This window comes from Oncorhynchus kisutch, unplaced genomic scaffold, assembly GCF_002021735.2.
Source record: "Oncorhynchus kisutch isolate 150728-3 unplaced genomic scaffold, Okis_V2 scaffold4012, whole genome shotgun sequence".
Classification (NCBI taxonomy): domain Eukaryota; kingdom Metazoa; phylum Chordata; class Actinopteri; order Salmoniformes; family Salmonidae; genus Oncorhynchus; species Oncorhynchus kisutch.
In genome coordinates, this window is record NW_022265957.1 from 46,182 (window position 1) to 172,029 (window position 125,848).

The 125,848-nt window shown below is 42.1% G+C and overlaps 7 protein-coding genes across 9 annotated transcripts; 1 reads left to right on the forward strand and 6 right to left on the reverse strand.

Moving 5' to 3' along the window:
- Positions 1 to 14,111: 14,111 nt before the first annotated feature.
- LOC116373031 (uncharacterized) lies at positions 14,112 to 16,763 on the reverse strand. The gene is made up of 3 exons (XM_031821739.1): positions 15,023 to 16,763; positions 14,768 to 14,855; positions 14,112 to 14,426 (listed from the first exon to the last, which is right to left on the reverse strand). Exons 1-3 carry the CDS (start codon positions 16,730 to 16,732, stop codon positions 14,248 to 14,250), a joined length of 1,977 nt encoding a protein of 658 aa, XP_031677599.1. The 5' UTR covers positions 16,733 to 16,763; the 3' UTR covers positions 14,112 to 14,247.
- A 36,208-nt stretch (positions 16,764 to 52,971) lies between these two features.
- Positions 52,972 to 59,316, reverse strand: LOC116373029 (uncharacterized). The gene is made up of 6 exons (XM_031821737.1): positions 59,187 to 59,316; positions 58,254 to 58,329; positions 57,906 to 58,024; positions 57,640 to 57,676; positions 57,117 to 57,508; positions 52,972 to 53,761 (listed from the first exon to the last, which is right to left on the reverse strand). The coding sequence occupies exons 2-6, from the start codon at positions 58,290 to 58,292 to the stop codon at positions 52,972 to 52,974; spliced, it is 1,377 nt and encodes a 458-aa protein (XP_031677597.1). The 5' UTR covers positions 58,293 to 58,329; positions 59,187 to 59,316.
- A 46-nt stretch (positions 59,317 to 59,362) lies between these two features.
- LOC116373033 (protein ANKUB1-like) lies at positions 59,363 to 67,478 on the forward strand. Of its 2 annotated transcripts, none has more exons than XM_031821741.1 (5): positions 59,363 to 59,618; positions 61,732 to 61,875; positions 64,020 to 64,230; positions 64,374 to 64,488; positions 65,276 to 67,478. In XM_031821741.1, the coding sequence occupies exons 3-5, from the start codon at positions 64,116 to 64,118 to the stop codon at positions 66,213 to 66,215; spliced, it is 1,170 nt and encodes a 389-aa protein (XP_031677601.1). In that variant the 5' UTR covers positions 59,363 to 59,618; positions 61,732 to 61,875; positions 64,020 to 64,115; the 3' UTR covers positions 66,216 to 67,478. The 2 variants fall into 2 exon arrangements, with proteins under 2 accessions (XP_031677601.1, XP_031677602.1); XM_031821742.1 differs by lacking the exon at positions 59,363 to 59,618 and adding an exon at positions 59,952 to 61,033.
- Positions 67,479 to 67,539: 61 nt separating this feature from the next.
- On the reverse strand, positions 67,540 to 72,587 carry LOC116373032 (uncharacterized). The gene is made up of 3 exons (XM_031821740.1): positions 68,334 to 72,587; positions 68,079 to 68,166; positions 67,540 to 67,738 (listed from the first exon to the last, which is right to left on the reverse strand). The coding sequence occupies exons 1-3, from the start codon at positions 71,832 to 71,834 to the stop codon at positions 67,560 to 67,562; spliced, it is 3,768 nt and encodes a 1,255-aa protein (XP_031677600.1). The 5' UTR covers positions 71,835 to 72,587; the 3' UTR covers positions 67,540 to 67,559.
- A 38-nt stretch (positions 72,588 to 72,625) lies between these two features.
- On the reverse strand, positions 72,626 to 74,998 carry LOC116373030 (uncharacterized). The gene is made up of 6 exons (XM_031821738.1): positions 74,915 to 74,998; positions 74,571 to 74,646; positions 74,216 to 74,334; positions 73,951 to 73,987; positions 73,322 to 73,819; positions 72,626 to 72,664 (listed from the first exon to the last, which is right to left on the reverse strand). Exons 1-6 carry the CDS (start codon positions 74,971 to 74,973, stop codon positions 72,626 to 72,628), a joined length of 828 nt encoding a protein of 275 aa, XP_031677598.1. The 5' UTR covers positions 74,974 to 74,998.
- Positions 74,999 to 88,618: 13,620 nt separating this feature from the next.
- Positions 88,619 to 101,026, reverse strand: LOC116373034 (uncharacterized). Of its 2 annotated transcripts, XM_031821744.1 has the most exons (9): positions 100,828 to 101,026; positions 98,038 to 98,140; positions 97,693 to 97,768; positions 97,345 to 97,463; positions 97,079 to 97,115; positions 96,556 to 96,947; positions 89,559 to 93,198; positions 89,304 to 89,391; positions 88,619 to 88,963 (listed from the first exon to the last, which is right to left on the reverse strand). In XM_031821744.1, the coding sequence occupies exons 3-9, from the start codon at positions 97,729 to 97,731 to the stop codon at positions 88,785 to 88,787; spliced, it is 4,494 nt and encodes a 1,497-aa protein (XP_031677604.1). In that variant the 5' UTR covers positions 97,732 to 97,768; positions 98,038 to 98,140; positions 100,828 to 101,026; the 3' UTR covers positions 88,619 to 88,784. The 2 variants fall into 2 exon arrangements, with proteins under 2 accessions (XP_031677604.1, XP_031677603.1); XM_031821743.1 differs by lacking the exons at positions 98,038 to 98,140; positions 100,828 to 101,026 and having other exon boundaries at positions 97,693 to 98,004.
- Positions 101,027 to 115,765: 14,739 nt separating this feature from the next.
- LOC116373035 (uncharacterized) lies at positions 115,766 to 118,691 on the reverse strand. The gene is made up of 3 exons (XM_031821745.1): positions 116,706 to 118,691; positions 116,451 to 116,538; positions 115,766 to 116,109 (listed from the first exon to the last, which is right to left on the reverse strand). The coding sequence occupies exons 1-3, from the start codon at positions 118,551 to 118,553 to the stop codon at positions 115,931 to 115,933; spliced, it is 2,115 nt and encodes a 704-aa protein (XP_031677605.1). The 5' UTR covers positions 118,554 to 118,691; the 3' UTR covers positions 115,766 to 115,930.
- Between the last annotated feature and the right edge of the window lie 7,157 nt (positions 118,692 to 125,848).

The following is a 125,848-nucleotide window of genomic DNA, read 5'->3' on the forward strand; positions in this document are numbered from 1 at the left end:
ACCCATGTCAGAGACGCAAACTCGGTCTCAACCTTTAAGTCTTTACTGAAGACTCATCTCTTCAGTGGGTCATATGATTGAGTGTAGTCTGGCCCAGGAGTGGGAAGGTGAACGGAAAGGCTCTGGAGAAACGAACCGCCCTTGCTGTCTCTGCCTGGCCGGTTCCCCTCTTTCCACTGGGATTCTCTGCCTCTAACCCTATTACAGGGGCTGAGTCACTGGCTTACTGGGGCCCTCTCATGCCGTCCCTGGAAGGGGTGCGTCACCTGAGTGGGTTGATTCACTGATGTGGTCATCCTGTCTGGGTTGGCGCCCCCCCTTGGGTTGTGCCATGGCGGAGATCTTTGTGGGCTATACTCGGCCCTGTCTCAGGATGGTAAGTTGGTGGTTGAAGATATCCCTCTAGTGGTGTGGGGGCTGTGCTTTGGCAAAGTGGGTGGGGTTATATCCTTCCTGTTTGGCCCTGTCCGGGGGTGTCCTCGGATGGGTCCACAGTGTCTCCTGACCCCTCCTGTCTCAGCCTCCAGTATTTATGCTGCAGTAGTTTGTGTCGGGGGGCTAGGGTCAGTTTGTTATATCTGGAGTACTTCTCCTGTCCTATTCGGTGTCCTATGTGAATCTAAGTGTGCGTTCTCTAATTATCTCCTTCTCTCTCTCGGAGGACCTGAGCCCTAGGACCATGCCCCAGGATTACCTGACATGATGACTCCTTGCTGTCCCCAGTCCACCTGGCCGTGCTGCTGCTCCAGTTTCAACTGTTCTGCCTTCTTATTATTCGAACATGCTGATCATTTATGAACATTTGAACATCTTGGCCATGTTCTGTTTTAATCTCCACCCGGCACAGCCAGAAGAGGACTGGCCACCCCACATATGCTCTCTCTAATTCTTTCTTTTTTCTCTCTCTCTCTCTCGGAGGACCTGAGCCCTAGGACCATGCCCCAGGACTACCTGACATGATGACTCCTTGCTGTCCCCAGTCCATCTGACTGTGTTGCTGCTCCAGTTTCAACTGTTCTGCCTTATTATTATACGACCATGCTGGTCATTTATGAACATTTGAACATCTTGGCCATGTTCTGTTATAATCTCCACCCGGCACAGCCAGAAGAGGACTGGCCACCCCACATAGCCTGGTTCCTCTCTAGGTTTCTTCCTAGGTTTTGGCCTTTCTAGGGAGTTTTTCCTAGCCACCGTGCTTCTACACCTGCATTGCTTGCTGTTTGGGGTTTTAGGCTGGGTTTCTGTACAGCACTTTGAGATATCAGCTGATGTACGAAGGGCTATATAAATAAATTTGATTTGATATCACCATTTGAAGGAGACGTATCTTCTGCTTGGATAGTAACCTTCTGTGCCACTGACTTAGTCTGGCTTTAATTCCAGTTTGTCTAAAAATGAATCATTTATATGTTAGATTCACGTCTCCATCTCAACCAGAAATCTAAGTTAAAGAATAGGTCTATATTTAATCAAATCAAACTTTAAATGCACTTTAAATAAAGTTTGATTCAATTTAGTCCTATTCTTTAACTTAGATTTTTGGTTGAGATGGAGACGTGAATCCAAAATGTGAATGATTAACTTGGAAGATTCAATTTGAAATCAACCAAAGCTTGAGACACTAGGCCCATACTGTATGCCTTGTCTATTAGTTGAACTCTGGGTTGAATTGAAACAATAGCTGTTACATCTCATTTGCTTTGTCAAACCTACCCCTTGGAATGACTTCGATATTAACACTGAATATATTTTGTTATTAAGAGATCTCTCAATAATAATTCTCACAATAGCATATTGGTAGTAGTCAGTGACATATTAAAGCTAAGCAGGGCTGGGTGTAGTTAAAACCCTGGATGGGGTTCGATCCCGGGCTGAGGTGCTGCCCAGCCTATTGTTTTTTTCTGAAAGTGTATATAATGTTGAAAATCTGACATTGTTTCAAAGGTACAAATTCAACCTATTTTATACAAGGTTTGGCTATGCTAATTTTGATTACAATGATGACATCATCCTGTGGTTGAAATTTCACCCTCAAAACAACAGATTATGTTGACGATTCAATGTATTTTCCAAGAAGATTCCATGTCACAATACATTGACAAATTACGCTGAAACAACGTTGATTCAACCAGTTTGTGCCCAGTGGGATGCCTGCGCTGTAACATGTTAGTAGAAGATAACACTAACCACTGGTACAGGGTCAACTGTTCTTTCACCCCCCTAATGGGTCATCTGATCCTAAACCTGTGGTTTAAGACAACCGATACCTTGAGCTGATTAAAAATACTAATTGACCAGAAACATGCTAATTTTGAAACAAACCTATTGTATATGAAGATGCTTGTGTTTCCAACTTCCCAAAGTTAGTAAACATCCAGGGTTTAGAGGATGAAGACAGTGTAGGCCTATACCGCATCTTATCCACGACCCCCCCCCCCCCCCCCCCCCCCCCACACACACACACACTTTACATTTGACCAATATGTATGGAGCCACGAGCCCTAAAGCTTGAACCTGTTTTTTTGCTAGAAAATGTGGATTAAGAGAAGCAAAATGATCCTTTTCGCTAGTTTCATCTAAATAGAAGGGCAACATGACATTGACAAACCTTGTCATATCTGCTTTCACCGGGATTTAAAAACCCAGGCTTTCCTAAAATGTTTACCTCAGCCAGTTTAGAACCCAGGTGATTCTACAAAACACATACACTCCTCCATAAGGTTCATGGGTTCCCTATTGTTTTATCCCAGTACAAGAGGGGCAACTGGATTCAGGATTAAACACAAGCAGTCTTTAAGGTATATCTTATTACAGTTTAGGCCTACCTTATTATTTTCTTCCATCTGGCAATATCATTTTAAGGAATGAAATCTGTTTTGTTGCTAGTATTATTATTAACTGTAGGAAAATACAGCTGTAGAGTACAAGAATCAGCTACTTTCTGAAGGGAAGCCAAGCTCATAAGCAATTTAGAACCTACAGACAATTAAGACAAAATTGGAATGCATGAATGTGTCACAAACGCCTTGTGGACACAAGTTATTTTAGGGCGTGGCTCCGCATTCGTGACCGGTTCTCTGGTATCCGTTAGTGCTGGAATTTGCGATTAATACTTTTCTCATGCCGAAACCGGATTAGATACATACCCGGTAGTTAAATGTCAAAAATGATTATATTCGCAATGTCATTAAACAACAACAACATAAATAGCTACTACATTTTCGAAATATGATTTTGTCATCAGGTCAGTACCATTTGTTTGATTTTGTGGACCCACGACTAAACTTTATCTATGTTAGCTAGTTGCTAGCGACGCAAGTCAGCATAGGCTGCTACGTGATAAACAGTTCGCGTTAGCGAATTAGCTACCCAGCTAGCCAGCCTAACAAGCTGTCACATCCAGTGGAAACCGATGCAACCCTGCTGCCAAATAAGGGCTAGCTCGATGATCCGTAGTAACGGTGAGGTCCCCATGAGTTTCAAGGCTTTAATAAGTGATATCGTGCAGAAAAAGCGAATAAAATACTGGTTGATGAGCTAGCTAAGTTAGCAAGACGGATATGACCGTTAACAGCGTGCATGCACAAATGCATGACGACACATTGTATCTCAGTGAAGCAGGCATGCAGAACGAGATCGCCCCACCAAGTCAGACAGTAGAGGGGTACAACAACGCCGGTACACAGAGGCATAGCTCATACAATTATAATTTGTCCGGGGCAATGACTATCCTTGTTGAATAATAAATACCTGCTTCAAATATATGGCATCGCATGCTAGTGCAAAGATAGCTTGCATGGATTTTTTTTTAAATCCGGTGACCACTAGATGGCCTCGTATACCCACATTTAGATCAAATATACTTGATTTTTCATCAGTACTGTGAATGACAAGCTCACTGAATCTAGTTTAATAATCTTTATACTCAGCAGGTAGAGGCATGGGTACTTCAAATCAGTGCTTAATTTGAGCCGGATCATGCCAGAACAGTATCCGGCACCTTTCCGTTCCGGAACCTATTTGGCCGAATCCGGTACCTCTCGTGCCATGAAAAATCATTTTCACTTTTTGCTATGTAACAATTATAATAAAAGCGATCAAAGTTCATTCGAGTTGCCTCTTCGTCAATTATCCTACCCACTCATCTCTCCAGAGTTGCACTTCATCATTTGTTTCCTTATAGAATCATAGCTGCATGAAGGGTTCTGGAGGAATTTTCTAAAGTTACGGAATTACTGCTGTCTGTTCAGAAATAAATTAAATCATTCAGAATAGCCTAATACGTCATGAGAAGCCCTATAATTTAGCTACAGAGGACCAATAGCTTCTTTTTTTAAATAGCCTAGCTGCGGATTGTAGCCCAATAACAAAGAATAGCCCACAGTCGTGAACGCGAGGCAAATCTGTCAGTGAAAAAACAGCAGGCAGACAAAACAGGCCTTTTGCAATATTTCAAATACAATCGAGGGAAAACACAGGTTGAAAAGCAATGACTCTTGCTGAAAAGATAAGACTATGCTGTAGACTACCAAAATATTTGATCAACTCCCAAACATTGTTTTACAAAACAGGGAGAGATAGGCTTTTGACACGAGCGCATCGACAATCTCCAGCGAGTGAGCTGCGCATCATTGGGTGAGTCAGTGAAACTGGAAAGCATTTTTAGGACTCATTTCCTCCTCATATTGTAGCCTACTAAAAATGTTCCCCATGTGTGCACCTTCTATAAGTGGCTCTACCCAAATGTGATGATATCAAATCAAATGTATTTATATAGCCCTTCGTACATCAGCTGATATCTCAAAGTGCTGTACAGAAACCCAGCCTAAAACCCCAAACAATGCAGGTGATGATATGCGTTCAATGCTCTATTATAATAGGTGATCTTTTTTCTCATGAGTTCTGGTACCACAGAACCCCCCCCTCTAGCACCCACTCTTTGTTCTAGCACCTCCCAATTTACAAATTAAGCTCTGCTTCAAATTTTTATTTTACAAGGCAAGTCAGTTAAGAACAAATTCTTATTTTCAATAAAGGCCTAGGAACAGTGGGTTAACTGCCTGTTCAGGGGCAGAACGACAGATTTGTACCTTGTCAGTTCAGGGATTTAAACTTGCAACCTTTCGTTTACTAGTCCAACTCTCTAACCACTAGGCTACTTGTCTTCATGAAGGGTTTCATGTGAGCCTGGTTGCATCCCTCCCAGCTGCCCACTGCACTGAGGCTAGGTAACACAGTCACCACCGATAAATCCATGATAACCAAAAACTTCAACAAGCATTTCTCAACGGCTGGCCATGCCTTCCTCCTGGCTACTCCAACCTCGGCCAACAGCTCCGCCCCCCCCCCCACCCCCCGCAGCTACTCGCCCAAGCCTCCCCAGCTTCTCCTTTACCCAAAACCAGATAGCAGATGTTCTGAAAGAGCTACAAAACCTGGACCCGTACAAATCAGCTGGGCTTGACAATCTGGACCCTCTATTTCTGAAACTATCCGCCGCCATTGTCGCAACCCCTATTACCAGCCTGTTCAACCGCTCTTTCATATCGTCTGAGATCCCCAAGGATTGGAAAGCTGCCGCAGTCATCCCCCTCTTCAAAGGGGGTGACACCCTGGGCCCAAACTGTTAGGCAGGGCAGGATGGATATAGATCTATCTAAGGTCTTCGATAGCCAAGTCAACAAACAGATCACTGACCATCTCGAATCCCACCGTACCTTCTCCGCTGTGCAATCTGGTTTCCCGAGCCGGTCAGCTATGGGGAAGGTAGATGATTCTAAGAAGCAATTTGTTCATTTGGCTGGTGTCAAGTAAAGTATGTGACTAGTACTTACAATAGGAGACATGGTTATGTGATGGAGTGATAGTACTTACAATAGGAGACATGGTTATGTGATGGGGTGATAGTACCTACAATAGGAGACATGGTTATGTGATGGGGTGATAGTACTTACAATAGGAGACATGGTTATGTGATGGGGTGATAGTACCTACAGTAGGAGACATGGTTATGTGATGGAGTGATAGTACTTACAATAGGAGACATGGTTATGTGATGGAGTGATAGTACTTACAATAGGAGACATGGTTATGTGATGGGGTGATAGTACCTACAGTAGGAGACATGGTTATGTGATGGGGTGATAGTACTTACAATAGGAGACATGGTTATGTGATGGGGTGATAGTACCTACAGTAGGAGACATGGTTATGTGATGGGGTGATAGTACCTACAGTAGGAGACATGGTTATGTGATGGGGTGATAGTACCTACAGTAGGAGACATGGTTATGTGATGGGGCGATAGTACTTACAGTAGGAGACATGTGATGGGGCGATAGTACTTACAGTAGGAGACATGGTTATGTGATGGGGCGATAGTACCTACAGTAGGAGACATGGTTATGTGATGGGGCGATAGTACTTACAGTAGGAGACATGGTTATGTGATGGGGCGATAGTACTTACAGTAGGAGACGTGATGGGGCGATAGTACTTACAGTAGGAGACATGGTTATGTGATGGGGCGATAGTACCTACAGTAGGAGACATGGTTATGTGATGGGGCGATAGTACTTACAGTAGGAGACGTGATGGGGCGATAGTACTTACAGTAGGAGACATGGTTATGTGATGGGGCGATAGTACCTACAGTAGGAGACATGGTTATGTGATGGGGCGATAGTACTTACAGTAGGAGACGTGGTTATGTGATGGGGCGATAGTACTTACAGTAGGAGACATGGTTATGTGATGGGGCGATAGTACCTACAGTAGGAGACATGGTTATGTGATGGGGCGATAGTACTTACAGTAGGAGACGTGATGTGGCGATAGTACTTACAATAGGAGACATGGTTATGTGATGGGGTGATAGTACCTACAGTAGGAGACATGGTTATGTGATGGGGCGATAGTACTTACAGTAGGAGACATGGTTATGTGATGGGGCGATAGTACTTACAGTAGGAGACATGGTTATGTGATGGGGCGATAGTACCTACAGTAGGAGACATGGTTATGTGATGGGGCGATAGTACTTACAGTAGGAGACGTGATGGGGCGATAGTACTTACAATAGGAGACATGGTTATGTGATGGGGTGATAGTACTTACAATAGGAGACATGGTTATGTGATGGGGTGATAGTACTTACAATAGGAGACATGGTTATGTGATGCGGTGATAGTACTTACAGTAGGAGACGTGATGTGGCGATAGTACTTACAATAGGAGACATGGTTATGTGATGGGGTGATAGTACCTACAGTAGGAGACATGGTTATGTGATGGGGCGATAGTACTTACAGTAGGAGACATGGTTATGTGATGGGGCGATAGTACTTACAGTAGGAGACATGGTTATGTGATGGGGCGATAGTACCTACAGTAGGAGACATGGTTATGTGATGGGGCGATAGTACTTACAGTAGGAGACGTGATGGGGCGATAGTACTTACAATAGGAGACATGGTTATGTGATGGGGTGATAGTACTTACAATAGGAGACATGGTTATGTGATGGGGTGATAGTACTTACAATAGGAGACATGGTTATGTGATGCGGTGATAGTACTTACAGTAGGAGACATGTGATGCGGTGATAGTACTTACAGTAGGAGACATGTGATGGGGCGATAGTACTTACAGTAGGTGTGGTATATTGGCCATATACCACACCTCCTTGGGCCTTATTTCTTAATTGGACACTTTTACAATTATTGTATGGTAAATATTGACATCTGTCTGGGTGGAACACCCTCCATAATGGGTGTCTGTGTGGGACACCCTCCATTACGGCTCCATCAGTGTTGAGCCCTCTCACTCTGATTGTATGGGACACTCAATTACGGCTCCTTGTGTTTCCAATCTTCTTCCTCTGGCAGGATTACTTCCACGTGCAACTGTCAGATGACAAGTAGGTGAGGCACTTCCTGGAGCTGAGCTATGCTGGTGCCATCCTTCGGGACAGCTGGGTCCTGACAGACGTTGGCATCACCCCTAGCAGTGCCATCTGCTGCCTGCTGAAGGTACCAGCCGAACACCTAGCTGTTTCTACCCGTGCTTGAAAATGCATATCAAAGTGAGCTGGCTATTGCTTGAAACAGCTTCATACTATCATTAACATAAAGTGTTTCAGATATAGTGTGATGATATATAGTATGGTGATATATATAGCATGGTGATATATAGTGTGGTGATATATTGTATGGTTAAATAGTATAGTTATATAGTATGATTATATATATATTATGGTGATATAGAGTGTGGTAATATATAGTATGGTGATATAGTATGATTATATAGTATGGTTATATAGTATGATTAGGTGATTTAGTTAATTCAAACAGGTGCCATTAATACAGGTAACGAGTGGAGGACAGAGGAGCCTCTTAAAGAAGAAGTTACAGGTCTGTGAGAGCCAGAAATCTTGCTTGTTTGTAGGTGACCAAATACTTATTTTCCACCATAATTTGCAAATAAATTCATTAAAAATCCTAAGTATGTGATTTTTCTGGATTTTTTTTCTCATTTTGTCTGTCATAGTTGAAGTGTACCTATGATGAAAATTACAGGCCTCTCTCATCTTTTTAAGTGGGAGAACTTGCACAATTGGGGGCTGACTAAATACTTTTTTGCCCCACTGTATAGTGTGGTGGTATATAGTATGGTGATATATAGTATGTTGAGGTCACCCTGCTTGAGACTTAAAGTAATATTGACCTTGCTCAACCAAGACCATGGTTATGGTAGAGTGATTGGTTAGTAAGGACACTGCTTTATACCGAGACCATGGTTATGGTAGAGTGATTGGTTAGTAAGAACACTACTTCGTGAGTGTGAAGTGTTGTTGTACAGAGGTCCCTGGGTACATGTCCAGAGCCAGACAGGGACAGAACTCACTCTGTTCCACAAAGTTCTGTGGAAGATTTGCTAACAGAGGAGAGTGGTTATGTATCTAAGTACAAATTTAACCATCAGAATAATGTTTATTTGTGTTCCTTACTCCTTACTTACACATCCCATCATTGACATCGTCAAAGCCAGACCTTCTGTCTGTCTCTCCTTCTCGCTGGTTGACTAGAGTGGAAATCTATAGTATTGTATGGTTGACCTGGGATAGAGCTGAAATGTGGCCCGATGTAGTGTTGCCTTTGTACCAAACACCCTTACAGTCATAAACCTTTTCCCCATGTAATCGCCTCGACCTCAGTCTGGTGTTCGCTAACAGTATCTGAAGAGTCTGTATACCCAGTGGTGTACAGTACAGTAGAGCACAGCACAGCAGAGTACAGCAGACTACAGTAGAGCACAGCAGAGTACAGCAGAGTACAGTAGAGCACAGCAGACTACAGCAGACAGAGTACAGCAGACTACAGCAGAGTACAGTAGAGTACAGCAGAGTACAGTAGAGCACAGCAGAGTACAGCAGACAGAGTACAGTAGAGCACAGCAGACTACAGCAGACAGAGTACAGTAGAGCACAGCAGAGTACAGCAGACAGAGTACAGTAGAGCACAGCAGACTACAGCAGACAGAGTACAGCAGACTACAGCAGAGTACAGCAGAGTACAGCAGAGTACAGTAGAGCACAGCAGAGTACAGTAGAGCACAGCAGGCCGTATAGTAGGAGAAGAAGAGGCCCTTTGGGTTCATTGAAATACATATTCATAATATTTCAGTTAACAATTTAATCTGCACCCAGATTAGTCTTCAATTTAATTTTCACCCAGATTAGTGTTCAATTTAATCTGCACCCAGATTAGTGTTCAATGTGATAGAACAAAACTCAGTATAGCACATGAATTAGAAAATTTTGTTACAAGTTTGAGCCACGAGATGGTGGTAGATTATAAGTTTAAATAGCATGGACCTTTGATTTGTCTCTGGATAGAAATTGCCCTTGGGCACAGATCTAGGATCAGTTTACTCTCACCAAATCCTAACCTTTACCATTAGCAGTAAAAACACAAACCAGACCTAAGATCAGTGCAAAGGAGTCACTTCATCTTACCCCTGTAATTATATGACTCCTAACTTATATATACTGAGTGTACCAAACATTAGAAACACCTTCCTAATATTGAGTTGCACCCCGCCTTCTGCCATCAGAACAGCCTCAATTCGTTGGGGCATGGACTCTACAAGGTGTTTGAAAGCGTTCCCCAGGGATGCTGGCCCATGTTGACTCCAATGCTTCCAACAGTTGTGCAAAGTTGGCTGGATGTTCTTTGGGTGGTGGACCATTCATGATACACACAGGAAACTGTTGAGTGTGAAAAACCCCAGCAGCATTGCAGTTCTTGACACAAACCGGTGCACCTGGCACCTACTACCCCGTTCAAAAGCACTTAAATATTTTGTCTTGCCCATTCACCCTCTGAATGGCACACATACACAATTTATGCCTCAATTGTCTCAAGGCTTAAAAATCCTTCTTTAACCTGTCCGCTCCCCTTCATCTACACTGAAGTGGATTTAACAAGTGACATCATTAAGGAATCATAGCTTTCACCTGGATTCACCTGGTCAGTCTTTGTCATGGAAAGAACCGGTGTTCATAATGTTTTGTTTACTCGGTGTATAAACACATCATAGGTATTTATGTAAAACGGTTGGACACCTGGGATGGGTGGGCGGAGTTCCTCAGAGGCTGCTTCCTGGGACACAGACTGACCGTCCAACGACACCTGTCTAGGGAGAGACCTGTGATGAGGTCAGAATACACATCTACACACTGAACTGTATGATAGACTTACTATCAACAGTGATGGTGCTGAACCTTTATATAGCTTACAATGATAGTACTGACCCTGTATATAGCTTACAATGATAGTACTGACCCTGTATATAGCTTACAATGATAGTACTGACCCTGTATATAGCTTACAATGATAGTACTGACCCTGTATATATCTTACATTGATAGTACCTACCCTGTATATAGCTTACAATGATAGTACTGACCCTGTATATATCGTACAATGATAGTACTGACCCTGTTTATAGCTTACAATGATAGTACTGACCCTGTATATAGCTTACAATGATAGTTCTGACCCTGTATATAGCTTACAATGATAGTACTGACCCTGTATATAGCTTACATAGATAGTACTGACCCTGTATATAGCTTACAATGATAGTACTGACCCTGTATATAGCTTACAATGATAGTTCTGACCCTGTATATAGCTTACAATGATAGTTCTGACACTGTATATAGCTTACAATGATAGTACTGACCCTGTATATAGCTTACATAGATAGTACTGACCCTGTATATAGCTTACAATGATAGTACTGACCCTGTATATAGCTTACAATGATAGTTCTGACCCTGTATATAGCTTACAATGATAGTACTGACCCTGTATATAGCTTACAATGATAGTTCTGACCCTGTATATAGCTTACAATGATAGTTCTGACCCTGTATATAGCTTACAATGATAGTTCTGACCCTGTATATAGCTTACAATGATAGTACTGACCCTGTATATAGCTGATATTCTCGTGTTTTTTTCCTTCATATGTTTTTTCTATTACCCTGATATTTAATACTGCATTGTGGGTAAGAGCTTGCAAGTAAGCATTTTACTGTCCTGTTTTATAACCCACTGTATCTTGTGAACTTGACAAAAAAAATTGAAAAGTGTTATAAATACATTGATTCTGTATTATTCCAGGTTCCAGCTCCGGGTGGCACTCTACATCGCTGCTTCTCTGGGCCACCTGGACCTGGCCGGCTGGCTGCTGGAGAGGGGGGTGCGTGTCATTGAGCCGGTGGGGGTTCACCCTTACCGTGAGTGGTGCCACCAGATGGCCCACCCCGACGTCGCCAAGTATCCCATTGAACTTGTCCGGTGGCCATTTGATTAATTGTTCAGCAGTCTTATGACTCCTGAAACAAATCATGAGCCAACTATCATGCTTAGAAGATGTATAGTGTCAGTCTTATTGGTTCACCCTAACAAGTTGTTTCAGTATGGGGAGAGGATAGGATGTAAGGGCGCTTCATTAATGTATTGAGGCCATTACATATACAGTATTTCACAATGCTAGGACACAGATTTGGTCTCCTAACCTTGTTCTGGTTGATTGACTCTCTAACAGTGCCTTCACACAGAGACCATGGTTGCAGCAGCTGAATGTAGCGCGGACTCTGTCCAGGAGGAGTGCTCAGCACATTGGGTAGACACCAGGATCCTGGATTAGGCAGATTAAACATACTGAAACAAGGAGGGACAACCTGGAATTGCTATTGTCATTCCTATTCTCAAAAAACAAAAAACGTATCATATTTCACTGGCTATTTGTAGTAGCCAAATGTGAATGGAATTATTATTATTCTAGAATCATTCAGTTGACTGAATGTGACTATGTGATTGTACTGAATGTGACTATGTGGTTGTGCTGTATGTGATTGTACTGAATGTGACTATGTGGTTGTGCTGTATGTGATTGTACTGAATGTGGTTGTACTGTACGTGATTGTAAGTGTTTGACATGGGTCTAAATGAGGCTCCAACCCCCCCCCCCCCCCCTTTATCCTGCTGCCTTAAAACTCTTTTATTAAGATGTGGATCATTATTGCTCATATGAGTCTGTGCAGTGTCAAAATAATACATACGGTCTTTCACAGGGTATTTGACAAACTCTTTATTTACGTTACAAAACTGACAACTACTGTGACGATGTGTTAGCACAGCATGTGTCATCATTCCCCTGCAGTGTGTGGATTTACACAGCAACATAGCAGACAGCTTAAATAGTTTATTTAACCTTTATTTCACTAGACAAGTCAGTCCAGAACAACCTTCTCAACCTTCTTGACAGGTAAGAAACACTTGGTTAGTGTTTGTGTCTTATCCAATGGGTTGTCAGGTGAACGTTGAAGATGCTTCTTGGAGGTGATATAATGATGTCATTGAATCGCTGTCATTGAGTTGCTTACTGGACAAGACAATTATTCACTCAAAATGAAATCTGTCTTTCATTTCACTTATGTTGATACTTGATTGGCTATTTGCTGTCTTTTGAAAATACAAAAATAAATATAACTGTTTTATGAAGCACTTGTAGACATTCATTGTTTTCAAAATCATATTTTCAGCAAAACAGATACATACTTTTACAATATGACATCAAATCAAATAAAAAAATTAAGTAAGTGATATGTAAATGATTGGCAAAAGGCTCCAACCACCCAAGTCATAGACTGTTCACTCTGCTACCACACGGCAAGCGTTACGAGAGCACCAAGTCTGGGACAAAAGGCTCCTTAACAGCTTCTACCCCCAAGTCATTAGACTGCTGAACAGCTTCTACCCCCAAGTCATTAGACTGCTGAACAGCTTCTACCCCCAAGTCATTAGACTGCTGAACAGCTTCTACCCCCAAGTCATTAGACTGCTGAACAGCTTCTACCCCCAAGTCATTAGACTGCTGAACAGCTTCCACCCCCAAGTCATTAGACTGCTGAACAGCTTCTACCCCCAAGTCATTAGACTGCTGAACAGCTTCTACCCCCAAGTCATTAGACTGCTGAACAGCTTCTACCCCCAAGTCATTAGACTGCTGAACAGCTTCTACCCCCAAGTCATTAGACTACTGAACTGCTTCTACCCCCAAGTCATTAGACTGCTGAACAGCTTCTACCCCCAAGTCATTAGACTGCTGAACAGCTTCTACTTCCAAGCCATTAGACTGCTGAACAGCTTCTACCCCCAAGTCATTAGACTGCTGAACAGCTTCTACCCCCAAGTCATTAGACTGCTGAACGTTAATTAAATGGCCACCTGCACTATTTGCATTGACCCCCTTTGTTATTGATGTATATTCCTAATTGTTTTCCACTGACTCTATTGAATTGGCTCGATGCACACTCACTACACTCTACCCACACATTCACTGTGACACTGACCGACTTTCACACTAGCTGCTGCTACTGTGTTTATTATCTATGCTGATTGCCGAGTCACTTTTACCCTTACCTACATGTACATACTGTATTACCTCGACTACCTCGCACCCATGCACATTGACTCGGTACTGGTACTCCTTGTATATAGCCTTGTTATTGTGTTACTATTTAGAAAATATTTTCTTACTTTTTTAACTCTGCATTGTTGGGAATGTGCTCGTAATAAAGCATCTCACAGTTGTTTTCTGCGTATGTGACCAATACGATTAGATTCTCATCTGAACAAATGAATGCTCTCGTTGTTTATAATGAGGAATTTAATTAAATAATTTGGTTTTCCTTGAAGATTTGAATGGGCTGAGAAAGCATTTCGTGATGGATCTAGACAATCTGGTGAAAAGGGAGGGTTTGCGGCTCTTCTCTTCAAGTGGGAAGGACGATGCGATATCATAAATTCCCTCTGGAGAAAAGGAGCCATGAGATGTTGTCATCGTCTCTGCAACGAAAGACCATCCAGCATGCCATCAATTTACATTTTAACTCATTTATCAGACACTCTTATCTAGAGAGACTTACAAGGAGCAATTAGGATGAAGTGCCTTGCTCAAGAGCACATTTACAGATTTTGCCTCGCAAACTCAGGGATTCTGAACCAGCAACCTATCGGTTACTGGCCCAACCTCTTAACCCACTAGGCTACCACCCAGCCCACAGTACAGTATGTCATAGGTAACAACTCAGAGGAGTACAATGTCTTTCCAAATGAATTAGTGGAATGGTAAAGGGATAATGTCTCAGTCTTGACTGAGCAGCAGCCTAAACAGCAGCAGGGCTTACCTGTAAAGTACACAGTAGGGGAAATGTTCTGAGGCTGGTACTCCAGAGACTCTTGAGGACAGAGGTTCTTACTAACTTTCTTGGAACCCTGGTTGGTGGGAAAAGGCACATTAAAACAAACTGACATTTTTTCGATATCTTAAAGTACAGCATATCAATTGCAAAGAAGCAGTGCAATGCCATGACACAAAGAATCATATATCTCATAAAAGGTCAACAGCAGTGTTATTCATGAAAGATGTATGTGTACTATACCTTTGTGTTAAAGGTGAGGACCTGCTCTCCAGTACTGCTGATGGTATCCCTTTCCAAATCAAACACGCCTTCTACAATGTCACTGGTGGCCACGCTGGTAGTGGACTCAAAATAACATTTAGCAGTGGCTTTGGTGATCATTTGAAGAATGACCATGCAAGTAGAAGTCTTTGGATCGTTCTGGACTGAAACATCAAAGTTTATGTTTTCATAATCATCTGACCACTGTCTCAGGAAGCCCTTCACTGTCTCTTCAGCAAATATCTGGAGAAGCTGAGAGGAGAGCTCCTTGGATATGGCACATTGTTCCTTTCCCCATTTCAGCCTTGAAAGAATGGAGTCTGAAGCACTTTTGGCTGCTTCCAATGTTAAGACCTGTGGAGTGCTGTGGCTGTCCTGAAGGGCTATAACTTTATCCACCAATTCATGGTTGAAAATGTGGATGGTCCAAGTGGAAATGATTTTTCTCAATTTCCTAACAGCAGATCGGAGGTCGTCAAGATGAGAAGCACCCTGTCCATCTTCCTGTGTGTTCTCAACACTTTCCACCATAATGTCCACTACCACCCCAGCAGCTTGCCTGACTTTGTCCACAAAGGTTACAGGAAGTAAGTCCTCTGTGTGAAAGAAGTCCTCAATGATTGTGTTTCTAACAATGGGAAAGTCAATCTGAGCAGGAAACTCGGTGGGAATGGGAGTCCCGGGTAAGGCAAAGTGCCATTTCGACTGCCTTAATTTTGAAGTAGGTGTTAGAGAGATGGAGGAGCGTGAAGAAGAGGTATTTCTTGTATTTTGGCTGTCAGCACTCCTACAACGGATCGTGCCAATATCCTCCAGCATGGATCCTGAGAGCTCAGTGGTTTTAGGTAGTAATTTGTGCGGAATGTCCACACAGGCATCGTTTCCACCAGGTGTAACACTGCTCTGGTTGACCTCAAGATGGCCGATACTTGCTCTTTGTGATGCAGGACTGCTTTGATAGGTAGAGATTTGGATTGAACCAAGTGTTGTGTCTGATCTTTGAAGATCTTTTCTGAGAAACTCCGTAATCTTACTTTGCAGACTGTAGTAGATGTTACAAGCAGCAGACCAGATCCTTTTCTCAGAAACCTGTCCAGTGGTGAGCAGGGATGTTCCAGATACCATGTCAGATGATTGGGTGGTCTGGGTGAGCTCCTGCTGGTCTTTCACCATGGTTTGTATAATATCAGTAGATGTGGTGGATGTAGATACAGACTGGAGGTACTTATCTGTTGTACCTTCCTCCACAATGTTAAATGATCTAGAGAGGACCTCACTCACTCCTTTCTCAGCTTTGGTTTGGAACTCATGACTAGAGAGTTTTTGGAGGCTCTTTGTTGAAAGACTGTGGGAAGATGCAATGCCTTTGGAGGCAGCCGTGCTGCAATCTAGACTTACTGGAGAGGTTAGCTCAGGAGAACCTTGAAGACGTTCAAACATGTCTTCACATGGTGTTGGGGACCTTGACAAGGAGATGTCCTTCAGCTGAGACAGAACACCACCTACCAATATGTTGACCTCAAGGGACATATCAGATATTTTCTTTCCTACTGTGGAGAAGCAAGGTGCATTTGATGTCTGATCCTCGCATGAGGTCAAGATTGTTGTAATGACCTGTTTGGTACTATTGTTCATTAGACCCTCGTCTGTTTCAGTCCAGAGAAGTTTTGAACTCTCGCTGACACCCATGTGTAGATTCACTTCCTGGTTCAAACTGGGCAAGTGAGGCACACTCTTACTAGCTTGCGTCAAGTTCTGGCTTGCCAAACCAAGGTACTCTTTAGTCACAAGATGTCCAGAGTCCTCTGTGGGTGTATGGCTAGACATTCTTCTCTGCATGTCTGATCTCTGCCGGTGAATGGTGAAGCCCTTTAATGTCTTCTTAATATTTTTATATAAACTAGTGGTAGCAGACCAGATCCTGCTCTTTCGCTTTTGTACATTTTCCTGGAGGTCAGGTTCTCTCTCCTCTACTTCTGCAGGTTGCGCCGAGCTCTGCAGGTCTTCCACAAATGTTTCAATGATGCCAAAGGCAGCAGAATCCGCACAAATATCCTTTGACCATGTGTACTGGTTTTGAATGGAACAAGACCTGGATGCTACAGAATAAGCAGGCTGTGCACTAGTTAAGCTACTGTTGGACTTTTTAACTAGGAACTCACTCACTGCTTGAGTGGCATTTCTCTTAAATTCCTCACTTGAGAGTTTTCTAATACAATCTAACAGACTGGTCAAAGAAGCTGTGGCCTTACTTCTGCTGTCCTCAATTTGACAGGGGAACTCATATACTATTGGTGATGAGGACCTGGAATGGGAGATATCCCCAAGCTGAGCCAGAACGCCCTCTACAAATTGTTGTCTCTCAATAGAGAAGTCTGATCCATTTTCTCCAACAGTGTACAGGGGGTCCTCCTTTGACATCTCAGTGTTGTACAAGACCAGAAGCTCTGAGATAACTTCTTTGGTGCAAGTTGTCAGAAGGAGCTTGCTTTCTTCTGACTCAGTTTGTGCCCAAAGAAGTTTTGAGCACTCACTTAGGCCTCTTTGTAAAGTAACTTCACCAGTGGACTCTGGCAACTGAGGCTCACTCTTACTGGGCCTATATTTCATGTCTAAGCAAGGAAGTGGAACTGTCTCCTTAAACTCAGCATTTGTGATGTTGTCATCAGATGTGACAATGCTCTTTAGGGCAAATCTCTGAAGCTTGCCGAAATAATCTTTCAAGCTGTTTTGGATGCTGTGGTAAATGTGAACAGCAGCAGACCAGGCACTCTTCTGTTGGAGACTCTCTTCAGATTCAGCCAAGGACTTCATATCTGACACGAAAGTCTTAACAACTACTGACGCTGCTGAGCCCACTGGGTGAATTGACTCTGTCTTTACAATGCCAGACAATGGTTGACCTGATACAGCACCTGTTAACTCAGACTGAATGACTGAACTAGGAAAGCTCAAACTACTGACTTTTTTGGCAAGAACTCCACTCACTGCTTGTATTGCTGATGTTTGAAACTCCCGGCTGGAGAGTTTTTGGATGCTCTTAGATGTGAGCGTGCAGGAGGAACCAGATTCACCAATATTGTAGCTGCTCTCGTATTTCCTTATCAGGGCATCAAGATCCTCAATGAAGCCAACATGGGATGCCAAAAACGTGATCTTGTCCTTCAGATCTTCCAGCAAATTCTGTTTGTTCTCGTCAACAAAAGCCACCATTGTGTCAGAGATGGTGGGCATGACTTGCCCTGTTAGACTCTTGCTCTCTTGGTCAACTTTTTCAAGTTTAGCAGCCAGCTCTCTCACCATGCTCTCAGTCACCTTGGTCTGTGAGTCTCCCCTTACCGGTGTCAATTGAGAGGTTTGGCTAGCGGAGGCACTCTTAACGACCACTGATACGGCCGACTTGACATCTTTAATCACTTCTGCCATTACAGCAGGGGTCATCTTCGGAGAGCCTGCACTTCCAGATAGAGAATTGGACATGCATGCAAGTTTGGAGAGAGAACCTTGCAGGCTGTCCTGCACACAGGTGACGAGGGTGTCCTCTGAGACACCTAAGAGGACTTGTAGCGAGTCAGAGTTGGTTGTCTTCTTCTGCACATCAGACAGAGAGGTTAGAGTCCTTGAAAACAGAAATCATCACAGTCAAACAAATAATATGTAAGGCTGTGATGCACATTCAGTGTGTCAAATACATCTGTACCATTGAAAACAATGAGGAAAACACTGCTGTTTCTCTGAGAAAAAACCTTAGTGTGATGTCAGCCTAACTGCTTAATTTCTAAAGCCCAATAAAATGTTTTTTTGTATAAGTCATTTGTATTGAAACTGGCCTGTAGATATCTATCTATCCTGGCAATATCTATCCTCTACAAAAATCCAAATTGCTATAAACTTCAAATACTGTAACTTCTAATAACTTCAAGGACAATCATAAATACAAGGCAGTTTGAAGAAATGTTAAAGGGAAATTTCTAAATGTTTCAACTTCATATTCATCATCTCCAGCACCACCCCAACATCAGCATATGTGAAAAACAGGCATTTTTATGTTTTGTCGTAAAAAAGAAAGAGGAAGATAAGTGTTTTCTATGACATCATCAACCAATTAGTAGGCAATGCCTACTCATAATTGGTTAAAATCACACGATGCACACTGATGATGTCATTAGAATCTAGAGCTGAGCATTTAACCAACATTTTTGTTATTTTTCGTTTTTTAAACAACTAATTGACCGACGTCGGCTCAATTATTTGAATTCCATATAGTTAATTTTTTTCTTCTTCTGTGAGCTCGATGCTCAGTTTCTGTAGAGATAAATCAGATCAACCACGAACTATGCAATGTAGTAGGGAGTTGTAGTTTCCAACAGGCCAATATTCTACATAGTTTAGCACAGAAAATATGGCAATTAATTCCCATAATCCATTGCACGCCCACTTGCTTGTCCACTCTGTGTGGAGCAGATACGGAAACCTCATTGACTGAGACGGAGAGACGAGAGAATGCATGAGAGAGATAAAAAGCAGTTGCGTTGCGAGGATTCTCTACCTGGAAATACATTATCTAAGTGATTGACAGTCGGTGTTCAGCGGTCATAAAGGTAGGTCTTATTTCATTTGAAGAACTACTAAAATAGTGATTTTGTCAGACAGGATAAGCAGCAGCTCTATAGAGATGAGTTGATGACTTGGAATGAAATAATAAAGTCATCAAAAAATATTTTATATGAGAAAGTAAATGATGGTTGATAAGTCATAAACAGTAATGGACAGTCACTACCATCATGGGACTTTTATTCATTGTTTTATTATGTGTTGTTACAGCATTCAACACACATAATCCATAGTGCATTCAATGTCTAAAAAAAGTATTGAAATCCAAAACCGTGATTCTTTTTTAAATATTTAAATCGAAAACAAACCAACCTCAAAAATCCCTAATTTCTCAGCACTATTGGAAACAGTTACGTCCCTCTATATTTTGTTTACTACAAAGCATGGAAATGTGTCATTTTCACATATGGTGATGCTGGAGATGAATATGAAGTTGTTAAATTTCCCTTTAAGAACATACCTCATGGCCCCATTGGGCAGGTAGCTTCCACTGCCCTTAGTCAGGTAAATCTCCTTGAACTTAAGTTGTGATTCCTGCTCTTCTTCCACTTCCTGCTCCATACAGTTGGAGGAAGGGTAGGGAGTCGGGATGCGAAAGCTATTGTAAGACTTTCGACTGCCTGGCCTCTTAGGTACACCAGCCTCAGTAAATCTCACGCGGGTCTTGGTGTTAGTCTTATCGTCTAACAGACTGGTGAGTGACGCTGTGAGAGATCTCTGTGACAATGGAGAGGAGGCAGCATCTTGGATGCCCAGTAGTTCGTAAAGACCTGGGATGATGATCTGCATCAGCTTGTCCGATAAAAACTGGACAATCCTCAGACACAAGCCGGCAAGCTGTTGTTTTGTCAGCTGTATTCCAGAAACAGAAGAAGTGTTTTAAAATGTTGCATAGTGCGTCTTTCAAAAGCTTATGAACAAGGTTAAACATTAGGCAGAGTTTTCATGGTAATCTAATTAAATTGTCAGTAACATGATCTTACCGGGTCAAACATGCCCTCACGAATCCCCCTCCATTGCCTGAAAACAATATTGTTATAAATGTTGTCATATCAGGATGCGTGGCAGAATTGTTTTTATTTAATTATTTGCCTGATCGTGAAGTTATACTTGCTTTGTGTCAGTTGTTTTGGCAAAATTGCAATGTGACAACTTTTCTAGCAATGAATTTTTTTTTCCCGATTGATCAGTTTCTAATTTGATCTTATTTCCTTGAAGGTGTGATAGTACCAAAGAAAACAGAACATACTTCTCAGTTAGGTTTTGAAGGAAGTCCATAAGTGTCAGATGTTCCACATTGTTGAGCTTCCCCTCTTCTGTAGTTTCCATCACTGAGGTTGCTCTACTCCTGGTAGACTTGCTCTGCTCCTGGTAGAAATGTAATTATATTGCAAATAATACAACTTAATATACAACAAATATCATACTGAAATTATTATTAACTGTTAAAGAGTGGAGGAGCATTGGCCAATTAAACAACTGCAACACAACAGAGATGGTTGTGGTACGTCAACATTGCCAATGATAGCATCACTATAACATTTTATTGGATTAATGTTGTAATTTGAAATGACAAGGTCAATTTACCATCTCATTGACAGCTTCAGAGGTCAGGTGGTCATCCATCACACAGACAGGCAGGTCTAGAGACTGGGACAAGGCTCTATGGTCATAACCAGGAGAGAATGGAAACAACATCAGAGCAGTCCCAATGGCAGAATCTAACCACTGTCTTCATGTCAAAGACTCACTTAGTAGTCAATACATGGCCACAAATAATGAGCGGTTCAAATAGATTGGCTGGGGACTTGACCCAACAAATGACTCCATGAATGACGCCTGACCTGCCCCATAACAAGTTATTTCTTATTAGTCTCTCTCTCTGAATCTCCACACAAATATTTAACTGGACAGAGTGTAAGTGGCCTTACCTGACTCTCTCAGTGTCAGAAACATCATAGTCTTGTTGTTCTATGTCCTCCAGGGACATCTCAGCTACAGCAGACGGGGCAAAGCCCGGGATGATCTCTCAAACTGAAAATAATGACTGTTTATGTGAACTGAACCATTTACAGTGGCTTGCGAAAGTATTCACCCCCCTTGGCATTTTCCCTATTTTGTTGCCTTATAACCTGGAATTAAAATAGATTTTTGCACTGTCAACTGTGGGACCTTAGGTATGTGCCTTTCCAAATCATGTCCAATCAATTGAATTTACCACAGGTGGACTCCAATCATGTTGTAGAAATACCTCAAGGATGATCAAAGGAAACAGGATGCACCGGTGCTCAATTTCGAGTCTCATAGCAAAGGGTTTGAATACTTATGTAAATAAGGTATTTCTGTTTTTTTCCGTTTTAAATTGCAAAAATGTCTAAAAAACAGTTTTTGCTTTGTCATTATAGGATATTGTGTGTAGATTGATGAGGAAAATGTTGTATGTAATCCATTTTAGAATAAGGCTGTAACGTAAAAAATGAAATGTGTAAAAAGTCAAGGGGTCTGAATACTTTCCAAATGCACTGAAGCAGTCTATAAGATATATCTTATTACAGTTTAGGCCTACCTTGTTATTTTCTTCCATCTGACAATATCATATTAATGGATTAAATCTATTTAGTTTGTTTTGTTGCTAGTATTTTTATTAATCGTTTGAAAATACAAGTATTATCTACTTTCTGAAGGACAGCCAAGTTGATAGGCAACATAGAACCTACAGACAATTATGACATCATTGGAACACATGCACGTGTCACAAACACCTTTAGCCCAAAAAAGCAGTGTAGCAGTGCTGCCCAAGCTGGGGGCGATACACTTTTATTAGGCTTTTATTCAGATTCACAAACAATGCTCTACTTGAAGTCAATGAGTAAACATGTAGCAACATGGCTGAGCTTTAACATTAAGTAGAAGTTGACACTAACCATATGTATAATCCTAAAAAAAAAAGTTTTTATTTATTTCACCTTTATTTAACCAGGTAGGCAAGTTGAGAACAAGTTCTCATTTACAATTGCGACCTGGCCAAGATAAAGCAAAGCAGTTCGACAGATAAAACGACACAGAGTTACACATGGAGTAAAAACAAACATACAGTCAATAATGCAGTATAAACAAGTCTATATACAATGTGAGCAAATGAGGTGAAAAGGGAGGTAACGGCAAAAAAGGCAATGATGGCAAAGTAAATACAATATAGCAAGTAAAATACTGGAATGGTAGTTTTGCAATGGAAGAATGTGCAAAGTAGAAATAAAAATAATGGGGTGCAAAGGAGCAAAAATAAATAAATAAATTAAAATTAAATACAGTTGGGAAAGAGGTAGTTGTTTGGGCTAAATTATAGGTGGGCTATGTACAGGTGCAGTAATCTGTGAGCTGCTCTGACAGTTGGTGCTTAAAGCTAGTGAGGGAGATAAGTGTTTCCAGTTTCAGAGATTTTTGTAGTTCGTTCCAGTCATTGGCAGCAGAGAACTGGAAGGAGAGGCGGCCAAAGAAAGAATTGGTTTTGGGGGTGACTAGAGAGATATACCTGCTGGAGCGTGTGCTACAGGTGGGAGATGCTATGGTGACCAGCGAGCTGAGATAAGGGGGGACTTTACCTAGCAGGGTCTTGTAGATGACATGGAGCCAGTGGGTTTGGCGACGAGTATGAAGCGAGGGCCAGCCAACGAGAGCGTACAGGTCACAATGGTGGGTAGTATATGGGGCTTTGGTGATAAAACGGATTGCACTGTGATAGACTGAATGCTTGCCCTAAATACCAGTCTAGAACCCAGGTATGTCTCCTGCTATTTATAGTATCTTTCAAGTACATCTTATTACAGTTTAGGCCTATCTTATTATTTTCTTCCATCTAGCAATATCATTTTAAGGGCAAATACACACACATGTGTTGTAGGCCAATGAACTCCATAGTTTTAATCAGAGTTTATAATAAGGAAGGGGAATTCTGTAACAGTTTATGACATCAAAGGTATGGCAGCTATGGAGAATCATTTTCAAAACAATGTCCAAAGCGGGAAATCATTGGATGTGATTCATTCGATTCTATGCAATTTCATCTTTGCGGACTGACATGGAAGCAACCATTACACAACCCTGAACTCAATAACCCCACCCCAGTTTCAGAAGAGATATCAAACCATATCTTGTCATTCTGTATTACATCCATCAGCCTGGACAGTGATGGATGGCTATATGGAGCATCCTTGTCCATCATGTTCAGTGTGTTAGTGCTCTCACCACAGCGAGGCAGCAGAGTACCAGTTGAGGTAGGTGCAGGCAGAGCGTAGTAATTAAAGGCAGTGGTAGCCTATCCATCCCCATATCAACACCTGCAGCATCTCATGACACGCGCTCACACTCCCCCATTTACCACAACTTCCAAACTAACTGGACCTAAAACAATGTGTAACTTCGTGGCCATTCCAAGTCAGGATCACACCTAATAACAAATAGCTAAAGAGGATAAACCACAAATCAATTCATGTTTTGTAGGGGGGAGTTGACGATTATGTGGTGGTTGTTTCACTATCGATGATGAAATTGCATTAAATCAAGAGTCAGACCCAATGATTTACTGTTCGTAAGGACAGAGTGCCACTAGTAATATTGAACATTAAGTCGAAATGTAGCTAGGGGAGTTCAAGATCCAAGATCACATTTTCTTTCTATGGATTAGCCCATCTGTCAAGTGTTGGTTGTCCAGTAAAAAACTCAAACTTCGAATTAAGATTATCAATCAGATTCTGTGATCAATGTGAATCTGTGAACAGTCTTGTGAATCTTTACTAGAGTCCCCATTAGCTAACGCTATAACGTTAGCTAATCTTCCTGTGGTCCAACACCAATTGATAAGACATTACAAACAATTACAAATGAAGACTTTACAAACATTTAACAAGTAGACAATACAGACAATTAAAATACCTGACATTCAACATTCAGTTGATGCTTTGTAGGTGATGCAATAGCTGTAAACTATAGAGCTCGTGGCCAAGGTGAGTTAAGCGGCTAGAGTGGTTTCCTGTATGCCCATGCTGCACATAGCCCACCCCAATGCACTAGTTAGCCTAGTAAACAAGCCTATACACCGCGGGTAAATTGCCACTATTCACTGTTACAGTGGTCAGAGATCACAGCCAGAAGCCTACCACTACCAACGGTCTACAACTGTTCAGTATTGTTGTCTAATTTATGGACATCGTCTATGTGACTTTTTTTTTAATTATTATCAAGTAGGCCCAACACAGCTTCAGAAGATGTAGGTACATTTGACCAATATTCATGTATCCATTTTTCAGTTAGCATGGTCATGTTTCCTTTCACGTGAGAAATATTAACCAAAGCATAATTTTCCCTTGCTTATCTCCTTCAAAATACTGCAAGCTACAGAGCTATATAAATAATGACTGTATTGGCATGAATCCCATACCTTATTATTGACTTCAATTGGAGGTGCAATTCACTCCTTTTGACGAGTAGGTTTGGTCCTCATTTCCAGAGCAAATGTGCAACAGTTCTACACAAACATATTTAACTGTCTGTTTTCATTACATCATCAGCTACCTTTGTTACATCACAAAGCCAGCTGGCTAAATCTGGCACATTTACAGAAATACAGTAGATTGTCCCTGTCAAATACATTTGATAAAAAATAAATGTCCAAATCAAACAGTGGTGGAAAAAGTCCTCAATCAGTCAGTTGCAAACAGTATGACTCAAGTAAATGTGAAAGTTGCCCAGTAAAATACTACTTGGGAAGTATTTGGTTTCAAATATTCTCAAGTATCAAAAGTAACAATTATTTTAAAAATTAAGCAAAGCAGACAACACAATTGTATTGCTTTTTTTGAATGTAACAATAGCCAGGGGCACACTCCAACACTTAAGACATAATTTATAAACTAAGCATTTGTGTTTATTGAGTCTGCCAGATCAGAGGTTCTCTTGATAAGTGTGTGAATTGGACCATTTTCCTGTCATACAAAGCATTCAAAATGTACTTTTGTGTATCAGGGAAAGTGGATGGAGTCAAAAGTACATTTTTGTCCTTTATGAATGTACTGAAGTTGTCAAAAATATAAATACTTAAAGTACAGATACCCCCAAAACGATTTAAATCATTTTTACTTCAGTACTTTGCACCACTGAAAACAAACCTTTTCTAATGTCTCTATATCACTGGCTTGCAGGGTTTTCACCATTGATCCTTCATGTAATGGTATCGGAAGTTCAAGATCCATCTTGGCTTAATGTAGGTAACAAGTATTGAAGGTGTATAACTTCAACTTTTGTTAGTCAACGTTCACGTTCGTAATGATAGTTTATTACACTTGTCTGAGCAGTCAAACTGGTATGAAAAATATCCCATTCATAATAGAAAAGACAATGTTCAGAATACCTGGAGTGACAGTTGATGGAAAGGGTTTACAGCATTACAAAAGTTTGATTAAAAACGGAATATTTATTCACCCACAATTTATTCTTGGCGCACTCTTTCAACTTGAAAATTAAGTTATGTTCAAGGATATTTAGATTTGTGTGGCTTAAAAATAGAGTACAAACTCAATCTGTACATCACTTTAATATTAATAACCAATGTCAAGGCATCATGATACAGAGAAAGACATACAAATGCTAGTCTACCAACATCAAATAAATGCTGATTACAGACATATTTATGCAAAAAAACAGGGGGTAAATTAATTTAGATACAGTCACAAGCTCCAATCTGAATGGCAGCAGGGAGAATATGATGTGGACACCAAGGAACTTAATTCTCAGTCCGCTCCAATACAGCCCTGTTGATGTGAATGGGGGAGTGTTCTGCCCTCCTTTTCCTGTAGTCCACGATCATCTCCTTTGTTTTGCTCATGTTGAGGGAGAGGATGTTGTTCTGGCACCACACTGCCAGGTCTCTGACCTCCTCCCTATAGGCTGTCTCATCATTGTCGGTGATCAGGCCCACCCCTGTTGTGTCGTCAGCAAACTGAATGATGGTGTTGGAGTCATGCTGGCCATGCAGGAGGGGACTATGCACGCACCCCTGAGGGGCCCCCATGTTGAGGATCAGTGTGGCAGATGTGGTGTTGCCTACCTTTACCACCTGGGGGAGGCCGTTCAGGAAGTCCAGGATCCAGTTGCAGAGGGAGGTGTTCAGTTCCAGGGTCCTTAGCTTAGTGATGAGCTTTGTGGGCACTGTGGTGTTGAATGCTGAGCTGTAGTCAATATACAGCATTCTCACATAGGTGTTCCTTTTGACCAGGTGGAAAAGGGCAGTATAGATCACGATTGATATTGCATCATCTGTGAAGCTGTTGGGGCAGTATGCAAATTGAAGTGGATATATAGGGTTTCTGGGATGATGGTGTTGATGTGAGCCTTGACCAGCCTTTCAAAGGCTATGGGGTAATAGTAATTTAGGCAGGTTACCTTCACTTTCTTGGGCACAGGGACTATGGTGGTCTGTTTGAAACATGTAGGTATTACAGAGGTTGAAAATGTCAGTGAAGACACTTGCCAGTTGGTCCGCGCATGCTCGGAGCACACGTCCTGGTAATCCATCTGACCCCTTGTGAATGTTGACCTTTTTAAAGGTTTTGCTCTCATTGGCTACGGAGAGTGTTATCACAGTTGTACCGAACAGCTGATGCTCTCATGCATGCCTCAGTGTTGCTTGCCTTGAAGCGAGCATAAAAGGCACCTAGCCCGTCTGGCAGACTTGTGTCACTGGGCAGCTTGCGGCTGGGTTTCCCTTTGTTGTCCGTAATAGTTTGCAAGCCTTGCCACATCCAACGAGCATCAGAACCGGTGTAGTAGGATTCAATCTTAGTCCTGTATTTACGCTTTGTGTTATGCTCGTCGTCGGAATGAGGAGGCCAAGGTGCAGCGTGTTAAGTGTACATCTTACTTTATTAGATGAACACCAAAAAAACAACAAAATATAAACAAACATAATGTTCATAAGTATGATCCCCAATCAGAGACAACGATAGATAGCTGTCTCTGATTGGGAACAATACCAGTCCAAACAAAGAAATAGATCACCTAGATTGCCCACCCTAGTCACACCCTGACCTAACCAACCACTTTGCCTATTTGATGGTTAGTCTGAGGGCATAGCAGGATTTCATATAAGTGTCTGGATTAGTGTCCCGCTCATTGAAAGAAGCAGCTCTAGCCTTTAGCGCGGTGTGGATGTTGCCTGTAATCCATGGCTTCTGTCGGGGATATGTACATACGGTCACTGTGGGCACGACGTTGTCAATCCACTTATTGATGTAGCCTGTGACTGAGGTGGTATACTCCTCAATGCATGTGGATGAATCACAGAACATATTACAGTCTGTGCTAGCAAAACAGTCAACATATGACAACAAATGAATGCAATCTCATTTAATGAGGAAAATTATCTTGGGTTGGAGAAGCTTCTAGTGATGGCTCTATACATTCTGGTGAAAAGGGAGGGTTTGCGACTCTTCTCTTCAGGTGGGAAGGAATATGCGATGTCATTTCCCTCTGGAGCAAAGGAGCCATGAGAATTTGTCCTCGACTCTGCAAAGAAAGACCATCCAGTATGTCATGGGTAACAATTCAGAGCAGAGTGCAATGTCTTTCCAAATGAATTAGTTGAACGCTAAAGTAATAATATCTTAGTCTTGAATGAGCAGCAGCAGGGCTTACCTGTAAAGTACACAGTAGGGGAAGTGTTCTGAGGCTGGTACTCCATAGACTTTTGAGGACAGTGGTCCTTTTTAACTTTCTTGGAACCTTTCTTGGAATCTTGCTGAACATGGTTTTCTTGCTTTTCTTGGACTTGAAGATGGGGATCTGCTCTCCAGTACTGCTGGTGCTATCCCTTACCAAATCCAACATCCCTTCCACAATGTCACTGGTGGCCATGCTGGTACCGGACTCAAAAGAACATTTGGCATTGGCTTTGGTGATCATTTGATGACTTGAGCCAACTGATAAGGCATCCATCATTTTGTTGACCATGACCTTCGTGAGCTGATTCATTGTGTCACTATCCTCTGGCTTGCTCTGATTGAGCTGGATAGGAAAGACCATGCAAGTAGAGGTGCTTGGTTCATTCTGGACTGAAACATCAATGTTTATATTTTCATTCTCATCTAACCACTGTTTTAGGAAGCCCTTCACTGTCTCTTCAGCAAATATCTGGAGAAGCTGGGAGGAGAGCTTCCTGGATATGGCACATTGTTCCGTTCCCCATTTCATCCTTGACAGAATGGAGTCTGAAGCACTTCTGACTGCTGCCAATGTTAAGACCTGTGGAGTGCTGTGGCTGTCCTGAAGGGCTATCACTTTATCCACAAATTCATGACTGAAAATGTGGATGGTCCCAGTGGAAATGATTTTTCTCAATTTCCTAACAGCAGATCGGAGGTTGTCAGGATGAGAAGCACCCTGTCCATCTTCCTGTGTGTTCTCAACACTTTCCACCATTTCGTCCACTACCACCCCAGCAGCTTGCCTGACTTTGTCCACAAAGGATGGGGGAAATAAGTTCTCTGTGTGAAACAAGTCCTGAATGATTATGTTTCTTACAATGGGAAAGTCACTCTGAGCAGATAATTCAGTGGGGATGGGAGTACCGGGCAAGGTGATGTCCCATTCTGACTGCTTTGATTTTGAAGTAGGTGTGAGAGAGATGGAGGAGCGTGAAGAAGAGGTATTTCTTGTATTTTGGCTGTCAGCACTCCTACAACGGATCGTGCCAATATCCTCCAGCATGGATCCTGAAAGCTTAGTGGTTTTAGGTAGTAATTTGTGCGGAATGTCCACACAGGCATCGTTTCCACCAGGTGTAAAACTGCTCTGGTTGACCTCAAGATGGCAGAGGCTTGCTCTTTGTGAAGCAGGACTACTTTGATATGTAAATATTTGGATTGAACCAAGTGTTGTGTCTGACATTTGAAGATCTTTTCTGAGAAACTCCGTAATCTTACTTTGCAGACTGTAGTAGATGTTACGAGCAACAGACCAGATTCTTTTCTCAGAAACCTGTCCAGTGGTGAGCAGGGAGGTTCCAGATACCATGTCAGATGATTGGGTGGTCTGGGTGAGCTCCTGCAGATCTTTCACTATGGTTTGTATAATATCAGTAGATGTGGTGGATGTAGATACAGACTGGAGGTACTTATCTGTTGTACCTTCCTCCACAATGTTAAATGATCTAGAGAGGACCTCACTCACTCCTTTCTCAGCTTTGGTTTGGAACTCATGACTAGAAAGTTTTTGGAGGCTCTTTGTTGAAAGACTGTGGGAAGATGCAATGCCTTTGGAGGCAGCCGTGCTGCAATCTAGACTTACTGGAGAGGTTCGCTCAGTAGAACCTTGGAGACGTTCAAACATGTCTTCACATGGTGTTGGGGACCTTGACAAGGAGATGTCCTTCAGCTGAGACAGAACACCACCTACCAACATGTTGACCTCAAGGGACATATCAGATATTTTCTTTCCTACTGTGGAGAAGCAAGGTGCATTTGATGCCTGATCCTCGCATGAGGTCAAGATTGTTGAAATGACCTCTTTGGTACTATTGGTCAGTAGAGCCTCGTCTGTTTCAGTCCAGAGAAGTTTTGAACTCTCGCTGACACCCATGTGTAGAGCCACTTCAAGGTTAAAACTGGGCAAGTGAGGCACACTCTTACTAGCTTGCCTCAAGTCCTGGCTTGCCAAACAAATGTGCTCCTTAGTCCCAAGATGTCCAGAGTCCTCTGTGGGTATATGACTAGACATTCTGCTCAGCATGTCTGACCTCCGCTGATGAATGATGAAGTCCTTTAATGTCTTCTTAATATTTTTATATAAACTAGTAGTAGCAGACCAGATCCTGCTCTTTCGCTTTTGTGCATTTTCCTGGAGGTCAGGTTCTCTCTCCTCTACTTCTGCAGGTTGCGCCAAGCTCTGCAGGTCTTCCACAAACCTGTCAATGATGCCAAAGGCAGCAGAATCCGCACAAATATCCTTTGACAAGGTTCTCTGGTTTTGAACGGAACAAGACCTGGATGCTACAGAATAAGCAGGCTGTGTACTAGTTAAGCTACTGTTGGACTTTTTAACTAGGAACTCACTCACTGCTTGAGTGGTGTCTCTCTTGAATTCCTCACTTGAGAGTTTTTTCATGCAATCTAACAGACTGGTCAAAGAAGCTGTGGCCTTACTTCTGCTGTCCTCAATTTGACAGGGGAACTCATATACTATTGGTGATGAGGCCCTGGAATGGGAGATATCCCCAAGCTGAGCCAGAACGCCCTCTACAAATTGTTGTCTCTCAATAGAGAAGTCTGATCCTTTTTCTCCAACAGTGTACAGGGGGTCCTCCTTTGACATCTCAGTGTTGTACAAGACCAGAAGCTCTGAGATGACTTCTTTGGTGCAAGTTGTCAGAAGGAGCTTGCTTTCTTCTGACTCAGTTTGTGCCCAAAGAAGTTTTGAGCACTCACTTAGGCCTCTTTGTAAAGTAACTTCACCAGTGGACTCTGGAAACTGAGGCTCACTCTTACTGGGCCTATATTTCATGTCTAAGCAAGGAAGTGGAACTGTCTCCTTAAACTCAGCATTTCTGATGTTGTCATCAGATGTGACCATGCTCTTTAGGGCAAATCTCTGAAGCTTGCCGAAATAATCTTTCAAGTTGTTTTGGATGCTGTGGTAAATGTGAACAGCAGCAGACCAGGCACTCTTCTGTTGGGGACTCTCTTCAGATTCAGCCAATGACTTCATATCTGACACGAAAGTCTTAACAACTACTGACGCTGCTGAGCCAGCTGGGTGAATTGACTCTGTCTTTACAATGCCAGACAATGTTTGACCTGATAACAGCACCTGTTAACTCAGACTGAACGACTGAACTAGGAAAGCTCAAACTACTGACTTTTTTGGCAAGAACTCCACTCACTGCTTGTATTGCTGATGTTTGAAACTCCCGGCTGGAGAGTTTTTGGATGCTCTTAGATGTGAGCGTGCAGGAGGAACCAGATTCACCAATATTGTAGCTGCTCTCGTATTTCCTTATCAGGGCATCAAGATCGTCAATGAAGTCAACATGAAACGTGATCTTGTCCTTCAGATCTTTCAGCAAATTCTGTTCGTTCTCGTCAACAAAAGCCACCATTGTGTCAGAGATCATGGTCATGACTTGCCCTGTTAGACTCTTGCTCTCTTGGTCAACTTTTTCAAGTTTAGCAGCCAGCTCTCTCACCATGCTCTCAGTCACCTTGGTCTGTGAGTCTCCCCTTACCGGTGTCACTTGAGGGGTTTGGCTAGCGGAGGCACTCTTAACGACCACTGATACGGCCGACTTGACATCTTTAATCACTTCTGCCATTACAGCAGGGGTCATCTTCGGAGAGCCTGCACTTCCAGATGGAGAATTGGACATGCATGCAAGTTTGGAGAGAGATCCTTGCAGGCTGTCCTGCACACAGGTGACGAGGGTGTCTAACAGACTGGTGAGTGACGCTGTGAGAGATCTCTGTGACAATGGAGAGGAGGCAGCATCTTGGATGCCCAGTAGTTCGTAAAGACCTGGGATGATGATCTGCATCAGCTTGTCCGATAAAAACTGGACAATCCTCAGACACAAGCCGGCAAGCTGTTGTTTTGTCAGCTGTATTCCAGAAACAGAAGATGTGTTTTAAAATGTTGCATAGTGCGTCTTTCAAAAGCTTATTTATTTATTAACTTGTCCGGTGGCCATTTGATTAATTGTTCAGCAGTCTTATGACTTGGGGTTAGAAGCTGTTATTGGTTTACCCTAACAAGTCCTGAAACAAATCATGAGCCAACTATCATGCTTAAGAAGGTATATAGTGTCAGTCTTATTGGTTCACCCTAACAAGTTGTTTCATTATGGGGAGAGGATAGGATGTAAGGGCGCTTCATTAATGTATTGAGGCCATTACATATACAGTATTTCACAATGCTAGGACACAGATTTGGTCTCCTAACCTTGTTCTGGTTGATTGACTCTCTAACAGTGCCTTCACACAGAGACCATGGTTGCAGCAGCTGAATGTAGCGCGGACTCTGTCCAGGAGGAGTGCTCAGCACATTGGGTAGACACCAGGATCCTGGTCATTAGGCAGATTAAACATACTGAAACAAGGAGGGACAACCTGGAATTGTCCAAAAAGGAACTCTTATTTGAGTTTTTATTTATATTTTTTACAGTGAACAAGATGAGACTTTGGAACGGATGATGCCTGAAACAATGCGGACGACTTAGAATTTCGTTCCTTTGGATGAGGCTTATAGATATAGTCAGTACTGTGTTTGATTTGTGTGCAGAAAGTTTACAAAGGCAGGCAGTGGATTCTCAGTCATTCGTATTCTCAAGTAACAAAAAACGTATCATATTTCACTGGCTATTTGTAGTAGCCAAATGTGAATGGAATTATTATTATTCTAGAATCATTCAGTTGACTATGTGGTTGTACTGTATGTGATTGTACTGAATGTGGCTGTACTGTACGTGATTGTAAGTGTTTGACATGGGTCTCATTGAGGCTCCAACCCCCCCCACACACACACTTAACACCAGTTTTTATCCATAGAAATCCTCACTTGCTGATGAAGACCTATAGTGGTTGAAATCAATGTAAAATACAGTATGAACACTGCTGCCTTAAAACTCTTTTATTAAGATGTGAATCATTATTGCTCATTTAAATGAGTCTGTGCAGTGTCAAAATAATACATCTGATACATAAGGGGGGAACAATGCTAAAAATACCACAAGACATGAAATAATGGCATTATGGGAAAATAATACATACTGTATTTCACATTTATTTACGCTACAAAACTGACAACAACTGTAACGATGTGTTAGCACAGCATGTGTCATCATTCCCCTGCAGTGTGTGGATTTACACAGCAACATAGCAGACAGCTTAAATAGTTTATTTTTATTTAACCTTTATTTCACTAGACAAGTCAGTTAAGAACAAATTCTTATTTACAATGATGGCCAAACCCGGACGACGCTGGGACAATTATGCGGCACCCTATGGGACTCCCAATCACTTGGGAGTGGGAAGAATACCAAATCCAATATCACACACTTCTTCCTTAGTATTCTGAGAACTGTCAGATAGCTGTGAGAGCTATGAGTGGATCGTGGACCCATGCATAAATGATAACTTTGCTGTAACTCAGTGGGGCAAGTAGAACATCCGGGTTAGTGTATGTGCATTATCTGGACAGTTGATTGTCTTTGTCTCAAAGCCTTTCCCTTTCTGGGGTATTGAAGAAGCTTCTGATCTCAACCTTCTTGACAGGTAAGAAACACTTGGGTTAGTGTTTGTGTCTTATCCAATGGGTTGTCAGGTGAACGTTGAAGATGCCTCTTGGAGGTGATATAATGATGTCATTGAATCGCTGTCATTGAGTTGCTTACTGGACAAGATAATTATTCACTGAAAATGAAATCTGTCTTTCATTTCACTTATGTTGATACTTGATTGGCTATTTGCTGTCTTTTGAAAATACAAAAATAAATATAACTGTTTTATGAAGCACTTGTAGACATTCATTGTTTTCAAAATCATATTTTCAGCAAAACAGATACATACTTTTACAATATGACATCAAATCAAATAAAAAAATAAAGTAAGTGATATGTAAATGATTGGCAAAAGGCTCCAACCACCCAAGTCATAGACTGTTCACTCTGCTACCACACGGGAAGCGATACGAGAGCACCAAGTCTGGGACAAAAGGCTCCTTAACAGCTTCTACCCCCAAGCCATTAGACTGCTGAACAGCTTCCACCCCCAAGTCATTAGACTGCTGAACAGCTTCTACCCCCAAGTCATTAGACTGCTGAACAGCTTCTACCCCCAAGCCATTAGACTGCTGAACAGCTTCTACCCCCAAGTCATTAGACTGCTGAACAGCTTCTATCCCCAAGCCATTAGACTGCTGAACAGCTTCTACCCCCAAGCCATAAGACTCCTGATCAGCTTCTACCCCCAAGCCATTACACTGCTGAACAGCTTCTACCCCCAAGTCATTAGAATTCTGAACAGCTTCTACCCCCAAGTCATTAGAATGCTGAACAGCTTCTACCCCCAAGTCATTAGACTGCTGAACAGCTTCCACCCCAAAGTCATTAGACTGCTGAACAGCTTCTACCCCCAAGTCATTAGACTGCTGAACAGCTTCTACCCCCAAGCCATACGACTGCTGAACAGCTTCTACCCCCAAGTCATTAGATTGCTGAACAGCTTCCACCCCCAAGTCATAAGACTGCTGAACAGCTTCTACCCCCAAGCCATAAGACTGCTGAACAGCTTCTACCCCCAAGCCATAAGACTGCTGAACAGCTTCTACCCCCAAGCCATACGACTGCTGAACAGCTTCTACCCCCAAGCCATAAGACTGCTGAACAGCTTCTACCCCCAAGCCATTAGACTGCTGAACAGCTTCTACCCCCAAGCCATTAGACTGCTGAACAGCTTCTACCCAAAAGCCATTAGACTGCTGAACAGCTTCTACCCCAAGTTATAGGACTGCTGAACAGCGTCTACCCCCAAGTCAGACTGCTGAAAAGCTTCTACCCCCAAGTCAGACTGCTGAACAGCTTCTACCCCCAAGCCATTAGACTGCTGAACAGCTTCTACCCCCAAGTCATAAGACTGCTGAACAGCTTCTACCCCCAAGTCATTAGACTGCTGAACAGCTTCTACCCCCAAGTCATTAGACTGCTGAATGTTAATTAAATGGCCACCTGCACTATTTGCATTGACCCCCTTTGTTATTGATCTATTTTTCTAATTGTTTTCCACTGACTCTCTTGAATTGGCTCGATGCACACTCACTACACTCTACCCACACATTCACTGTGACACTGACCGACTTTCACACTAGCTGCTGCTACTGTGTTTATTATCTATCCTGATTGCCTAGTCACTTTTACCCTTACCTACATGTACATACTGTATTACCTCGACTACCTCGCACCCATGCACATTGACTCGGTACTGGTACTCCTTGTATATAGCCTTGTTATTGTTATTGTGTTACTATTTAGAAAATATTTTCTTACTTTTTTAACTCTGCATTGTTGGGAATGTGCTCGTAATAAAGCATCTCACAGTTGTTTTCTGCGTATGTGACCAATACGATTAGATTCTCATCTGAACAAATGAATGCTCTCGTTGTTATAATGAGGAATTTAATTAAATAATTTGGTTTTCCTTGAAGATTTGAATGGGCTGAGAAAGCCTTTCGTGATGGATCTAGACAATCTGGTGAAAAGAGAGGGTTTGCAACTCTTCTCTTCAAGTGGGAAGGACGATGCGAGATCATAAATTCCCTCTGGAGAAAAGGAGCCATGAGATGTTGTCATCGTCTCTGCAACGAAAGACCATCCAGCATGCCATCAATTTACATTTTAACTCATTTATCAGACACTCTTATCTAGAGAGACTTACAAGGAGCAATTAGGATTAAGTGCCTTGCTCAAGAGCACATTGACAGATTTTGCCTCGTGAACTCAGGGATTCTGAACCAGCAACCTATCGGTTACTGGCCCAACCTCTTAACCCACTAGGCTACCACCCAGCCCACAGTACAGTATGTCATAGGTAACAACTCAGAGGAGTACAATGTCTTTCCAAATGAATTAGTGGAATGGTAAAGGGATAATGTCTCCGTCTTGACTGAGCAGCAGCCTAAACAGCAGCAGGGCTTACCTGTAAAGTACACAGTAGGGGAAATGTTCTGAGGCTGGTACTCCAGAGACTCTTGAGGACAGAGGTTCTTACTAACTTTCTTGGAACCCTGGTAGGTGGGAAAAGGCACATTAAAACAAACTGCATTTTTTTCGATATCTTAAAGTACAGGATATCAATTGCAAAGAAGCAGTGCAATGCCATGACACAAATAATCATATATCTCACAAAAGGTCAACAGCAGTGTTATTCATGAAAGATGTATGTGTACTATACCTTTGTGTTAAAGGTGAGGACCTGCTCTCCAGTACTGCTGATGGTATCCCTTTCCAAATCAAACACGCCTTCTACAATGTCACTGGTGGCCAAATCAAATCAAATCAAATTTATTTATATAGCCCTTCGTACATCAGCTGATATCTCAAAGTGCTGTACAGAAACCCAGCCTAAAACCCCAAACAGCAAGCAATGCAGGTGGAGAAGCACGGTGGCTAGGAAAAACTCCCTAGAAAGGCCAATACCTAGGAAGAAACCTAGAGAGGAACCAGGCTATGTGGGGTGGCCAGTCCTCTTCTGGCTGTGCCGGGTGGAGATTATAACAGAACATGGTCAAGATGTTCAATGTTCATAAATGACCAGCATGGTCGAATAATAATAAGGCAGAACAGTTGAAACTAGAGCAGCAGCACAGTCAGGTGGAAGTTGAAACTGGAGCAGCAGCATGGCCAGGTAGACTGGGGACAGCAAGGAGTCATCATGTCAGGTAGTCCTGGGGCATGGTCCTAGGGCTCAGGTCAGTTGAAACTGGAACAGCAGCATGGCCAGGTGGACTGGGGACAGCAAGGAGTCATCATGTCAGGTAGTCCTGGGGCATGGTCCTAGGGCTCAGGTCCTCCGAGAGAGAGAAAGAAAGAGAGAAGGAGAGAATTAGAGAACGCACACTTAGATTCACACAGGACACCGAATAGGACAGGAGAAGTACTCCAGATATAACAAACTGACCCCAGCCCCCCGACACATAGACTACTGCAGCATAAATACTGGAGGCTGAGACAGGAGGGGTCAGGAGACACTGTGGCCCCATCCGAGGACACCCCCGGACAGGGCCAAACAGGAAGGATATAACCCCACCCACTTTGCCAAAGCACAGCCCCCACACCACTAGAGGGATATCTTCAACCACCAACTTACCATCCTGAGACAAGGCTGAGTATAGCCCACAAAGATCTCCGCCACGGCACAACCCAAGGGGGGGGGGGGGGGCGCCAACCCAGACAGGATGACCACAACAGTGAATCAACCCACTCAGGTGACGCACCCCCTCCAGGGACAGCATGAGAGAGCCCCAGCAAGCCAGTGACTCAGCCCCTGTAATAGGGTTAGAGGCAGAGAATCCCAGTGGAAAGAGGGGAACCGGCCAGGCAGAGACAGCAAGGGCGGTTCGTTGCTCCAGAGCCTTTCCGTTCACCTTCCCACTCCTGGGCCAGACTACACTCAATCATATGACCCACTGAAGAGATGAGTCTTCAGTAAAGACTTAAAGGTTGAGACCGAGTTTGCGTCTCTGACATGGGTAGGCAGACCGTTCCATAAAAATGGAGCTCTATAGGAGAAAGCCCTGCCTCCAGCTGTTTGCTTAGAAATTCTAGGGACAATTAGGAGGCCTGCGTCTTGTGACCGTAGCGTACGTATAGGTATGTACGGCAGGACCAAATCAGAGAGATATGTAGGAGCAAGCCCATGTAATGCTTTGTAGGTTAGCAGTAAAACCTTGAAATCAGCCCTTGCTTTGACAGGAAGCCAGTGTAGAGAGGCTAGCACTGGAGTAATATGATCAAATTTTTTGGTTCTAGTCAGGATTCTAGCAGCCACACTAGCGGCCACACTGGTAGTGGACTCAAAATAACATTTAGCAGTGGCTTTGGTGATCATTTGAAGAATGACCATGCAAGTAGAAGTCTTTGGATCGTTCTGGACTGAAACATCAAAGTTTATGTTTTCATACTCATCTGACCACTGTCTCAGGAAGCCCTTCACTGTCTCTTCAGCAAATATCTGGAGAAGCTGAGAGGAGATCTCCTTGGATTTGGCACATTGTTCCTTTCCCCATTTCAGCCTTGAAAGAATGGAGTCTGAAACACTTTTGGCTGCTTCCAATGTTAAGACCTGTGGAGTGCTGTGGCTGTCCTGAAGGGCTATCACTTTATCCACCAATTCATGACTGAAAATGTGGATGGTCCAAGTGGAAATTATTTTTCTCAATATCCTAACAGCAGATCGGAGGTCGTCAAGATGAGAAGCACCCTGTCCATCTTCCTGTGTGTTCTCAACACTTTCCACCATAATGTCCACTACCACCCCAGCAGCTTGCCTGACTTTGTCCACAAAGGTTACAGGAAGTAAGTCCTCTGTGTGAAAGAAGTCCTCAATGATTGTGTTTCTAACAATGGGAAAGTCAATCTGAGCAGGAAACTCAGTGGGGATGGGAGTCCCGGGTAAGGCAAAGTGCCATTTCGACTGCCTTAATTTTGAAGTAGGTGTTAGAGAGATGGAGGAGCGTGAAGAAGAGGTATTTCTTGTATTTTGGCTGTCAGCACTCCTACAACGGATCGTGCCAATATCCTCCAGCATGGATCCTGAGAGCTCAGTGGTTTTAGATAGTAATTTGTGCGGAATGTCCACACAGTCATCGTTTCCACCAGGTGTAACACTGCTCTGGTTGACCTCAAGATGGCCGATACTTGCTCTTTGTGATGCAGGACTGCTTTGATAGGTAGAGATTTGGATTGAACCAAGTGTTGTGTCTGATCTTTGAAGATCTTTTCTGAGAAACTCCGTAATCTTACTTTGCAGACTGTAGTAGATGTTACAAGCAGCAGACCAGATCCTTTTCTCAGAAACCTGTCCAGTGGTGAGCAGGGATGTTCCAGATACCATGTCAGATGATTGGGTGGTCTGGGTGAGCTCCTGCTGGTCTTTCACCATGGTTTGTATAATATCAGTAGATGTGGTGGTTGTAGATACAGGCTGGAGGTACTTATCTGTTGTGCCTTCCTCCACAATGTTAAATGATCTAGAGATGACCTCACTCACTCCTTTCTCAGCTTTGGTTTGGAACTCATGACTAGAGAGTTTTTGAAGGCTCTTTGTTGAAAGAATGTGGGAAGATGCAATGCCTTTGGAGGCAGCCGTGCTGCAATCTAGACTTACTGGAGAGGTTAGCTCAGGAGAACCTTGGAGACGTTCAACCGTGTCTTCACATGGTGTTGGGGACCTTGACAAGGAGATGTCCTTCAGCTGAGACAGAACACCACCTACCAACATGTTGACCTCAAGGGACATATCAGATATTTTCTTTCCTACTGTGGAGAAGCAAGGTGCATTTGATGCCTGATCCTCGCATGAGGTCAAGATTGTTGAAATGACCTCTTTGGTACTATTGGTCAGTAGAGCCTCTTCTGTTTCAGTCCAGAGAAGTTTTGAACTCTCGCTGACACCCCTGTGTAGAGCCACTTCAAGGTTCAAGCTGGGCAAGTGAGGCACACTCTTACTAGCTTGCCTCAAGTCCTGGCTTGCCAAACAAATGTGCTCCTTAGTCCCAAGATGTCCAGAGTCCTCTGTGGGTATATGACTAGACATTCTGTTCAGGACGTCTGACCTCCGCTGGTGAATGATGAAGCCCTTTGATGTCTTCTTAATATTGTTATATAAACTAGTGGTAGCAGACCAGATCCTGCTCTTTCTCTCCTCTACTTCTGCAGGTTGCGCCAAGCTCTGCAGGTCTTCCACAAATGTGTCAATTATGCCAAAGGCAGCAGAATCCGCACAAATATCCTTTGACAAGGTGCTCTGGTTTTGAACAGAACAAGACCTGGATGCTACAGAATAAGCAGGCTGTGCACTTGTTAAGCTACTGGTGGACTTTTTAACTAGGAACTCACTCACTGCTTGAGTGGTGTCTCTCTTGAATTCCTCACTTGAGAGTTTTTTCATGCAATCTAACACTCTGGTCAAAGAAGCTGTGGCCTTACTTCTGCTGTCCTCAATTTGACAGGGGAACTCACATACTATTGGTGATGAGGACCTGGAATGGGAGATATCCCCAAGCTGAGCCAGAACACCCTCTACAAATTTCTCTCTCTCAATAGAGAAGCCTGATCCTTTTTCTCCAACAGTGTACAGGGGGTCCTCCTTTGACATCTCAGTGTTGTACAAGACCAGAAGCTCTGAGATGACTTCTTTGGTGCAAGTTGTCAGAAGGAGCTTGCTGTTTTCTGACTCTGTTTTTGCCCAAAGAAGTTTTGAGCTCTCACTTAGGCCTCTTTGTAAAGTAACTGCACCAGTGGACTCTGGCAACTGAGGCTCACTCTTACTGGGCCTATATTTCATGTTTAAGCAAGGAAGTGGAACTGTCTCCTTAAACTCAGCATTTGTGATGTTGTCATCAGATGTGACAATGCTCTTTAAGGCACATCGCTGAAGCTTGCCGAAATAATCTTTCAAGTTGTTTTGGATGCTGTGGTAAATGTGAACAGCAGCAGACCAGGTACTCTTCTGTTGGGGACTCTCTTCAGATTCAGCCAAGGACTTCATATCTGACACGAAAGTCTTAACAACTACTGACGCTTCTGAGCCCACTGGGTGAATTGACTCTGTTTTTACAATGCCAGACAATGTTTGACCTGACACAGCACCTGTTAACTCAGACTGAACGACTGAACTAGGAAAGCTCAAACTACTGACTTTTTTGGCAAGAACTCCACTCACTGCTTGTATTGCTGATGTTTGAAACTCCCGGCTGGAGAGTTTTTGGATGCTCTTAGATGTGAGCGTGCAGGAGGAACCAGATTCACTAATATTGTAGCTGCTCTCGTATTTCCTTATCAGGGCATCAAGATCCTTAATGAAGCCAACATGCGATGCCAAATACGTGATCTTGTCCTTCAGATCTTCCAGCAAATTCTGTTCGTTCTCGTCAACAAAAGCCACCATTGTGTCAGAGATGGTGGTCATGACTTGCCCTGTTAGACTCTTGCTCTCTTGGTCAACTTTTTCAAGTTTAGCAGCCAGCTCTCTCACCATGCTCTCAGTCACCTTGGTCTGTGAGTCTCCCCTTACCGGTGTCACTAGAGAGGTTTGGCTATCGGAGGCACTCTTAACGACCACTGATAAGGACGACTTGACATCTTTAGCCAACTCTGCCATTACAGCAGGGGTTAGCATCATAGAGCCTGCACTTCCAGATGGAGAATTGGACATGCATGCAAGTTTGGAGAGAGAACCTTGCAGGCTGTCCTGCACACAGGTGACGAGGGTGTCCTCTGAGACACCTAAGAGGACTTGTAGCGTCTCAGAGTTGGTTGTTTTCTTCTGCACATCAGACAGAGAGGTTAGAGTCCTTGGAAGAAAAAAAAATAAATCATCAAAGTCAAACAAATAATATGTTAGGCTGTGATGCACATTCAGTGTGTCAAATACATCTGCACCATTGAAAACAATGAGGAAAACGCTGCTGTTTCTCTGAGAAAAAACCTTAGTGTGATGTCAGCCTAACTGCTTAATTTCTAAAGCCCAATAAAATGCATTTTGTATAAGTCATTTGTATTGAAACTGGCCTGTAGATATCTATCTATCCTGGCAACATCTATCCTCTACAAAAATCCAAATTGCTATAAGCTTCAAATACTGTAACTTCTAATAACTTCAAGGACAATCATAAATACAAGGCAGTTTGAAGAAATGTTAAAGGGAAATTTCTAAATGTTTCAACTTCATATTCACCATCTCCAGCACCACCCCAACATCAGCATATGTGAAAAACGGGCATTTCTATGTTTTGTAGTAAAAAAGAAAGAGGAAGATAAGTGTTTTCTATGACATCATCAACCAATTAGTAGGCAATGCCTACTCATAATTGGTTAAAATCACACGATGCACACTGATGATGTCATTAGAATCTAGAGCTGAGCATTTAACCAACATTTTTGTTATTTCTTGTTTTTTAAACAACTAATTGACCGACGTCGGCTCAATTATTTGAATTCCATATAGTTAATTGTTTTCTTCTTCTGTGAGCTCGATGCTCAGTTTCTGTAGAGATAAATCAGATCAAGCAAGAACTATGTAATGTAGTAGGGAGTTGTAGTTTCCAACAGGTCAATATTCTACATAGTTTAGCACAGAAAATATGGCAATTAATTTCCATAATCCATTGCACGCCCACTTGCTTGTCCACTCTGTGTGGAGCAGATACGGAAACCTCATTGACTGAGACGGAGAGACGAGAGAATGCATGAGAGAGATAAAAAGCAGTTGCGTTGCGAGGATTCTCTACCTGGAAATATATGATCTAAGTGATTGACAGTTGGTGTTCAGCGGTCATAAAAGTAGGTCTTATTTAATTTGAAGAACTACTAAAATAGTGATTTTGTCAGACAGGATAAGCAGCAGCTCTATAGAGATGAGTTGATGACTTGGAATGAAATAATAAAGTCATCAAATAAATATTTTATATGAGAAAGTAAATGATGGTTGATAAGTCATAAACAGTAATGGACAGTCACTACCATCATGGGACTTTTATTCATTGTTTTATTATGTGTTGTTACAGCATTCAACACACATAATCCATAGTGCATTCAATGTCTAAAAAAAGTATTGAAATCCAAAACCGTGATTCTTTTTTAAATATTTGAATCGAAAACAAACCAACCTCAAAAATCCCTAATTTCTCAGCACTATTGGAAACAGTTACGTCCCTCTATATTTTGTTTACTACAAAGCATGGAAATGTGTAATTTTCACATATGGTGATGCTGGAGATGAATATGAAGTTGTTAAATTTCCCTTTAAGGACATACCTCATGGCCCCATTGGGCAGGTAGCTTCCACTGCCCGTAGTCAGGTAAATCTCCTTGAACTTAAGTTGTGATTCCTGCTCTTCTTCCTCTTCCTGCTCCATACAGTTGGAGGAAGGGTAGGGAGTCGGGATGCGAAAGCTATTGTAAGACTTTCGACTGCCTGGCCTCTTAGGTACACCAGCCTCAGTAAATCTCACGCGGGTCTTGGTGTTAGTCTTATCGTCTAACAGACTGGTGAGTGACGCTGTGAGAGATCTCTGTGACAATGGAGAGGAGGCAGCATCTTGGATGCCCAGTAGTTCATAAAGACCTGGGATGATGATCTGCATCAGCTTGTCCGATAAAAACTGGACAATCCTCAGACACAAGCCGGCAAGCTGTTGTTTTGTCAGCTGTATTCCAGAAACAGAAGAAGTGTTTTAAAATGTTGCATAGTGCGTCTTTCAAAAGCTTATGAACAAGGTTAAACATTAGGCAGAGTTTTCATGGTAATCTAATTAAATTGTCAGTAACATGATCTTACCGGGTCAAACATGCCCTCACGAATTCCCCTCCATTGCCTGAAAACAATATTGTTATAAATGTTGTCATATCAGGATGCGTGGCAGAATTGTTTTTATTTAATTATTTGCCTGATCGTGAAGTTATACTTGCTTTGTGTCAGTTGTTTTGGCAAAATTGCAATGTGACAACTTTTCTAGCAATGACATTTTTTTTCCGATTGATCAGTTTCTAATTTGATCCTATTTCCTTGAAGGTGTGATAGTACCAAAGAAAACAGAACATACTTCTCAGTTAGGTTTTGAAGGAAGTCCATAAGTGTCAGATGTTCCACATTGTTGAGCTTCCCCTCTTCTGTGGTTTCCATCACTGAGGTTGCTCTGCTCCTGGTAGAATTGCTCTGCTCCTGGTAGAAATGTAATTATATTGCAAATAATCAAACTTAATATACAACAAATATCATACTGAAATGATTATTAACTGTTAAAGAGTGGAGGAGCATTGGCAACGTTGGACAAATTTAAACAACTGAAACACAACAGAGATGGTTGTGGTACGACAACATTGCCAATGATAGCATCACTATAACATTTTATTGGATTAATGTTGTAATTTGAAATGACAAGGTCAACTTACCATCTCATTGACAGCTTCAGAGGTCAGGTGGTCATCCATCACATAGACAGGCAGGTCTAGAGACTGGGACAAGGCTCTATGGTCATAACCAGGAGAGAATGGAAACAACATCAGAGCAGGTCCCCATGGCAGAATCTAACCACTGTCTTCATGTCAAAGACTCACTTAGTAGTTAATACATGGCCACAAATAATGAGCGGTTCAAATAGATTGGCTGGGGACTTGACCCTACAAATGACTCCATGAATGACGCCTGACCTGCCCCATAACAAGTTCTCTCTTATTAGTCTCTCTCTCTTAATCTCCACACAAATATTTAACTGGACAGAGTGTAAGTGGCCTTACCTGACTCTCTCAGTGTCAGAAACATCATAGTCTTGTTGTTCTATGTCCTCCAGGGACATCTCAGCTACAGCAGACGGGGCAACATAGAACCTACAGACAATTATGACATCATTGGAACACATGCACGTGTCACAAACACCTTTAGCCCAAAAAAGCAGTGTAGCAGTGCTGCCCAATCTGGGGGCGATACACTTTTATTAGGCTTTTATTCAGATTCACAAACAATGCTCTACTTGAAGTCAATGAGTAAACATGTAGCAACATGGCTGAGCTTTAACATTAAGTAGAAGTTGACACTAACCATATGTATAATCCTAAAATGCGTGCCCTAAATACCAGTCTAGAACCCAGGTATGTCTCCTGCTATTTATAGTATCTTTCAAGTACATCTTATTACAGTTTAGGCCTATCTTATTATTTTCTTCCATCTAGCAATATCATTTTAAGGGCAAATACACACACATGTGTTGTAGGCCAATGAACTCCATAGTTTTAATCAGAGTTTATAATAAGGAAGGGGAATTCTGTAACAGTTTATGACATCAAAGGTATGGCAGCTATGGAGAATCATTTTCAAAACAATGTCCAAAGCGGGAAATCATTGGATGTGATTCATTCGATTCTATGCAATTTCATCTTTGAGGACTGACATGGAAGCAACCATTACACAACCCTGAACTCAATAACCCCACCCCAGTTTCAGAAGAGATATCAAACCATATCTTGTCATTCTGTATTACATCCATCAGCCTAGACAGTGATGGATGGCTATATGGAGCATCCTTGTCCATCATGTTCAGTGTGTTAGTGCTCTCACCACAGCGAGGCAGCAGAGTACCAGTTGAGGTAGGTGCAGGCAGAGCGTAGTAATTAAAGGCAGTGGTAGCCTATCCATCCCCATATCAACACCTGCAGCATCTCATGACACGCGCTCACACTCCCCCATTTACCACAACTTCCAAACTAACTGGACCTAAAACAATGTGTAACTTCGTGGCCATTCCAAGTCAGGATCACACCTAATACCAAATAGCTAGAGGATAAACCACAAATAAATTCATGTTTTGTAGGGGGGAGTTGACGATTATGTGGTGGTTGTTTCACTATCGATGATGAAATTGCATTAAATCAAAAGAGTCAGACCCAATGATTTACTGTTCGTAAGGACAGAGTGCCACTAGTAATATTGAACATTAAGTCGAAATGTAGCTAGGGGAGTTCAAGATCCAAGATCACATTTTCTTTCTATGGATTAGCCCATCTGTCAAGTGTTGGTTGTCCAGTAAAAAACTCAAACTTTGAATTAAGATTATCAATCAGATTCTGTGATCAATGTGAATCTGTGAACAGTCTTGTGAATCTTTACTAGAGTCCCCATTAGCTAACGCTATAACGTTAGCTAATCTTCCTGTGGTCCAACACCAATTGATAAGACATTACAAACAATTACAAATTAAGACTTTACAAACATTTAACAAGTAGACAATACAGACAAGAGTGGCTAGAGTGGTTTCCTGTATGCCCATGCTGCACATAGCCCACCCCAATGCACTAGTTAGCCTAGTAAACAAGCCTATACACCGCGGGTAAATTGCCACTATTCACTGTTACAGTGGTCAGAGATCACAGCCAGAAGCCTACCACTACCAACGGTCTACAACTGTTCAGTATTGTTGTCAAATGTATGGACATCGTCTGTGACTTTTTTAAATGTATTATCAAGTAGGCCCAACACCGCTTCGGAAGATGTAGGTACATTTGACCAATATTCATGTATGCATTTTTCAGTTAGCATGGTCATGTTTCCTTTCACGTGAGAAATATTAACCAAATTTTCCCTTGCTTATCTCCTTCAAAATACTGCAAGCTACAGAGCTATATAAATAATGACTGTATTGGCATGATTCCATACCTTATTATTGACTTCAATTGGAGGTGCAATTCACTCCTTTTGACGAGTAGGTTTGGTCCTCATTTCCAGAGCAAATGTGCAACAGTTCTACACACACATATTTAACTGTCTGTTTTCATTACATCATCAGCTACCTTTGTTACATCACAAAGCCAGCTGGCTAAATCTGGCACATTTACAGAAATACAGTAGATTGTCCCTGTCAAATACATTTGATAAAAAATAAATGTCCAAAACAAACAGTGGTGGAAAAAGTCCTCAATCAGTCAGTTGCAAACAGTATGACTCAAGTAAATGTGAAAGTTGCCCAGTAAAATACTACTTGGGAAGTATTTGGTTTGAAATATTCTCAAGTATCAAAAGTAAAAATAATTTTACAAATTAAGCAAAGCAGACAACACTATTGTATTGCTTTTTTTGAATGTAAGAATAGCCAGGGGCACACTCCAACACTTAGACATAATTTATAAACTAAGCATTTGTGTTTATTGAGTCTGCCAGATCAGAGGTTCTCTTGATAAGTGTGTGAATTGGACCATTTTCCTGTCATACAAAGCATTCAAAATGTACTTTTGTGTATCAGGGAAAGTGGATGGAGTCAAAAGTACATTTTTGTCCTTTATGAATGTACTGAAGTTGTCAAAAATATAAATAGTTAAAGTACAGATACCCTCAAAACGATTTAAATCATTTTTACTTCAGTACTTTGCACCACTGAAAACAAACCTTTTCTAATGTCTCTATATCACTGGCTTGCAGGGTTTTCACCATTGACCCTTCATGTAATGGTATCGAAGTTCAAGATCCATCTTGGCTTAATGTAGGTAACAAGTATTGAAGGTGTATAACTTCAACTTTTGTTAGTCAACGTTCACGTTCGTAATGATAGTTTATTACACTTGTCTGAGCAGTCAAACTGGTATGAAAAATATCCCATTCATAATAGAAAAGACAATGTTCAGAATACCTGGAGTGACAATTGATGGAAAGGGTTTACAGCATTACAAAAGTTTGATTAAAAACGGAATATTTATTCACCCACAATTTATTCCTGGCGCACTGTTTCAACTTGAAAATTAAGTTATGTTCAAGGATATTTAGATTTTTGTGGCTTAAAAATAGAGTACAAACTCAATCTGTACATCACTTTAATATTAATAACCAATGTCAAGGCATCATGATACAGAGAAAGACATACAAATGCTAGTCTACCAACATCAAATAAATGCTGATTACAGACATATTTATGCAAAAAAACAGGGGGTAAATTAATTTAGATACAGTCACAAGCTCCAATCTGAATGGCAGCAGGGAGAATATGATGTGGACACCAAGGAACTTAATTCTCAATCCGCTCCACTACAGCCCTGTTGATGTGAATGGGGGAGTGTTCTGCCCTCCTTTTCCTGTAGTCCACGATCATCTCCTTTGTTTTGCTCATGTTGAGGGAGAGGTTGTTGTTCTGGCACCACACTGCCAGGTCTCTGACCTCCTTCCTATAGGCTGTCTCATCATTGTCGGTGATCAGGCCCACCCCTGTTGTGTCGTCAGCAAACTGAATGATGGTGTTGGAGTCATGCTGGCCATGCAGGAGGGGACTATGCACGCACCCCTGAAGGGCCCCCATGTTGAGGATCAGTGTGGCAGATGTGCTGTTGCCTATCTTTACCACCTGGGGGAGGCCCTTCAGGAAGTCCAGGATCCAGTTGCAGAGGGAGGTGTTCAGTTCCAGGGTCCTTAGCTTAGTGATGAGCTTTGTGGGCACTGTGGTGTTGAATGCTGAGCTGTAGTCAATGAACAGCATTCTCACATAGGTGTTCCTTTTGACCAGGTGTAAAAGGGCAGTATAGATCACGATTGATATTGCATCATCTGTGAAGCTGTTGGGGCGGTATGCAAATTGAAGTGGATATATAGGGTTTTCTGGAATGATGGTGTTGATGTGAGCCTTGACCAGCCTTTCAAAGGCTATGGGGTAATAGTCATTTAGGCAGGTTACCTTCACTTTCTTGGGCACAGGGACTATGGTGGTCTGTTTGAAACATGTAGGTATTACAGAGGTTGAAAATGTCAGCGAAAACACTTGCCAGTTGGTCCGCGCATGCTCGGAGCACACGTCCTGGTAATCCATCTGACCCCTTGTGAATGTTGACCTTTTTAAAGGTTTTGCTCTCATTGGCTACGGAGAGTGTTATCACAGTCGTACCAAACAGCTGATGCTCTCATTCATGCCTCAGTGTTGCTTGCCTTGAAGCGAGCATAAAAGGCACCTAGCCCGTCTGGCAGACTTGTGTCACTGGGCAGCTTGCGGCTGGGTTTCCCTTTGTTGTCCGTAATAGTTTGCAAGCCTTGCCACATCCAACGAGCATCAGAACCGGTGTAGTAGGATTCAATCTTAGTCCTGTATTTACGCTTTGTGTTACGCTCGTCGTCGGAATGAGGAGACCAAGGTGCAGCGTGGTAAGTGTACATCTTACTTTATTAGATGAACACCAAAAAAAAACTATATATATAAACAAACATAATGTTCTGCAGGCTACACATCATACCTAAGTATGAACCCCAATCAGAGACAACGATAGATAGCTGTCTCTGATTGGGAACCATACCAGTCCAAACAAAGAAATAGATCACCTAGATTGCCCACCCTAGTCACACCCTGACCTAACAAACCACTTTGCCTGTTTGATGGTTAGTCTGAGGGCATAGCAGGATTTCATATAAGTGTCTGGATTAGTGTCCCGCTCCTTGAAAGAAGCAGCTCTAGCCTTTAGCGCGGTGTGGATGTTGCCTGTAATCTATGGCTTCTGTCGGGGATATGTACATACGGTCACTGTGGGCACGACGTTGTCAATCCACTTATTGATGTAGCCTGTGACTGAGGTGGTATACTCCTCAATGCATGTGGATGAATCACAGAACATATTACAGTCTGTGCTAGCAAAACAGTCAACATATGACAACAAATGAATGCAATCTCATTTAATGAGGAAAATTATCTTGGGTTGGAGAAGCTTCTAGTGATGGCTCTATACATTCTGGTGAAAAGGGAGGGTTTGCGACTCTTCTCTTCAGGTGGGAAGGAATATGCGATGTCATTTCCCTCTGGAGCAAAGGAGCCATGCGAATGTGTCCTCGACTCTGCAAAGAAAGACCATCCAGTATGTCATGGGTAACAATTCAGAGCAGAGTGCAATGTCTTTCCAAATGAATTAGTTGAACACTAAAGTAATAATATCTTAGTCTTGAATGAGCAGCAGCAGGGCTTACCTGTAAAGTACACAGTAGGGGAAGTGTTCTGAGGCTGGTACTCCATAGACTTTTGAGGACATTGGTCCTTTTTAACTTTCTTGGAACCTTTCTTGGAATCTTGCTGAACATGGTTTTCTTGCTTTTCTTGGACTTGAAGATGGGGATCTGCTCTCCAGTACTGCTGGTGCTATCCCTTACCAAATCCAACATCCCTTCCACAATGTCACTGGTGGCCATGCTGGTACCGGACTCAAAAGAACATTTGGCATTGGCTTTGGTGATCATTTGATGACTTGAGCCAACTGATAAGGCATCCATCATTTTGTTGACCATGACCTTCGTGAGCTGATTCATTGTGTCACTATCCTCTGGCTTGCTCTGATTGAGCTGGATAGGAAAGACCATGCAAGTAGAGGTGCTTGGTTCATTCTGGACTGAAACATCAATGTTTATATTTTCATTCTCATCTAACCACTGTTTTAGGAAGCCCTTCACTGTCTCTTCAGCAAATATCTGGAGAAGCTGGGAGGAGAGCTTCCTGGATATGCCACATTGTTCCGTTCCCCATTTCATCCTTGACAGAATGGAGTCTGAAGCACTTCTGACTGCTGCCAATGTTAAGACCTGTGGAGTGCTGTGGCTGTCCTGAAGGGCTATCACTTTATCCACAAATTCATGACTGAAAATGTGGATGGTCCCAGTGGAAATGATTTTTCTCAATTTCCTAACAGCAGATCGGAGGTTGTCAGGATGAGAAGCACCCTGTCCATCTTCCTGTGTGTTCTCAACACTTTCCACCATTTCGTCCACTACCACCCCAGCAGCTTGCCTGACTTTGTCCACAAAGGATGGGGGAAATAAGTTCTCTGTGTGAAACAAGTCCTGAATGATTATGTTTCTTACAATGGGAAAGTCACTCTGAGCAGATAATTCAGTGGGGATGGGAGTACCGGGCAAGGTGATGTCACATTCTGACTGCTTTGATTTTGAAGTAGGTGTGAGAGAGATGGAGGAGCGTGAAGAAGAGGTATTTCTTGTATTTTGGCTGTCAGCACTCCTACAACGGATCGTGCCAATATCCTCCAGCATGGATCCTGAAAGCTTAGTGGTTTTAGGTAGTAATTTGTGCGGAATGTCCACACAGGCATCGTTTCCACCAGGTGTAAAACTGCTCTGGTTGACCTCAAGATGGCCGAGACTTGCTCTTTGTGAAGCAGGACTACTTTGATATGTAAATATTTGGATTGAACCAAGTGTTGTGTCTGACATTTGAAGATCTTTTCTGAGAAACTCCGTAATCTTACTTTGCAGACTGTAGTAGATGTTACGAGCAACAGACCAGATTCTTTTCTCAGAAACCTGTCCAGTGGTGAGCAGGGAGGTTCCAGATACCATGTCAGATGATTGGGTGGTCTGGGTGAGCTCCTGCAGATCTTTCACTATGGTTTGTATAATATCAGTAGATGTGATGGATGTAGATACAGACTGGAGGTACTTATCTGTTGTACCTTCCTCCACAATGTTAAATGATCTAGAGAGGACCTCACTCACTCCTTTCTCAGCTTTGGTTTGGAACTCATGACTAGAAAGTTTTTGGAGGCTCTTTGTTGAAAGACTGTGGGAAGATGCAATGCCTTTGGAGGCAGCCGTGCTGCAATCTAGACTTACTGGAGAGGTTCGCTCAGTAGAACCTTGGAGACGTTCAAACATGTCTTCACATGGTGTTGGGGACCTTGACAAGGAGATGTCCTTCAGCTGAGACAGAACACCACCTACCAACATGTTGACCTCAAGGGACATATCAGATATTTTCTTTCCTACTGTGGAGAAGCAAGGTGCATTTGATGCCTGATCCTCGCATGAGGTCAAGATTGTTGAAATGACCTCTTTGGTACTATTGGTCAGTAGAGCCTCGTCTGTTTCAGTCCAGAGAAGTTTTGAACTCTCGCTGACACCCATGTGTAGAGTCACTTCAAGGTTAAAACTGGGCAAGTGAGGCACACTCTTACTAGCTTGCCTCAAGTCCTGGCTTGCCAAACCAAGGTGCTCCTTAGTCCCAAGATGTCCAGAGTCCTCTGTGGGTATATGACTAGACATTCTGCTCAGCATGTCTGACCTCCGCTGATGAATGATGAAGTCCTTTAATGTCTTCTTAATATTTTTATATAAACTAGTAGTAGCAGACCAGATCCTGCTCTTTCGCTTTTGTGCATTTTCCTGGAGGTCAGGTTCTCTCTCCTCTACTTCTGCAGGTTGCGCCAAGCTCTGCAGGTCTTCCACAAACCTGTCAATGATGCCAAAGGCAGCAGAATCCGCACAAATATCCTTTGACAAGGTTCTCTGGTTTTGAACGGAACAAGACCTGGATGCTACAGAATAAGCAGGCTGTGTACTAGTTAAGCTACTGTTGGACTTTTTAACTAGGAACTCACTCACTGCTTGAGTGGTGTCTCTCTTGAATTCCTCACTTGAGAGTTTTTCATGCAATCTAACAGACTGGTCAAAGAAGCTGTGGCCTTACTTCTGCTGTCCTCAATTTGACAGGGGAACTCATATACTATTGGTGATGAGGACCTGGAATGGGAGATATCCCTAAGCTGAGCCAGAACGCCCTCTACAAATTGTTGTCTCTCAATAGAGAAGTCTGATCCTTTTTCTCCAACAGTGTACAGGGGGTCCTCCTTTGACATCTCAGTGTTGTACAAGACCAGAAGCTCTGAGATTACTTCTTTGGTGCAAGTTGTCAGAAGGAGCTTGCTTTCTTCTGACTCAGTGTGTGCCCAAAGAAGTTTTGATCTCTCACTTAGGCCTCTTTGTAAAGTAACTGCACCAGTGGACTCTGGCAACTGAGGCTCACTCTTACTGGGCCTATATTTCATGTCTAAGCAAGGAAGTGGAACTGTCTCCTTAAACTCAGCATTTGTGATGTTATCATCATATGTGACCATGCTCTTTAAGGCACATCGCTGAAGCTTGCCGAAATAATCTTTCAAGTTGTTTTGGATGCTGTGGTAAATGTGAACAGCAGCAGACCAGGCACTCTTCTGTTGGGGACTCTCTTCAGATTCAGCCAAGGACTTCATATCTGACACGAAAGTCTTAACAACTACTGACGCTGCTGAGCCCAGCTGGGTGAATTGACTCTGTCTTTACAATGCCAGACAATGTTTGACCTGATACAGCACCTGTTAACTCAGACTGAACGACTGAACTAGGAAAGCTCAAACTACTGACTTTTTTGGCAAGAACTCCACTCACTGCTTGTATTGCTGATGTTTGAAACTCCCGGCTGGAGAGTTTTTGGATGCTCTTAGATGTGAGCGTGCAGGAGGAACCAGATTCACCAATATTGTAGCTGCTCTCGTATTTCCTTATCAGGGCATCAAGATCGTCAATGAAGCCAACATGCGATGCCAAAAACGTGATCTTGTCCTTCAGATCTTCCAGCAAATTCTGTTCGTTCTCATCAACAAAAGCCACCATTGTGTCAGAGATCGTGGTCATGACTTGCCCTGTTAGACTCTTGCTCTCTTGGTCAACTTTTTCAAGTTTAGCAGCCAGCTCTCTCACCATGCTCTCAGTTACCTTGGTCTGTGAGTCTCCCCTTACCGGTGTCACTAGAGAGGTTTGGCTTGCGGAGGCACTCTTAACGACCACTGATAAGGCCGACTTGACATCTTTAGCCAACTCTGCCATTACAGCAGGGGTTAGCATCATAGAGCCTGCACTTCCAGATGGAGAATTGGACATGCATGCAAGTTTGGAGAGAGAACCTTGCAGGCTGTCCTGCACACAGGTGACGAGGGTGTCCTCTGAGACACCTAAGAGGACTTGTAGCGTCTCAGAGTTGGTTGTTTTTTTCTGCACATCAGACAGAGAGGTTAGAATCCTTGGGGAAAAAAACAACAGAAATCATCAAAGTCAAACAAATAATATGTAAGGCTGTGATGCACATTCAGTGTGTCAAATACATCTGCACCATTGAAAACAATGAGGAAAACACTGCTGTTTCTCTGAGAAAAAACCTTAGTGTGATGTCAGCCTAACTGTTTAATTTCTAAAGCCCAATAAAATGTATTTTGTATAAGTCATTTGTATTGAAACTGGCCTGTAGATATCTATCTATCCTGGCAATATCTATCCTCTACAAAAATCCAAATTGCTATAAACTTCAAATACTGTAACTTCTAATAACTTCAAGGACAATCATAAATACAAGGCAGTTTGAAGAAATGTTAAAGGGAAATTTCTAAATGTTTCAACTTCATATTCATCATCTCCAGCACCACCCCAACATCAGCATATGTGAAAAACGGGCATTTCTATGTTTTATAGTAAAAAAGAAAGAGGAAGATAAGTGTTTTCTATGACATCAACCAATTAGTAGGCAATGCCTACTCATAATTGGTTAAAATCACACGATGCACACTGATGATGTCATTAGACTCTAGAGCTGAGCATTTAACCAACATTTTTGTTATTTTTCGGTTTTTAAACAACTAATTGACCGACGTCGGCTCAATTATTTGAATTCCATATAGTTAATTTTTTTCTTCTTCTGTGAGCTCGATGCTCAGTTTCTGTAGAGATAAATCAGATCAAGCACGAACTATGCAATGTAGTAGGGAGTTGTAGTTTCCAACAGGTCAATATTCTACATAGTTTAGCACAGAAAATATGGCAATTAATTCCCATAATCCATTGCACGCCCACTTACTTGTCCACTCTGTGTGGAGCAGATACGGAAACCTCATTGACTGAGACGGAGAGACGAGAGAATGCATGAGAGAGATAAAAAGCAGTTGTGTTGCGAGGATTCTCTACCTGGAAATACATGATCTAAGTGATTGACAGTTGGTGTTCAGTGGTCATAAAAGTAGGTCTTATTTACTTAGAAGAACTACTAAAATAGTGATTTTGTCAGACAGGATAAGCAGCAGCTCTATAGAGATGAGTTGATGACTTGGAATGAAATAATAAAGTCATCAAATGAATATTTTATATGAGAAAGTAAATGATGGTTGATAAGTCATAAACAGTAATGGACAGTCACTACCATCATGGGACTTTTATTCATTGTTTTATTATGTGTTGTTACAGCATTCAACACACATAATCCATAGTGCATTCAATGTCTAAAAAAAGTATCCAAAACCGTGATTATTTTTTAAATATTTGAATCGAAACCAAACCAACCTCAAAAAGCACTAATTTCTTAGCACTATTGGAAACAGTTACGTCCCTCTCAATTTTTTTTACTACAAAGCATGGAAATGTGTAATTTTCACATATGGTGATGCTGGAGATTTTTATTTTTTATTTTATTTATTTTACCTTTATTTAACCAGGTAGGCAAGTTGAGAACAAGTTCTCATTTACAATTGCGACCTGGCCAAGATAAAGCAAAGCAGTTCGACAGATAAAACGACACAGAGTTACACATGGAGTAAAAACAAACATACAGTCAATAATGCAGTATAAACAAGTCTATATACAATGTGAGCAAATGAGGTGAGAAGGGAGGTAAAGGCAAAAAAGGCCATGATGGCAAAGTAAATACAATATAGCAAGTAAAATACTGGAATGGTAGTTTTGCAATGGAAGAATGTGCAAAGTAGAAATAAAAATAATGGGGTGCAAAGGAGCAAAATAAATAAATAATTAAAATTAAATACAGTTGGGAAAGAGGTAGTTGTTTGGGCTAAATTATAGGTGGGCTATGTACAGGTGCAGTAATCTGTGAGCTGCTCTGACAGTTGGTGCTTAAAGCTAGTGAGGGAGATAAGTGTTTCCAGTTTCAGAGATTTTTGTAGTTCGTTCCAGTCATTGGCAGCAGAGAACTGGAAGGAGAGGCGGCCAAAGAAAGAATTGGTTTTGGGGGTGACTAGAGAGATATACCTGCTGGAGCGTGTGCTACAGGTGGGAGATGCTATGGTGACCAGCGAGCTGAGATAAGGGGGGACTTTACCTAGCAGGGTCTTGTAGATGACATGGAGCCAGTGGGTTTGGCGACGAGTATGAAGCGAGGGCCAGCCAACGAGAGCGTACAGGTCACAATGGTGGGTAGTATATGGGGCTTTGGTGATAAAACGGATTGCACTGTGATAGACTGCATCCAATTTGTTGAGTAGGGTATTGGAGGCTATTTTGTAAATGACATCGCCAAAGTCGAGGATTGGTAGGATGGTCAGTTTTACAAGGGTATGTTTGGCAGCATGAGTGAAGGATGCTTTGTTGCGAAATAGGAAGCCAATTCTAGATTTAACTTTGGATTGGAGATGTTTGATATGGGTCTGGAAGGAGAGTTTACAGTCTAACCAGACACCTAAGTATTTGTAGTTGTCCACGTATTCTAAGTCAGAGCCGTCCAGAGTAGTGATGTTGGACAGGCGGGTAGGTGCAGGTAGCGATCGGTTGAAGAGCATGCATTTAGTTTTACTTGTATTTAAGAGCAATTGGAGGCCACGGAAGGAGAGTTGTATGGCATTGAAGCTTGCCTGGAGGGTTGTTAACACAGTGTCCAAAGAAGGGCCGGAAGTATACAGAATGGTGTCGTCTGCGTAGAGGTGGATCAGGGACTCACCAGCAGCAAGAGCGACCTCATTGATGTATACAGAGAAGAGAGTCGGTCCAAGAATTGAACCCTGTGGCACCCCCATAGAGACTGCCAGAGGTCCGGACAGCAGACCCTCCGATTTGACACACTGAACTCTATCAGAGAAGTAGTTGGTGAACCAGGCGAGGCAATCATTTGAGAAACCAAGGCTGTCGAGTCTGCCGATGAGGATATGGTGATTGACAGAGTCGAAAGCCTTGGCCAGATCAATGAATACGGCTGCACAGTAATGTTTCTTATCGATGGCGGTTAAGATATCGTTTAGGACCTTGAGCGTGGCTGAGGTGCACCCATGACCAGCTCTGAAACCAGATTGCATAGCAGAGAAGGTATGGTGAGATTCGAAATGGTCGGTAATCTGTTTGTTGACTTGGCTTTCGAAGACCTTAGAAAGGCACGGTAGGATAGATATAGGTCTGTAGCAGTTTGGGTCAAGAGTGTCCCCCCCTTTGAAGAGGGGGATGACCGCAGCTGCTTTCCAATCTTTGGGAATCTCAGACGACACGAAAGAGAGGTTGAACAGGCTAGTAATAGGGGTGGCAACAATTTCGGCAGATAATTTTAGAAAGAAAGGGTCCAGATTGTCTAGATGAATATGAAGTTGTTAAATTTCCCTTTAAGAACATACCTCATGGCCCCCTTGGGCAGGTAGCTTCCACTGCCCTTAGTCAGGTAAATCTCCTTGGACTTAAGTTGTGATTCCTGCTCTTCTTCCTCTTCCTGATCCATACAGTTGGAGGAAGGGTAGGGAGTCGGGATGCGAAAGCTATTGTACGACTTTCGACTGCCTGGCCTCTTAGGTACACCAGCCTCAGTAAATCTCACGCGGGACTTGGTGTTAGTCTTATCGTCTAACAGACTGGTGAGTGACGCTGTGAGAGATCTCTGTGACAATGGAGAGGAGGCAGCATCTTGGATGCCCAGTAGTTCGTAAAGACCTGGGATGATGATCTGCATCAGCTTGTCCGATAAAAACTGGACAATCCTCAGACACAAGCCGGCAAGCTGTTGTTTTGTCAGCTGTATTCCAGAAACAGAAGAAGTGTTTTAAAATGTTGCATAGTGCGTCTTTCAAAAGCTTATGAACAAGGTTAAACATTAGGCAGAGTTTTCATGGTAATCTAATTAAATTGTCAGTAACATGATCTTACCGGGTCAAACATGCCCTCACGAATCCCCCTCCATTGCCTGAAAACAATATTGTTATAAATGTTGTCATATCAGGATGCGTGGCAGAATTGTTTTTATTTAATTATTTGCCTGATCGTGAAGTTATACTTGCTTTGTGTCAGTTGTTTTGGCAAAATTGCAATGTGACAACTTTTCTAGCAATGAATTTTTTTTTCCCGATTGATCAGTTTCTAATTTGATCCTATTTCCTTGAAGGTGTGATAGTACCAAAGAAAACAGAACATACTTCTCAGTTAGGTTTTGAAGGAAGTCCATAAGTGTCAGATGTTCCACATTGTTGAGCTTCCCCTCTTCTGTGGTTTCCATCACTGAGGTTGCTCTGCTCCTGGTAGAATTGCTCTGCTCCTGGTAGAAATGTAATTATATTGCAAATAATAAAACATTATATACAACAAATATCATACTGAAATGATTATTAACTGTTAAAGAGTGGAGGAGCATTGGCAACGTTGGGCCAATTAAACAACTGCAACACAACAGAGATGGTTGTGGTACGTCAACATTGCCAATGATAGCATCACTATAACATTTTATTGGATTAATGTTGTAATATGAAATGACAAGGTCAACTTACCATCTCATTGACAGCTTCAGAGGTCAGGTGGTCATCCATCACACAGACAGGCAGGTCTAGAGACTGGGACAAGGCTCTATGGTCATAACCAGGAGAGAATGGAAACAACATCAGAGCAGTCCCAATGGCAGAATCTAACCACTGTCTTCATGTCAAAGACTCACTCACTCATTTGCTTTGTCAAACCTACCCCTTAGAATGACTTCGATATTAACACTGAATATATTTTGTTATTAAGAGATCTCTCAATAATCATTCTCACAATAGCATATTGGTAGTAGTCAGTGACATATTAAAGCTAAGCAGGGCTGGGTGTAGTTAAAACCCTGGATGGGGTTCGATCCCGGGCTGAGGTGCTGCCTATTGTTTTTTTCTGAAAGTGTATATAATGTTGAAAATCTGACATGGTTTCAAAGGTACAAATTCAACCTATTTTATACAAGGTTTGGCTATGCTGAATTTAGTTTACAATGATGACATCATCCTGTGATTTAAGTTTCACCCTCAAAACAACAGTTAGGCCTATACCCCATTATATCCACTACGCCCCCCCCCCACCCCCCCACACACACACTTTATATTTTACCGAATATATATGCAGCCCACCAGCCCTAAAGCATGAACATGTTTTTTTGCTAGAAAATGTGGATTAAGAGAAGCAAAATGATCCTTTTCGCTAGTTTCATCTAAATAGAAGGGCAACATGACATTGACAAACTTTGACATATCTGCTTTCACCGGGATAAAAACCCAGGCTTTCCTAAAATGTTTACCTCAGCCAGTCTAGAACCCAGGTGTGTCTGCAAAACACATGCACTCCTCCATAAGGTTCATGGCTTGCCTATTGTTTTATCCCAGTACAAGAGGGGCAACTGGATTCAGGATTAAACACAAGCAGTCTTTAAGGTATATCTTATTACAGTTTAGGCCTACCTTATTATTTTCTTCCATCTGGCAATATCATTTTAAGGAATGAAATCTGTTTTGTTGCTAGTATTATTATTAACTGTAGGAAAATACAGCTGTAGAGTACAAGAATCAGCTACATTCTGAAGGGCAGCCAAGCTCATAAGCAATTTAGAACCTACAGACAATTATGACAATATTGGAACGCATGAATGTGTCACAAACGCCTTGTGGTCACATGATATTTTAGGGCGTGGCTCCGCATTCGTGACCGGTTCTCTTATTTCTATTTCCCGGTATCCGTTAGTGCTGGAATTTGCGATTAATACTTTTCTCATGCCGAAACCGGATTAGATACATACCGATAGTTAAATGTCAAAAATGATTATATTTGCAATGTCATTAAACAACAACAACATAAATAGCTACTACATTTTCGAAATATGATTTTGTCATCAGGTCAGTACCATTTGTTTGATTTTGTGGACCCACGACTAAACTTGATCTATGTTAGCTAGTTGCTAGCGACGCTAGTCAGCATAGGCTGCTACGTGATAAACAGTTCGCGTTAGCGAATTAGCTACCTAGCTAGCCAGCCTAACAAGCTGTCAAAACCAGTGGAAACCGATGCAACCCTGCTGCCAAATAAGGGCCAGCTCGATGACCCGTGGCAACAGTGAGGTCCCTATGAGTTTCAAGGCTTTAATAAGTGCTATCGTGCAGAAAAATCGAATAAAATACTGGTTGATGAGCTAGCTAAGTTAGCTAGCAAGACGGATATGACCGTTAAAAGCGTGCATGCACAAATGCATGACGACACATATGAATACGAATATAAGTGAGGCAGGCATGCAGAACGAGATCGCCCCACCAAGTCAGACAGTAGAGGGGTGCAACAACCCCGGTACACAGAGGCATAGCTCATACAATTATATTTTGTCCGGGTCAATGACTATCCTTGTTGAATAATAAATACCTGCGTCAAATATATGGCATCGCATGCTAGTGCAAAAATAGCTTGCATGGATTTTTTAAAAATCCGGTGACCACTAGATGGCCTCGTATACCCACATTTAGATCAACTGTACTTGATTTTTCATCAGTACTGTGAATGACAAGCCCACTGAATCTAGTTTAATAATCTTTGTACTCAGCAGGTAGAGGCCTAGGTACTTCAAATCAGTGCTTAATTTGAGCAGGATCATGCCAGAACAGGATCCGGCACCGTTCCTACTGTTTTATTCCGGAACCTATTTGGCCGAATCCAGGTACCTCTCGTGCCATGAAAAATCATTTTCACTTTTTGCTATGTAACAATTATAATAAAAGCGATCAAAGTTCATTCGAGTTGCCTCTTCGTCAATTATCCTGCCCCCTCATCTCTCCAGAGTTGCACTTCATCATTTGTTTCCTTATAGAATCATAGCTGCATGAAGGGTTCTGGAGGAATTTTCTAAAGTTACGCAATTACTGCTGTCTCTTCAGAAATAAATTAAATCATTCAGAATAGCCTAATACGTCATGAGAAGCCCTATAATTTAGCTACAGAGGACCAATAGCTTCTTTTTAAAATAGCCTAGCTGCGGATTGTAGCCCAATAACAAAGAATAGCCTACAGTCGGGAACGCGAGGCAAATCTGTCAGTGAAAAAACAGCACGCAGACAAAACAGGCCTTTTGCAATATTTCAAATACAATCGAGGGAAAACACAGGTTGAAAAGCAATGACTCTTGCTGAAAAGATAAGACTATGCTGTAGACTACCAAAATATTTGATCAACTCCCAAACATTGTTTTTACAAAACAGAGAGGGAGAGATAGGCTTTTGACACGAGCGCATCGACAATCTCCAGCGAGTGAGCTGCGCATCATTGGGTGAGTCAGTGAAACTGGAAAGCATTTTTAGGACTAATTTCCTCCTCATATTGTAGCCTACTATATGTTTCTCCACAAACCTAGGCCTATAGGCTATTGATGGATTCAAGACAAGGTCGTTTTTATTGATCTCAGTATTAAGTTTGCCAGTGTCAAAGTAGCCTGCCATTTCGATCATTTCTGCGGATTTAAAAAAGATAATCCCAAAGTCTCCAGTCATGTAAAATTATGTAGAATTGCACGAAATGCGGTTTTAAAAAGGCCAACACTTTCCCGGACCCTAGGGTACTAAAAATGTTCTCCATGTTTGCACCTTCTATATGTGTGCACCCAAGTCCATAGGGGAGTTGTAGCAATGGGACAAGATTGTAACTACCAATTGGATAACACTAAATTGAAGAGAAAAAAAAGAAGTCACCTTGGGGGTTTGTGGTTTATGGCCAATATACCTCCGCGTTGCGTTGTGCCTAAGAACAGCCCTTGGCCGTGGTATATTGGCCATATACCACACCTCCTTGGGCCTTATTTCTTAATTGTACACAATTGGACACGTTTACAATTATTGTATGGTAAACATTGACATCTGTCTGGGTGGAACACCCTCCATTACGGCTCCATCAGTGTTGAGCCCTCTCACTCTGATTGTATGGGACACTCAATTACGGCTCATTGTGTTTCCAATCTTCTTCCTCTGGCAGGATTACTTCCACGTGCAACTGTCAGACGACAAGTAGGTGAGGCACTCCCGGGAGCTGAGCTATGCTGGTGCCATCCTTCGGGACAGCTGGGTCCTGACAGACGTTGGCATAACCCCTAGCAGTGCCATCTGCTGCCTGCTGAAGGTACCAGCCGAACACCTAGCTGTTTCTACCCGTGCTTGAAAATGCATATCAAAGTGAGCTGGCTATTGCTTGAAACCGCTTCATACTATCATTAACATAAAGTGTTTCAGATATAGTGTGGTGATATATAGTATGGTGATATATATAGCATGGTGATATATAGTGTGGTGATATAGAGTGTGGTAATATATAGTATGGTGATATAGTATGATTATATAGTATGGTTATATAGTATGATTAGGGGATTTAGTTCATTCAAACAGGTGCCATTAATACAGGTAACGGGTGGAGGACAGAGGAGCCTCTTAAAGAAGAAGTTTCAGGTCTGTGAGAGCCAGAAATCTTGCTTGTTTGTAGGTGACCAAATACTTATTTTCCACCATAATTTGCAAATAAATTCATAAAAAATCCTACAATGTGATTTTTCTGGATTTTGTTTCTCATTTTGTCTGTCATAGTTGAAGTGTACCTATGATGAAAATTACAAGCCTCTCTCATCTTTTTAAGTGGGAGAACTTGCACAATTGGTGGCTGACTAAATACTTTTTTGCCCCACTGTATAGTATGGTGATATATAGTATGTTGAGGTCACCCTGCTTGAGACTTAAAGTAATATTGACCTTGCTCAACCAAGACCATGGTTATGGTAGAGTGATTGGTTAGTAAGGACACTGCTTTATACCGAGACCATGGTTATGGTAGAGTGATTGGTTAGTAAGAACACTGCTTCGTGAGTGTGAAGTGTTGTTGTACAGAGGTCCCTGGGTACATGTCCAGAGCCAGACAGGGACAGAACTCACTCTGTTCCACAAAGTTCTGTGGAAGATTTGCTAACAGAGGAGAGTGGTTATGTATCTAAGTACACATTTAACCATCAGAATAATGTTTATTTGTGTTCCTTACTTACACATCCCATCATTGACATAGTCAAAGCCAGACCTTCTGTCTGTCTCTCCTTCTCGCTGGTTGACTAGAGTGGAAATCTATAGTATTGTATGGTTGACCTGGGATAGAGCTGAAATGTGGCCCGATGTAGTGTTGCCTTTGTACCAAACACCCTTACAGTCATAAACCTTTTCCCCATGTAATCGCCTCGACCTCAGTCTGGTGTTCGCTAACAGTATCTGTAGAGTCTGTATACCCAGTGGTGTATAGTACAGTAGAGTACAGTAGAGCACAGCAGGCCGTATAGTAGGAGAAGAAGAGGCCCTTTGGGTTCATTGAAATACATTTTCATAATATTTCTGTTAACAAATTAATCTGCACCCAGATTCGTGTTCAATGTGATAGAACAAAACTCAGTACAGCACATGAATTAGAAAATGTTGTTCCAAATTTGAGCCACGAGATGGTGGTAGATTCTAAGTTTAAATAGCATGGACCTTTGATTTGTCTCTGGATAGAAATTGCCCTTGGGCACAGATCTAGGATCAGTTTACTCTCACCAAATCCTAACCTTTACCATTAGCAGTAAAAACACAAACCAGACCTAAGATCAGTGCAAAGGAGCCACTTCATCTTACCCCTGTAATTATATATACTGAGTGTACCAAACATTAGAAACACCTTCCTAATATTGAGTTGCACCCCGCCTTCTGCCATCAGAACAGCCTCAATTCGTTGGGGCATGGACTCTACAAGGTGTTTGAAAGCGTTCCCCAGGGATGCTGGCCCATGTTGACTCCAATGCTTCCAACAGTTGTGCCAAGTTGGCTGGATGTTCTTTGGGTGGTGGACCATTCATGATACACACAGGAAACTGTTGAGTGTGAAAAACCCCAGCAGCATTGCAGTTCTTGACACAAACCGGTGCACCTGGCACCTACTACCCCGTTCAAAGGCACTTAAATATTTTGTCTTGCCCATTCACCCTCTGAATGGCACACATACACAATCTATGCCTCAATTGTCTCAAGGCTTAAAAATCCTTCTTTAACCTGTCCGCTCCCCTTCATCTACACTGAAGTGGATTTAACAAGTGACATCATTCAGGAATCATAGCTTTCACCTGGATTCACCTGGTCAGTCTTTGTCATGGAAAGAACAGGTGTTCATAATGTTTTGTTTACTCGGTGTATAAACACAACATAGGTATTTATGTAAAACAAGTGAATTTACTGTATGTCCATGGTCTTATACTTCAGCGGGAGCCGGTGGTGCGTGTGTTCAGTGCCGTGACGGGGGAGACCCTCTCAGTCTCGGGCACTGTGTTTCTCCTGAGTACGTCTGTGGCCAGGCTCATGACCCTGGTGTCCCAGCAGTGTGGGCTTCCCGTCAGCTCCTTCAGACTGAGCTCTCCCACCGGCCTGCAACTCTACGACTGCAACCGGCTGCACGACTACGCCATTGACCTGGGTATGGCCTTCCTTGTGCAGGAGATCAATGGTCCTCTGGCTCAACACCTTATGGATGTAACACAGAGACAAATGGACTGTATGGAACACATTCTTGGTTCATGGCAACCAGGAGGACAACCTGCATGTGTCTCTGTCTCCCAGGGGCTACTCTACGGTTGGACACCTGGGATGGGTGGGCGGAGTTCCTCAGAGGCTGCTTCCTGGGACACAGACTGACCGTCCAACGACACCTGTCTAGGGAGAGACCTGTGATGAGGTCAGAATACACATCTACACACTGAACTGTATGATAGACTTACTATCAACAGTGATGGTACTGAACCTTTATATAGCTTACAATGATAGTACTGACCCTGTATATAGCTTACAATAATGGTACTGACCCTGTATATATCTTACAATAATGGTACTGACCCTGTATATAGCTTACAATAATGGTACTGACCCTGTATATAGCTTACAATAATGGTACTGACCCTGTATATAGCTTACAATGATAGTACTGACCCTGTATATAGCTTACAATGATGGTACTGACCCTGTATATAGCTTACAATGATGGTACTGACCCTGTATATAGCTTACAATGATAGTACTGACCCTGTATATAGCTTACAATGATGGTACTGACCCTGTATATAGCTTACAATGATAGTGCTGACCCTGTATATAGCTTACAATGATAGTACTGACCCTGTATATAGCTTACAATGATGGTACTGACCCTGTATATAGCTTACAATGATAGTGCTGACCCTGTATATAGCTTACAATGATGGTACTGACCCTGTATATAGCTTACAATGATAGTGCTGACCCTGTATATAGCTTACAATGATGGTACTGACCCTGTATGTAGCTTATATTCTCGTGTTTTTTCCTTCATACGTTTTTTCTCTTACCCTGATATTTAATACTGCATTGTGGGAAAGAGTTTGCAAGTAAGCATTTTACTGTACTGTTTTATAACCCACTGTATCTTGTGAACTTGACAAAAAAAACTTGAAACGTGTTATAAATACATTGATTCTGTATTATTCCAGGTTCCAGCTCCGGGTGGCACTCTACATCGCTGCTTCTCTGGGCCACCTGGACCTGGCCGGCTGGCTGCTGGAGAGGGGGGTGCTTGTCATTGAACCGGTGGGGGTTCACCCTTACCGTGAGTGGTGCCACCAGACGGCCCACCCCGACGTCACCAAGTGTCCCGCTGTCGCCTCCATCGAGCGTGGCCAGCTCACCATCCTCAAACTCTTTATCGCCAGCAGCGTTCTGACCCTTGCCTGTCGGGATCCCCAGGGTCGTGACCCCCTGAGGATCGCCCTTCAGTACGGCCACAGGGAGTGTGTGAGTCACCTGGCCACCAAGCTGTGCTCTGTGGTGGTCCTCCCAGGTATGGCCCTGCCCATGCGGACATACCTCCAGATAAAGGGCTGGGTGAGGCTGGGGCAGAGGAGGACAGCATCTAGGCACTGCATCAGCCCCAACAGGGCTCCGTTCAGGACCAGGGTGGGCGACACGGTCCTGGTGGACGGCTTCACCCTCCCCAAGATGTCCTCCAAGCCCAGGAGGAGTGAGGCCAAGGCGGGTATCAGGGTGATGTCCACAGCCTCTCGACGTTTGACCCCCATCAACTGCCCATCTCATGTATCCTGCCCGCTCCACGCCCTGGCATCCCAGGATAAACCTCTTCAACTACCGAAGCTACACCCTGTGGCCACGAGGGATGAAAGAGAGAAGAAGAGGGGATGTGGAGGGAAGGGATGTGAGGAGGATGAGAGTGGGGATCAGAACAGCAACCAATGGAGGAGCAGAGTCCCGCTCCCACCCATTTCCAGAGACACCAATCTCAGACCTGTGTTTGCCTCACCAAACTCCGCCCAGATCCTCACCACCTCACTGGAGGCCTTTTCTCTCCACTGCGACCGCACACCCAGAGAAAACGCCATAAACTGTTTGGCCTTGGCCAGGTTAGTCCAAGTTTAAATGACAGCTACGGTGAATATGAATATATATATATACTTCTTTAATCCTGAACGGCAATCAGCATTTACCAGTCAATGGTTTTACCACTTCATCACTGCCTATGATATACCCTTATCCTCCCTGAATAGATTTCAGTACAAACAAATCATGAGCCAACCATCATGCTTAGAAGGTACATAGTAAAATCAAATCAACTCAAACTTTATTTGTCACATGCGCTGAATACAACAAGTGTAGATCTTTCCGTGAAATACTTTACTTACAAGCCCTTAACAAACAGTGCAGTTCAAGAAGAGTTGAAGAGAATATTTACCCAATAAACTAAAGTAACAAATAATAAAACAGTTGAACTTGTCCGGTGGCCATTTGATTAATTGTTCAGCAGTCTTATGACTTGGGGTTAGAAGCTGTTATTGGTTTACCCTAACAAGTCCTGAAACAAATCATCAGCCAACTTAGAAGGTATATAGTGTCTTATTGGTTCACCCTAACAAGTTGTTTCAGTATGGGGAGAGGATAGGATGTAAGGGCGCTTCATTAATGTATTGAGGCCATTACATATACAGTATTTCACAATGCTAGGACACAGATTTGGTCTCCTAACCTTGTTCTGGTTGATTGACTCTCTAACAGTGCCTTCACACAGAGACCATGGTTGCAGCAGCTGAATGTAGCGCGGACTCTGGCCAGGAGGAGTGCTCAGCACATTGGGTAGACACCAGGATCCTGGTCATTAGACTGCTGAACAGCTTCTACCCACCAAGTCATTAGACTGCTGAACAGCTTCTACCCCCAAGTCATTAGACTGCTGAACAGCTTCTACCCCCAAGCCATTAGACTGCTGAACAGCTTCTACCCCCAAGTCATTAGACTGCTGAACGTTAATTAAATGGCCACCTGCACTATTTGCATTGACCCCCTTTGTTACTGATGTATTTTTCAAATTGTTTTCCACTGACTCTCTTAAATTGGTTCGATGCACACTCACTACACTCTACCCACACATTCACTGTGACACTGACCGACTTTCACACTAGCTGCTGCTACTGTGTTTATTATCTATCCTGATTGCCTAGTCACTTTTACCCTTACCTACATGTACATACTGTATTACCTCGACTGCCTCGCACCCATGCACATTGACTCGGTACTGGTACTCCTTGTATATAGCCTTGTTATTGTTATTGTGTTACTATTTAGAAAATATTTCTTACTTTTTTTAACTCTGCATTGTTGGGAATGTGCTCGTAATAAAGCCTGTCACAGTTGTTTTCTGCGTATGTGACCAATACGATTAGATTCTCATCTGAACAAATGAATGCTCTCGTTGTTATAATGAGGAATTTATTTAAATAATTTGGTTTTCCTTGAAGATTTGAATGGGTTGGCAAAGCCTTTCGTGATGGTTCTTGACAATCTGGTGAGAAGGGAGGGTTTGCGACTCTTCTCTTCAAGTGGGAAGGACGATGCGATATCATAAATTCCCTCTGGAGAAAAGGAGCCATGAGATGTTGTCATCGTCTCTGCAACGAAAGACCATCCAGCATGCCATCAATTTACATTTTAACTCATTTATCAGACACTGTTATCCAGAGAGACTTACAGGAGCAATTAGGATAAAGTGCCTAGCTCAAGAGCACATTGACAGATTTTGCCTCGTGAACTCAGGGATTCTGAACCAGCAACCTATCGGTTACTGGCCCAACCTCTTAACCCACTAGGCTACCACCCAGCCCACAGTACAGTATGTCATAGGTAACAACTCAGAGGAGTACAATGTCTTTCCAAATGAATTAGTGGAATGGTAAAGGGATAATGTCTCCGTCTTGACTGAGCAGCAGCCTAAACAGCAGCAGGGCTTACCTGTAAAGTACACAGTAGGGGAAATGTTCTGAGGCTGGTACTCCATAGACTCTTGAGAACAGAGGTTCTTACTAACTTTCTTGGAACCCTGGTTGGTGGGAAAAGGCACATTAAAACAAACTGACATTTTTTCGATATCTTAAAGTACAGCATATCAATTGCAAAGAAGCAGTGCAATGCCATGACACAAAGAATCATATATCTCATAAAAGGTCAACAGCAGTGTTATTCATGAAAGATGTATGTGTACTATACCTTTGTGTTAAAGGTGAGGACCTGCTCTCCAGTACTGCTGATGGTATCCCTTTCCAAATCAAACATGCCTTCTACAATGTCACTGGTGGCCACACTGGTAGTGGACTCAAAATAACATTTAGCAGTGGCTTTGGTGATCATTTGAAGAATGACCATGCAAGTAGAAGTCTTTGGATCGTTCTGGACTGAAACATCAAAGTTTATGTTTTCATACTCATCTGACCACTGTCTCAGGAAGCCCTTCACTGTCTCTTCAGCAAATATCTGGAGAAGCTGAGAGGAGAGCTCCTTGGATATGGCACATTGTTCCTTTCCCCATTTCAGCCTTGAAAGAATGGAGTCTGAAGCACTTTTGGCTGCATCCAATGTTAAGACCTGTGGAGTGCTGTGGCTGTCCTGAAGGGCTATCACTTTATCCACCAATTCATGACTGAAAATGTGGATGGTCCAAGTGGAAATAATTTTTCTCAATTTCCTAACAGCAGATCGGAGGTCGTCAAGATGAGAAGCACCCTGTCCATCTTCCTGTGTGTTCTCAACACTTTCCACCATAATGTCCACTACCACCCCAGCAGCTTGCCTGACTTTGTCCACAAAGGTTACAGGAAGTAAGTCCTCTGTGTGAAAGAAGTCCTCAATGATTGTGTTTCTAACAATGGGAAAGTCAATCTGAGCAGGAAACTCAGTGGGGATGGGAGTCCCGGGTAAGGCAAAGTGCCATTTCGACTGCCTTAATTTTGAAGTAGGTGTTAGAGAGATGGAGGAGCGTGAAGAAGAGGTATTTCTTGTATTTTGGCTGTCAGCACTCCTACAACGGATCGTGCCAATATCCTCCAGCATGGATCCTGAGAGCTCAGTGGTTTTAGATAGTAATTTGTGCGGAATGTCCACACAGTCATCGTTTCCACCAGGTGTAACACTGCTCTGGTTGACCTCAAGATGGCCGATACTTGCTCTTTGTGATGCAGGACTGCTTTGATAGGTAGAGATTTGGATTGAACCAAGTGTTGTGTCTGATCTTTGAAGATCTTTTCTGAGAAACTCCGTAATCTTACTTTGCAGACTGTAGTAGATGTTACAAGCAGCAGACCAGATCCTTTTCTCAGAAACCTGTCCAGTGGTGAGCAGGGATGTTCCAGATACCATGTCAGATGATTGGGTGGTCTGGGTGAGCTCCTGCTGGTCTTTCACCATGGTTTGTATAATATCAGTAGATGTGGTGGTTGTAGATACAGGCTGGAGGTACTTATCTGTTGTGCCTTCCTCCACAATGTTAAATGATCTAGAGATGACCTCACTCACTCCTTTCTCAGCTTTGGTTTGGAACTCATGACTAGAGAGTTTTTGAAGGCTCTTTGTTGAAAGACTGTATGAAGATGCAATGCCTTTGGAGGCAGCCGTGCTGCAATCTAGACTTACTGGAGAGGTTAGCTCAGGAGAACCTTGGAGACGTTCAAACATGTCTTCACATGGTGTTGGGGACCTTGACAAGGAGATGTCCTTCAGCTGAGACAGAACACCACCTACCAACATGTTGACCTCAAGGGACATATCAGATATTTTCTTTCCTACTGTGGAGAAGCAAGGTGCATTTGATGCCTGATCCTCGCATGAGGTCAAGATTGTTGAAATGACCTCTTTGGTACTATTGGTCAGTAGAGCCTCTTCTGTTTCAGTCCAGAGACGTTTTGAACTCTCGCTGACACCCCTGTGTAGAGCCACTTCAAGGTTCAAGCTGGGCAAGTGAGGCACACTCTTACTAGCTTGCCTCAAGTCCTGGCTTGCCAAACAAATGTGCTCCTTAGTCCCAAGATGTCCAGAGTCCTCTGTGGGTATATGACTAGACATTCTTCTCTGTACGTCTGACCTCCGCCGGTGAATGGTGAAGCCCTTTGATATCTTCTTAATATTTGTATATAAACTAGTGGTAGCAGACCAGATCCTGCTCTTTCGCTTTTGTGCATTTTCCTGGAGGTCAGGTTCTCTCTCCTCTACTTCTGCAGGTTGCGCCAAGCTCTGCAGGTCTTCCACAAATGTGTCAATTATGCCAAAGGCAGCAGAATCCGCACAAATATCCTTTGACAAGGTGCTCTGGTTTTGAACAGAACAAGACCTGGATGCTACAGAATAAGCAGGCTGTGCACTAGTTAAGCTACTGGTGGACTTTTTAACTAGGAACTCACTCACTGCTTGAGTGGTGTCTCTCTTGAATTCCTCACTTGAGAGTTTTTTCATGCAATCTAACACTCTGGTCAAAGAAGCTGTGGCCTTACTTCTGCTGTCCTCAATTTGACAGGGGAACTCACATACTATTGGTGATGAGGACCTGGAGTGGGAGATATCCCCAAGCTGAGCCAGAACACCCTCTACAAATTCCTCTCTCTCAATAGAGAAGCCTGATCCTTTTTCTCCAACAGTGTACAGGGGGTCCTCCTTTGACATCTCAGTGTTGTACAAGACCAGAAGCGCTGAGATTACTTCTTTGGTGCAAGTTGTCAGAAGGAGCTTGCTTTCTTCTGACTCAGTTTGTGCCCAAATAAGTTTTGAGCTCTCACTTAGGCCTCTTTGTAAAGTAACTGCACCAGTGGACTCTGGCAACTGAGGCTCACTCTTACTGGGCCTATATTTCATGTTTAAGCAAGGAAGTGGAACTGTCTCCTTAAACTCAGCATTTGTGATGTTGTCATCAGATGTGACAATGCTCTTTAAGGCACATCGCTGAAGCTTGCCGAAATAATCTTTCAAGTTGTTTTGGATGCTGTGGTAAATGTGAACAGCAGCAGACCAGGCACTCTTCTGTTGGGGACTCTCTTCAGATTCAGCCAAGGACTTCATATCTGACACGAAAGTCTTAACAACTACTGACGCTTCTGAGCCCACTGGGTGAATTGACTCTGTTTTTACAATGCCAGACAATGTTTGACCTGACACAGCACCTGTTAACTCAGACTGAACGACTGAACTAGGAAAGCTCAAACTACTGACTTTTTTGTCAAGAACTCCACTCACTGCTTGTATTGCTGATGTTTGAAACTCCCGGCTGGAGAGTTTTTGGATGCTCTTAGATGTGAGCGTGCAGGAGGAACCAGATTCACTAATATTGTAGCTGCTCTCGTATTTCCTTATCAGGGCATCAAGATCCTCAATGAAGCCAACATGCGATGCCAAATACGTGATCTTGTCCTTCAGATCTTCCAGCAAATTCTGTTCGTTCTCGTCAACAAAAGCCACCATTGTGTCAGAGATGGTGGTCATGACTTGCCCTGTTAGACTCTTGCTCTCTTGGTCAACTTTTTCAAGTTTAGCAGCCAGCTCTCTCACCATGCTCTCAGTCACCTTGGTCTGTGAGTCTCCCCTTACCGGTGTCACTAGAGAGGTTTGGCTAGCGGAGGCACTCTTAACGACCACTGATAAGGCCGACTTGACATCTTTAGCCAACTCTGCCATTACAGCAGGGGTTAGCATCATAGAGCCTGCACTTCCAGATGGAGAATTGGACATGCATGCAAGTTTGGAGAGAGAACCTTGCAGGCTGTCCTGCACACAGGTGACGAGGGTGTCCTCTGAGACACCTAAGAGGACTTGTAGCGTCTCAGAGTTGGTTGTTTTCTTTTGCACATCAGACAGAGAGGTTAGAATCCTTGGGGAAAAAAACAACAGAAATCATCAAAGTCAAACAAATAATATGTAAGGCTGTGATGCACATTCAGTGTGTCAAATACATCTGCACCATTGAAAACAATGAGGAAAACACTGCTGTTTCTCTGAGAAAAAACCTTAGTGTGATGTCAGCCTAACTGTTTAATTTCTAAAGCCCAATAAAATGTATTTTGTATAAGTCATTTTTATTGAAACTGGCCTGTAGACATCTATCTATCCTGGCAATATCTATCCTCTACAAAAATCCAAATTGCTATAAACTTCCAATACTGTAACTTCTAATAACTTCAAGGACAATCATAAATACAAGGCAGTTTGAAGAAATGTTAAAGGGAAATTTCTAAATGTTTCAACTTCATATTCATCATCTCCAGCACCACCCCAACATCAGCATATGTGAAAAACGGGCATTTCTATGTTTTGTAGTAAAAAAGAAAGAGGAAGATAAGTGTTTTCTATGACATCAACCAATTAGTAGGCAATGCCTACTCATAATTGGTTAAAATCACACGATGCACACTGATGATGTCATTAGAATCTAGAGCTGAGCATTTAACCAACATTTTTGTTATTTTTCGGTTTTTAAACAACTAATTGACCGACGTCGGCTCAATTATTTGAATTCCATATAGTTAATTTTTTTCTTCTTCTGTGAGCTCGATGCTCAGTTTCTGTAGAGATAAATCAGATCAACCACGAACTATGCAATGTAGTAGGGAGTTGTAGTTTCCAACAGGCCAATATTCTACATAGTTTAGCACAGAAAATATGGCAATTAATTCCCATAATCCATTGCACGCCCACTTACTTGTCCACTCTGTGTGGAGCAGATACGGAAACCTCATTGACTGAGACGGAGAGACGAGAGAATGCATGAGAGAGATAAAAAGCAGTTGCGTTGCGAGGATTCTCTACCTGGAAATACATGATCTAAGTGATTGACAGTTGGTGTTCAGTGGTCATAAAAGTAGGTCTTATTTACTTAGAAGAACTACGAAAATAGTGATTTTGTCAGACAGGATAAGCAGCAGCTCTATAGAGATGAGTTGATGACTTGGAATGAAATAATAAAGTCATCAAATAAATATTTTATATGAGAAAGTAAATGATGGTTGATAAGTCATAAACAGTAATGGACAGTCACTACCATCATGGGACTTTTATTCATTGTTTTATTATGTGTTGTTACAGCATTCAACACACATAATCCATAGTGCATTCAATGTCTAAAAAAAGTATCCAAAACCGTGATTATTTTTAAATATTTGAATCGAAACCAAACCAACCTCAAAAAGCACAAATTTCTTAGCACTATTGGAAACAGTTACGTCCCTCTCAATTTTTTTTACTACAAAGCATGGAAATGTGTAATTTTCACATATGGTGATGCTGGAGATGAATATGAAGTTGTTAAATTTCCCTTTAAGAACATACCTCATGGCCCCCTTGGGCAGGTAGCTTCCACTGCCCTTAGTCAGGTAAATCTCCTTGAACTTAAGTTGTGATTCCTGCTCTTCTTCCTCTTCCTGATCCATACAGTTGGAGGAAGGGTAGGGAGTCGGGATGCGAAAGCTATTGTAAGACTTTCGACTGCCTGGCCTCTTAGGTACACCAGCCTCAGTAAATCTCACGCGGGACTTGGTGTTAGTCTTATTGTCTAACAGACTGGTGAGTGACGCTGTGAGAGATCTCTGTGACAATGGAGAGGAGGCAGCATCTTGGATGCCCAGTAGTTCGTAAAGACCTGGGATGATGATCTGCATCAGCTTGTCTGATAAAATCTGGACAATCCTCAGACACAAGCCAGCAAGCTGTTGTTTTGTCAGCTGTATTCCAGAAACAGAAGAAGTGTTTTAAAATGTTGCATAGTGCGTCTTTCAAAAGCTTATGAACAAGGTTAAACATTAGGCAGAGTTTTCATGGTAATCTAATTAAATTGTCAGTAACATGATCTTACCGGGTCAAACATGCCCTCACGAATTCCCCTCCATTGCCTGAAAACAATATTGTTATAAATGTTGTCATATCAGGATGCGTGGCAGAATTGTTTTTATTTAATTATTTGCCTGATCGTGAAGTTATACTTGCTTTGTGTCAGTTGTTTTGGCAAAATTGCAATGTGACAACTTTTCTAGCAATGAACATTTTTTTCCGATTGATCAGTTTCTAATTTGATCCTATTTCCTTGAAGGTGTGATAGTACCAAAGAAAACAGAACATACTTCTCAGTTAGGTTTTGAAGGAAGTCCATAAGTGTCAGATGTTCCACATTGTTGAGCTTCCCCTCTTCTGTGGTTTCCATCACTGAGGTTGCTCTGCTCCTGGTAGAATTGCTCTGCTCCTGGTAGAAATGTAATTATATTGCAAATAATCAAACTTAATATACAACAATTATCATACTGAAATTATTATTAACTGTTAAAGAGTGGAGGAGCATTGGCAACGTTGGACAAATTTAAACAACTGAAACACAACAGAGATGGTTGTGGTTGTGGTACGTCAACATTGCCAATGATAGCATCACTATAACATTTTATTGGATTAATGTTGTAATTTGAAATGACAAGGTCAACTTACCATCTCATTGACAGCTTCAGAGGTCAGGTGGTCATCCATCACACAGACAGGCAGGTCTAGAGACTGGGACAAGGCTCTATGGTCATAACCAGGAGAGAATGGAAACAACATCAGAGCAGTCCCAATGGCAGAATCTAACCACTGTCTTCATGTCAAAGACTCACTTAGTAGTTAATACATGGCCACAAATAATGAGCGGTTCAAATAGATTGGCTGGGGACTTGACCCTACAAATGACTCCATGAATGACGCCTGACCTGCCCCATAACAAGTTATTTCTTATTAGTCTCTCTCTCTTAATCTCCACACAAATATTTAACTGGACAGAGTGTAAGTGGCCTTACCTGACTCTCTCAGTGTCAGAAACATCATAGTCTTGTTGTTCTATGTCCTCCAGGGACATCTCAGCTACAGCAGACGGGGGAAAGCCCGGGATGATCTCTCAAACTGAAAATAATGACTGTTTATGTGAACTGAACCATTTACAGTGGCTTGCGAAAGTATTCACCCCCCTTGGCATTTTCCCTATTTTGTTGCCTTATAACCTGGAATTAAAATAGATTTTTGCACTGTCAACTGTGGGACCTTAGGTATGTGCCTTTCCAAATCATGTCCAATCAATTGAATTTACCACAGGTGGACTCCAATCATGTTGTAGAAATACCTCAAGGATGATAAGGAAAACAGGATGCACCGGTGCTCAATTTCGAGTTTCATAGCAAAGGGTTTGAATACTTATGTAAATAAGGTATTTGTTTTATTCTGTTTTAAATTGCAAAAATGTCTAAACTGTTTTTGCTTTGTCATTATAAGATATTGTGTGTAGATTGATGAGGAAAATGTTGTATGTAATCCATTTTAGAATAAGGCTGTAACGTAAAAAATTAAATGTGTAAAAAGTCAAGGGGTCTGAATACTTTCCAAATGCACTGAAGCAGTCTATAAGATATATCTTATTACAGTTTAGGCCTACCTTGTTATTTTCTTCCATCTGGCAATATCATATTAATGGATTAAATCTATTTAGTTTGTTTTGTTGCTAGTATTTTTATTAATCATTTGAAAATACAAGTATTATCTACTTTCTGAAGGACAGCCAAGTTGATAGGCAACATAGAACCTACAGACAATTATGACATCATTGGAACACATGCACGTGTCACAAACACCTTTAGCCCAAAAAAGCAGTGTAGCAGTGCTGCCCAAGCTGGGGGCGATACACTTTTATTAGGCTTTTATTCAGATTCACAAACAATGCTCTACTTGAAGTCAATGAGTAAACATGTAGCAACATGGCTGAGCTTTAACATTAAGTAGAAGTTGACACTAACCATATGTATAATCCTAAAATGCTTGCCCTAAATACCAGTCTAGAACCCAGGTATGTCTCCTGCTATTTATAGTATCTTTCAAGTACATCTTATTACAGTTTAGGCCTATCTTATTATTTTCTTCCATCTAGCAATATCATTTTATGGGCAAATACACACACATGTGTTGTAGGCCAATGAACTCCATAGTTTTAATCAGAGTTTATAATAAGGAAGGGGAATTCTGTAACAGTTTATGACATCAAAGGTATGGCAGCTATGGAGAATCATTTTCAAAACAATGTCCAAAGCGGGAAATCATTGGATGTGATTCATTCGATTCTATGCAATTTCATCTTTGCGGACTGACATGGAAGCAACCATTACACAACCCTGAAATCAATAACCTCACCCCAGTTTCAGAAGAGATATCAAACCATATCTTGTCATTCTGTATTACATCCATCAGCCTGGACAGTGATGGATGGCTATATGGAGCATCCTTGTCCATCATGTTCAGTGTGTTAGTGCTCTCACCACAGCGAGGCAGCAGAGTACCAGTTGAGGTAGGTGCAGGCAGAGCGTAGTAATTAAAGGCAGTGGTAGCCTATCCATCCCCATATCAACACCTGCAGCATCTCATGACACGCGCTCACACTCCCCCATTTACCACAACTTCCAAACTAACTGGACCTAAAACAACGTGTAACTTCGTGGCCATTCCAAGTCAGGATCACACCTAATACCAAATAGCTAAAGAGGATAAACAACAAATAAATTCATGTTTCCTAAAACAATGTGTAACTTCGTGGCCATTCCAAATCAGGATCACACCTATTACCAAATAGCTAGAGGATAAACCACAAATAAATTCATGTTTTGTAGGGGGGAGTTGACGATTATGTGGTGGTTGTTTCACTATCGATGATGAAATTGCATTAAATCAAAAGAGTCAGACCCAATGATTTACTGTTCGTAAGGACAGAGTGCCACTAGTAATATTGAACATTAAGTCGAAATGTAGCTAGGGGAGTTCAAGATCCAAGATCACATTTTCTTTCTATGGATTAGCCCATCTGTCAAGTGTTGGTTGTCCAGTAGAAAACTCAAACTTCGAATTAAGATTATCAATCAGATTCTGTGATCAATGTGAATCTGGGAACAGTCTTGTGAATCTTTACTAGAGTCCCCATTAGCTAACGCTATAACGTTAGCTAATCTTCCTGTGGTCCAACACCAATTGATAAAGACATTACAAACAATTACAAATTAAGACTTTACAAACATTTAACAAGTAGACAATACAGACAATTAAAATACCTGACATTCAACATTCAGTTGATGCTTTGTAGGTGATGCAATAGCTGTAAACTATAGAGCTCGTGGCCAAGGTGAGTTAAGCGGCTAGAGTGGTTTCCTGTATGCCCATGCTGCACATAGCCCACCCCAATGCACTAGTTAGCCTAGTAAACAAGCCTATACACCGCGGGTAAATTGCCACTATTCACTGTTACAGTGGTCAGAGATCACAGCCAGAAGCCTACCACTACCAACGGTCTACAACTGTTCAGTATTGTTGTCTAATTTATGGACATCGTCTATGTGACTTTTTTTTAATGATCAAGTAGCCCCAACACAGCTTCAGAAGATGTAGGTACATTTGACCAATATTCATGTATCCATTTTTCAGTTAGCATGGTCATGTTTCCTTTCACGTGAGAAATATTAACCAAAGCATCATTTTCCCTTACTTATCTCCTTCAAAATACTGCAAGCTACAGAGCTATATAAATAATGACTGTATTGGCATGATTCCATACCTTATTATTGACTTCAATTGGAGGTGCAATTCACTCCTTTTGACGAGTAGGTTTAGTCCTCATTTCCAGAGCAAATGTGCAACAGTTCTACACACACATATTTAAACTGTCTGTTTTCATTACATCATCAGCTACCTTTGTTACATCACAAAGCCAGCTGGCTAAATCTGGCACATTTACAGAAATACAGTAGATTGTCCCTGTCAAATACATTTGATAAAAAATAAATGTCCAAAACAAACAGTGGTGGAAAAAGTCCTCAATCAGTCAGTTGCAAACAGTATGACTCAAGTAAATGTGAAAGTTGCCCAGTAAAATACTACTTGGGAAGTATTTGGTTTGAAATATTCTCAAGTATCAAAAGTAAAAATTATTTAAAAAATTAAGCAAAGCAGACAACACAATTGTATTGCTTTTTTTGAATGTAACAATAGCCAGGGGCACACTCCAACACTTAGACATAATTTATAAACTAAGCATTTGTGTTTATTGAGTCTGCCAGATCAGAGGTTCTCTTGATAAGTGTGTGAATTGGACCATTTTCCTGTCATACAAAGCATTCAAAATGTACTTTTGTGTATCAGGGAAAGTGGATGGAGTCAAAAGTAAATTTTTGTCCTTTATGAATGTACTGAAGTTGTCAAAAATATAAATACTTAAAGTACAGATACCCTCAAAACGATTTAAATCATTTTTACTTCAGTACTTTGCACCACTGAAAACAAACCTTTTCTAATGTCTCTATATCACTGGCTTGCAGGGTTTTCATCATTGACCCTTCATGTAATGGTATCGAAGTTCAAGATCCATCTTGGCTTAATGTAGGTAACAAGTATTGAAGGTGTATAACTTCAACTTTTGTTAGTCAACGTTCACGTTCGTAATGATAGTTTATTACACTTGTCTGAGCAGTCAAACTGGTATGAAAAATATCCCATTCATAATAGAAAAGACAATGTTCAGAATACCTGGAGTGACAATTGATGGAAAGGGTTTACAGCATTACAAAAGTTTGATTAAAAACGGAATATTTATTCACCCACAATTTATTCTTGGCGCACTCTTTCAACTTGAAAATTAAGTTATGTTCAAGGATATTTAGATTTGTGTGGCTTAAAAATAGAGTACAAACTCAGTCTGTACATCACTTTAATATTAATAACCAATGTCAAGGCATCATGATACAGAGAAAGACATACAAATGCTAGTCTACCAACATCAAACAAATGCTGATTACAGACATATTTATGCAAAAAAACAGGGGGTAAATTAATTTAGATACAGTCACAAGCTCCAATCTGAATGGCAGCAGGGAGAATATGATGTGGACACCAAGGAACTTAATTCTCAATCCGCTCCACTACAGCCCTGTTGATGTGAATGGGGGAGTGTTCTGCCCTCCTTTTCCTGTAGTCCACGATCATCTCCTTTGTTTTGCTCATGTTGAGGGAGAGGTTGTTGTTCTGGCACCACACTGCCAGGTCTCTGACCTCCTTCCTATAGGCTGTCTCATCATTGTCGGTGATCAGGCCCACCCCTGTTGTGTCGTCAGCAAACTGAATGATGGTGTTGGAGTCATGCTGGCCATGCAGGAGGGGACTATGCACGCACCCCTGAGGGGCCCCCATGTTGAGGATCAGTGTGGCAGATGTGCTGTTGCCTATCTTTACCACCTGGGGGAGGCCCTTCAGGAAGTCCAGGATCCAGTTGCAGAGGGAGGTGTTCAGTTCCAGGGTCCTTAGCTTAGTGATGAGCTTTGTGGGCACTGTGGTGTTGAATGCTGAGCTGTAGTCAATGAACAGCATTCTCACATAGGTGTTCCTTTTGACCAGGTGTAAAAGGGCAGTATAGATCACGATTGATATTGCATCATCTGTGAAGCTGTTGGGGCGGTATGCAAATTGAAGTGGATATATAGGGTTTCTGGGATGATGGTGTTGATGTGAGCCTTGACCAGCCTTTCAAAGGCTATGGGGTAATAGTCATTTAGGCAGGTTACCTTCACTTTCTTGGGCACAGGGACTATGGTGGTCTGTTTGAAACATGTAGGTATTACAGAGGTTGAAAATGTCAGCGAAAACACTTGCCAGTTGGTCCGCGCATGCTCGGAGCACACGTCCTGGTAATCCATCTGACCCCTTGTGAATGTTGACCTTTTTAAAGGTTTTGCTCTCATTGGCTACGGAGAGTGTTATCACAGTCGTACCAAACAGCTGATGCTCTCATGCATGCCTCAGTGTTGCTTGCCTTGAAGCGAGCATAAAAGGCACCTAGCCCGTCTGGCAGACTTGTGTCACTGGGCAGCTTGCGGCTGGGTTTCCCTTTGTTGTCCGTAATAGTTTGCAAGCCTTGCCACATCCAACGAGCATCAGAACCGGTGTAGTACGATTCAATCTTAGTCCTGTATTTACGCTTTGTGTTACGCTCGTCATCGGAATGAGGAGACCAAGGTGCAGCGTGGTAAGTGTACATCTTACTTTATTAGATGAACACCAAAAAAAAACAATATATATAAACAAACATAATGTTCTGCAGGCTACACATCATACCTAAGTATGAACCCCAATCAGAGACAACGATAGACAGCTGCCTCTGATTGGGAACCATACCAGTCCAAACAAAGAAATAGATCACCTAGATTGCCCACCCTAGTCACACCCTGACCTAACAAACCACTTTGCCTGTTTGATGGTTAGTCTGAGGGCATAGCAGGATTTCATATAAGTGTCTGGATTAGTGTCCCGCTCCTTGAAAGAAGCAGCTCTAGCCTTTAGCGCGGTGTGGATGTTGCCTGTAATCTATGACTTCTGTCGGGGATATGTACATACGGTCACTGTGGGCACGACGTTGTCAATCCACTTATTGATGTAGCCTGTGACTGAGGTGGTATACTCCTCAATGCATGTGGATGAATCGCAGAACATATTACAGTCTGTGCTAGCAAAACAGTCAACATATGACAACAAATGAATGCAATCTCATTTAATGAGGAAAATTATCTTGGGTTGGAGAAGCTTCTAGTGATGGCTCTATACATTCTGGTGAAAAGGGAGGGTTTGCGACTCTTCTCTTCAGGTGGGAAGGAATATGCGATGTCATTTCCCTCTGGAGCAAAGGAGCCATGCGAATGTGTCCTCGACTCTGCAAAGAAAGACCATCCAGTATGTCATGGGTAACAATTCAGAGCAGAGTGCAATGTCTTTCCAAATGAATTAGTTGAACGCTAAAGTAATAATATCTTAGTCTTGAATGAGCAGCAGCAGGGCTTACCTGTAAAGTACACAGTAGGGGAAGTGTTCTGAGGCTGGTACTCCATAGACTTTTGAGGACAGTGGTCCTTTTTAACTTTCTTGGAACCTTTCTTGGAATCTTGCTGAACATGGTTTTCTTGCTATTCTTGGACTTGAAGATGGGGATCTGCTCTCCAGTACTGCTGGTGCTATCCCTTACCAAATCCAACATCCCTTCCACAATGTCACTGGTGGCCATGCTGGTACCGGACTCAAAAGAACATTTGGCATTGGCTTTGGTGATCATTTGATGACTTGAGCCAACTGATAAGGCATCCATCATTTTGTTGACCATGACCTTCGTGAGCGGATTCATTGTGTCACTATCCTCTGGCTTGCTCTGATTGAGCTGGATAGGAAAGACCATGCAAGTAGTGGTGCTTGGTTCATTCTGGACTGAAACATCAATGTTTATATTTTCATTCTCATCTAACCACTGTTTTAGGAAGCCCTTCACTGTCTCTTCAGCAAATATCTGGAGAAGCTGGGAGGAGAGCTTCCTGGATATGCCACATTGTTCCGTTCCCCATTTCATCCTTGACAGAATGGAGTCTGAAGCACTTCTGACTGCTGCCAATGTTAAGACCTGTGGAGTGCTGTGGCTGTCCTGAAGGGCTATCACTTTATCCACAAATTCATGACTGAAAATGTGGATGGTCCCAGTGGAAATGATTTTTCTCAATTTCCTAACAGCAGATCGGAGGTTGTCAGGATGAGAAGCACCCTGTCCATCTTCCTGTGTGTTCTCAACACTTTCCACCATTTCGTCCACTACCACCCCAGCAGCTTGCCTGACTTTGTCCACAAAGGATGGGGGAAATAAGTTCTCTGTGTGAAACAAGTCCTGAATGATTATGTTTCTTACAATGGGAAAGTCACTCTGAGCAGATAATTCAGTGGGGATGGGAGTACCGGGCAAGGTGATGTCCCATTCTGACTGCTTTGATTTTGAAGTAGGTGTGAGAGAGATGGAGGAGCGTGAAGAAGAGGTATTTCTTGTATTTTGGCTGTCAGCACTCCTACAACGGATCGTGCCAATATCCTCCAGCATGGATCCTGAAAGCTTAGTGGTTTTAGGTAGTAATTTGTGCGGAATGTCCACACAGGCATCGTTTCCACCAGGTGTAAAACTGCTCTGGTTGACCTCAAGATGGCAGAGACTTGCTCTTTGTGAAGCAGGACTACTTTGATATGTAAATATTTGGATTGAACCAAGTGTTGTGTCTGACATTTGAAGATCTTTTCTGAGAAACTCCGTAATCTTACTTTGCAGACTGTAGTAGATGTTACGAGCAACAGACCAGATTCTTTTCTCAGAAACCTGTCCAGTGGTGAGCAGGGAGGTTCCAGATACCATGTCAGATGATTGGGTGGTCTGGGTGAGCTCCTGCAGATCTTTCACTATGGTTTGTATAATATCAGTAGATGTGGTGGATGTAGATACAGACTGGAGGTACTTATCTGTTGTACCTTCCTCCACAATGTTAAATGATCTAGAGAGGACCTCACTCACTCCTTTCTCAGCTTTGGTTTGGAACTCATGACTAGAGAGTTTTTGGAGGCTCTTTGTTGAAAGACTGTGGGAAGATGCAATGCCTTTGGAGGCAGCCGTGCTGCAATCTAGACTTACTGGAGAGGTTCGCTCAGTAGAACCTTGGAGACGTTCAAACATGTCTTCACATGGTGTTGGGGACCTTGACAAGGAGATGTCCTTCAGCTGAGACAGAACACCACCTACCAACATGTTGACCTCAAGGGACATATCAGATATTTTCTTTCCTACTGTGGAGAAGCAAGGTGCATTTGATGCCTGATCCTCGCATGAGGTCAAGATTGTTGAAATGACCTCTTTGGTACTATTGGTCAGTAGAGCCTCGTCTGTTTCAGTCCAGAGAAGTTTTGATCTCTCGCTGACACCCATGTGTAGAGCCACTTCAAGGTTAAAACTGGGCAAGTGAGGCACACTCTTACTAGCTTGCCTCAAGTCCTGGCTTGCCAAACAAATGTGCTCCTTAGTCCCAAGACGTCCAGAGTCCTCTGTGGGTATATGACTAGACATTCTGCTCAGCATGTCTGACCTCCGCTGATGAATGATGAAGTCCTTTAATGTCTTCTTAATATTTTTATATAAACTAGTAGTAGCAGACCAGATCCTGCTCTTTCGCTTTTGTGCATTTTCCTGGAGGTCAGGTTCTCTCTCCTCTACTTCTGCAGGTTGCGCCAAGCTCTGCAGGTCTTCCACAAACCTGTCAATGATGCCAAAGGCAGCAGAATCCGCACAAATATCCTTTGACAAGGTTCTCTGGTTTTGAACGGAACAAGACCTGGATGCTACAGAATAAGCAGGCTGTGTACTAGTTAAGCTACTGTTGGACTTTTTAACTAGGAACTCACTCACTGCTTGAGTGGTGTCTCTCTTGAATTCCTCACTTGAGAGTTTTTTCATGCAATCTAACAGACTGGTCAAAGAAGCTGTGGCCTTACTTCTGCTGTCCTCAATTTGACAGGGGAACTCATATACTATTGGTGATGAGGCCCTGGAATGGGAGATATCCCCAAGCTGAGCCAGAACGCCCTCTACAAATGGTTGTCTCTCAATAGAGAAGTCTGATCCTTTTTCTCCAACAGTGTACAGGGGGTCCTCCTTTGACATCTCAGTGTTGTACAAGACCAGAAGCTCTGAGATGACTTCTTTGGTGCAAGTTGTCAGAAGGAGCTTGCTTTCTTCTGACTCAGTTTGTGCCCAAAGAAGTTTTGAGCACTCACTTAGGCCTCTTTGTAAAGTAACTTCACCAGTGGACTCTGGAAACTGAGGCTCACTCTTACTGGGCCTATATTTCATGTCTAAGCAAGGAAGTGGAACTGTCTCCTTAAACTCAGCATTTCTGATGTTGTCATCAGATGTGACCATGCTCTTTAGGGCAAATCTCTGAAGCTTGCCGAAATAATCTTTCAAGTTGTTTTGGATGCTGTGGTAAATGTGAACAGCAGCAGACCAGGCACTCTTCTGTTGGGGACTCTCTTCAGATTCAGCCAATGACTTCATATCTGACACGAAAGTCTTAACAACTACTGACGCTGCTGAGCCAGCTGGGTGAATTGACTCTGTCTTTACAATGCCAGACAATGTTTGACCTGATAACAGCACCTGTTAACTCAGACTGAACGACTGAACTAGGAAAGCTCAAACTACTGACTTTTTTGGCAAGAACTCCACTCACTGCTTGTATTGCTGATGTTTGAAACTCCCGGCTGGAGAGTTTTTGGATGCTCTTAGATGTGAGCGTGCAGGAGGAACCAGATTCACCAATATTGTAGCTGCTCTCGTATTTCCTTATCAGGGCATCAAGATCGTCAATGAAGTCAACATGAAACGTGATCTTGTCCTTCAGATCTTTCAGCAAATTCTGTTCGTTCTCGTCAACAAAAGCCACCATTGTGTCAGAGATCATGGTCATGACTTGCCCTGTTAGACTCTTGCTCTCTTGGTCAACTTTTTCAAGTTTAGCAGCCAGCTCTCTCACCATGCTCTCAGTCACCTTGGTCTGTGAGTCTCCCCTTACCGGTGTCACTTGAGGGGTTTGGCTAGCGGAGGCACTCTTAACGACTACTGATACGGCCGACTTGACATCTTTAATCACTTCTGCCATTACAGCAGGGGTCATCTTCGGAGAGCCTGCACTTCCAGATGGAGAATTGGACATGCATGCAAGTTTGGAGAGAGATCCTTGCAGGCTGTCCTGCACACAGGTGACGAGGGTGTCTAACAGACTGGTGAGTGACGCTGTGAGAGATCTCTGTGACAATGGAGAGGAGGCGCAGCATCTTGGATGCCCAGTAGTTCGTAAAGACCTGGGATGATGATCTGCATCAGCTTGTCCGATAAAAACTGGACAATCCTCAGACACAAGCCGGCAAGCTGTTGTTTTGTCAGCTGTATTCCAGAAACAGAAGATGTGTTTTAAAATGTTGCATAGTGCGTCTTTCAAAAGCTTATTTATTTATTAACTTGTCCGGTGGCCATTTGATTAATTGTTCAGCAGTCTTATGACTTGGGGTTAGAAGCTGTTATTGGTTTACCCTAACAAGTCCTGAAACAAATCATGAGCCAACTATCATGCTTAAGAAGGTATATAGTGTCAGTCTTATTGGTTCACCAATAGTTGTTTCATTATGGGGAGAGGATAGGATGTAAGGGCGCTTCATTAATGTATTGAGGCCATTACATATACAGTATTTCACAATGCTAGGACACAGATTTGGTCTCCTAACCTTGTTCTGGTTGATTGACTCTCTAAAAGTGCCTTCACACAGAGACCATGGTTGCAGCAGCTGAATGTAGCGCGGACTCTGTCCAGGAGGAGTGCTCAGCACATTGGGTAGACACCAGGATCCTGGTCATTAGGCAGATTAAACATACTGAAACAAGGAGGGACAACCTGGAATTGTCCAAAAAGGAACTCTTATTTGAGTTTTTATTTATATTTTTTACAGTGAACAAGATGAGACTTTGGAACGGATGATGCCTGAAACAATGCGGACGACTTAGAATTTCGTTCCTTTGGATGAGGCTTATAGATATAGTCAGTACTGTGTTTGATTTGTGTGCAGAAAGTTTACAAAGGCAGGCAGTGGATTCTCAGTCATTCCTATTCTCAAGTAACAAAAAACGTATCATATTTCACTGGGTATTTGTAGTAGCCAAATGTGAATGGAATTATTATTATTATAGAATCATTCAGTTGACTATGTGGTTGTACTGTATGTGATTGTACTGAATGTGGCTGTACTGTACGTGATTGTAAGTGTTTGACATGGGTCTCATTGAGGCTCCAAACCCCCACACACACACTTAACACCAGTTTTTATCCATAGAAATCCTCACTTGCTGATGAAGACCTATAGTGGTTGAAATCAATGTAAAATACAGTATGAACACTGCTGCCTTAAAACTCTTTTATTATGATGTGAATCATTATTGCTCATTTAAATGAGTCTGTGCAGTGTCAAAATAATACATCTGATACATAAGGGGGGAAAAATGCTAAAAATACCACAAGACATGAAATAATGCCATTATGGGAAAACAATACATACTGTATTTCAGATTTATTTACGCTACAAAACTGACAACTACTGTAACGATGTGTTAGCACAGCATGAGTCATCATTCGCCTGCAGTGTGTGGATTTACACAGCAACATAGCAGACAGCTTAAATAGTTTATTTTTATTTAACCTTTATTTCACTAGACAAGTCAGTTAAGAACAAATTCTTATTTACAATGATGGCCAAACCCGGACGACGCTGGGCCAATTATGCGGCACCCTATGGGACTCCCAATCACTTGGGAGTGGGAAGAATACCAAATCCAATATCACACACTTCTTCCTTAGTATTCTGAGTACTGTCAGATAGCTGTGAGAGCTATGAGTGGATCGTGGACCCATGCATAAATGATAACTTTGCTGTAACTCAGTGGGGCAAGTAGAACATCCGGGTTAGTGTATGTGCATTATCTGGACAGTTGATTGTCTTTGTCTCAAAGCCTTTCCATTTCTGGGGTATTGAAGAAGCTTCTGATCTCAACCTTCTTGACAGGTAAGAAACACTTGGTTAGTGTTTGTGTCTTATCCAATGGGTTGTCAGGTGAACGTTGAAGATGCCTCTTGGAGGTGATATAATGATGTCATTGAATCGCTGTCATTGAGTTGCTTACTGGACAAGACAATTATTCACTGAAAATGAAATCTGTCTTTCATTTCACTTATGTTGATACTTGATTGGCTATTTGCTGTCTTTTGAAAATACAAAAATAAATATAACTGTTTTATGAAGCACTTGTAGACATTCATTGTTTTCAAAATCATATTTTCAGCAAAACAGATACATACTTTTACAATATGACATCAAATCAAATAAAAATAAAGTAAGTGATATGTAAATGATTGGCAAAAGGCTCCAACCACCCAAGTCATAGACTGTTCACTCTGCTACCACACGGGAAGCGATACGAGAGCACCAAGTCTGGGACAAAAGGCTCCTTAACAGCGTCTACCCCCAAGCCATTAGACTGCTGAACAGCTTCCACCCCCAAGTCATTAGACTGCTGAACAGCTTCTACCCCCAAGTCATTGGACTGCTGAACAGCTTCTACCCCCAAGTCATTAGACTGCTGAACAGCTTCTACCCCCAAGTCATTAGACTGCTGAACAGCTTCTACCCCCAAGTCATTAGACTGCTGAACAGCTTCCACCCCCAAGTCATTAGACTGCTGAACAGCTTCTACCCCCAAGTCATTAGACTGCTGAACAGCTTCTACCCCCAAGCCATTAGACTGCTGAACAGCTTCCACCCCCAAGTCATTAGACTGCTGAACAGCTTCTACCCCCAAGTCATTAGACTGCTGAACAGCTTCTACCCCCAAGTCATTAGACTGCTGAACAGCTTCTACCCCCAAGCCATTAGACTGCTGAACAGCTTCTACCCCCAAGCCATAAGACTCCTGAACAGCTTCTACCCCCAAGCCATTAGACTGCTGAACAGCTTCTACCCCCAAGTCATTAGAATTCTGAACAGCTTCTACCCCCAAGTCATTAGACTGCTCAACAGCTTCTACCCCCAAGTCATTAGACTGCTGAACAGCTTCTACCCCCAAGTCATTAGACTGCTGAACAGCTTCCACCCCCAAGTCATTAGACTGCTGAACAGCTTCTACCCCCAAGTCATTAGACTGCTGAACAGCTTCTACCCCCAAGTCATTAGAATGCTGAACAGCTTCTACCCCCAAGTCATTAGACTGCTGAACAGCTTCTATCCCCAAGCCATTAGACTGCTGATCAGCTTCTACCCCCAAGTCATTAGAATTCTGAACAGCTTCTACCTCCAAGTCATTAGAATGCTGAACAGCTTCTACGCCAAGTCATTAGACTGCTGAACAGCTTCTACCCCCAAGTCATTAGACTGCAGAACAGCTTCTACCCCCAAGCCATACGACTGCTGAACAGCTTCTACCCCCAAGTCATTAGATTGCTGAACAGCTTCTACCCCCAAGTCATACGACTGCTGAACAGCTTCTACCCCCAAGTCATTAGATTGCTGAACAAGCTTCTACCCCCAAGCCATTAGACTGCTGAACAGCTTCTACCCCCAAGCCATTAGACTGCTGAACAGCTTCTACCCCGAAGCCATTAGACTGCTGAACAGCTTCTACCCCAAGTTATAGGACTGCTGAACAGCATCTACCCCCAAGTCAGACTGCTGAACAGCTTCTACCCCCAAGCCATTAGACTGCTGAACAGCTTCTACCCCCAAGCCATTAGACTGCTGAACGTTAATTAAATGGCCACCTGCACTATTTGCATTGACCTTTGTCATTGATGTATTTTTCTAATTGTTTTCCACTGACTCTCTTGAATTGGCTCGATGCACACTCACTACACTCTACCCACACATTCACTGTGACACTGACCCGACTTTCACACTAGTTGCTGCTACTGTGTTTTTTATCTATCCTGATTGCCTAGTCACTTTTACCCTTACCTACATGTACATACTGTATTACCTCGACTACCTCGCACCCATGCACATTGACTCGGTACTGGTACTCCTAGTATATAGCCTTGTTATTGTTATTGTGTTACTATTTAGAAAATATTTTCTTACTTTTTTAACTCTGCATTGTTGGGAATGTGCTCGTAATAAAGCCTCTCACAGTTGTTTTCTGCGTGTGTGACCAATACGATTAGATTCTCATCTGAACAAATGAATGCTCTCGTTGTTATAATGAGGAATTTAATTAAATAATTTGTTTTTCCTTGAAGATTTGAATGGGCTGAGAAAGCCTTTCTTGATGGATCTAGACAATCTGGTGAAAAGGGAGGGTTTGCGACTCTTCTCTTCAAGTGGGAAGGACGATGCGATATCATAAATTCCCTCTGGAGAAAAGGAGCCATGAGATGTTGTCATCGTCTCTGCAACGAAAGACCATCCAGCATGCCATCAATTTACATTTTAACTCATTTATCAGACACAGTTATCCAGAGAGACTTACAGGAGCAATTAGGATGAAGTGCCTAGCTCAAGAGCACATTGACAGATTTTGCCTCGTGAACTCAGGGATTCTGAACCAGCAACCTATCGGTTACTGGCCCAACCTCTTAACCCACTAGGCTACCACCCAGCCCACAGTACAGTATGTCATAGGTAACAACTCAGAGGAGTACAATGTCTTTCCAAATGAATTAGTGGAATGGTAAAGGGATAATGTCTCCGTCTTGACTGAGCAGCAGCCTCAACAACAGCAGGGCTTACCTGTAAAGTACACAGTAGGGGAAATGTTCTGAGGCTGGTACTCCAGAGACTCTTGAGGACAGAGGTTCTTACTAACTTTCTTGGAACCCTGGTTGGTGGGAAAAGGCACATTAAAACAAACTGAAATTTTTTCGATATCTTAAAGTACAGGATATCAATTGCAAAGAAGCAGTGCAATGCCATGACACAAAGAATCATATATCTCATAAAAGGTTAACAGCAGTGTTATTCATGAAAGATGTATGTGTACTATACCTTTGTGTTAAAGGTGAGGACCTGCTCTCCAGTACTGCTGATGGTATCCCTTTCCAAATCAAACACGCCTTCTACAATGTCACTGGTGGCCACGCTGGTAGTGGACTCAAAATAACATTTAGCAGTGGCTTTGGTGATCATTTGAAGAATGACCATGCAAGTAGAAGTCTTTGGATCATTCTGGACTGAAACATCAAAGTTTATGTTTTCATAATCATCTGACCACTGTCTCAGGAAGCCCTTCACTGTCTCTTCAGCAAATATCTGGAGAAGATGAGAGGAGAGCTCCTTGGATATGGCACATTGTTCCTTTCCCCATTTCAGCCTTGAAAGAATGGAGTCTGAAGCACTTTTGGCTGCTTCTAATGTTAAGACCTTTGGAGTGCTGTGGCTGTCCTGAAGGGCTATCACTTTATCCACCAATTCATGGCTGAAAATGTGGATGGTCCAAGTGGATATGATTTTTCTCAATTTCCTAACAGCAGATCGGAGGTCGTCAAGATGTGAAGCACCCTGTCCATTTTCCTGTGTGTTCTCAACACTTTCCACCATAATGTCCACTACCAGCCCAGCAGCTTGCCTGACTTTGTCCACAAAGGTTACAGGAAGTAAGTCCTCTGTGTGAAAGAAGTCCTCAATGATTGTGTTTCTAACAATGGGAAAGTCAATCTGAGCAGGAAACTCAGTGGGGATGGGAGTCCCGGGTAAGGCAAAGTGCCATTTCGACTGCCTTAATTTTGAAGTAGGTGTTAGAGAGATGGAGGAGCGTGAAGAAGAGGTATTTCTTGTATTTTGGCTGTCAGCACTCCTACAACGGATCGTGTCAATATCCTCCAGCATGGATCCTGAGAGCTCAGTGGTTTTAGGTAGTAATTTGTGCGGAATGTCCACACAGGCATTGTTTCCACCAGGTGTAACACTGCTCTGGTTGACCTCAAGATGGCCGAGACTTGCTCTTTGTGATGCAGGACTACTTTGATGTGTAAAGATTTGGATTGAACCAAGTGTTGTGTCTGATCTTTGAAGATCTTTTCTGAGAAACTCCGTAATCTTACTTTGCAGACTGTAGTAGATGTTACGAGCAACAGACCAGATCCTTTTCTCAGAAACCTCTCCAGTGGTGAGCAGGGAGGTTCCAGATACCATGTCAGATGATTGGGTGGTCTGGGTGAGCTCCTGCTGGTCTTTCACCATGGTTTGTATAATATCAGTAGATGTGGTGGATGTAGATACAGACTGAAGGTACTTATCTGTTGTACCTTCCTCCACAATGTTAAATGATCTAGAGAGGACCTCACTCACTCCTTTCTCAGCTTTGGTTTGGAACTCATGACTAGAGAGTTTTTGGAGGCTCTTTGTTGAAAGACTGTGGGAAGATGCAATGCCTTTGGAGGCAGCCGTGCAGCAATCTAGACTTACTGGAGAGGTTCGCTCAGTAGAACCTTGGAGACGTTCAAACATGTCTTCACATGGTGTTGGGGACCTTGACAAGGAGATGTCCTTCAGCTGAGACAGAACACCACCTACCAACATGTTGACCTCAAGGGACATATCAGATATTTTCTTTCCTACTGTGGAGAAGCAAGGTGCATTTGATGTCTGATCCTCGCATGAGGTCAAGATTGTTGAAATGACCTGTTTGGTACTATTGTTCATTAGACCCTCGTCTGTTTCAATCCAGAGAAGTTTTGAACTCTCGCTGACACCCATGTGTAGAGTCACTTCCTGGTTCAAACTGGGCAAGTGAGGCACACTCTTACTAGCTTGCGTCAAGTTCTGGCTTGCCAAACCAAGGTACTCCTTAGTCACAAGATGTCCAGAGTCCTCTGTGGGTGTATGGCTAGACATTCTTCTCTGCACGTCTGACCTCCGCCGGTGAATGGTGAAGCCCTTTAATATCTTCCTAATATTTTTATATAAACTAGTGGTAGCAGACCAGATCCTGCTCTTTCGCTTTTGTACATTTTCCTGGAGGTCAGGTTCTCTCTCCTCTACTTCTGCAGGTTGCGCCAAGCTCTGCAGGTCTTCCACAAATGTGTCAATGATGCCAAAGGCAGCAGAATCCGCACAAATATGCTTTGACAAGGTTCTCTGGTTTTGAACGGAACAAGACCTGGATGCTACAGAATAAGCAGGCTGTGCACTAGTTAAGCTACTGGTGGACTTTTTAACTAGGAACTCACTCACTGCTTGATTGGTGTCTCTCTTGAATTCCTCACTTGAGAGTTTTCTAATACAATCTAACAGACTGGTCAAAGAAGCTGTGGCCTTACTTCTGCTGTCCTCATTTTGACAGGAGAACTCACAAACTATTGGTGATGAGGACCTGGAATGGGAGATATCCCCAAGCTGAGCCAGAACACCCTCTACAAATTTCTCTCTCTCAATAGAGAAGCCTGATCCTTTTTCTCCAACAGTGTACAGGGGGTCCTCCTTTGACATCTCAGTGTTGTACAAGACCAGAGGCTCTGAGATTACTTCTTTGGTGCAAGTTGTCAGAAGGAGCTTGCTTTCTTCTGACTCAGTGTGTGCCCAAAGAAGTTTTGATCTCTCACTTAGGCCTCTTTGTAAAGTAACTGCACCAGTGGACTCTGGCAACTGAGGCTCACTCTTACTGGGCCTATATTTCATGTTTAAGCAAGGAAGTGGAACTGTCTCCTTAAACTCAGCATTTGTGATGTTATCATCATATGTGACAATGCTCTTTAAGGCACATCGCTGAAGCTTGCCGAAATAATCTTTCAAGTTGTTTTGGATGCTGTGGTAAATGTGAACAGCAGCAGACCAGGCACTCTTCTGTTGGGGACTCTCTTCAGATTCAGCCAAGGACTTCATATCTGACACGAAAGTCTTAACAACTACTGACGCTGCTGAGCCCACTGGGTGAATTGACTCTGTCTTTACAATGCCAGACAATGTTTGACCTGATACAGCACCTGTTAACTCAGACTGAACGACTGAACTAGGAAAGCTCAAACTACTGACTTTTTTGGCAAGAACTCCACTCACTGCTTGTATTGCTGATGTTTGAAACTCCCTGCTGGAGAGTTTTTGGATGCTCTTAGACGTGAGCGTGCAGGAGGAACCAGATTCACCAATATTGTAGCTGCTCTCGTATTTCCTTATCAGGGCATCAAGATCGTCAATGAAGCCAACATGCGATGCCAAAAACGTGATCTTGTCCTTCAGATCTTCCAGCAAATTCTGTTCGTTCTCGTCAACAAAAGCCACCATTGTGTCAGAGATCGTGGTCATGACTTGCCCTGTTAGACTCTTGCTCTCTTGGTCAACTTTTTCAAGTTTAGCAGCCAGCTCTCTCACCATGCTCTCAGTTACCTTGGTCTGTGAGTCTCCCCTTACCGGTGTCACTAGAGAGGTTTGGCTTGCGGAGGCACTCTTAACGACCACTGATAAGGCCGACTTGACATCTTTAGCCAACTCTGCCATTACAGCAGGGGTTAGCATCATAGAGCCTGCACTTCCAGATGGAGAATTGGACATGCATGCAAGTTTGGAGAGAGAACCTTGCAGGCTGTCCTGCACACAGGTGACGAGGGTGTCCTCTGAGACACCTAAGAGGACTTGTAGCGTCTCAGAGTTGGTTGTTTTTTTCTGCACATCAGACAGAGAGGTTAGAATCCTTGGGGAAAAAAACAACAGAAATCATCAAAGTCAAACAAATAATATGTTAAGCTGTGATGCACATTCAGTGTGTCAAATACATCTGCACCATTGAAAACAATGAGGAAAACACTGCTGTTTCTCTGAGAAAAAACCTTAGTGTGATGTCAGCCTAACTGTTTAATTTCTAAAGCCCAATAAAATGTATTTTGTATAAGTCATTTGTATTGAAACTGGCCTGTAGATATCTATCTATCCTGGCAATATCTATCCTCTACAAAAATCCAAATTGCTATAAACTTCAAATACTGTAACTTCTAATAACTTCAAGGACAATCATAAATAAAAGGCAGTTTGAAGAAATGTTAAAGGGAAATTTCTAAATGTTTCAACTTCATATTCATCATCTCCAGCACCACCCCAACATCAGCATATGTGAAAAACGGGCATTTCTATGTTTTGTAGTAAAAAAGAAAGAGGAAGATAAGTGTTTTCTATGACATCAACCAATTAGTAGGCAATGCCTACTCATAATTGGTTAAAATCACACGATGCACACTGATGATGTCATTAGACTCTAGAGCTGAGCATTTAACCAACATTTTTGTTATTTTTCGGTTTTTAAACAACTAATTGACCGACGTCGGCTCAATTATTTGAATTCCATATAGTTAATTTTTTTCTTCTTCTGTGAGCTCGATGCTCAGTTTCTGTAGAGATAAATCAGATCAAGCACGAACTATGCAATGTAGTAGGGAGTTGTAGTTTCCAACAGGTCAATATTCTACATAGTTTAGCACAGAAAATATGGCAATTAAAGCCCATAATCCATTGCACGCCCACTTACTTGTCCACTCTGTGTGGAGCAGATACGGAAACCTCATTGACTGAGACGGAGAGACGAGAGAATGCATGAGAGAGATAAAAAGCAGTTGTGTTGCGAGGATTCTCTACCTGGAAATACATGATCTAAGTGATTGACAGTTGGTGTTCAGTGGTCATAAAAGTAGGTCTTATTTACTTAGAAGAACTACTAAAATAGTGATTTTGTCAGACAGGATAAGCAGCAGCTCTATAGAGATGAGTTGATGACTTGGAATGAAATAATAAAGTCATCAAATAAATATTTTATATGAGAAAGTAAATGATGGTTGATAAGTCATAAACAGTAATGGACAGTCACTACCATCATGGGACTTTTATTCATTGTTTTATTATGTGTTGTTACAGCATTCAACACACATAATCCATAGTGCATTCAATGTCTAAAAAAAGTATCCAAAACCGTGATTATTTTTTAAATATTTGAATCGAAACCAAACCAACCTCAAAAAGCACTAATTTCTTGGCACTATTGGAAACAGTTACATCCCTCTCAATTTTTTTTTACTACAAAGCATGGAAATGTGTAATTTTCACATATGGTGATGCTGGAGATTTTTATTTTTTATTTTATTTATTTTACCTTTATTTAACCAGGTAGGCAAGTTGAGAACAAGTTCTCATTTACAATTGCGACCTGGCCAAGATAAAGCAAAGCAGTTCGACAGATAAAACGACACAGAGTTACACATGGAGTAAAAACAAACATACAGTCAATAATGCAGTATAAACAAGTCTATATACAATGTGAGCAAATGAGGTGAGAAGGGAGGTAACGGCAAAAAAGGCCATGATGGCAAAGTAAATACAATATAGCAAGTAAAATACTGGAATGGTAGTTTTGCAATGGAAGAATGTGCAAAGTAGAAATAAAAATAATGGGGTGCAAAGGAGCAAAATAAATAAATAAATAAAAATTAAATACAGTTGGGAAAGAGGTAGTTGTTTGGGCTAAATTATAGGTGGGCTATGTACAGGTGCAGTAATCTGTGAGCTGCTCTGACAGTTGGTGCTTAAAGCTAGTGAGGGAGATAAGTGTTTCCAGTTTCAGAGATTTTTGTAGTTCGTTCCAGTCATTGGCAGCAGAGAACTGGAAGGAGAGGCGGCCAAAGAAAGAATTGGTTTTGGGGGTGACTAGAGAGATATACCTGCTGGAGCGTGTGCTACAGGTGGGAGATGCTATGGTGACCAGCGAGCTGAGATAAGGGGGGACTTTACCTAGCAGGGTCTTGTAGATGACATGGAGCCAGTGGGTTTGGCGACGAGTATGAAGCGAGGGCCAGCCAACGAGAGCGTACAGGTCACAATGGTGGGTAGTATATGGGGCTTTGGTGATAAAACGGATTGCACTGTGATAGACTGCATCCAATTTGTTGAGTAGGGTATTGGAGGCTATTTTGTAAATGACATCGCCAAAGTCGAGGATTGGTAGGATGGTCAGTTTTACAAGGGTATGTTTGGCAGCATGAGTGAAGGATGCTTTGTTGCGAAATAGGAAGCCAATTCTAGATTTAACTTTGGATTGGAGATGTTTGATATGGGTCTGGAAGGAGAGTTTACAGTCTAACCAGACACCTAAGTATTTGTAGTTGTCCACGTATTCTAAGTCAGAGCCGTCCAGAGTAGTGATGTTGGACAGGCGGGTAGGTGCAGGTAGCGATCGGTTGAAGAGCATGCATTTAGTTTTACTTGTATTTAAGAGCAATTGGAGGCCACGGAAGGAGAGTTGTATGGCATTGAAGCTTGCCTGGAGGGTTGTTAACACAGTGTCCAAAGAAGGGCCGGAAGTATACAGAATGGTGTCGTCTGCGTAGAGGTGGATCAGGGACTCACCAGCAGCAAGAGCGACCTCATTGATGTATACAGAGAAGAGAGTCGGTCCAAGAATTGAACCCTGTGGCACCCCCATAGAGACTGCCAGAGGTCCGGACAGCAGACCCTCCGATTTGACACACTGAACTCTATCAGAGAAGTAGTTGGTGAACCAGGCGAGGCAATCATTTGAGAAACCAAGGCTGTCGAGTCTGCCGATGAGGATATGGTGATTGACAGAGTCGAAAGCCTTGGCCAGATCAATGAATACGGCTGCACAGTAATGTTTCTTATCGATGGCGGTTAAGATATCGTTTAGGACCTTGAGCGTGGCTGAGGTGCACCCATGACCAGCTCTGAAACCAGATTGCATAGCAGAGAAGGTATGGTGAGATTCGAAATGGTCGGTAATCTGTTTGTTGACTTGGCTTTCGAAGACCTTAGAAAGGCACGGTAGGATAGATATAGGTCTGTAGCAGTTTGGGTCAAGAGTGTCCCCCCCTTTGAAGAGGGGGATGACCGCAGCTGCTTTCCAATCTTTGGGAATCTCAGACGACACGAAAGAGAGGTTGAACAGGCTAGTAATAGGGGTGGCAACAATTTCGGCAGATAATTTTAGAAAGAAAGGGTCCAGATTGTCTAGATGAATATGAAGTTGTTAAATTTCCCTTTAAGAACATACCTCATGGCCCCCTTGGGCAGGTAGCTTCCACTGCCCTTAGTCAGGTAAATCTCCTTGGACTTAAGTTGTGATTCCTGCTCTTCTTCCTCTTCCTGATCCATACAGTTGGAGGAAGGGTAGGGAGTCGGGATGCGAAAGCTATTGTACGACTTTCGACTGCCTGGCCTCTTAGGTACACCAGCCTCAGTAAATCTCACGCGGGACTTGGTGTTAGTCTTATCGTCTAACAGACTGGTGAGTGACGCTGTGAGAGATCTCTGTGACAATGGAGAGGAGGCAGCATCTTGGATGCCCAGTAGTTCGTAAAGACCTGGGATGATGATCTGCATCAGCTTGTCCGATAAAAACTGGACAATCCTCAGACACAAGCCGGCAAGCTGTTGTTTTGTCAGCTGTATTCCAGAAACAGAAGAAGTGTTTTAAAATGTTGCATAGTGCGTCTTTCAAAAGCTTATGAACAAGGTTAAACATTAGGCAGAGTTTTCATGGTAATCTAATTAAATTGTCAGTAACATGATCTTACCGGGTCAAACATGCCCTCACGAATCCCCCTCCATTGCCTGAAAACAATATTGTTATAAATGTTGTCATATCAGGATGCGTGGCAGAATTGTTTTTATTTAATTATTTGCCTGATCGTGAAGTTATACTTGCTTTGTGTCAGTTGTTTTGGCAAAATTGCAATGTGACAACTTTTCTAGCAATGAATTTTTTTTTCCCGATTGATCAGTTTCTAATTTGATCCTATTTCCTTGAAGGTGTGATAGTACCAAAGAAAACAGAACATACTTCTCAGTTAGGTTTTGAAGGAAGTCCATAAGTGTCAGATGTTCCACATTGTTGAGCTTCCCCTCTTCTGTGGTTTCCATCACTGAGGTTGCTCTGCTCCTGGTAGAATTGCTCTGCTCCTGGTAGAAATGTAATTATATTGCAAATAATAAAACATTATATACAACAAATATCATACTGAAATTATTATTAACTGTTAAAGAGTGGAGGAGCATTGGCAACGTTGGGCCAATTAAACAACTGCAACACAACAGAGATGGTTGTGGTACGTCAACATTGCCAATGATAGCATCACTATAACATTTTATTGGATTAATGTTGTAATATGAAATGACAAGGTCAACTTACCATCTCATTGACAGCTTCAGAGGTCAGGTGGTCATCCATCACACAGACAGGCAGGTCTAGAGACTGGGACAAGGCTCTATGGTCATAACCAGGAGAGAATGGAAACAACATCAGAGCAGGTCCCCATGGCAGAATCTAACCACTGTCTTCATGTCAAAGACTCACTTAGTAGTTAATACATGGCCACAAATAATGAGCGGTTCAAATAGATTGGCTGGGGACTTGACCCTACAAATGACTCCATGAATGACGCCTGACCTGCCCCATAACAAGTTCTTTCTTATTAGTCTCTCTCTCTTAATCTCCACACAAATATCTAACTGGACAGAGTGTAAGTGGCCTTACCTGACTCTCTCAGTGTCAGAAACATCATAGTCTTGTTGTTCTATGTCCTACAGGGACATCTCAGCTACAGCAGAAGGGGCAAAGCCCGGGATGATCTCTCAAACTGAAAATAATGACTGTTTATGTGAACTGAACCATTTATAGCGGCTTGCGAAAGTATTCACCCCCCTTGGCATTTTCCCTATTTTGTTGCCTTATAACCTGGAATTAAAATAGATTTTTGCACTGTCAACTGTGGGACCTTAGGTATGTGCCTTTCCAAATCATGTCCAATCAATTGAATTTACCACAGGTGGACTCCAATCATGTTGTAGAAATACCTCAAGGATGATCAAGGGAAACAGGATGCACCGGTGCTCAATTTTGAGTCTCATAGCAAAGGGTTTGAATACTTATGTAAATAAGGTATTTCTGTTTTTTTCCGTTTTAAATTGCAAAAATGTCTAAACTGTTTTTGCTTTGTCATTATAGGATATTGTGTGTAGATTGATGAGGAAAATGTTGTATGTAATCCATTTTAGAATAAGGCTGTAACGTAAAAAATGAAATGTGTAAAAAGTCAAGGGGTCTGAATACTTTCCAAATGCACTGAAGCAGTCTATAAGATATATCTTATTACAGTTTAGGCCTACCTTGTTATTTTCTTCCATCTGGCAATATCATATTAATGGATTAAATCTATTTGGTTTGTTTTGTTGCTAGTATTTTTATTAATCGTTTGAAAATACAAGTATTATCTACTTTCTGAAGGACAGCCAAGTTGATAGGCAACATAGAACCTACAGACAATTATGACATCATTGGAACACATGCATGTGTCACAAACACCTTTAGCCCAAAAAAGCAGTGTAGCAGTGCTGCCCAAGCTGGGGGCGATACACTTTTATTAGGCTTTTATTCAGATTCACAAACAATGCTCTACTTGAAGTCAATGAGTAAACATGTAGCAACATGGCTGAGCTTTAACATTAAGTAGAAGTTGACACTAACCATATGTATAATCCTAAAATGCTTGCCCTAAATACCAGTCTAGAACCCAGGTATGTCTCCTGCTATTTATAGTATCTTTCAAGTACATCTTATTACAGTTTAGGCCTATCTTATTATTTTCTTCCATCTAGCAATATCATTTTAAGGGCAAATACACACACATGTGTTGTAGGCCAATGAACTCCATAGTTTTAATCAGAGTTTATAATAAGGAAGGGGAATTCTGTAACAGTTTATGACATCAAAGGTATGGCAGCTATGGAGAATAATTTTCAAAACAATGTCCAAAGCGGGAAATCATTGGATGTGATTCATTCGATTCTATGCAATTTCATCTTTGCGGACTGACATGGAAGCAACCATTACACAACCCTGAACTCAATAACCCCACCCCAGTTTCAGAAGAGATTTCAAACCATATCTTGTCATTCTGTATTACATCCATCAGCCTAGACAGTGATGGATGGCTATATGGAGCATCCTTGTCCATCATGTTCAGTGTGTTAGTGCTCTCACCACAGCGAGGCAGCAGAGTACCAGTTGAGGTAGGTGCAGGCAGAGCGTAGTAATTAAAGGCAGTGGTAGCCTATCCATCCCCATATCAACACCTGCAGCATCTCATGACACGCGCTCACACTCCCCCATTTACCACAACTTCCAAACTAACTGGACCTAAAACAACGTGTAACTTCGTGGCCATTCCAAGTCAGGATCACACCTAATACCAAATAGCTAAAGAGGATAATACCACAAATCAATTCATGTTTCCTAAAACAATGTGTAACTTCGTGGCCATTCCAAGTCAGGATCACACCTATTACCAAATAGCTAGAGGATAAACCACAAATAAATTCATGTTTTGTAGGGGGGAGTTGACGATTATGTGGTGGTTGTTTCACTATCGATGATGAAATTGCATTAAATCAAAAGAGTCAGACCCAATGATTTACTGTTCGTAAGGACAGAGTGCCACTAGTAATATTGAACATTAAGTCGAAATGTAGCTAGGGGAGTTCAAGATCCAAGATCACATTTTCTTTCTATGGATTAGCCCATCTGTCAAGTGTTGGTTGTCCAGTAGAAAACTCAAACTTCGAATTAAGATTATCAATCAGATTCTGTGATCAATGTGAATATGTGAACAGTCTTGTGAATCTTTACTAGAGTCCCCATTAGCTAACGCTATAACGTTAGCTAATCTTCCTGTGGTCCAACACCAATTGATAAGACATTACAAACAATTACAAATGAAGACTTTACAAACATTTAACAAGTAGACAATACAGACAATTAAAATACCTGACATTCAACATTCAGTTGATGCTTTGTAGGTGATGCAATAGCTGTAAACTATAGAGCTCGTGGCCAAGGTGAGTTAAGCGGCTAGAATGGTTTCCTGTATGCCCATGCTGCACATAGCCCACCCCAATGCACTAGTTAGCCTAGTAAACAAGCCTATACACCGCGGGTAAATTGCCACTATTCACTGTTACAGTGGTCAGAGATCACAGCCAGAAGCCTACCACTACCAACGGTCTACAACTGTTCAGTATTGTTGTCTAATTTATGGACATCGTCTATGTGACTTTTTTTTAAATGATCAAGTAGCCCCAACACAGCTTCAGAAGATGTAGGTACATTTGACCAATATTCATGTATCCATTTTTCAGTTAGCATGGTCATGTTTCCTTTCACGTGAGAAATATTAACCAAAGCATAATTTTCCCTTGCTTATCTCCTTCAAAATACTGCAAGCTACAGAGCTATATAAATAATGACTGTATTGGCATGAATCCATACCTTATTATTGACTTCAATTGGAGGTGCAATTCACTCCTTTTGACGAGTAGGTTTGGTCCTCATTTCCAGAGCAAATGTGCAACAGTTCTACACAAACATATTTAACTGTCTGTTTTCATTACATCATCAGCTACCTTTGTTACATCACAAAGCCAGCTGGCTAAATCTGGCACATTTACAGAAATACAGTAGATTGTCCCTGTCAAATACATTTGATAAAAAATAAATGTCCAAATCAAACAGTGGTGGAAAAAGTCCTCAATCAGTCAGTTACAAACAGTATGACTCAAGTAAATGTGAAAGTTGCCCAGTAAAATACTACTTGGGAAGTATTTGGTTTGAAATATTCTCAAGTATCAAAAGTAAAAATAATTAAAAAAATTAAGCAAAGCAGACAACACAATTGTATTGCTTTTTTTGAATGTAAGAATAGCCAGGGGCACACTCCAACACTTAGACATAATTTATAAACTAAGCATTTGTGTTTATTGAGTCTGCCAGATCAGAGGTTCTCTTGATAAGTGTGTAAATTGGACCATTTTCCTGTCATACAAAGCATTCAAAATGTACTTTTGTGTATCAGGGAAAGTGGATGGAGTCAAAAGTACATTTTTGTCCTTTATGAATGTACTGAAGTTGTCAAAAATATAAATAGTTAAAGTACAGATACCCCCAAAACGATTTAAATCATTTTTACTTAAGTACTTTGCACCACTGAAAACAAACCTTTTCTAATGTCTCTATATCACTGGCTTGCAGGGTTTTCATCATTGACCCTTCATGTAATGGTATCGAAGTTCAAGATCCATCTTGGCTTAATGTAGGTAACAAGTATTGAAGGTGTATAAATTCAACTTTTGTTAGTCAACGTTCACGTTCGTAATGATAGTTTATTACACTTGTCTGAGCAGTCAAACTGGTATGAAAAATATCCCATTCATAATAGAAAAGACAATGTTCAGAATACCTGGAGTGACAATTGATCGAAAGGGTTTACAGCATTACAAAAGTTTGATTAAAAACGGAATATTTATTCACCCACAATTTATTCTTGGCGCACTCTTTCAACTTGAAAATTAAGTTATGTTCAAGGATATTTAGATTTGTGTGGCTTAAAAATAGAGTACAAACTCAGTCTGTACATCACTTTAATATTAATAACCAATGTCAAGGCATCATGATACAGAGAAAGACATACAAATGCTAGTCTACCAACATCAAATAAATGCTGATTACAGACATATTTATGCAAAAAAACAGGGGGTAAATTAATTTAGATACAGTCACAAGCTCCAATCTGAATGGCAGCAGGGAGAATATGATGTGGACACCAAGGAACTTAATTCTCAATCCGCTCCACTACAGCCCTGTTGATGTGAATGGGGGAGTATTCTGCCCTCCTTTTCCTGTAGTCCACGATCATCTCCTTTGTTTTGCTCATGTTGAGGGAGAGGTTGTTGTTCTGGCACCACACTGCCAGGTCTCTGACCTCCTTCCTATAGGCTGTCTCATCATTGTCGGTGATCAGGCCCACCCCTGTTGTGTCGTCAGCAAACTGAATGATGGTGTTGGAGTCATGCTGGCCATGCAGGAGGGGACTATGCACGCACCCCTGAGGGGCCCCCATGTTGAGGATCAGTGTGGCAAAATGTGCTGTTGCCTATCTTTACCACCTGGGGGAGGCCCTTCAGGAAGTCCAGGATCCAGTTGCAGAGGGAGGTGTTCAGTTCCAGGGTCCTTAGCTTAGTGATGAGCTTTGTGGGCACTGTGGTGTTGAATGCTGAGCTGTAGTCAATGAACAGCATTCTCACATAGGTGTTCCTTTTGACCAGGTGTAAAAGGGCAGTATAGATCACGATTGATATTGCATCATCTGTGAAGCTGTTGGGGCGGTATGCAAATTGAAGTGGATATATAGGGTTTCTGGGATGATGGTGTTGATGTGAGCCTTGACCAGCCTTTCAAAGGCTATGGGGTAATAGTCATTTAGGCAGGTTACCTTCACTTTCTTGGGCACAGGGACTATGGTGGTCTGTTTGAAACATGTAGGTATTACAGAGGTTGAAAATGTCAGCGAAAACACTTGCCAGTTGGTCCGCGCATGCTCGGAGCACACGTCCTGGTAATCCATCTGACCCCTTGTGAATGTTGACCTTTTTAAAGGTTTTGCTCTCATTGGCTACGGAGAGTGTTATCACAGTCGTACCAAACAGCTGATGCTCTCATGCATGCCTCAGTGTTGCTTGCCTTGAAGCGAGCATAAAAGGCACCTAGCCCGTCTGGCAGACTTGTGTCACTGGGCAGCTTGCGGCTGGGTTTCCCTTTGTTGTCCGTAATAGTTTGCAAGCCTTGCCACATCCAACGAGCATCAGAACCGGTGTAGTAGGATTCAATCTTAGTCCTGTATTTACGCTTTGTGTTACGCTCGTCGTCGGAATGAGGAGACCAAGGTGCAGCGTGGTAAGTGTACATCTTACTTTATTAGATGAACACCAAAAAAAAACAATATATATAAACAAACATAATGTTCTGCAGGCTACACATCATACCTAAGTATGAACCCCAATCAGAGACAACGATAGACAGCTGCCTCTGATTGGGAACCATACCAGTCCAAACAAAGAAATAGATCACCTAGATTGCCCACCCTAGTCACACCCTGACCTAACCAACCACTTTGCCTATTTGATGGTTAGTCTGAGGGCATAGCAGGATTTCATATAAGTGTCTGGATTAGTGTCCCGCTCATTGAAAGAAGCAGCTCTAGCCTTTAGCGCGGTGTGGATGTTGCCTGTAATCCATGGCTTCTGTCAGGGATATGTACATACGGTCACTGTGGGCACGACGTTGTCAATCCACTTATTGATGTAGCCTGTGACTGAGGTGGTATACTCCTCAATGCATGTGGATGAATCGCAGAACATATTACAGTCTGTGCTAGCAAAACAGTCAACATATGACAACAAATAAATGCAATCTCATTTAATGAGGAAAATTATCTTGGGTTGGAGAAGCTTCTAGTGATGGCTCTATACATTCTGGTGAAAAGGGAGGGTTTGCGACTCTTCTCTTCAGGTGGGAAGGAATATGCGATGTCATTTCCCTCTGGAGCAAAGGAGCCATGAGAATTTGTCCTCGACTCTGCAAAGAAAGACCATCCAGTATGTCATGGGTAACAATTCAGAGCAGAGTGCAATGTCTTTCCAAATGAATTAGTTGAACGCTAAAGTAATAATATCTTAGTCTTGAATGAGCAGCAGCAGGGCTTACCTGTAAAGTACACAGTAGGGGAAGTGTTCTGATGCTGGTACTCCATAGACTTTTGAGGACAGTGGTCCTTTCTAACTTTCTTAGAACCCTGTTTGGTGGGAAAAGGCACATTAAAACAAACTGTTATATATCTTAAAGTACAGTATATCAACTGGAAAAAGGCAATACAATGCTGAAATACTGAATTATATAAACAAATAATATCTCATACATTCAAAAGCAGTGTTATTCATGAAAAATCTGTACTTGTACTATACCTTTATGTTAAAGCATATCTTGCTGAACATGGTTTTCTTGCTTTTCTTGGACTTGAAGATGGGGATCTGCTCTCCAGTACTGCTGGTGCTATCCCTTACCAAATCCAACATCCCTTCTACAATGTTTATTTATTTATTTATTTTTATTTTACCTTTATTTAACCAGGTAGGCAAGTTGAGAACAAGTTCTCATTTACAATTGCGACCTGGCCAAGATAAAGCAAAGCAGTTCGACAGATAAAACGACACAGAGTTACACATGGAGTAAAAACAAACATACAGTCAATAATGCAGTATAAACAAGTCTATATACAATGTGAGCAAATGAGGTGAGAAGGGAGGTAAAGGCAAAAAAGGCCATGATGGCAAAGTAAATACAATATAGCAAGTAAAATACTGGAATGGTAGTTTTGCAATGGAAGAATGTGCAAAGTAGAAATAAAAAATAATGGGGTGCAAAGGAGCAAAATAAATAAATAAATTAAAATTAAATACAGTTGGGAAAGAGGTAGTTGTTTGGGCTAAATTATAGGTGGGCTATGTACAGGTGCAGTAATCTGTGAGCTGCTCTGACAGTTGGTGCTTAAAGCTAGTGAGGGAGATAAGTGTTTCCAGTTTCAGAGATAGATGTCACTGGTGGCCATGCTGGTACCGGACTCAAAAGAACATTTGGCATTGGCTTTGGTGATCATTTGATGACTTGAGCCAACTGATAAGGCATCCATCATTTTGTTGACCATGACCTTCGTGAGCTGATTCATTGTGTCACTATCCTCTGGCTTGCTCTGATTGAGCTGGATAGGAAAGACCATGCAAGTAGAGGTGCTTGGTTCATTCTGGACTGAAACATCAATGTTTATATTTTCATTCTCATCTAACCACTGTTTTAGGAAGCCCTTCACTGTCTCTTCAGCAAATATCTGGAGAAGCTGGGAGGAGAGCTTCCTGGATATGGCACATTGTTCCGTTCCCCATTTCATCCTTGACAGAATGGAGTCTGAAGCACTTCTGACTGCTGCCAATGTTAAGACCTGTGGAGTGCTGTGGCTGTCCTGAAGGGCTATCACTTTATCCACAAATTCATGACTGAAAATGTGGATGGTCCCAGTGGAAATGATTTTTCTCAATTTCCTAACAGCAGATCGGAGATTGTCAGGATGAGAAGCACCCTGTCCATCTTCCTGTGTGTTCTCAACACTTTCCACCATTTCGTCCACTACCACCCCAGCAGCTTGCCTGACTTTGTCCACAAAGGATGGGGGAAATAAGTTCTCTGTGTGAAACAAGTCCTGAATGATTATGTTTCTTACAATGGGAAAGTCACTCTGAGCAGATAATTCAGTGGGGATGGGAGTACCGGGCAAGGTGATGTCCCATTCTGACTGCTTTGATTTTGAAGTAGGTGTTAGAGAGATGGAGGAGCGTGAAGAAGAGGTATTTCTTGTATTTTGGCTGTCAGCACTCCTACAACGGATCGTGCCAATATCCTCCAGCATGGATCCTGAAAGCTTAGTGGTTTTAGGTAGTAATTTGTGCGGAATGTGCACACAGGCATCGTTTCCACCAGGTGTAAAACTGCTCTGGTTGACCTCAAGATGGCAGAGACTTGCTCTTTGTGAAGCAGGACTACTTTGATATGTAAATATTTGGATTGAACCAAGTGTTGTGTCTGACATTTGAAGATCTTTTCTGAGAAACTTCGTAATCTTACTTTGCAGACTGTAGTAGATGTTACGAGCAACAGACCAGATTCTTTTCTCAGAAACCTGTCCAGTGGTGAGCAGGGAGGTTCCAGATACCATGTCAGATGATTGGGTGGTCTGGGTGAGCTCCTGCAGATCTTTCACTATGGTTTGTATAATATCAGTAGATGTGGTGGATGTAGATACAGACTGGAGGTACTTATCTGTTGTACCTTCCTCCACAATGTTAAATGATCTAGAGAGGACCTCACTCACTCCTTTCTCAGCTTTGGTTTGGAACTCATGACTAGAAAGTTTTTGGAGGCTCTTTGTTGAAAGACTGTGGGAAGATGCAATGCCTTTGGAGGCAGCCGTGCTGCAATCTAGACTTACTGGAGAGGTTCGCTCAGTAGAACCTTGGAGACGTTCAAACATGTCTTCACATGGTGTTGGGGACCTTGACAAGGAGATGTCCTTCAGCTGAGACAGAACACCACCTACCAATATGTTGACCTCAAGGGACATATCAGATATTTTCTTTCCTACTGTGGAGAAGCAAGGTGCATTTGATGTCTGATCCTCGCATGAGGTCAAGATTGTTGAAATGACCTGTTTGGTACTATTGTTCATTAGACCCTCGTCTGTTTCAGTCCAGAGAAGTTTTGAACTCTCGCTGACACCCATGTGTAGAGTCACTTCCTGGTTCAAACTGGGCAAGTGAGGCACACTCTTACTAGCTTGCGTCAAGTTCTGGCTTGCCAAACCAAGGTACTCCTTAGTCACAAGATGTCCAGAGTCCTCTGTGGGTGTATGGCTAGACATTCTTCTCTGCACATCTGACCTCCGCCGGTGAATGGTGAAGCCCTTTAATGTCTTCTTAATATTTTTATATAAACTAGTGGTAGCAGACCAGATCCTGCTCTGTAGCTTTTGTGCATTTTCCTGGAGGTCAGGTTCTCTCTCCTCTACTTCTGCAGGTTGCACTGAGCTCTGCAGGTCTTCCACAAATGTGTCAATGATGCCAAAGGCAGCAGAATCCTTGAACAAGGTTCTCTGGTTTTGAACGGATGCTACAGAATAAGCATGCTGTGCACTAGTTAAGCTACTGGTGGACTTTTTAACTAGGAACTCACTCACTGCTTGAGTGGTGTCTGTCTTGAATGACTGGTCAAAGAAGCTGTGGCCTTACTTCTGCTGTCCTCAATTTGACAGGGGAACTCATATACTATTGGTGATGAGGCCCTGGAATGGGAGATATCCCCAAGCTGAGCCAGAACGCCCTCTACAAATTGTTGTCTCTCAATAGAGAAGTCTGATCCTTTTTCTCCAACAGTGTACAGGGGGTCCTCCTTTGACATCTCAGTGTTGTACAAGACCAGAAGCTCTGAGATGACTTCTTTGGTGCAAGTTGTCAGAAGGAGCTTGCTTTCTTCTGACTCAGTTTGTGCCCAAAGAAGTTTTGAGCACTCACTTAGGCCTCTTTGTAAAGTAACTTCACCAGTGGACTCTGGCAACTGAGGCTCACTCTTACTGGGCCTATATTTCATGTCTAAGCAAGGAAGTGGAACTGTCTCCTTAAACTCAGCATTTGTGATGTTGTCATCAGATGTGGAAATGCTCTTTAGGGCAAATCTCTGAAGCTTGCCGAAATAATCTTTCAAGTTGTTTTGGATGCTGTGGTAAATGTGAACAGCAGCAGACCAGGCACTCTTCTGTTGGGGACTCTCTTCAGATTCAGCCAAGGACTTTATATCTGATACGAAAGTCTTAACAACTACTGACGCTGCTGAGCCCACTGGGTGAATTGACTCTGTCTTTACAATTCCAGACAATGTTTGACCTGATACAGCACCTGTTAACTCAGACTGAACGACTGAACTAGGAAAGCTCAAACTACTGACTTTTTTGGCAAGAACTCCACTCACTGCTTGTATTGCTGATGTTTGAAATTCCCGGCTGGAGAGTTTTTGGATGCTCTTAGATGTAAGCGTGCAGGAGGAACCAGATTCACCAATATTGTAGCTGCTCTCGTATTTCCTTATCAGGGCATTAAGATCATCAATGAAGCCAACATGCGATGCCAAAAACGTGATCTTGTCCTTCAGATCTTTCAGCAAATTCTGTTCGTTCTCGTCAACAAAAGCCACCATTGTGTCAGAGATCATGGTCATGACTTGCCCTGTTAGACTCTTGCTCTCTTGGTCAACTTTTTCAAGTTTAGCAGCCAGCACTCTCACCATGCTCTCAGTCACCTTGGTCTGCGAGTCTCCCCTTACCGGTGTCACTTGAGAGGTTTGGCTAGCGGAGGCACTCTTAACGACCACTGATACGGCCGACTTGACATCTTTAATCACTTCTGCCATTACAGCAGGGGTCATCTTCGGAGAGCCTGCACTTCCAGATGGAGAATTGGACATGCATGCAAGTTTGGAGAGAGAACCTTGCAGGCTGTCCTGCACACAGGTGACGAGGGTGTCCTCTGAGACACCTAAGAGGACTTGTAGCGAGTCAGAGCTTTAAGCACCAACTGTCAGAGCAGCTCACAGATTACTGCACCTGTACATAGCCCACCTATAATTTAGCCCAAACAACTACCTCTTTCCCAACTGTATTTAATTTTAATTTATTTATTTATTTAGCTCCTTTGCACCCCATTATTTTTTTATTTCTACTTTGCACATTCTTCCATTGCAAAACCACTATTCCAGTATTTTACTTGCTATATTGTATTTACTTTGCCATCTTGGCCTTTTTTGCCTTTACCTCCCTTCTCACCTCATTTGCTCACATTGTATATAGACTTGTTTATACTGCATTATTGACTGTATGTTTGTTTTTACTCCATGTGTAACTCTGTGTCGTTTTATCTGTCGAACTGCTTTGCTTTATCTTGGCCAGGTCGCAATTGTAAATGAGAACTTGTTCTCAACTTGCCTACCTGGTTAAATAAAGGTAAAATAAAATAAATAAAAAAGAGTTGGTTGTCTTCTTCTGCACATCAGACAGAGAGGTTCTTGAAAAAAAAATGAAATCATCACAGTCAAACAAATAATATGTAAGGCTGTGAGGAACGTCGCTCTGGTGGAGGTGTGTCAAACACATCTGCACCGTTGAAAATAGTGAGGGACTCGTTGCTTTTGCTCTGGGAAAACACCTTAGTGTGGTGGAGGTGTGTCAACCACATCTAATAATAAAAAATAATAATTTATTCAACTTCTATAGTTCTTTTCATTACAGAAAGAGAAAAGAGAAAAGACTATTACTATTACTATTATTCTGTTTTAAAGTCAAATAATATAGTATAGTACTTTTTTGTAGAAGTAATTTGTATTGAAACTGGCTTGTACAGTTGAAGTCGGAAGTTTACATACACTTAGGTTGGAGTCATTAAAAGTCGTTTTTCAACCACTCCACAAATTCCTTGTTAACAAACTCTAGTTTTGGCAAGTCGGTTAGGACATCTACTTTGTGCATGACACAAGTCATTTTTCCAACAATTGTTTACAGACAGATTAGTTAACTTATAATTCACTGTATCTCAATTCCAGTGGGTCAGAAGTTTACATGCATTAAGTTGACTGTGCCTTTAAACAGCTTGGAACATTCCAGAAAAGGATGTCATGGCTTTAGAAGCTTATGTTAGGCTAATTGACATCATCTGAGTCTGTGGATGTATTTCAAGGCCAACCTTCAAACTCAGTGCCTCTTCGCTTGACATCATGAGAAAATCAAAAGAAATCAGCCAAGACCTCAGAAAAAAATTGGTTCATCCTTGGGAGCAATTTCCAAACGGCTGAAGGTACCACGTTCATCTGTACAAACAATAGTACGCAAGTATAAACACCATGGGACCACGCCGCCGTCATACCACTCAGGAAGGAGACGCGTTCTGTCTCCTAGAGATGAACGTACTTGGGTGCGAAAAGTGCAAATCAATCCCAGAACAACAGCAAAGGACCGTGTGAAGATGCTGGAGGAAACAGGTACAAAAGTATCTATATCCACAGTAAAACGAGTCCTATATCGACATAACCTGAAAGGCCGCTCAGCAGGGAAGAAGGCACTGCTCCGGAAGCCGCCATAAAAAACCCAGACTACGGTTTGCAACTGCACATGGGGACAAAGATCGTACTTTTTGGAGAAATGTCCTCTGGTCTGATGAAACAAAAATAGAACTGTTTGGGCATAATGACCATCATTATGTTTGGAGGAAAAAGGGTGAGGCTTGCAAGCCAAAGAACACCATCCCAACCGTGAAGCACGGGGGTAGCAGAATCATGTTGTGGGGGTGCTTTGCTGCAGGAGGGTCTAGTGCACTCCACAAAATAGATAGCATCATGAGGATGGAAAATTATGTGCATATATTGAAGCAACATCTCAAGACTTCAGTCAGGAAGTTAAAGCTTGGTCGCAAATGGGTCTTCCAAATGGACATGACCCCAAGCATACTTCCAAAGTTGTGGCAAAATGACTTAAGAACAACAAAGTCAAGGTATTGGAGTGGCCATCACAAAGCCCTGACCTCAATCCTATAGAACATTTGTGGGCAGAACTGAAAAAGCTTGTGCGAGCAAGGAGGCCTACAAACCTGACTCAGTCATACCAGCTCTGTCAGGATGGGCCAAAATTCTCCCAACTTATTGTGGGAAGCTTGTGGAAGGCTACCCAAAACATTTGACCCAAGTTAAACAATTTAAAGGCAATGCTACCAAATACTATTTGAGTGTATGTAAACTTCTGACCCACTGGGAATGTGAAGAAAGAAATAAAAGCTGAAATAAATTATTCTTTCTTATTCTATTATTCTGACATTTCACATTGTTAAAATAAAGTGGTGAGCCTATCTGACCTAAAACAGGGAATTTTTACTAGGATTAAATGTCAGGAATTCTGAAAAACTGAGTTTAAATGTACTTGGCTAAGGTGTATGTAAACCCCGAATTCAACTGTAAATGGCCATATCTATCCTCAAAAAAAAAGTGAAATTGCTATAAACATCAAATACTGTTTAAGGACAATCATAAATAAAAGGCAGTATTGAAGAATGGTTACAGACATACCTCATGGCTGGCTTGGGCAATGGTTTTGGACAGTAGCTTCTACTGCCCAGACTGCCCATCTCCTTAGTCAGGTAAATCTCCTTGAACTTAAGTTGTTGTGATTCCTGCTCTTCTTCCTCTTCCTGATCCATACAGTTGGAGGAAGGGTAGGGAGTCGGGATGCGAAAGCTATTGTAAGACTTTCGACTGCCTGGCCTCTTAGGTACACCAGCCTCAGTAAATCTCACGCGGGACTTGGTGTTAACCTTATCGTCTAACAGACTGGTGAGTGACGCTGTGAGAGATCTCTGTGACAATGGAGAGGAGGCAGCATCTTGGATGCCCAGTAGTTCGTAAAGACCTGGGATGATGATCTGCATCAGCTTGTCCAATAAAAACTGGACAATCCTCAGACACAAGCCGGCAAGCTGTTGTTTTGTCAGCTGTATTCCAGAAACAGAAGAAGTGTTTTAAAATGTTGCATAGTGCGTCTTTCAAAAGCTTATGAACAAGGCTAAACATTCAGTGATCATTGTATTCTAAATAAGCTTTCAGATCTTACCGGGTCAGAAATGCCATTACGAATCCTACTCCATTGCCTGAGAATTATTCATATGAATTATTCATATTAATAGTATTAATATTGTCAGAAATGTCGGTCAGTAGAGTCATCAGATTAGACAGTATTTTACACATGCTTTGTAGCAATTGTTTTGACAACATTGTGGTGTGCTGTAACTTTTTCCACAATGGAAATGTAGTTGATGAATCTGCTTTCATACAATCCTTTACAGGTTTGATAGTAGCACTGTACCAAAGAAAATAGAACATACTCCTCAGTTAGGTTCTGCAGGAAGTTGATAATCAGTGAAAAAGACTCAAGATTTTTTGCACTGTTGAGGCTCTCTTCTTCTGTGGTTTCCACAGTGCTGCTTTGCTTCTGGTAGAAATAAACATTATGAGTCTCAAATAATGGCACCAACAGAGTCAAACTTAACATATACAACAAATATCATACTGAAAGAACTTATGAACCGTTAGAGAGTGGAGGAGCATTGGCAACGTTGGACAAATTTAAACAACTGAAACACAACAGAGATGGTCGTGGTACGTCAACATTGCCAATGATAGCATCACTATAAAATTTTATTGGATTAATGTTGTAATATGAAATGACAAGGTCAACTTACCATCTCATTGACAGCTTCAGAGGTCAGGTGGTCATCCACCACACAGACAGGCAGGTCTAGAGACTGGGACAAGGCTCTATGGTCATAACGAGGAGAGAATGGAAACAACATCAGAGCAGTCCCAATGGCAGAATCTAACCACTGTCTTCATGTCAAAGACTCACTTAGTAGTTAATACATGGCCACAAATAATGAGCGGTTCAAATAGATTGGCTGGGGACTTGACCCTACAAATGACTCCATGAATGATGCCTGACCTGCCCCATAACAAGTTCTTTCTTATTAGTCTCTCTCTCTTAATCTCCACACAAATATCTAACTGGACAGATTGTAAGTGGCCTTACCTGACTCTCTCAGTGTCAGAAACATCATAGTCTTGTTGTTCTATGTCCTCCAGGGACATCTCAGCTACAGCAGACGGGGCAAAGCACGGGATGATCTCTCAAACTGAAAATAATGACTGTTTATGTGAACTGAACCATTTACAGTGGCTTGCGAAAGTATTCACCCCCTTTGGCATTTTTCCTATTTAGTTGCCTTATAACCTGGAATTAAAATAGATTTTGGGGCGGTTTGTATAATTTGATTTACACAACACCACTTTGAAGATGCAAAATATTTTTTATTGTGAAACAAACATGAAATAAGACACACAAAAAAACACTTGAGCGTGAATAACTATTCACCTCCCAAAGTCAATACTTTGTAGAGCCACATTTTGCAGCAATTACAGCTGCAAGTCTCTTGGGGTACGTCTCTATAAGCTTGGCACATCTAGACACTGGGACTTGTCCATTCTTCATGGCAAAACTGCTCCAGCTCCTTCAAGTTGGATGGGTTCCGCTGGTGTACAACAATCTTTAAGTCATACCCCAGATTCTCAAGTCTCCCAGTCCCTGCTGCTGAAAAACATCCCCACAGCATGATGCACCATCACCAGGCTTCACCGTAGGGATGGTGCCAGGTTTCCTCTAGACGTGACGCTTGGCATTCAGGCCAAAGAGTTACATTTTGGTTTCATCAGACCAGAGAATCTTGTTTCTCATGTCTGAGTCCTTTAGGTGCCTTTTACTGAGAAGTGGCTTCCGTCTGGCCACTCTACCATAAAGGTATGATTGGTGGAGTGCTGCAGAGATGGTTGTCCTTCTGGAAGGTTCTCCCATCTCTACAGAGGAACTGGAGCTCTGTCAGAGTGACTATCAGGTTCATACAGGGGGACTCCAATCATGTTGTAGAAACATCTCAAGGATGATCAAGGGAAACAGGATGCACCGGAGCTCAATTTCAAGTCTCATAGCAAAGGGTTTGAATACTTATGTAAATAAGGTATCTGTTTTTTTCCATTTTAAATTGCAAAAATTTCTAAAAAACGGTTTTTGCTTTGTCATTATAGGATATTGTGTGTAGATTGATGAGGAAAATGTTGTATGTAATCCATTTTAGAATAAGGCTGTAATGTAAAAAATGAAATGTGTAAAAAGTCAAGGGGTCTGAATACTTTCCAAATGCACTGAAGCAGTCTATAAGATATATCTTATTACAGTTTAGGCCTACCTTGTTCTTTTCTTCCATCTGGCAATATCATATTAATTGATTAAATCTATTTAGTTTGTTTTGTTGCTAGTATTTGTATTAATTGTTTGAAAACACAAGTATTATCTACTTTCTGAAGGACAGCCAATGAAGTTGAGGCCAATGAACTCCATAGTTTTAATCGAAGGGGAATTCTGTAACACTTTATGACATCACAAAGGTATGGCAGCTATGGAGAATCATTTTCAAAACAATGTCCAAAGCGGGAAATCATTGGATGTGATTCATTCTATTCTATGCAATTTCATCTTTGAGGACTGACATGGAAGCAACCATTACACAACCCTGAACTCAATAAACCCACCAGAGTTTCAGAAGAGATATCAAACCATATCTGGTCATATTGTTTTACATACACCCAGGCTGTGCCTGGACAGTGATGGATGGCTATATGGAGCATCCTTGTCCATCATGTTCAGTGTGTTATTGCTCTCACCACAGAGAGGCAGCAGCCTCCACTAAGCAGCTCAGCAGCCTCGCTTCTGGTCACTTGCACACTATGATTTGTCTATTTGTTTTGGGATTTGTGTGTTGGCCTGTTTTGAAATAGTTTGATAATAACCTATTACTTTGACCTAATGCACTTCATCAATGATGGTGGTTGTATTGTTTTGGATTTGTACTGATAAGCATCATGTTGTCTTACTCTAGGGAACTTTCCAGCAAATGTGGATCTCAAAACATGAGTTTGAAGAGGGCGGGAAGCAGTGCGAAGACAGGAAGTTCCCTTGATCGACCACCAACAGCATCTGCTGCCTCCAGAACTCACAATAACATGTTTAACCTTTAACTGTGAGCTCAGGAACACCCAAGGACGGTAGTTCTGTCGATAAAAAAAAAAACTTTTTAACTGGATAATCGAATCTGCCTTTATAATTTTTTGTAGAAAACATGAACTATAACGAACCGTGTCACATATTCCATTGCTATGAAAAGGGTGAAAGGCTGAGTTCCTTTTGAATCCATCTTCAGTATGCCATTTTCAGTTTGTTTATGGACCTTATATTCTGATCTCAACCTTCTTGACAGGAAAGAAACGCTTGGTTAGTGTTTGTGTCTTATCCAATGGGTTGTCAGGTGAACGTTGAAGATGCTTCTTGGAGGTGATCTAATGATGTCATTGAATCGCTGTCATTGAGTTGCTCACTGGACAAGACAATATTTCACTGAAAATTAAATCTGTCTTTCATTTCACTTATGTTGATACTTGATTGGCTATTTGCTGTCTTTTGAAAATACAAAAATAAATATAACTGTTTTATGAAGCACTTGTAGACATTCATTGTTTTCAAAATCATATTTTCAGCAAAACAGATACATACGTTTACAATATGACATCAAATCAAATAAAAATAAAGTAAGTGATATGTAAATGATTGGCAAAAGGCTCCAACCATCCAAGTCATAGACTGTTCACTCTGCTACCACACGGCAAGCGATACGAGAGCACCAAGTCTGGGACAAAAGGCTCCTTAACAGCTTCTACCCCCAAGTCATTAGACTGCTGAACAGCTTCTACCCCCAAGTCATTAGACTGCTGAACAGCTTCTACCCCCAAGTCATTAGACTGCTGAACAGCTTCTACCCCCAAGTCATTAGACTGCTGAACGTTAATTAAATGGCCACCTGCACTATTTGCATTGACCCCCTTTGTTATTGATGTATTTTTCTAATTGTTTTCCACTGACTCTCTTGAATTGGCTCGATGCACACTCACTACACTCTACCCACACATTCACTGTGACACTGACCGACTTTCACACTAGCTGCTGCTACTGTGTTTATTATCTATCCTGATTGCCTAGTCACTTTTACCCTTACCTACATGGACATACTGTATTACCTCAACTACCTCGCACCCATGCACATTGACTCGGTACTGGTACTCCTTGTATATAGCCTTGTTATTGTTATTGTGTTACTATTTAGAAAATATTTTTACTTTTTTAACTCTGCATTGTTGGGAATGTGCTCGTAATAAAGCATCTCACAGTTGTTTTCTGCGTATGTGACCAATACGATTAGATTCTCATCTGAACAAATGAATGCTCTCGTTGTTTATAATGAGGAATTTAATTAAATAATTTGGTTTTCCTTGAAGATTTGAATGGGCTGAGAAAGCCTTTCGTGATGGATCTAGACAATCTGGTGAAAAGGGAGGGTTTGCGACTCTTCTCTTCAAGTGGGAAGGACGATGCGATATCATAAATTCCCTCTGGAGAAAAGGAGCCATGAGATGTTGTCATCGTCTCTGCAACAAAAGACCATCCAGCATGCCATCAATTTACATTTTTACTCATTTATCAGACACTCTTATCTAGAGAGACTTACAAGGAGCAATTAGGATGAAGTGCCTTGCTCAAGAGCACATTGGCAGATTTTGCCTCGTGAACTCAGGGATTCTGAACCAGCAACCTATCGGTTACTGGCCCAACCTCTTAACCCACTAGGCTACCACCCAGCCCACAGTACAGTATGTCATAGGTAACAACTCAGAGGAGTACAATGTCTTTCCAAATGAATTAGTGGAATGGTAAAGGGATAATGTCTCAGTCTTGACTGAGCAGCAGCCTAAACAGCAGCAGGGCTTACCTGTAAAGTACACAGTAGGGGAAATGTTCTGAGGCTGGTACTCCAGAGACTCATGAGGACAGAGGTTCTTACTAACTTTCTTGGAACCCTGGTTGGTGGGAAAAGGCACATTAAAACAAACTGAATTTTTTTCGATATCTTAAAGTACAGCATATCAATTGCAAAGAAGCAGTGCAATGCCATGACACAAATAATCATATATCTCACAAAAGGTCAACAGCAGTGTTATTCATGAAAGATGTATGTGTACTATACCTTTGTGTTAAAGGTGAGGACCTGCTCTCCAGTACTGCTGATGGTATCCCTTTCCAAATCAAACACGCCTTCTACAATGTCACTGGTGGCCACGCTGGTAGTGGACTCAAAATAACATTTAGCAGTGGCTTTGGTGATCATTTGAAGAATGACCATGCAAGTAGAAGTCTTTGGATCGTTCTGGACTGAAACATCAAAGTTTATGTTTTCATACTCATCTGACCACTGTCTCAGGAAGCCCTTCACTGTCTCTTCAGCAAATATCTGGAGAATCTGAGAGGAGAGCTCCTTGGAAATGGCACATTGTTCCTTTCTCCATTTCAGCCTTGAAAGAATGGAGTCTGAAGCACTTTTGGCTGCTTCCAATGTTAAGACCTGTGGAGTGCTGTGGCTGTCCTGAAGGGCTATCACTTTATCCACCAATTCATGACTGAAAATGTGGATGGTCCAAGTGGAAATTATTTTTCTCAATTTCCTAACAGCAGATCGGAGGTCGTCAAGATGAGAAGCACCCTGTCCATCTTCCTGTGTGTTCTCAACACTTTCCACCATAATGTCCACTACCACCCCAGCAGCTTGCCTGACTTTGTCCACAAAGGTTACAGGAAGTAAGTCCTCTGTGTGAAAGAAGTCCTCAATGATTGTGTTTCTAACAATGGGAAAGTCAATCTGAGCAGGAAACTCAGTGGGGATGGGAGTCCCGGGTAAGGCAAAGTGCCATTTCGACTGCCTTAATTTTGAAGTAGGTGTTAGAGAGATGGAGGAGCGTGAAGAAGAGGTATTTCTTGTATTTTGGCTGTCAGCACTCCTACAACGGATCGTGTCAATATCCTCCAGCATTGATCCTGAGAGCTCAGTGGTTTTAGATAATAATTTGTGCGGAATGTCCACACAGGCATCGTTTCCACCAGGTGTAACACTGCTCTGGTTGACCTCAAGATGGCCGAGACTTGCTCTTTGTGATGCAGGACTGCTTTGATATGTAAAGATTTGGATTGAACCAAGTGTTGTGTCTGATCTTTGAAGATCTTTTCTGAGAAACTCCGTAATCTTACTTTGCAGACTGTAGTAGATGTTACGAGCAACAGACCAGATCCTTTTCTCAGAAACCTGTCCAGTGGTGAGCAGGGAGGTTCCAGATACCATGTCCGATGATTGGGTGGTCTGGGTGAGCTCCTGCTGGTCTTTCACCATGGTTTGTATAATATCAGTAGATGTGGTGGATGTAGATACAGGCTGGAGGTACTTATCTGTTGTGCCTTCCTCCACAATGTTAAATGATCTAGAGAGGACCTCACTCACTCCTTTCTCAGCTTTGGTTTGGAACTCATGACTAGAAAGTTTTTGGAGGCTCTTTGTTGAAAGACTGTGGGAAGATGCAATGCCTTTGGAGGCAGCCGTGCTGCAATCTAGACTTACTGGAGAGGTTCGCTCAGTAGAACCTTGGAGACGTTCAAACATGTCTTCACATGGTGTTGGGGACCTTGACAAGGAGATGTCCTTCAGCTGAGACAGAACACCACCTACCAATATGTTGACCTCAAGGGACATATCAGATATTTTCTTTCCTACTGTGGAGAAGCAAGGTGCATTTGATGTCTGATCCTCGCATGAGGTCAAGATTGTTGAAATGACCTGTTTGGTACTATTGTTCATTAGACCCTCGTCTGTTTCAGTCCAGAGAAGTTTTGAACTCTCGCTGACACCCATGTGTAGAGTCACTTCCTGGTTCAAACTGGGCAAGTGAGGCACACTCTTACTAGCTTGCGTCAAGTTCTGGCTTGCCAAACCAAGGTACTCCTTAGTCACAAGATGTCCAGAGTCCTCTGTGGGTGTATGGCTAGACATTCTTCTCTGCACATCTGACCTCCGCCGGTGAATGGTGAAGCCCTTTAATGTCTTCTTAATATTTTTATATAAACTAGTGGTAGCAGACCAGATCCTGCTCTGTAGCTTTTGTGCATTTTCCTGGAGGTCAGGTTCTCTCTCCTCTACTTCTGCAGGTTGCACTGAGCTCTGCAGGTCTTCCACAAATGTGTCAATGATGCCAAAGGCAGCAGAATCCTTGAACAAGGTTCTCTGGTTTTGAACGGATGCTACAGAATAAGCATGCTGTGCACTAGTTAAGCTACTGGTGGACTTTTTAACTAGGAACTCACTCACTGCTTGAGTGGTGTCTGTCTTGAATGACTGGTCAAAGAAGCTGTGGCCTTACTTCTGCTGTCCTCAATTTGACAGGGGAACTCATATACTATTGGTGATGAGGCCCTGGAATGGGAGATATCCCCAAGCTGAGCCAGAACGCCCTCTACAAATTGTTGTCTCTCAATAGAGAAGTCTGATCCTTTTTCTCCAACAGTGTACAGGGGGTCCTCCTTTGACATCTCAGTGTTGTACAAGACCAGAAGCTCTGAGATGACTTCTTTGGTGCAAGTTGTCAGAAGGAGCTTGCTTTCTTCTGACTCAGTTTGTGCCCAAAGAAGTTTTGAGCACTCACTTAGGCCTCTTTGTAAAGTAACTTCACCAGTGGACTCTGGCAACTGAGGCTCACTCTTACTGGGCCTATATTTCATGTCTAAGCAAGGAAGTGGAACTGTCTCCTTAAACTCAGCATTTGTGATGTTGTCATCAGATGTGGAAATGCTCTTTAGGGCAAATCTCTGAAGCTTGCCGAAATAATCTTTCAAGTTGTTTTGGATGCTGTGGTAAATGTGAACAGCAGCAGACCAGGCACTCTTCTGTTGGGGACTCTCTTCAGATTCAGCCAAGGACTTTATATCTGATACGAAAGTCTTAACAACTACTGACGCTGCTGAGCCCACTGGGTGAATTGACTCTGTCTTTACAATTCCAGACAATGTTTGACCTGATACAGCACCTGTTAACTCAGACTGAACGACTGAACTAGGAAAGCTCAAACTACTGACTTTTTTGGCAAGAACTCCACTCACTGCTTGTATTGCTGATGTTTGAAATTCCCGGCTGGAGAGTTTTTGGATGCTCTTAGATGTAAGCGTGCAGGAGGAACCAGATTCACCAATATTGTAGCTGCTCTCGTATTTCCTTATCAGGGCATTAAGATCATCAATGAAGCCAACATGCGATGCCAAAAACGTGATCTTGTCCTTCAGATCTTTCAGCAAATTCTGTTCGTTCTCGTCAACAAAAGCCACCATTGTGTCAGAGATCATGGTCATGACTTGCCCTGTTAGACTCTTGCTCTCTTGGTCAACTTTTTCAAGTTTAGCAGCCAGCACTCTCACCATGCTCTCAGTCACCTTGGTCTGCGAGTCTCCCCTTACCGGTGTCACTTGAGAGGTTTGGCTAGCGGAGGCACTCTTAACGACCACTGATACGGCCGACTTGACATCTTTAATCACTTCTGCCATTACAGCAGGGGTCATCTTCGGAGAGCCTGCACTTCCAGATGGAGAATTGGACATGCATGCAAGTTTGGAGAGAGAACCTTGCAGGCTGTCCTGCACACAGGTGACGAGGGTGTCCTCTGAGACACCTAAGAGGACTTGTAGCGAGTCAGAGCTTTAAGCACCAACTGTCAGAGCAGCTCACAGATTACTGCACCTGTACATAGCCCACCTATAATTTAGCCCAAACAACTACCTCTTTCCCAACTGTATTTAATTTTAATTTATTTATTTATTTAGCTCCTTTGCACCCCATTATTTTTTTATTTCTACTTTGCACATTCTTCCATTGCAAAACCACTATTCCAGTATTTTACTTGCTATATTGTATTTACTTTGCCATCTTGGCCTTTTTTGCCTTTACCTCCCTTCTCACCTCATTTGCTCACATTGTATATAGACTTGTTTATACTGCATTATTGACTGTATGTTTGTTTTTACTCCATGTGTAACTCTGTGTCGTTTTATCTGTCGAACTGCTTTGCTTTATCTTGGCCAGGTCGCAATTGTAAATGAGAACTTGTTCTCAACTTGCCTACCTGGTTAAATAAAGGTAAAATAAAATAAATAAAAAAGAGTTGGTTGTCTTCTTCTGCACATCAGACAGAGAGGTTCTTGAAAAAAAAATGAAATCATCACAGTCAAACAAATAATATGTAAGGCTGTGAGGAACGTCGCTCTGGTGGAGGTGTGTCAAACACATCTGCACCGTTGAAAATAGTGAGGGACTCGTTGCTTTTGCTCTGGGAAAACACCTTAGTGTGGTGGAGGTGTGTCAACCACATCTAATAATAAAAAATAATAATTTATTCAACTTCTATAGTTCTTTTCATTACAGAAAGAGAAAAGAGAAAAGACTATTACTATTACTATTATTCTGTTTTAAAGTCAAATAATATAGTATAGTACTTTTTTGTAGAAGTAATTTGTATTGAAACTGGCTTGTACAGTTGAAGTCGGAAGTTTACATACACTTAGGTTGGAGTCATTAAAAGTCGTTTTTCAACCACTCCACAAATTCCTTGTTAACAAACTCTAGTTTTGGCAAGTCGGTTAGGACATCTACTTTGTGCATGACACAAGTCATTTTTCCAACAATTGTTTACAGACAGATTAGTTAACTTATAATTCACTGTATCTCAATTCCAGTGGGTCAGAAGTTTACATGCATTAAGTTGACTGTGCCTTTAAACAGCTTGGAACATTCCAGAAAAGGATGTCATGGCTTTAGAAGCTTATGTTAGGCTAATTGACATCATCTGAGTCTGTGGATGTATTTCAAGGCCAACCTTCAAACTCAGTGCCTCTTCGCTTGACATCATGAGAAAATCAAAAGAAATCAGCCAAGACCTCAGAAAAAAATTGGTTCATCCTTGGGAGCAATTTCCAAACGGCTGAAGGTACCACGTTCATCTGTACAAACAATAGTACGCAAGTATAAACACCATGGGACCACGCCGCCGTCATACCACTCAGGAAGGAGACGCGTTCTGTCTCCTAGAGATGAACGTACTTGGGTGCGAAAAGTGCAAATCAATCCCAGAACAACAGCAAAGGACCGTGTGAAGATGCTGGAGGAAACAGGTACAAAAGTATCTATATCCACAGTAAAACGAGTCCTATATCGACATAACCTGAAAGGCCGCTCAGCAGGGAAGAAGGCACTGCTCCGGAAGCCGCCATAAAAAACCCAGACTACGGTTTGCAACTGCACATGGGGACAAAGATCGTACTTTTTGGAGAAATGTCCTCTGGTCTGATGAAACAAAAATAGAACTGTTTGGGCATAATGACCATCATTATGTTTGGAGGAAAAAGGGTGAGGCTTGCAAGCCAAAGAACACCATCCCAACCGTGAAGCACGGGGGTAGCAGAATCATGTTGTGGGGGTGCTTTGCTGCAGGAGGGTCTAGTGCACTCCACAAAATAGATAGCATCATGAGGATGGAAAATTATGTGCATATATTGAAGCAACATCTCAAGACTTCAGTCAGGAAGTTAAAGCTTGGTCGCAAATGGGTCTTCCAAATGGACATGACCCCAAGCATACTTCCAAAGTTGTGGCAAAATGACTTAAGAACAACAAAGTCAAGGTATTGGAGTGGCCATCACAAAGCCCTGACCTCAATCCTATAGAACATTTGTGGGCAGAACTGAAAAAGCTTGTGCGAGCAAGGAGGCCTACAAACCTGACTCAGTCATACCAGCTCTGTCAGGATGGGCCAAAATTCTCCCAACTTATTGTGGGAAGCTTGTGGAAGGCTACCCAAAACATTTGACCCAAGTTAAACAATTTAAAGGCAATGCTACCAAATACTATTTGAGTGTATGTAAACTTCTGACCCACTGGGAATGTGAAGAAAGAAATAAAAGCTGAAATAAATTATTCTTTCTTATTCTATTATTCTGACATTTCACATTGTTAAAATAAAGTGGTGAGCCTATCTGACCTAAAACAGGGAATTTTTACTAGGATTAAATGTCAGGAATTCTGAAAAACTGAGTTTAAATGTACTTGGCTAAGGTGTATGTAAACCCCGAATTCAACTGTAAATGGCCATATCTATCCTCAAAAAAAAAGTGAAATTGCTATAAACATCAAATACTGTTTAAGGACAATCATAAATAAAAGGCAGTATTGAAGAATGGTTACAGACATACCTCATGGCTGGCTTGGGCAATGGTTTTGGACAGTAGCTTCTACTGCCCAGACTGCCCATCTCCTTAGTCAGGTAAATCTCCTTGAACTTAAGTTGTTGTGATTCCTGCTCTTCTTCCTCTTCCTGATCCATACAGTTGGAGGAAGGGTAGGGAGTCGGGATGCGAAAGCTATTGTAAGACTTTCGACTGCCTGGCCTCTTAGGTACACCAGCCTCAGTAAATCTCACGCGGGACTTGGTGTTAACCTTATCGTCTAACAGACTGGTGAGTGACGCTGTGAGAGATCTCTGTGACAATGGAGAGGAGGCAGCATCTTGGATGCCCAGTAGTTCGTAAAGACCTGGGATGATGATCTGCATCAGCTTGTCCAATAAAAACTGGACAATCCTCAGACACAAGCCGGCAAGCTGTTGTTTTGTCAGCTGTATTCCAGAAACAGAAGAAGTGTTTTAAAATGTTGCATAGTGCGTCTTTCAAAAGCTTATGAACAAGGCTAAACATTCAGTGATCATTGTATTCTAAATAAGCTTTCAGATCTTACCGGGTCAGAAATGCCATTACGAATCCTACTCCATTGCCTGAGAATTATTCATATGAATTATTCATATTAATAGTATTAATATTGTCAGAAATGTCGGTCAGTAGAGTCATCAGATTAGACAGTATTTTACACATGCTTTGTAGCAATTGTTTTGACAACATTGTGGTGTGCTGTAACTTTTTCCACAATGGAAATGTAGTTGATGAATCTGCTTTCATACAATCCTTTACAGGTTTGATAGTAGCACTGTACCAAAGAAAATAGAACATACTCCTCAGTTAGGTTCTGCAGGAAGTTGATAATCAGTGAAAAAGACTCAAGATTTTTTGCACTGTTGAGGCTCTCTTCTTCTGTGGTTTCCACAGTGCTGCTTTGCTTCTGGTAGAAATAAACATTATGAGTCTCAAATAATGGCACCAACAGAGTCAAACTTAACATATACAACAAATATCATACTGAAAGAACTTATGAACCGTTAGAGAGTGGAGGAGCATTGGCAACGTTGGACAAATTTAAACAACTGAAACACAACAGAGATGGTCGTGGTACGTCAACATTGCCAATGATAGCATCACTATAAAATTTTATTGGATTAATGTTGTAATATGAAATGACAAGGTCAACTTACCATCTCATTGACAGCTTCAGAGGTCAGGTGGTCATCCACCACACAGACAGGCAGGTCTAGAGACTGGGACAAGGCTCTATGGTCATAACGAGGAGAGAATGGAAACAACATCAGAGCAGTCCCAATGGCAGAATCTAACCACTGTCTTCATGTCAAAGACTCACTTAGTAGTTAATACATGGCCACAAATAATGAGCGGTTCAAATAGATTGGCTGGGGACTTGACCCTACAAATGACTCCATGAATGACGCCTGACCTGCCCCATAACAAGTTCTTTCTTATTAGTCTCTCTCTCTTAATCTCCACACAAATATCTAACTGGACAGATTGTAAGTGGCCTTACCTGACTCTCTCAGTGTCAGAAACATCATAGTCTTGTTGTTCTATGTCCTCCAGGGACATCTCAGCTACAGCAGACGGGGCAAAGCACGGGATGATCTCTCAAACTGAAAATAATGACTGTTTATGTGAACTGAACCATTTACAGTGGCTTGCGAAAGTATTCACCCCCTTTGGCATTTTTCCTATTTAGTTTCCTTATAACCTGGAATTAAAATAGATTTTGGGGCGGTTTGTATAATTTGATTTACACAACACCACTTTGAAGATGCAAAATATTTTTTATTGTGAAACAAACATGAAATAAGACACACAAAAAAACACTTGAGCGTGAATAACTATTCACCTCCCAAAGTCAATACTTTGTAGAGCCACATTTTGCAGCAATTACAGCTGCAAGTCTCTTGGGGTACGTCTCTATAAGCTTGGCACATCTAGACACTGGGACTTGTCCATTCTTCATGGCAAAACTGCTCCAGCTCCTTCAAGTTGGATGGGTTCCGCTGGTGTACAACAATCTTTAAGTCATACCCCAGATTCTCAAGTCTCCCAGTCCCTGCTGCTGAAAAACATCCCCACAGCATGATGCACCATCACCAGGCTTCACCGTAGGGATGGTGCCAGGTTTCCTCTAGACGTGACGCTTGGCATTCAGGCCAAAGAGTTACATTTTGGTTTCATCAGACCAGAGAATCTTGTTTCTCATGTCTGAGTCCTTTAGGTGCCTTTTACTGAGAAGTGGCTTCCGTCTGGCCACTCTACCATAAAGGTATGATTGGTGGAGTGCTGCAGAGATGGTTGTCCTTCTGGAAGGTTCTCCCATCTCTACAGAGGAACTGGAGCTCTGTCAGAGTGACTATCAGGTTCATACAGGGGGACTCCAATCATGTTGTAGAAACATCTCAAGGATGATCAAGGGAAACAGGATGCACCGGAGCTCAATTTCAAGTCTCATAGCAAAGGGTTTGAATACTTATGTAAATAAGGTATCTGTTTTTTTCCATTTTAAATTGCAAAAATTTCTAAAAAACGGTTTTTGCTTTGTCATTATAGGATATTGTGTGTAGATTGATGAGGAAAATGTTGTATGTAATCCATTTTAGAATAAGGCTGTAATGTAAAAAATGAAATGTGTAAAAAGTCAAGGGGTCTGAATACTTTCCAAATGCACTGAAGCAGTCTATAAGATATATCTTATTACAGTTTAGGCCTACCTTGTTCTTTTCTTCCATCTGGCAATATCATATTAATTGATTAAATCTATTTAGTTTGTTTTGTTGCTAGTATTTGTATTAATTGTTTGAAAACACAAGTATTATCTACTTTCTGAAGGACAGCCAATGAAGTTGAGGCCAATGAACTCCATAGTTTTAATCGAAGGGGAATTCTGTAACACTTTATGACATCACAAAGGTATGGCAGCTATGGAGAATCATTTTCAAAACAATGTCCAAAGCGGGAAATCATTGGATGTGATTCATTCTATTCTATGCAATTTCATCTTTGAGGACTGACATGGAAGCAACCATTACACAACCCTGAACTCAA

Excerpts from the sequence above, each read along its gene's own strand:
- LOC116373031 (XM_031821739.1), bottom strand. The coding sequence starts at position 16,732 with ATGGGTGTCAGCGAGAGTTCAAAACTTCTCTGGACTGAAACAGACGAG. Across the intron at positions 14,856-15,022 it reads TCCTCACCTTTAACACAAAG|GGTTCCAAGAAAGTTAGTAA; the intron begins GTATAGTACACA and ends CCCACCAACCAG. Across the intron at positions 14,427-14,767 it reads CCCTACTGTGTACTTTACAG|AGACGATGACAACATCTCAT; the intron begins GTAAGCCCTGCT and ends CTTTCGTTGCAG.
- LOC116373030 (XM_031821738.1), bottom strand. The coding sequence starts at position 74,973 with ATGTCCCTGGAGGACATAGAACAACAAGACTATGATGTTTCTGACACT. Across the intron at positions 73,988-74,215 it reads CTTCAAAACCTAACTGAGAA|GCAATGGAGGGGAATTCGTG; the intron begins GTATGTTCTGTT and ends TATTGTTTTCAG. Across the intron at positions 73,820-73,950 it reads GTGAGGGCATGTTTGACCCG|CTGACAAAACAACAGCTTGC; the intron begins GTAAGATCATGT and ends TCTGGAATACAG.
- LOC116373035 (XM_031821745.1), bottom strand. The coding sequence starts at position 118,553 with ATGTCTAGCCATACACCCACAGAGGACTCTGGACATCTTGTGACTAAG. Across the intron at positions 116,539-116,705 it reads TCCTCACCTTTAACACAAAG|GGTTCCAAGAAAGTTAGTAA; the intron begins GTATAGTACACA and ends CCCACCAACCAG. Across the intron at positions 116,110-116,450 it reads CCCTACTGTGTACTTTACAG|AGACGATGACAACATCTCAT; the intron begins GTAAGCCCTGCT and ends CTTTTGTTGCAG.
- LOC116373034 (XM_031821743.1), bottom strand. The coding sequence starts at position 97,803 with ATGTTGTTTCCATTCTCTCCTGGTTATGACCATAGAGCCTTGTCCCAG. Across the intron at positions 96,948-97,078 it reads GTGAGGGCATGTTTGACCCG|CTGACAAAACAACAGCTTGC; the intron begins GTAAGATCATGT and ends TCTGGAATACAG. Across the intron at positions 89,392-89,558 it reads TCCTCACCTTTAACACAAAG|GGTTCCAAGAAAGTTAGTAA; the intron begins GTATAGTACACA and ends CCCACCAACCAG.
- LOC116373032 (XM_031821740.1), bottom strand. The coding sequence starts at position 71,834 with ATGTCCAATTCTCCATCTGGAAGTGCAGGCTCTATGATGCTAACCCCT. Across the intron at positions 68,167-68,333 it reads TCCTCACCTTTAACACAAAG|GGTTCCAAGAAAGTTAGTAA; the intron begins GTATAGTACACA and ends CCCACCAACCAG. Across the intron at positions 67,739-68,078 it reads CCCTACTGTGTACTTTACAG|AGACGATGACAACATCTCAT; the intron begins GTAAGCCCTGCT and ends CTTTCGTTGCAG.
- LOC116373029 (XM_031821737.1), bottom strand. The coding sequence starts at position 58,292 with ATGGATGACCACCTGACCTCTGAAGCTGTCAATGAGATG. Across the intron at positions 58,025-58,253 it reads CTGAAGCTGTCAATGAGATG|GAGCAGAGCAATTCTACCAG; the intron begins GTAAGTTGACCT and ends CATTTCTACCAG. Across the intron at positions 53,762-57,116 it reads CTGCCCAAGGGGGCCATGAG|GATTCTAACCTCTCTGTCTG; the intron begins GTATGTTCTTAA and ends TTTTTCCCCAAG.
- LOC116373033 (XM_031821741.1), top strand. The coding sequence starts at position 64,116 with ATGACCCTGGTGTCCCAGCAGTGTGGGCTTCCCGTCAGCTCCTTCAGA. Across the intron at positions 64,231-64,373 it reads CGACTACGCCATTGACCTGG|GGGCTACTCTACGGTTGGAC; the intron begins GTATGGCCTTCC and ends TCTGTCTCCCAG. Across the intron at positions 64,489-65,275 it reads AGGGAGAGACCTGTGATGAG|GTTCCAGCTCCGGGTGGCAC; the intron begins GTCAGAATACAC and ends GTATTATTCCAG.